We start from the raw sequence: 144,179 nt of genomic DNA, 5'->3' as shown, positions 1-144,179 counted from the left end.
GAGGAACTCTAAAACCAGAGTGCTAACATTTGTGTGAGTCTGATAGGTCATGTTGAAATTCAATCAATCAATCAATCATATTTATTGAGCGCTTACTGTGTGCAGAGCACTGTACTAAGCGCTTGGGAAGTACAAGTTGGCAACATATAGAGATGGTCCATACCCAACAGCAGCTTTTATTCCAGCAGTAGCATGAAGTATAGGTTGAAGTGGAGGGAGATGCTTTTAGTCTTATCCTCTGTATTATAAATTCAGCATTAGGCCTTGGCATTTTAATCTATACCATGTTAGCATTTACACTTATATTTTGCCAGCTATCAGACCTATTAACCTGAGTCCTTTTTAAAATGACTTATCATTAATAATATGAATTGGATTTTGCAGCTGAGCCAGAACAAAAGATGGGGAGTTGAAGGGACTACATTATGTCATGCATTTTCATAATTATTTGTTGAAAAAGATAGTAGTTAGATATGTCTAAGCAAAAAGCATCAATTATTTGATTAAATATATTTTGAGCTATAACTTAAAGGGATTCTAGGGAGTGGATATTCCCAGCATGCCCTGTTTTTTAAATTTATGTATTTTAACCACTAATAATAGACTCTCACTATGATATTCACAAAATCCACCCCCTCAAATAGTGAGAAAGGAAGAAAAGAGAGAAAGAGAAGGTGAAGGAAGGAGAAAAAAGGAGAAGGAAGGAGAAGGAATAAGGAAGGAGAAGAAGGAAGAAGAAAAGAGGAGAAGGTAGAAGGAAAGAGGAAATGGGAGAAGGACCAGAAATTTGACAAACTGAATAATCCATCCATGTGTAACTAAGAACTGACTGCCTGTCTTGAGTGGAAAGCCTGAAAGGTACTTTGTGTGAGTGCTTACTCTAGAATAATAAAAATGATAATATCTGTGGTATATTATGCACCTGCAATGTGCCAAGGACTGTGCTACATGCTGATATAGATACAAGAAAATCATAGTGAACACAGTCCCTGTCCCACATGAAGTTCACAGTCTAATAGAGAAGTAGCATGGCGTAGGAGTCAGGACGACTTTGGTTCTAAACCTAGCTCTGCACTTGTCTGCTATGTGACCTTGGGCAAGTCACTTAGCTTCTCTGTGCCTCAGTTACCTTATCTGTAAAAACAGGGATTAAAGGCTAAGTCTTATGTGGGACAGGGACCATGTCCAACCTGATTAGTTTATATCTATCCTAGCACCTGGTACAGTGCCTGGTACATAGTATGTGCTTAAATTCCACAAAAAAAAAATGAGGGGAAAAGGCATTCAGTCTCCATTGTACAGGTGAAGGAACTGAGGAACAGAGAAATTAAGTGACCTGCCCCAGGTCACTAGGCAGGGAAGTGGTGGGGCAGAGGGTGGGCAGACATGGGGTTGATCAGCCCACTCACTGCCAGGGAAGGGCCTGGATTGCCCCCACAAGTTGCCATGCCAGACTGGGGGGGCTATATCCTGCCAGCAGAAGGCTAGGAGCAGAGTAGCCACCTTGACTCTACCTCCAACCACCTGTTTCCATCTTCAGGCCACTGGTGTTCAGAAGCCAGGGAGCAGGGACTTGGGACACTGCTTCTTCCCAACCTGGGCCCACAGAGGCTAGGGCACAGTCCCCACTAGCCAAAAGAAGTCCCACTGCCCACAAACAATTTTCATACCAACTAATTCTCTTATATTGTACTGTCCAAAGCACTTAGTACAGTGCCCTGCACATATGAAGTGCTCAATAAATATGATGGGTTGAGACCAGAATAGCCATTCAATAGCCATTCTGGTCCTTTTTCTTTCACCACAGTACAATTCCACCCCTTTGCAGTTTAATTCCAATATTAGTTCCGGTAGCAACTTGGGTTGTTAATGGAAAAGATATTTATCATTTCTTTTTGTCCAGGAAAATTGCTGCAGCTAAATGTACTGCCCTATACAGGATCTTTAGATCCTCCTGAGAAGTCCATCTTTCATCTAGGTCCCCGGAGAAACACAAAGAGCTAGTGAGAATCAGAATCGATCCTGCTGATAGGTCTGGAACAGAAAAAGCCCAGAGGAGCTCCAGACCAAAGGAGGAGGAGGAGGAGCCCTCCCACGCTGCTTGTCGCTGGTCCATGCTGTTCCCAAATCATCGCACTCCCACCCACTACCTGTCACTGACATCTTCTGAGGCTGCTCCTTTAGGGTAAGAGATACTCTTGGGGTGTCTCTGGGGGAGGGGAGTGAGTGCTGGAGACATAGACACATGCTTTTGAGATATGGAAGCCTTCCCAGGCCCTTAAGCAGCTGACTCTGTTGTAAATTACCAGTCTCCCCTGCATCAGATAGGGGCATGCAACGTTGGGGTCAAATTATTGAAGAACCATGACCTAGTGGAAAAAGTGTGGGCCTGGGTTCTAATCCCAGCTCTTCCAATTGCTTGTTGGGTAACCTTGGGCAAGTCACTTAGCTTCCTCTGTGCCTCAGTTACCTCAAAGTGGAGATCAAATCCCCTTCCCTCCAATTTACACTGTGAGCCCCATGTGGGACAGGGACTGTGTCCAACCGGATAAACTTGTATCTACCCTAGTGCTTAGAACAGTGTTTGATACATTAAAAGTACCAATTAAAAAAAATTAAAAGCATCAGGCAGGACTGCTTCACATTACTTTTCCAAACAGGATGGCAGGACTAGGCAGAGGGGAAGCAGTCAGGTTTATGTTCTTAGAGCCCCCTCATTCTCCTTCCTTGTCTTTCTGTCCTGGATGCCTTGCCCTTGGGAGACTCCACCCCTCAGCTACTTTGTCACCTAATCCTTTGCCCAAGTTTTAAAATGATCCTGATGCAAGCTCCACTAAGCAAGATGAAGAGAGCAAGACCAAACTCACCAAAGGAAAGGAACTTGAAAACCCCTTCTGTACAAGACACACCAGCCATAGACACCCTGGGAATGTTTCAAAATTTCACCCACCCAATTAATCAATACAAATTTTTAAAATTAGGTTTACAACTACATAGAAATCTTAACCTTAAAAACACACAAAAATAGATGTCCTTGAAATTACATGAAGTTTTTTAATCATGCAGTGGTACCTTTCAGAGACAGGGAAGGTGCAGTATACAAATAAATATTTTCTGCATCCATAAGAAATTGGAATTCAGCTGCAATTATAGCCTAAAATGCACATGTAAATGGGGGTTAATTGGCAATAGTGCATGAAAGGTAACTTCGAATAGAAAGCAGACTATCCCTTACTTGCAACGGGGGAGGTTGCAGATGATATCAACTTTGCATAAATTCAAACCCAGATTTATAGAAAATATTTTGTGCAATTCACAAAGTTCTCATCGAATTTCACTATGAACATGACTATGATTTCTTCTCAGTTGTACTGGAAAAGGGAAACATGTCTGGGAAAGTGCTACTGTTTTAGAGATGCTAGGCCAGGTCCAAGCATCGCTCCAAGACAAGCTGGACACGATCATCGCTTTGGCAGAATGGTTTGGTCTGAAATTGATATGCTGTTGACTACAGATTCTGCCAACTTGTCTTCCAAAGACACACGTGCTTTGTCAATAAGTTTTCCCATCCATTTATACACAGTGCCTCATTTGGCAGTCTGTTGCCAAGGTAATAGAATTCAGAGATTGCTTTCAGCTCAGTGCTGGCCAGAATAATTTGGTTATATGAAAATGTCATTCTTCAATCTGATTATCTGATTATGATCACGTCTACCAACTCTGTTGTATTGTACTCTCCCAAGGGCTTAGTACAGTTTTCTGCACACAGTCAACACTCAATAAATGCCACTGACTGATTGATTTTCACGTAGCATCCTGTAACTCACTGCCTGATGGGGCCTTAGAGATTTCTTAAATCTCTACTCATTTAATTCTCCAGCCCAGATCTATCAGCGCATTCGTATGGCATCTGACCCACCCACTCCAGAAGCACGCTACTGAATCATACCATCATCTGTCTCACTTTAGAAGGAAAAGTGCCTGGAGATCATGGAGCGTGTCTCTTGCTTCAGTTGTTCACTTCTAAGTGTTTAGTAAAATACATTGCATTCAGTGGGAATTCAGTAAATGGCATTACTAATATTACATCTGGAGAAATGGAAGAAAAAAGAAAATACACTTCATTCATTCATTCATTCAGTTGTATTTATTGAGCACTTACTGTGTGCAGAGCAGTGTACTAAGCGCTTGGGAAGTACAAGTTGGCAACATATAGAGACAGTCCCTACCCAACAGTGGGCTCACAGTCTAGAAGGGGGAGACAGAGAACAAAACAAAACATATTAACAAAATAAAATAAATAGAATAAACATGTACAAATAAAATAGAGTAATAAATACGTACAAACATATATACATATATACAGGAGCAGTGTACTAAGCGCTTGGGAAGTACAAGTCGGCAACATATAGAGACAGTCCTTACCCAACAAAGGGCTCACAGTCTAGAAGGGGGAGACAGACAACAAAACAAAAGAATTAGACAGGTATCAATGCCATCAGAATAGAGTTATAGCTATATACACATCATTAATATAATAGAGTAAATATGTACAAATAAAATAAATAGAGTAATAAACATGCACAAATATATACAAGTGCTGTGGAGAGGGGAAGGGGGTAGGGCAGAGGGAGGGAGGGTGGAAAGCGCATGGTCCTGGAAGTCAAAGGATCTGGGTTCTACTCCTGGGTCAGCCACTTGCAGGCTGTATGACCTTGGGCAAGTCACTTGACTTCTCTGTGCCTCAGATTTCTCATCTATAAAATGTGGATTCAAAACCTGTTCTCCTTCCCACTTCAGACTGTGAGTCCCATCAGGGACAGGGACTGTGTCTGAACTGATGATCTTGTGTCTGAGCAGCAGCATGGTCTAAGGGAAAGGGCACGAGCCTGGGAGCCAGAGGACCTGGGTTCTAATCCCAGCTCTGCCACATAATAATAATAATAAAACAGTGGTATTTAAGTGCTTACCATGTGCCAGGCACTGGCGTGGATACAAGCAAGTTGGGTTGGACACAGGCCCTGTCCCACATGGGGCTCACAGTACTTGTCTGCTGTGTGACCTTAGGTAACTCACTTCACTTCTCTGTGCCTTAATTTCATCATACCTGTTCTCCTTCCTACTTAGACTATGGGTCCCCTGATTATCTTGGCACACAGTTCTCGGCACACAGTAAGAGCTTAAAAAATATCACGGCTATTATTACCTACCCCAGTGCTTCACACTTAGTAAGCTTTTAAAAAATGCCATTGTTTTTATTATTTTTATTCATAGTATTGTTTTAGTACCTACTGCTGCCTAGAGCACTGTGTTCAGTGCTTAAGAGAGAACAATAGAATTAGTACATTCTAGTGGAGGAGACGAACACTAAAATAAAACTAGTAGGGGGAAGCAACAGAATTCAAAGATAGACACATTAAGTGCTGTGGAAGAGCCCAAGGAAGAACTGGAAATAGTCCCAGGAAATTTGCTTCTCCAGTCAATAACAAATCCTTACTAGTCCATATTGCTTTTTTGGAGCAGCTATGATCTTGTATTTAGGTCAAATGCTAAAGATTTTATATTGTACTCTTTGCCTTTTCTAAAAGCAGAAGTAAAACCCCTTTAGGGCAGTCAAGCTCAAGTGGAAAATAATTCCAACTCTAAAGACACAAAATTCTATCTTTCAAAAAAAGAGTTTAGAAAGACATAACCTGAGCCCAAAAGGTTTGGACTTCATCTATTGCGTTTATAAAAAGGCTCAGTAGCTTGAGGCCATTTTAATCAGTTGCATGTCAGCTTGCAAAATCTCTAAATTAGCTATAGCTTGAGGAGATAAAGATGTTTATTTTTTTTTCTGAGGAAGACAAACAGATTGTTGTGACATGTTCTCAGGCACCATGACAGATCAGATCCCCGCTTCTTTCTGCACAGCAAAGTAAGACAATCATCCACTCCAGTGACTCCTCAAGGGAACTGAGCATCTCCTAATTTGTCAGAATAGTTGACAGAGTTCAGGAAAATCTTTCTGAAAGTGAGATTCAGACACAAAGATTGATTTTTAAAGAGGGAAAAAAGTTTGGCTATAGTTGAGAACTGACAATCTTTCAGAGTAGAACTGCCTCTAGAATATACCAAGTCTGGAAAAATAAAAAGGAGTTGGGATAGTCAATTAATCTCTCCTTGCCTATAATAATACTGTTTGCGGTATCTGTTAAGTACTTGCTATGTACCAAACACTGCATTAGGCACTGGGGTAGATAAAAAGTTAATAGTGTCAAAGTCCTACATGGGGCTCACAGTTCAAAGGGCAAGGGAGAATTGGTATTTAATTCCCATTTTACAGATGAGAAAACTGAGGCACAGAGAAGTTATAAGTGACCTTCCCAAGGTCATACAGAAGGCAAGTGGCAGAGGCGGAATAAGAACACAGGTCCCCTAACTCCCAGGCTCGTGCTCTTTCCATTAGGCCACGCTGCTTGCCTCCAGGACATAGTAATAGTAATAATGGCATTTATTAAGCGCTTACTATGTGCAAAGCACTGTTCTAAGCACTGGGGGATACAAGGTGATCAGGTTGTCCCACGTAGGGCTCACAGTCTTAATCCCATTTTACAGATGAGGTAACTGAGGCACAGAGAAGTTAAGTGGCTTGCCCAAGGCCCCACAGCTGACAAGTGGCGGAGCCGGGATTCGAGCCCATGACCTCTGACTCCAAAGCCCGTGCCCTTTCCACTGAGCCACGCTGCTTCTGTGTGGACATCTCCACATCTCCTCAAACTCGACATATCTAAAACAGAAACCAACCACCTTTGATCCTAAACCCGATCCTCTTCTTCCTAACTTTCCTCTCCGCATCAATGACACCACCATTTTATCTGTCCATAAGCCAGCAAACTTGGTGTCATCCTCAACCCCTTGTTGGCTTACAGTTCTCAGATTCAATCTACTCCCAAATTCTGCCAGTTCTCCCTACGGAATATTTCCCAAACCTGCCTCTTCCTCTCAACTTCAAATGTTATTATTCCCAAACACTGGTGATACCATAGCGAGGCTAGTGCATCAGCATTCTGTTGGTTTCCCTGCCTCTAGCCTCTCCCACCTCCAATCCATGCTGCAGCCAGAATCGTCCTTTTCAAGCCCTTCTTTTTGTATCTATCTATCTTTTTGTATGTATCTTCTAGATACAGCCAGTACAGTGTTTAAGTGCTTAGTACAGGGCTCACACACAGTAGTCTTGCAATATATGTCATCAATTGATCGATTGTGAGCCTCACATGTGATAGGGTCTGTGTCTGAACTGAAATCTTGTAGCAGCCTTAGGACTTAGCACAATGCTTAGCACATTGTAAGCACACACTTCGCTCTCAACTCTCCCACACCATTCCCCTGGCCTGGACTCCCTCCCCAAATCTGACAGCCCTTACCTCTCCCATAATTAAAGCCCTCTTAAAATCCTACCTCTTCCAACAAGTCTTCCCTGATTAACTCCCAACTGCCCAAATCTTATCAAACTAGTCTTCTTACACTCTGTATTTATTTTTTAATTTATCCTCAGCACTTATGAAGATATGCTCATTTAACTGTCATTTATTCTGATTACTCTGCAATTTTTTTTTAGTTCTTCCTCCCCTGTTTGAATATAAATTCCTTATGAGCAGGAAACATGTCACTTTTCTATCTTACTTTCCTAAGCACTTAGGACAGCACTTTGTGCTCAATAAGAAACAGTGTGGCCTAGTGTAAAAAGCACAAACCTAGGAGTCAGAGGACCTGGATTCTAATCTCAGCTCCACCACTTGCCTGTTATGTAAACTTGGGGAAGTCTCTTAACTTCTCTGGGCCTCGGTTACCTCACCTGTAAAATGGGAATTAAAACTGTGAGCCCCATGTGGGACATGGACTGTGTCCAACCTGATTGTACTGACCCCAGCACTTAGTACAGTGCCCAGCACATAGTAAGTGCTTAAAAACATATATTTAATAAAAAATAAAATGAACAAAAAATAAATAGCATTAATACCAGTGATGGAGCCGGTATTAGAACCCAGGTCCTTCTGACTCTCAGGCCTGCCTGTGCTTTATCCACTGGGGCATCCTGCTTCTGTCAGTCAGTCAATCATATTTATTGAGTGCTTACTGTGTGCAGAGCACTGTAAGAAGTGCTTGGGAGAGTACAATATAACAATATTTCAGACATTGCCTGCCCACAGTGAGCTTACAGTCTAGGGGACAAGCTCCTCTGTTAAGTATGCTAAGTATCTGGCAAGAGAATAAGTGCATGATGTTGGAGCTGAGAATAAGTCCCAACACCATTTTTCTACAAAAACGTTCAGGCCATGTTTCCCCCCTCCTCAAGAACCTTTAGTGGTGCCCATCCACCTCTGCATCAAGCAAAACCTCCTCACCATTGGCTTTAAAGCACTCAGTCACCTTGCACCCTCCTATATCACCTCCTGCTACAAGCCAGCCTGCATGCTTCACTCATCTTTCTAATGCTAACCTTCCCACTGCATCGCAATCTCATCTATCTCACCGCCAACCTCATGCCCACATCCGGCCTCTGGCCTGGAATGCCTTCCTTCCTCAAATCCAACAATTATTCTTCCCCCCTCAAAGGCTTATTGAAGGTGTATTTCCTTCAAGAGGCCTTCCCTAAGCCCCCCTTTCCTATTGTCCCTCTCCTTTCTGCATCTTCCTGACTTGGAGTCAGAGGTCATGGGTACAAATCCCGCCTCTGCCAATTGTCAGCTGTGTGACTTTGGGCAAGTCATTTAACTTCTCTGGGCCTCAGTTACCTCATCTGTAAAATGGGGATTAAGACTGTGAGCCCCCTGTGGGACACCCTGATCACCTTGTAACTTCCCCAGCACTTAGAACAGTGCTTTGCACATAGTAAGTACTTAATAAATGCCATCTTTTTTTTGTTCCCTTCATTCATCTGCCCTCTCAGCCCTACAGCACTTATGCACATACCTGTAATTTATTCATTCATTCAATCGTATTTATTGAGCACTTACTGTGTGCAGAGCACTGTACTAAGCGCTTGGGAAGTACAAGTTGGCAACATATAGAGACGGTCCCTACCCAACAGTGGGCTCACAGTCTAGAAGGCGGAGACAGAGAACAAAACAAAACATATCAACAAAATAAAATAAATAGAATAAATATGTACAAATATAATAAATAAATAGAGTAATAAATACGTACAAACATATATACAGGTGCTGTGGGGAGGGGAAGGAGGTAAGGCAGGGGGATGCGGAGGGGGAGGAGGGGGGAGGGGGCTCAGTCTGGGAAGGCCTCCTGGAGGAGGTGAGCTCTCAGTAGGGCCTTGAAGGGAGGAAGAGAGCTAGCTTGGCGGATGGGCAGAGGGAGGGCATTCCAGGCCAGGGGGATGACATGGGCCGGGGGTCAATGGCGGGACAGGTGAGAACGAGACAAGTGAGGAGATTAGCAGCAGAGGAGCAGAGGGTGGAGGCTGGGCTGTAGAAGGAGAGAAGGGAAGTGAAGTAGGAGGGGGCGAGGTGATGGAGAGCCTTGAAGCCGAGGGTGAGGAGTTTATGCCTGATGCGTAGGTTGATTGGTAGCCACTGGAGATTTTTGAGGAGGGGAGTAACATGCCCAGAGCGTTTCTGGACAAAGACAATCCAGGCAGTGGTGTGAAGTAAGGATTGAAGTGGGGAGAGACAGGACGACGGGAGATTGGAGAGGAGGCTGATACAGTAATCCAGACGGGATAGGAAGAGAGCTTGAACGAGCAGGGTAGCGGTTGGATGGAGAGGAAAGGGCGGATCTTGGCAATGTTGTGGAGCTGAGACTGGCAGGTTTTGGTGACGGCTTGGATGTGAGGGGTGAATGAGAGAGCGGAGTCGAGGATGACACCAAGGTTGCGGGCTTGTGAGACGGGAAGGATGGTAGTGCCGTCAACAGTGATGGGAAAGTCAGGAATAGGGCAGGGTTTGGGAGGGAAGACAAGGAGTTCAGTTTTGGACATGTTGAGTTTTAGGTGGCAGGCAGACATCCAGATGGAGATGTCCTGAAGGCAGAAGGAGATGCGAGCCTGGAGGGAGGGAGAGAGAGCAGGGGCAGAGATGTAGATTTGGGTGTCATCAGCGTAGAGATGATAGTTGAAGCCGTGGGAGTGAATGAGGTCACCAAGGGAGTGAGTGTAGATCGAGAGAAGAAGGGGACCAAGAACTGATCCTTGAGGAACCCCTACAGTAAGGGGATGGGAGGGGGAGGAGGAGCCGGCAAAAGAGACTGAGAATGAACAGCCGGAGAGATAAGAGGAGAACCAGGAGAGAACAGAGTCTGTGAAGCTAAGGTTGGATAGCGTGTTGAGGAGAAGGTTGTCCCATGGGGGGTTCACAGCCATATATTATATTATATTAATGTCTGTTTCCCCCTATAGACTGTAAGCTCATTGTGGGCAGGGAATGTATCTGTATTATTGTTATATTGTACTCTTCCAAAAGCTTACATAGTACAGTGCTCTGCACACAATAACCATTCAGTAAATACGATTAACTGATTGACTGACTGGGATGGGAAGTGGGCTCTGAGTGAGAAGGGCAAAGAGGGGTTGACATAATGGCAGGGCTCTAATGATCACAAGGACAAAAAAAAAATGCCCTCTGGGTTCAAGTGTTTAACTCTCAACCTCTCCTTATTTCTGGTTCGTAGAATTCCTGAACTAGAGAAAAGAAGCAGCATGGCCTAGTGGGAAGAGCACAAGCCTGGGAGTCAGAAGGCCTGGGTCTTTATCCCAGCTCTGCTACTCATCTACTGTCATGGGTTCAAATCCCGACTCTGCCACTTGTCAGCTGTGTGACTTTGGGCAAGTCACTTCACTTCTCTGGGCCTCAGTTCCCTCATCTGCAAAATGGGGATTAAGACTGTGAACACCCCGTGGGACAACCTGATCACCTTGTATCTTCCCCAGCGCTTAGAATAGTGCTTTGCACATAGTAAGCGCTTAACAAATGCTATCGTTATTATTATTATTACTGTATGGCCTTGGGCAATTCACTTCTCTTTTCTATGCATCACTTATCTGTAACATGGGGATTAAAACTGCGGGACAGGGACTGTATTCAACCTATCTTGTATCTACCCCAGTGTTTAGTATAGTGCCTGGCATATAGTAAGTACTTAACCAATACCATTAAAAAAACAAACAAAAAAACTAACCCTAGAAATGTGCCAACACTACTATGCAAAAAAATATTTATTTGTTTAAGCATAAGTGTGTGCTTTCTCTGGGCCAAGGCAATGCAGGTAGGTTCTTTAGTCTCATCATGTGAGCTAAGCATCATTCCACCATCTGATTTTCTTGTGTAATAACAAAGCCACCCCTTGGACTGTGAGCCCCATGTCAGACAATGCCTATGTCCGACCTGATTATCTTGTATCTACTCCAATGCCTGGCACAAAATAAGTGCTTAAGAAATACCACAGTTCTTATTACCCTACAAATACAGATTATGTCATGCTGGTTTAAAGTAGCTGTATGTCTGTGCAGAAATTTTGTGGGGTGTTGGAGACACAGGAGATGGAAGGAGCTTGATGCCCAGGGGCATGTGGCTTCATGATTGTCACAAAGCTACTGGGTAGGGGTAGAAACACCCCAAATTTGACATGTTCAAGACAGACCTCTTCATCTTAATCTTTGGGAAGCAGCATGGCCTAGTCAGAAAGGGCTCCAGTGTAGGAGTTAGAGAACCAGCTCCATCAACTGCTTGCCGTATGACCTTGGACACATCACTTAACTTCATCTACCTCAGTTTCCTCATCTGTAAAATGGGGATGAAATTCCTGTTCACCCTCCACTTTAGACTGTGGGTCCTATGTGTCTATGTGTCCTATGTGTCTGACCAGATTATCATGTAGCCACCCCAGAGGTTAGTGCAATGCTTGCCATCCAGTAAGCACTTTCCAAATACCATATTTATTATTATTATCTTCCCACAAAAACCCTGTCCTCTCTCAGACTTTTCTATCTCTTTAGTCAACACCATCTCCGTGCCTCACAAGCTCACAACCTTGGAATCATCTTCAACTCATCTTTTTAACTGAATCCACATTTTCGATATCACCAAACCTGTCAGTTCTACCATCACAAAACCTCCAGCGTCCACCCTATCCTCTCCATCCAAACTGCTACCACACTGACCTAAGCACTTAACCCATCCTGCCTTGACTACTGCATTAGTCTCCTTACCGACTTCCCTATCTCCTGGGTCTCACCTCTCCAGTCCATACTTCACACTGCTGCCTGTATCACTTTCCTAAAAAAAAAAATGTTCAGTCCTCATCTCCTCACATCTCAAAAACCTCCTATAGTTGCCCATCCACCTCCACATCAAATAAAAACTCCTGCCATTCACTCATTCACCCTGCCCTTTCCTGCCTTACCTTGATGATTTCTTACTACAGTCTGGTCCACATGCTTTGGTCCTCTACTGCCCACCTGCTCACTGTACCTTGATCACATCTACCTCCCTGATGACCACTTGCCCACATCATCCCTCTGGCCTGGACCTTCCTCCCCCTTCATTTCAGATTCATTCACTCAATCATATTTATTGAGCACTTACTGTGTGCAGAGCACTGTACTAAGTGCTTGGGAAGTACAAGTTGGCAACATAAAGATGGTCCCTACCCAACAATGGGCTCACAGTCTAGAAGGGGAGACAGACAACAAAACAAAACATGTAAACAGATCACCACTGTCCCCACCTTCAAAGCCCGACTAACATCACACCTCCTCCGAGAGGTTTTCCCTGCCTAATCCCTCATTTCCCCACCCTACTTGCCCTTACCTGTGCATCACTTTGCTCTTGGTTCTTTACCCCTTAAGCACTTTGACATTCACCCCATCCTCAGCCCCACACCACTTATTCACAAAGCCTTATAATCTCCCATTTCTCCTATCTGTAATTTATTTTAATGTTTGTCTCCCCATCTAAACTGTAAGCGTGTTATGGGCAGGGATTGCGTCTATCAACTCTACTGCATTGTACACTTTCAAGCACTTGATACAGTGTTCTGAATACAGTATGCACTCAATCAATTGAATTTATTGAGCACTGTGTGCAGAGCACTGTACTAGGTGCTTGGGAGGGTACAATACAACAGAGTTGTTAGACATTTCCCTGCTCACAATGAGCTTACAGCCTAGAGGGGGAGACAAACATTAATATAAATTATGGAAATATACATAAATGCTGGAAGCTGAGGGAGAAGTGTAAAAAGGGAGCAAACTCAAGTGCAAAGGTGACACAGAATCAATCAATCACATTTATTGAGCGCTTACTATGTGCAGAGCACTGTACTAAGCGCTTGGGAAGTACTAATTGGCAACATATAGAGACAGTCCCTACCCAACATTGGGCTCACAGTCTAAAAGGGGGAGACAGAGAACAAAACAAAACATACTAACAAAATAAAATAAATAGAATAGATATGTACAAGATAAATAAATAGAGTAATAAATATGTACAAACATATATACATATTTGCAGAATAAATAGAGTAATAAATATGTACAAACATATATACATATATACAGAAGGGAGTGGGAGAAGAGAAATGAGGGTTTAGTTGGGGAAGGCTTCTTGGAGGAGACATGTTTGTAATAAGGCTTTGAAAGTGGGGAGAGTGTTCAACTGTCAGATTGGAGAGGCAGATAGTTTCAGGCCAGAGGCAGGACATGGGCAGGAGGTCAATGGCGAGACAGACGAGATCAAGGTACAGGGAGTAGGTTGGGGTTAGAGGAGCGAAGTGTGCGGGCTGGGCTGTAGTAGCAAATCCCAACCTCGTCCCACATTGCACTTCAGTCACCTTGTTGTAGGGCCCAGACTTTAGACTTCTCTTCCCCCATCAGGATGTACTCTATCCAGGAGCAGGCCCAAGGAAGAGAAACTCCAGAGGGACCAGGGAGGATAGGGCATGCCCAGAACTAGGGGAGAACTTTGGGCAAGAAATTAAGGCAACTTCAGTTTAAAGAATTCTAAGATGGACAGGGAATTTTTTTATGGTATTCATTAAGTGCTTACTATTCATTCATTCATTCATTCAATCGTATTTATTCTTTCATTCATTCATTCATTCAATCATATTTATTGAGTGCTTACTGTGTGCAGAGCACTGTACTTTAAAGGCAATAGTAAAGAGTTTCTGTTTGATGTGGAGGTGAATGGGCAACCACAGAGAGTTCTTGATGGGTGGGGAAACACGCGCTGAATGGTTTTGTAGAAAAATGATCCAGGCAGCCAAGTGAAGTACAGATTGAAATGGGGAGAGGCAGGGAGGTCAGCAAGGAGACTGATGCAGTATTCACGGCAGGATATGATAAGTTATTGATAGTGGTAAATACCACTGATTCATTGGGAAGAGGAGGAAACAGGTGATAGTTGAAATGAAATTAGTACACTAGCATCTCCAGCCATCATCTTTTGATCAAAACTAAAGGCGGCTGGTGCTCGTCTCGTTATTTCTCTCTAGGCATGCTACTGAAAAGCTAAGACAAGCCCTAGTGAAAGCTCGATTGGTTGGGGCATTTTAAGGGATGTAACATGGCATTATGGGATGCTAGTCTAACTGCAGGATTCACTTAAAACCTACCGCACACCATCACTACATGTGATGCTAAACCCCAAACTGGTGAATTAGGGAGGAGGTGGAGTCTCTTTCCCTCAGGGTCATTAAAAAAGGAACCGGTTCTTATTTGCCCCAAGGTTACGCAGATCCAGCCATGGTGGATAAGTGGTCAGAGCCAAGGCTAAAGTAAAGAGAGGGGAGTGAGGGTGAGGGTGGAGGAAGAGATGGTGGAGCGGGAGTGGGAACTGAATCCACTGGCAGAGGCTAAACTGCTTCCTAAGTTTCCCGGGTCCCACCTGCCCCTGGTGCTCAGGGTGGATCAACATCCAGACGGGAAAGCTTAGATCAATGAAGGGCTGTGTCTTCCCAACTGCCAGTCTGGCAGGCAGCCCGAGCCACAAGTTTACCCACAGGCCCCTGCCGTGTTTACTTCTGAAAATAGACCCACAAAAGGCTTAAGAAATCTAGATCACGGATAAGGTGTCAGGCCAAGCGATGAGTTGGGCTGTAGAGTAAGCGCTGAATCCCTTAGCCCCTGGGCCACCTCCTCTTTGCCCCTCGACAGAGCTTCAAGAGAAAAGTGGCGGCAGGGCCTCCTATTTGTGCTGGGCTCTTTCTTCTTCTCAGGGTAAAACTGGAGCAGGGTGGGAGCAGAGAGGAAGAGAAGGGGTGGCTGGGGAAGATGTTGCTTTCTCTCTCAGCCCAGGCCATCTATTTCTCTGCCACATTCATCAGCTCAATCACTGGCCACAAAAATGCCAGGATACATAAATTTCACATTCCAAAGGGGAAAAGAAGCATGTACCTGGGGCTGGATGGGATTTGCCTTTTTTTGAACTACGCACAAAAACCCACAGCACTTTAACCTCCATATTTCACTGGCTCCCGGGGTAGTCTGGAGGAGCCTCATGAATGGAGAAAGATAAGGAGCCTCCTAGTTTCACAAGCCTGAGTAGGTTCAAAGGCTCTACTAAACCCTCCCTGACACAGTTACTGGATAAATTAATTGTCCTTAAGGCCTCCTCACCAAAACTCTGCCTCCTGGTCTTTTTCTAACAGGATCTGTTTCCTGCCTTTGGATTTTCTTCTATATTTGACTACTGATCCCCGTTGTCCCAACCTCGTCCCACATTGCACTTCAGTCACCTTGTTGTAGGGCCCAGACTTTAGACTTCTCCTCCCCCATCAGGATGTACTTTATCCAGGAACAGGCCCAAGGAAGAGAAACTCCAGAGGGGCCAGGGAGGAGAGGGCATGCCCAGAGCTAGGGGAGAACATTGGGCAGGAAATTAAGGCAACTTCAGTTTGAAGAACTCTAAGTTGGACAGGGAATTTTTTTTATGGTATTTATAAAGTGCTTACTATTCATTCATTCATTCAATCGTATTTATTCTTTCATTCATTCATTCAATCATATTTATTGAGCGCTTATTGTGTGCAGAGCACTGTACTATGTGCTTGGGAAGTACAAGTCGGCAACATATAGAGACGGTCCCTGCCCAACAACGGGCTCACAGTCTAGAAGGGGGAGACAGACAACAAAACAAGTAGATAGGTGTCAATGCCATCAGAGTAAAATAGCTAAATACACATGTGTCAGGCACTGTATTAAGCACTGGGGTAAATACAAGCAAATCAGGTTGGGCACAGTCCATGTCCCACATGGGGATCACAGTCTTAATCCTCATTTTACAGATGAGGTAACTGAAACACAGAGAAGTTAAGTGATTTGGTCCTTCTGGTTCCCAGGCCTGTGCTTTTCCACTAGGCCATGCTGCTCAGGGAATGGGGCTTCCATTGGGTGGGATTGAAAAGATAATTGAAATTATCTTTTATAGGAAAGATAATTACTCACCCCACCTCCAAAGCCTTACTGAAGATACATCGCTTCCAAGAGGTCTTCCCTAAGCCCTCATTTCCTTTTCTCCCTCTCCCTTCTGCATCACTCTGACATGCTCCCTTTATTCAATCATTCATTCAGTCAGTCATATATCTTGAGCGCTTACTGTTTGCAGAGCACTGTACTAAGCGCTTGGGAAGTACAAGTTGGCAACATATAGAGACAGTCCCTACCCAACAATGGGCTCACAGTCTAGAAGGGGGAGACAGACAACAAAACAAAACATATAAACCAAATAAAATAAATAGAATAAATATGTATAAGTAAAATAGAGTAATAAATATGTACAAACATATATACATATATACAGGTGCTGTGGGGAGGGGAAGGAGGTAAGGCGTGAGGGTGGGGAGGGGGAGTAGGGGGAGAGGAAGGAGGGGGCTCAGCCTGGGAAGGCCTCCTGGAGGAGGTGAGCTCTCAGTAGGGCTTTGAAGGGAGAAAGAGAGCTAGCTTGGCAGATGTGCAGAGGGAGGGCATTCCAGGCCAGGATGAGGACGTGGGCCGGGGGTCGACGGCGGGACAGGCGAAAACGAGGCACAGTGAGAAGATTAGTGGCAGAGGAGCAGAGGGTGAGGGCTGGGCTGCAGAAGGAGAGAAGGGAGGTGAGGTAGGAGGGGCCGAGCTGATGGAGAGCCTTGAAGCCGAGGGTGAAGAGTTTTTGCCTGATGAGGAGTTTTTGCCTGATACAACCCTTTATACAACCCCAGCCCCACAGCATACATATTTGTAATTGTAATTGTAATTAAATATTTGTAATTCATTCCTTTATATTAATATCTGTTTCCCGCTCTAGATTGTAAGCTCATTGTGCGTAGGGAATGCGTCTGTTATGCTAACGTGTTGTACTCTCCCAAGCACTTAGTACAGTGCTCTGTACACAGTAAGCACTCAGTTAATTTGATTGATTGATTGAATACAGAGGGGTAGAAGCAGAGAGAGACAGCAAAAATGGGTAGAAACAGAGAAAAGAAAGAATCAAGACAGGGAAGAGATTTACACACATAACAGAGGCCTAGGTGCCACTGCTTCATCCACCATCCTCTACAGTCCTCTTGACTGTAATCTTGCCCTCTAGATTGTGGGCAGGGAATGTTGAAGAAGCCAACTTATTATTATTATTGCATTTATTAAGCACTTACTATGTGTAAAGCACTGTTCTAAGCACTGGGGAGGTTACAAGGTGATCAGGTTGCCCCACGGGGGGCTCACAGTCTTAATCTCCATTTTACAGATGAGGTAACTGAGGCACAGAGAAGTTAAGTGACTTGCCCAAAGTCACACAGCTGACAAGTGGCGGAGCCGGGATTTGAACCCATGATGCCTGACTCCAAAGCCCGGGCTCTTTCTGCTGAGCCACGCTGCTTCTCAAGAAACAACCTAGAATGAAGCCAGTGTAGCCACCATGGCAATGGCTGTTGCTGCTGCTGCTGCTGCTGCTGCTGCTGCTGCTGCTGCTGCTGCTGCTGCTGCTGCTGCTGCTGCTGAAAAGGAGGTGGTAGAGTGGACACCAGGCAGCATCCCTTCCACTTTTCTGTTTGGGGGCTGTGGCAGCTGCCAAGACCCCTCTGTCCACCCCAGCCCAGAGTGGAACCTCAGTCACTCCCACTAAAGGTTGTCAGCTGGTGGGACCAAACCATCAAATTCATGACCAACCTGATTTCCTCACTGTGATTTCATCGAGTTACCCTGTCTGGGGCCCTGACTGGAGGGGGTCGTAATCCCTTATCTTCCAGTGCCATCTCATTTTGGGCTTGGAGTCTGCAGCTTTTCACTGAACATTCATTCAATCATATTTATTGAGCACTTACTGTGTGCAGAGCACTGTACTAAGTGCTTGGGAAGTACAAGTCGGCAACATATAGAGACGGTCCTTACCCAACAACCGGCTCACAGTCTAGAAGGAGGAGACAGACAACAAAACAAAACATGTAGATAGGTGTCAAAACTGTCAGAATAAATAGAATTATGGCTATATGCACATCATTAATACAGTAGTAAATATGTACAAGTAAAATAGAGTAATAAATCTGTACAAATATATACACAAGTGCTGTGGGGAGGGGAAGGAGGTAGGGTGGCAGTGGGTGAACATCTCACTGTCATTGGACAGGAACAGCATAAAACAGATTATGGAGCTCTGGGGTCCATATCTAATTCCCAGCCATGTACCATTTCTCAGCATTCTGCATGCAGTAAGCACTTAAATACTATTATTAATGCTCTCAAGAATTTAAGTCATGGCAAGGCTAGGTCAAGTCTAAATCAGACCTGACTTTAGGTTAGATAAAGCCAAGCAAGAAGCATTTAAATGGAGCCCAGGGTCAGGTGGCCAGTCTTTGTAAATTAGACAAAGATCTTCTCAGTTACGTAACTGCACCCTGTGGTGTCTACCCAGACATAACCCTTGGGGCTAGACTATGCATCTAGGAAAATTGTTTTAATGACCAGGGGCAACGTCACTTGAAATACTTGATCCTGCCCAGGGAATTCTGAGATGGGCCCGTCAGTCCAGTCAACAGGGAGCATTTTGGGTTTTCCCATTATCTACCGACACTTTGAGAACCATCTAGGCAAGATGACAATGGCGTGAAGGACCAGGTAGTATCAGTTCATGGGCTGGGGCGGACCAATCAGCATCCCCAGTAAAAGACACACTCCCACACACAGTCCAAACTCCCAATCTGCCCAAATTGAAGCCAATAACTTTCAGATAAATCTATCACAGAGTGGTCAAAATCTGCACTTAAAAAGCTATTTGATTTTAATGGAAACTTTTGTTCTGCTAAATATTTGCGCTTGAGGGTTTTTTTCTTTTTCTTTTTCTTTAAAAAAGGATTTGTTTTGCCCCATGCAGATTCAGCCCATAAATGTTCCCTGTATTTAACTGAATTGCTTCATAATCCAGGAGATAAGACTCCAAAGGCAAAACCTCATCGACTTCCCATCATTCACAGAACCCTTGGGTATTTAAATCTGTGCAAAATATTAATGATACAGAAACAAGGGAATAGTGGCCACAGCTAAGCAAGGATGAGACCAGTCAATTGGGGAGTTCTGCTGACATCCCTGCTCCCTAGTGGAAATAATAACAATAATAATGGCATTTATTAAGCACTTACTATGTGCAAAGCACTGTTCTAAGCACTGGGGAGGTTACAAGATGATCAGGTTGTCCCATGGGGGTTCGCAGTCTTAATCCCCATTTTATAGATGTGGTAACTGAGGCACAGAGAAGTGACTTGTCCAAAATCACACAGCTGACAATTGACAGAGCTGGGATTTGAACCCATGACCTCTGACTCCAAAGCCTGTGCTCTTTCCACTGAGCCACACTGCCTCTCCACACCTGGAGGGCTTGGGAGACAGAGGTTCTATCCCTGGATCCACCACTTGTCAGCTGTGTGACCTTGGGCAAGTCACTTAACTTTTCTGGGCCTCAGTTCCCTCAACTGTAAAATGGGGATGAAGACTGAGCCCCAGACTGAGCCCCCTCCTTCCTCTCCCCCTCCTCCCCCTCTCCATCCCCTCCACCTTACCTCCTTCCCTTCCCCACAGCACCTGTATATATGTATATATGTTTGTACGTATTTATTACTCTATTTATTTATTTTACTTGTACATATCCATTCTCTTTATTTTATTTTGTTAATATGTTTTGTTTTGTTCTCTGTCTCCCCCTTCTAGACTGTGAGCCCACTGTTGAGTAGGGACCATCTCTATATGTTGCCAACTTGTACTTCCCAAGCGCTTAGTACAGTGCTCTGCACACAGTAAGTGCTCAATAAATATGATTGATTGATTGATTGATTGAGCCTCAGGTGGGACAACCTGATTACCTTGTATCTCCTCCAGTGCTTAGAACAGTGCTTGGCACATACTAAGCACTTCACAAATACCATCATCATCATCATCATCCCTGGGATACCTGTCAGGTCACACTCACAGAGAGACTCCAGCTGCCTCAGGTGTTGAGCTTTGGACGGACTGAAGGACTTATCTGTGGCCATGAAGCAGCCTCCAGAGTAGGATCAGCCTCTCATAGTGGGCAAGTGACCAGTCAGGGTTCTTTGCAGGGAGAAGAGGTGGGCTGTAATGATGGCAAGGAGAAGAGTCTGGGAAGAGATACAGAGTGATAATCAGTGATTATCTCTTACCCCTCCCAGGGTCTCTCATCCTCAAATGTTCCACTCAATGGTTGCCATATGAGAATTTTCCTGCCCTGTGAAATTTAGGTATGATGATCCCATGGGTGAACAAAAACTAGAAAGCCTGGTCCTGGTGGTCAGGGTAGAAATATCTCTCCTGCGAGTTCAGGGTTATTGCAGGATCCAAGATAGGGCAGCACATTTTTCATTCTCAGTCTCTTTTGCAGGCTCCTCCTTCCCCTCCCATCCCCTTACTGTGGGGGTTCCCCAAGGTTCAGTGCTTGGTCCCCTTCTGTTCTCGAGCTACACTCACTCCCTTGGTGAACTCATTCGCTCCCACGGCTTCAACTATCATCTCTACACTGATGACACCCAGATCTACATCTCTGCCCCTGCTCTCTCCCCATCTCTCAACGCTCGCATCTCCTCCTGCCTTCAGGACATCTCCATCTGGATGTCCACCCGCCACCTAAAACTCAACATGTCCAAGACTGAACTTCTTGTCTTCCCTCCCAAACCTTGTCCTCTCCCTGACTTTCCCATCTTTGTTGATGGCACTACCATCCTTCCCGTCTCACAAGCCCACAACCTTGTTGTCATCCTCGACTCCGCTCTCTCGTTCACCCCTCACATCCAAGCCGTCACCAAAACCTGCCAGTCTCAGCTCCGCATCATTGCCAAGATCCGCCCTTTCCTCTCCATCCCAACTGCTACCCTGCTCGTTCAAGCTCTCATCCTATCCCATCTGGACTACTGCATCAGCCTTCTCTCTGATCTCCCATCCTGGTGTCTCTCCCCACTTCAATCCATACTTCATGCTGTTGCCTGGATTGTCTTTGTCCAGAAACGCTCTGGGCATGTTACTCCCCTCCTCAAAAATCTCCAGTGGCTACCAATCAATCTGCGCATCAGGCAGAAACTCCTCACCCTGGGCTTCAAGGCTGTCCATCACCTCGCCCCCTCCTACCTCACCTCCCTTCTCTCCTTCTCCAGCCCACCCCGCACCCTCCGCTCCTCAGCTGCTTATTTCCTCACCGTGCCTCTTTCTTGCCTGTTCCGCCATCGACTCCCAGCCCACTTCATCCCCAGGGCCTAGAATGCCCTCCCTCTGCCCATCCGCCCAGCTAGCTCTCTTCCTCCCTTCAAGGCCCTACTGAGAGCTCACCTCCTCCAGGAGGCCTTCCCAGACTGAGCCCCTTCCTTCCTCTCCCCCTCGTCCCCCTCTCCATCCCCCCATCTTACCTCCTTCCCTTCCCCACAGCACCTGTATATATGTATATATGTTTGTACATATTTATTACTCTATTTATTTATGTATTTTACTTGTACATATCTATTCTATTTATTTTATTTTGTTAGTATGTTTGGTTTTGTTCTCTGTCTCCCCCTTCTAGACTGTGAGCCCACTGTTGGGTAGGGATTGTCTCTATGTGTTGCCAACTTGTACTTCCCAAGCGCTTAGTACAGTGCTCTGCACACAGTAAGCGCTCAATAAATACGATTGATTGATTGATTATAATAATAATAGTGATAGCATTTGTTAAGTGCTTCCTATGTGCCAAGCCCTGTTCTAAGTTCTGGGGTAGATACAAGGTAATGAGGTATCCCACGTTGGGCTCACAGTCTTAATCCCCATTTTACAGATGAGGTAACTGAGGCACAGAGAAGTTCAGTGACTTGCCCAAACTCACACAGTAGACAAGTGGCGAAGCTGGGATTAGAACCCACAACCTCTGACACCCAAGCCCATGCTCTTTCCACTGAGCCACACTGTTTGGCATGCTATTCAGGTGAAGCCCTTCAAGATGATGCATCAGGTAGAGTTTTTCAATGACTTCAGGGTGATTTGACTCTCTGTTTGAATCACTAATCTGGTGAGTGGGAAGAAGAGCCAGGGAAGAGGGACTTTACGTGAAACTGAGGAGTGGGAACCCAGAATGATCATGGGGTTTCCTCCAAAACCAAAGTGTTCTGTGGGTGAACCTGGAGCTGACCCCCGTGGTAGAGGGACCCCAGTCTGTGCCACTGCAACCAGGGGTCTCCTGGTTGTTCTCAGAGAGCTGCTGCTCCTGCCCCCATTAAGGCCACTGCAGCTCTTGTGGGAGAGAGGAGAGGGAGCTGGAGATTTGTTGTTAGTTCTGCCCTAAATAAAAAAAATGAATCCCCTGACACTGGGGCTCCCCCTTTTGTGGATATGAATGGCCAGGGGAAGGGGGTAGCAGCGGGCATTCCTTTTATTTAAAAATAAATCTCCTGGTGATGGTGAACCTGGCTTCTAGTCCTATCCCCACCCCACCCACACCCATTCCCCAAGGATAAAAAACGTGCCACAAATTACTGCTTTCAAATGAGTATATATTTGTATATATTTGTAAAGACTTATTACTCTATTTTACTTGTACATGTTTACTATTCTATTTATTTTGTTAATGATGTGCATATAGCTATAATTCTATTTGTTCTGACGATTTTCTACATGTTTTGTTTTGTCGTCTGTCTCCCCCTTCTAGACTGTGAGCCCGTTGTTGGGAAGGGACCATCCCTATATGTTCATTCATTCATTCATTCAATCGTATTTATTGAGCGCTTACTGTGTGCAGAGCACTGTGCTAAGCACTTGGGAAGTACAAGTTGGCAACATATAGAGACGGTCCCTACCCAACAGCGGGCTCACAGTCTAGAAGGGGGAGACAGACAACAAAACAAAACATATGTTGCCAACTTGTACTTCCCAAGCACTTAGTACAGTGCTCTGCACACAGTAAGTACTCAATAAATACGATTGAAAGAATTATTGAGTGAGGGAAGATCAGATAGGGGTGCCTGGGAAGGCAGTCACCAATCGGACCTAGCTTAGGCAGTCCATACCTCTGTCACATAACTCTGTTGCATTTTGTGCACCTCTTCTCCTTAGCTCTGTCTTCTGGGCTGCAGAACCTTAAAGCTTCTAAACTGCAGAGACAAGAATTAACTCCAGAAAAGCATCCCCACCCCAGGATGTCCCTGCTTGTTGCTTCCCATCACTTTCTAAGGGCTTGGTTAGGCTTGTGGACCAGAGAACACTGGGCAGCAACTCAAAGCCCCCATCCCATCCAGACTGAGAGGTGCCCAGAGCGTTAATCTTGGAAGGTAGAAAATTCCCAATCGCTAGAGAAGCAGAGTGGCTTAGTGGAAAGAGCCCGGGCTTGGGAGTCAGAGGTCGTGAGTTCTAATCCCTGCTCCGCCACTTGTCTGTGTGACCTTGGGAAAGTCACTTAACTTCTCTGTGCCTCAGTTCCCTCATCTGTAAAACGGGGATTAAGATTGTGAGTCCCACATGGGACAACCTGATTACCTTGTATCTACCCCAATGCTTAGAACAGTGCTTGGCACGTAGTAAGCGCATAACAGATACCATTATTATTACTGTTATCCCAAGGTGAAGAAGAAGCCCTATCCAAAATGACTTTGCTTGCCAAGGTCAGTGTAGTAACCGTTCTGAAGCAGTCTGGCTATGCTCCCACTCAATCCTGCCCTGCTCTGTGCTCCTTCCTGCATGTGGAGCCTCCTTTGGGGCCCAGAGACTCCCCCCAACAGCTGTGGCCTCTTTAACACTCGAGGCTGCAGGAGAGGAATAGGGCAGGGCCAGATTTACTCTTCTGGGGCCTATCTAACTATGGATTTATCTATCTTTTGCTCCACCCACCCTACCCCTTAGCCGAGACCCTGGGCTACATCCCCTAAGGTCCCTGCATTATTCTAGGGCTCCTTGTTTGCAGATCAGAACAATGAAAAGGTAAAATGGACATTCTAGAAGCACTATGCAGTCTCTTAATCTGTTCTTGAAATTTAAGGCTTTCAACTCTAATTGAATGTCCCACTGTGTTATTTTTCAGAGATGAGGCGGGGCAAATTGTAGCTTAGGGAGTCAGAGGAGAGTCTAAGGGAAAATGAAGCTTTCTTTCAAAACTAGTTAATAATAAGCCTTAGTATTAAAGGAGTTAGAGATGTGGACTGGAAAAAGAGGGAAAAAATACAGTGGAAGGCATTTCAGGAGATTCAGGAGTTCAGCGCCACTAAAAATTACTTATTAGAACTCAAAGGGATGGAGGAGGTGCTCTTCAAGAAGGGAAATGGGCCAGGGTAGTACAGCCAGCACACTGCCAGCTCCGGACTGCTGCCCAGCTTCTAGAAAGAGGATGACCATCCGGGAAATCAGAAACACATCCAGTGACTTTCAAAGATGGAAAAAGCCACATGATCCCAAGATCCTAAGATTCTCATGGATTTTGGTAGACAGAAAATTATTTCAGGCCAAATGAAGGCAAGACGGAGTATTAGGGAAAAGTCATAAAAAACAGTCCACATCTTCCTTCAACAGAAGAAGCAGAAATTACTGGTATAGTTCTTGGAGCTCTTTGGAAACAATGAGGTGATAAAGACCCAATACATGCCTTGCATATTATTAGAGCATAGGTATGTGATCCCAAGGGGATTGCATTAACATTTTAGGGACCGTCTCTTTATGTTACTAACTTGTACTTCCCAAGTGTTTAGTACAGTGCTCTGAACACAGTAAGTGCTCAATAAATATGATTGAATGAATCAATCAATCAATCAATTGATTAATGGCATTTATTGAGAGCAAATTGGGTGCAGAGCACTGGATGGGGGCACTTGGGAAAATACAATGTAATAGAGAGGGTAGATGTGATCCCTGCCCACAAGGCACTTACAGTCTACAGGGGGAGACACATTTTTAAATAAATTACAGTTGGGAAAATAGACTATAAAGATAATTTACTTGAGTGCTGAGGTGAGTATCAGGGTGCTAAAGTGGTCAAGTGCAGTTGATGCAAAGGGGAGGCCGGATCCTTTCCATTTCTTCTGAACTTGCCTTCTATTCAAGTTGAGACTATAACAAGCTAAGAAAAAACAACCAAATGTGAAGTTACAAGGAAGTCTCTTTCTGCATTCAAAATCATGAAAAACACTAGCAATCCTGGATACATCTATATACAAGAGGAAGACTTAACTCTTAACCCTCTGACAGGAATTTTATCCAAATGTGGAACACTGAAAAAATGCCAGACTTCAAAGACTACATCAAAATGGCCATCTTCAGATGATAGAGCTGATGGAAGAAATTTCTAGGCTATCTCACTTCTTTCCATTGCCAGCAAGATTCTAACCAGATTGTTTCTGAATAGGTTACTAAGGAAAATCATTAACTCTATCTTCCTTGAATCACAATCTAGTTTCAGCCCAAAATGCAGAGAACCTAGAGACCATGATAGATTCAGAAGAAGCTTAAGGAGCAACACCGAGACCTCCATCAGTACTCTTAGATCCGACATTTGATGCCAATAGACCTGGAGTCTAGTAATTATTAAATTTGGCTGTCCCAAGACATTCACTGGGATCCTACAACTACTTCTTGATGATGTGTTGCTTCTTCAGTTTGAGAGTCCCCTGTCTTATCCTCACCCCAATCACCTCTGGAGTAAAGCTGGGCTATGTGATAGGTCCAGGCCTGTTCAACCTATTCTTTGCCACCACAGAAACCAGACACCTACTTCTACTGGGAAACCCTTGCAGCTCAACAAGCTACAGTCACCAATAAAAGGCTTATTAGAGACCATCATCCCAAAATTGCTGAAGGCTGATGTGTATGTTCTTGAAACACCAAGCAATCAATTAGTGATATTTATTGAGTGCCTACTGTGTCCAAAGCACTGTACTGAAGCTCTAAAGAGAGAACAATGCAACAGAGTTCATGGACGTTTCCTGCCCACAGGGCCAGTAGTCCATTACAAGCTTCTTTGCAGAATCACCTCAGTGGCACTAGACTCTCAAGGCTGGCCTTCTTGATTCAGTTTTCTACCTCCTTTTCTGACCTTGGGTCATTAGACCAGGTGCTGCTCTGGAAAAAAAATTCAGGGACAGTGTTCAATTCTGTATCCTCCTGAAATCATTCAGTTCATCTCCCTGCCTCCCCCAACTCATTTTAACCTCTCTAGGATTCTGTTTTTAGAGTTCTCCCATGGAATTTGAATTCTTCTCCTTCTGTATTTCCCAACCATCCTCTGGGTCTGGAAAGATGGAGTCAGCATTTTTACACCTTGAATGTGTTGCTGTCATTCTGTATAATTTCAGGAGCCACCCAGCAATTCAACTGCCAGAGCCATCAAATTTTTGCATAACACTGTATTTTTTTTTGCCATTGCTATCTGTCAAAAAAACACGCTCAGAGCATTTGGGGACCTGTCATTGCTTATCAACACCTCAGTCTTCTCAAGGCACAGGACAAGGAAGAGCTTTTACTTTTTGCTCCCCTCTCAGTTAACCTCATTTTTTGTCTTCAGAAGCCTGGCCGTATCCCATTTCGGAGAGGCCCCGACACTTGCGGCATGTTTTTCTTGCTTCTCATTTCCATTCATTTAATGCTAGGGGTCTTCTACCCAGCACAACAGTCCAGTCTTTCCTCAGGAGGAATAGCTAATGTGAGAAATGGCAGCTATTACCCATCATCAACAACTGTCATTCCTGCACACACACTGAAACACAAAGACCCTGGCCCCTCTTCCTGACCAATTCCAGGCTTGTGCCCTGGTTGGGACCACAATAAAGTGTCATCATCATCACCAACTACAGCATTTACTGAGCAACACCTGGGTACAAAGTGGCTCTAGGCATTTGGGAACATTATAACAAAAGGTCAGGCCCTTAACTCAAAACACAATCTAACAGGAGAGACAACTTGGTAAATACAAAACAGATAAAAGACTAGATGCACATGATTAAATGACAATCAGCAATTAATTTAATTCAATCATTTATTGAGCACTTACTGTGTGCAGAGCACTGTACTAAATGCTTGGGAAAGTACAATACAGCAATAGAGACAATCCCTGCTCACAACAAGCTCACAGTCTAGAGAGGGGTTGATGGACATCAATACAAATAAAATTACAGATATGTATATTCATTCATTTATTCAATTGTATTTATTGAGTGCTTACTTGTGCAGAGCACTGTACTAAGCGCTTTGGAAGTACAAATTATATATAAGTGCTGTGGGGTGGGGAGGGGGGAAAGAGCAAAGGAAGCAAGTCAGGGTGATGCAGAAGGGAGTAGGAGATGGGGAAAAGTGGGGCTTGGTCTGGGAAGGCCTCTTGGAGGAGGTGTGCTTTCAGTAAGGCTTTGAAGGGGAGAGGGGGAGAGTAATTATATGGTGAATTTGAGGAGGGAGGGAGTTCCAGGCCAGAGGTAGGATGTGGGCCAGGGTCTGGTGGACAGACAAGTGAGATCGAGGTACAGTGAGGAGGTTAGCACCAGAGGAGCAAAGTCTGTGGATTGGGTTGTAGAAGAAGAGAAGCAGGTGAGGTAGGAGGAGGTGAGGTAATGGTGAGGAGTTTTTGTTTGATATGGAGGTGGATACGCAACCCCTAGAGATTTTTGAGGCAGAGGCGGGGGTTGTGGGGTGGAGGTGGGGACCTGAAATGAATGTTTCTATCCTGAATGTTTCTGTAGAAAGATGATCCGGTCAGTGGAGTGAAGTGTGGACTGGAGAGGGGAGAGGCAGGAGGTTCGGAGGTCACAGAGGAGGCTGAATCAGTAATCTAGATGGGATAGAATGAGTGACTGTATTAATGTGGTAGCAGTTTGGATAGAGAGGAAAGGGTGGATTTTAGTGATGTTGTGAAGGTGAGGCCAACAGGATTTGGTGATGGATAGGCTATGTGGGTTGAATGGGAGAGCGGAGTCAGGGATAGCACCAAGGTTATGGGCTTGTGAGATGGGAAGGATGGTGGAGCCATCTACAGCAATGGAAAAGTCTGGGTGAATGAATGATAAATAGCCCAGACCCCACTCAACAAAACTAAGACAAAACTCTCTCCCTCTACTCCCCCTCCCCATCCCCCGCCTTACCTCCTTCCCCTCTCCACAGCACCTGTATATATGTATATATGTTTGTACATATTTATTACTCTATTTATTTTACTTGTACATATTTATTCTATTTATTTTATTTGGTTTATATGTTTTGTTTTGTTGTCTGTCTCCCCCTTCTAGACTGTGAGCCCGCTGTTGGGTAGGGACCATCTCTATATGTTGCAAACTTGTACTTCCCAAGCGCTTAGTACAGTGCTCTGCACACAGTAAGCACTCAATAAATATGATTGAATGAATAAAGACAGTGCTGGTGATGGAGCTAAATCTTAATAATCCACATTATGTACATATCTTTAAATTGTAAATTTATTTATTCATATTAACGTCTGTCTCCCCCTCTAGATTGTAAATTCATTATGAGCAGGTAACTTATCTGCTAATTCTGTTGTACTATACTGTCCCGAGAGCTTAGTACAGTGCTCTGCACACAGAAAATGCTCAATAAATATCAACTGATTGATTGATATTGGTGGTTGTTTGCTGCCCCTTGTTCTAGAAACCTCACTGATACTTTATTCCCAAGAACTGTAGAAAGGGCTGTCATTAGTTCTAGACTGTGAGCCCATTGTTTGGTAGGAATCATTTCTATATGTTGCTGATTTGTACTTCCCAAGCACTTAGTACATTGCTCTGCATACATTAAGCGCTCAATAAATATGATTGAATGAATGAATTAAATTAATTAAAACACTCTGTGTTGAAGCTCACCTTCTAAGGAGCTTGATGGCACAACAGCATTATACTGAATCCTGGATAGTCTCTCATTTTCTCAATCATCCCCCATTCAGCTAAATTGTCTAATGGATTTCTCTCGAGGAGGAGGAGGCGGCTAGGCTTCCAGGAACTACGCTGGCACCCAGCTACTGCCTCTGCATCTGTCTTACACTGATTGAAGACGTTAGCAATAATAATTGGGAGGAGCAGTGTGGCCTAGTGGAAAGAGCACAGGCCTAGGAGTCAGGAGACTTGGGTTCTTATCCCAGCTCTACCACTTGCCTACCGGATGACCTTGGGTGAGTTGCTTAACTCCTCTGGGCCACCGTTCTCCTGTTTTCCCTCCTACTTAGACTGGGGGCCCCAGACAGGACTGTGCCCAACCAAACACTCTTACAACAGTGGTTAACACCCAGTAAGCACTTAAATACCATAAAGAATGATAAATAAAAATAATTGGGCTGATTGGACAACAAACAGCCAAGCCTATACCTTAGAGGAAGAGTCAGTGTTACATCCATCACTGGGCAATGTTTTAGCATTTGCCAGAGGAAAAAAGTCCAAATTGTGAGGAGTACCACCTCTTCCTTTGCCAAGCAGCATCCTTTCCTCTCTCTTGTTCTTTCTTTCCCCATCTCTCCAGCTAACCAACTTCTGCACTGACTGATGGTAACAGGTAAGGCAAGTCATGGTTGACTTTTCTGGTTGAAAGCCTGAGGACAAAGTCCTGGTTTGGCCATGACCCTCCTCTAAGAAGCTGAGCTCAACTCCCTTGCCTCCCTGTCCCTCCGTCGATCTCATATCACCGACCCACAGCCCCAGATCACTTCCACAGTATGTTTCCCTCCTCTCTTATGCTCGCTTCTTGGAACTCTGTTGGGGGAAACCCAGACATCAGGCCCACCTCATCCATCACAAACTCATCGTTTCCTGCTTTAACTCTGCCCTCTAATCTACCCAAGAAAAAAAGTCTCATTCCTTATAGACTTTTATGCCCATAGTCCACGCCAACTGCTTCTGACTTCACACACCCTCCTTAAACCCCCAGTGCCCCTATTTCCCCCATCCCTTGCTCCTAATGACTTGGTTTTTTCATCAACAAAATTGAAACCATCAGGCATGGACTTCCTAAACTCTCCTCCACTCATCCAGTTTTCCTGTCCCATCCTCTCTCATCCTTTTCCATCTCTCAAGATGGATCTCTCAAGAGATTTCCACCTCTTTACATCTGAGTCTCCAGCTCCTCACTTTGTACCTTATCAAAACACTTGCCCCCTCCCTTCTTTCAACCCAGACTGCCATGTTTAACCACTCCTTCTCCAATGGCTCCTTCCCTTCTACTTTCAAAACAAACCCATGCAACCCCTATCCTAGAAAAACCCTCCTTTGCCCCATCACCTATTCCTTTCTTACCTCTTTAAATAAGTTGTTTACCCCCTCTGCCTCCACTTCCTCTCCTTCAACTCCCTCCTTAACCGTCTGCTACCTGGCTTCTGCCCTTACCACTCCACTGAAATAGCTTTGGCTAAGGTCACCAATGACCTCCTTGACAAAACCTACAGTCTCTACTTCATGCTAATCTTCCTCAACCTCTCAGCTGCCTTTGACATTGTGGACCAGCTCCTTCTCCTGGAAATATTATCTAACCTTGACTTCACTGATAAGCTTCTCTCCCTGTTCTCCTTCTGTGTTTCCAATCACTCCTCAGTCTCTTTCACCCACTCCTCTGCCTTCCAGCCCCTACCTGTGGGGCCCTACAAATTCAGTTTTGGGTCCCCTTCTATTCTCCACTCATACCCACTCCCTGCATATATCTCCCCACTCCTCAAAAAACCCCAATGGTTGCCCATTTATCTCCACATCAAGCTGAAACTCATACCATTAGCTTTAAAGACACTCAGTCAGCTTCTCTAACACCAAATTACTGTGCTTCAATCTCATTTCTTGCTCACAGTCCACCCCTTCCTCACATCTTCTCTCCTGTCTGCAACTCTCTCCCCTTTCATATTAGACAGACCACCACTCTTCCCATCTTCAAAGCCCTAACATAATCATATCTCCTCCAGGAAGCTTCCAACTTGTACTTCCCAAGCGCTTAGTACAGTGCTCTGCACACAGTAAGCGCTCAATAAATATGATTGATTGATTTCCCTGATATTCTCATCTCCTTTCTGTGTTGCCTATGCACGCAAGTCCAAACCCCCTAAGCACTTTGATTCTCACCCACCCCTGTACCCTTGTGTACATAATCTTACACTTTTTTGCTTCCATTTACTGTAATTTATTTTATTGTCTGCATCCCCTGCAATGTTGTAAGTTCCTTACTGGCAAGGATTGTATCTACCTACTTTACTGTTGTCTCCCCAGTGTTTATTACAGTGCTCGACATGTGCTAAGTGCTCAGTAAATACCAGTGATCATCACTATCATCATAAGTGGTATTTACTGAGCAATTATTGTGTGCAAAGCACTCAAGCTCTTGGGAGAGTCTGACAGAGTCAGTAGCCATGTTCCCTGACCACAGCTAGTTTACCGTCTAGACAGGGAGACAGGCATTAATATGAACTTATAATTTATAATACATATAGACATGTATAAGCAGTTGATTGACTGGTTCTTAAAGAAGCAGCACGGCTCAGTGGAAAGAGCTCGGGCTTGGGAGTCAGAGATCATGGGTTCAAATCCCAGCTCCGCCACTTGTCAGCTGTGTGACTTTGGGCAAGTCACTTCACTTCTCTGGGCCTCAGTTAACTCATCTGTAAAATGGGGATTAAGATTGTGAGCCCCCCGTGGGACAACCTGATCACCTTGTATGCCCCCCAGTGCTTAGAACTGTCCTTTGCGCATAGTAAGCGCTTAATAAATGTTATTATTATTATTATTATTATTATTATTTATCTCCAGATCCTTGGCAGTGGATCTGTGGGTGTTTACAAAGTGTTCTAGGGAGACACCCCAGCAACCGGGTTATCTTTCCTCCTGCAAAAAGTCAGGTGAAGGAAAGGAACAGAAGCTTCATTAAGCAGGTCTTTTAATAAACACGACTATAAGTCTGCTCTAGGGAAACTGTCAGGTTTCTTTGAGGTGACAAACCCTTCAGTGCAATCAGTGCAGTGCAGAGAGAATTCAGTCATTCATTCTTCCTAAACTGGAGGGTTAATCTCTCCCTGATGCAGGCCACAGGGGAGAAAGCAGAGAAACAGAGGGACAATATCTTCAACCTGAGTGCCTGCTCAGCCCCGGCAGCTTTCCAATGGTGGCACCTCGTAACCGCCACAGAGTACACGTCCACTATCCCGTCAGCCTGAATAGGTGATCCAGAGCAATTTGGGGGCTCGTTCGGAAAACTGCCTCCCCAGAGCTGCAAGAAAACAGTTCTTTCATTCCCGACAACTTACCGGAAAGGGTTTGCCACAGTTTTACCGAGGAAGCTGCCAGAATAAACTTAACATGCAATTCTGCCTGGAACCACCATTCCAGGGTGAGCTTGCCTTGCCCCAGCCTGAGGTACGTTGCTTGTATTCCAGGGATAGCAGTATCTCCCCACAACCTTGAAGAAATAGTAGTCGTAGTAATATTTATTAAGCGCATGGCAGGTTTGCAGTGCCTTTCCTCCTCAGTCCTTCCACTGTCCAGCACCATCCCAAACATATCCATGAATTAAAACATTCATTATATTATAATTCCCTGCAAACAGTGTTTCAAGCACTGTCTTAAGGATGTAGAAACAAAGGACAGTCTGTGTGTATGTCTGTGTGTGTATATATATGTGTGCACGCAAGGGAGGATACAAACACACACACTGGTCTTTTTAATCACACCCACTCACTAGGGTGTTCATCTCCAACAGAAAAGCAGAGCATATCTCCCAGAGAAGATCTTTTGGTTCCAGCACACCAACTCATCCACTGTTCATGCAGGGGCCCAAAGCCACCATCCAACGTCTGCTGAGAAAGCTGTGGCATTGAACAAGGCTAGATGAGCAAGTTCTGCCCAGCCCAAGCCCCACCCAAGGAGGTGACCATCACAGCAAAAGCCAGAAATCTTGCATCCTGCCGCCCCCACATAGCTTATTGGATAGAACACAGGCCTCGGAGTCAGAAGGACTTAGGTTCTATTCCCAGTCTCCGCAACTTCAATCGATAGTATTTACTGAGTGTTCACTATGGGCAGACCACTGTTCTAAGCACTTGGGAATACATTACAGAAAAAGCACAGGCTTGGGAGTCAGAGGTCGTGGGTTCTAATTCCAGCTTTGCCACTTGTCAGCTGTGTGACTTCGGGCAAGTTGCTGAAGTTCTCTGTGCCTCAGTTACCTCATCCGTAAAATGGGGGCTTAAGACTGTGAGCTCCACTAGGGACAATCTGATAATTTTTTATCTCCCCCATTGCTTAGAACAGTGCTTGACACATTGTAAGCATTTAACAAATGCCATTATTATCATTACAACAGACTTAGAAGACACATTCCCTGCCCATAATGAGCTACGGTCTAGAGGATGAGCTAACAGTCCTACCTGGGGCAAGCCACTCTGTGTGCTTCAGATATCTCATTTGTAAAATGGGAATTAAAACTGTGAACTCCATGAGGGACATGGACTTTATCAAATCAATTACCTTTGTGCCTACTCCAGTGCTTAGAACAGTGCCTGGCACACAGTAAGCACTTGACAAATACCATAAAAAAAATTAATAGGGCAGGGACTAACAATATTCAGAAAAATCAAGAGTATAGTGCATATAATATTTGTGAAAATATCCATCTTTGGCTCAGGTTAGCTCCATGCTCTAGTTTCCTCTCTTCTTTCTCCCTATCTTTTTTTCAATCTTTCCTGGACCTTCTCCAATGTTTTGCAGACAAACAGCTTTCGTTTCTGGAGAAATGTGCTTTTACTCCTTTCCTACAGATCTCTTCCTCTCTCTTTTCACTTAGCTCCTTATTCATGGTAGGACTGGATCAGAAATCACTGCCAGGAAACCCCAGGATGAGCTGGGGTGGGGAGGGGAAGTTTAAGCAGTGGAAGATCGACTTCCTTACTTCCTTCTGTCACTTTCCCTACAAGTCCCAAGCAGCTCCTTGCTTGTACCAACGTCCAAACAACTAAGTGCCCCCGAACCAGAAATTACCAGGTACAGCCCAAACAGGTATGGCTTATTGGGGTTTCCTGGTGGGCGACCCAGCCCTGTTCTTCTTTGTCCTGTCCCAATTCCCATTTCCCCTTCTCATTCTCCCCTTAAATGCAGGGACAAACTTGGGATAGTGGGGTAGGGGAAGCTGGAGAGAGAGGGGCAATATATGAGAAGCAGCGTAGCCTAGTAGATAAAGCATGGGTTCTATTCCTGGTCCCACCTCTTGTCTGCTGTGTGACCTTAGGCAAGTCACTTTTAATTTCTTGGGGCCTCAGCCACCTCATCCGTAAAATGGGGATTAAGACTGGGAGCCCTTTGTGGGATATGGACTATGTCCAACCTGAGTAACTTCTATGTACCCCAGCACTTAGTACAGTGCCTGGCACATAGTAAGAACTTAACAAATGGCATTTTTTTAAAAAATTGGGAAACAGGCAGGTTGAGAAAAATACAGAGGTCTGACAGATCCTTGTGGGGAGGGATAGAATACGATACCCCCAATAACTGCTCCAGTCTCTAGGGCCCAGAGTAAAAAAAAAATTCTGCAAGGCTGGTGTGAGGCTCATTGGGCCCCATTGCACCCCTATGCCTGGCTCTGAGAGGCCCCTGGAGTCAAGATGGAGAGTAATTCAGCAGAAATAAAAGAACTGCCACATCAACCATTCCCCTGAGTCCCGGCATCAGGTCCCTTTAATCCAGCCCCGCTGGCAGGGCCGCAAGAAGCCCGCAGCAGGCGGAAATCCACAGCTGGCCCTGAAACTGGGAGGAAGCACAAAAAAATCCCCTTCACAAGTTAGTCAATAGGTTGACTTGCATTCAACTTTTCCCCCCACACATTGGTTAGTCAACTTAAAAACCAAAAAACAATCTCCCCAAATCCAGAAAAGACTAATCTTTTTTCCCGGTGTTCAGTTGCCCTGGGGTCACTAATCACTCTGTTGACCACAGTTTTCAAACTGGCCTCTTCCTCTTGGTCGGCTATCTAAAGACTCATTAAAACACCATCTGGAAAATATAAGTGGGAGGAAATTGTATTGGAAGCCCCTTTATTCAAGGGTTGTCAGGAGTGGCCACAGCTTCAAAAAAAAACTGATATTTTGGGGGGAAAAAGCTATCTTCATTATTGTACCTGAATTCTCCCTTCCTTGGGTAGAAACAGTTTTGGTCCCAAGCCATCATCACCAAATAAGCTGAACAAGAACAGAATTCCCAGGAAATGAACACAATCATGGTTCACTGCATTATACATAAAGCAAGGCCTTTAGATCTTCCAAGTAGAATGTGTGTGGGCCCTGCAGTTGCACAGTTTCAGTTGTGGGCAGCGAAACTTTGGTGTTCTGAATGGGACTAGCAAAGTGCCATCTGGCAAGAAGGGGGAAAAGGAATGATCCTTGTGCTCTACATGTATTGTACACACCATACTTTCAATCTGGGCATGGAATGTGTCTCTGGTTTGCATCCTCTGGAGTTACCTGGTAAAGAATTAGGCCTTAGTCATGCTCTACAACCAAGTTCCCTGAGCCAACTGGGTAGTAGGAGCTGAGTTCAGCTGCAGTCCCTTGGGCATGGTGTGGAGATAGATGCCAGAGCAGGTGATGATAATAATAATTATGGCATTTGTTAAGCACTTACTATATGCGGAGCACTGTTCTACGCGCTGTGTGCACATCCCCACTGAGTTTACAGCCTTGAACCTTCGGTGACTAAGACTATCTGTTGCAGGTGCCACCTCATCTCCCCATCCAGCCCTCACAGACCACGGTGCCCACCAAACTAGCTCACCTCAGGGGAATACCAGGCAAGTGATCAGGCAGCTGAGAAGACAATGGTGAGCAACCAATCCTTAACCACATCTGTATCGGCCTGTGGATAGAGTCCACAAGGGAAGTGCAGTGGATGTATCGACCTGTGGATAGAGTCCACAAGGGAAGTGCAGTGGATGTTCCAGCACAAGGTTCTCACCCTGGAGGGGACAGGGGCTTCCCCACCTCTGCTCCAGACCCCACAGATTCCCACCAGGCTGAGACCCAGAGGCCTTTGTCAGCTGTGGACAATTCACACAGGAATGCTGGGCTCCTTTTAGACTGTGAGCCCACTGTTGGGTAGGGACTGTCTCTACATGTTGCAAACTTGTACTTCCCAAGTGCTTAGTACAGTGCTCTGCACACAGTAAGCGCTCAAAAAATACGATTGATGATGATGATGGGCTCCCTGTCACTGGGTATGGGGCTGGAGGCAAAAGACAGAGATTGGGCATATTGTTTCCAGAGCTGAAGGTGTCAAGCTTTTACAGATCACATAACAATTACACAGTTTGGCCGGAGGGCAACTGTTTGCCAAGTGTCCTGGAAGCATTTCTAGACTGTGAACCCACCGTTGGGTAGGGACCGTCTCTATATGTTGCCAACTTGTACCTCCCAAGTGCTTAGTACAGTGCTCTGCACACAGTCAGCGCTCAATAAATATGATTGAATGAATTTGTTCCTTCATACAATTAGACTGAGAAACTGACTCTTGGCCATTGACCCAATTTAGTGCCCACGTATTATATACAAGTACTATTACATATCAGAGGCCAGAAGTAGCAAGGAGCCGAATGTGTGGCCTGTGCAATCCAAACAGATACTGGCCATCTGGAATTGTCTGGAAGGTCTGTGGGGACTGTTTAGTGGCCTGTTAGTGCTCATCCACTTGGCAGGGCTAGTCACTTTGTTCCTGACTTAGCCTTTCTATTTCTTAGTACTTTGCTTTAAAAGCAAAGTAGGCCAGATCCTTTTTAGCATGTGGGTACATGCACACACACACTCATACCACCCTATCCCCCACCAAATCTGGGAGCTTTGCAATTTAGGAAAACTAACAGGTCAATTCTGGGCCAGACCTGTTATCTCTCAGGTATTTGTGGGGGAGTCAAAATACCCTAATAATCAAAGCAGGAGATGAAATCACATTTGATGTTACATTTGGTTCAGAAAGAGTTTGCTAGGTGCAAAACAATATAAATATGTGCACAGACACAGTCTAATTGCTCCTAGTGACTTGCAAAAGCCAGGCGGTGGGTCAGTGTTGAACTTTTAAACTAAGTTCTCTTCTCCATCTAACTTTCCCATCACTGTTGGCAGCACCGACATCCTCTCTGTTTCCCAAATCTACAGCCTTGGCACTACCTTATAATTCCTCCTTTCCTTTCAACTCTCATATTCAATCTGTTGCTAAACCCTGTCGGTTTTTCTTTGAGATCCATCCTTTCCTCTCCAACTAAATGGACACAGTCCTGATCCAGACTTTGTCATATCATGTCTTCACTACCATTTGTGCTTTTTTTTTCTTAATGGCATTTATTAAACACTTACTATGTGCAAAGCACTGTTCTAAGCGCCTTTTCTCTGGTCTCCCTGCCTCTCTCTCCAGTCTATACTTCACTCTGCCACTCTTCTAAGACATCGTTCTATATATGACTCTCCATTCCTCAGAAACCTCCAGTGGACAACCAAAAGTAGCCTAATGGAAAGAGCACAGAGTTGGAAATCAGAGAGTCTGGGTTCTAATCCCAGCTCTGCTACTTACCTACCGTGTGACCCTAAGCAAGTCCTTTAACTTCTCTGTGCCTCAGTTCCCTTATCTGTAAAATGGTGATTCAATACCTCTTCTCCCTCCTACTTAGACTGAGCACCTCATGTGGGACCTGATGGTCTTATATCTACCCCAGTGCTTAGTAATAATAATGATGGCATTGGAGAAGCAGCGTGGTTCAGTAGAAAGAGAACGGGCTTTGGAGTCAGGGGTTCAAATACTGGCTCCGCCAATTGTCAGCTGTGTGACTTTGGGCAAGTCACTTAACTTCTCTGTGCCTCAGTTACCTCATCTGTCCCCCTGTGGGACAACCTGATCACCTTGTAACCTCCCCAGCACTTACAACAGTGCTTGGCACATAGTAAGCACTTAATAAATGCCATCATTATTACTATTATTATTTTTTAAGCACTTACTATGTGCCAAGTACTGTTCTGAGTGCTGGGGGGATACAAGGTAATCACGTTGTCCCACAGTGTGTACAGTGCTTATCAAAAGGTGAGGGCTTAATTCCACACTTATTATTCTTATTCATCTCTGCATCCGATAGAAATTCCTTACCATTGACTTTGAGGCATCCCATCAGCTTTCTCCTTGCTTAACCACTCTCTTCTTCTACTACATGCCAGCTCAAACTTTCTGTTCCTTCCATTCTTAACTCTCCACCTCTCCCTTCCTCCTATCTGGAACTTCACGGCATGGTGGATAGGGCATGGGCCTGAGAGTCAGAAGGTCATGGGTTCTAATCCAGACTCTGCTACTTGTCTGCTGTGTGGCCTTGGGCAAGTCACTTCACTTCTCTGTGCCTCAGTTCCCTCACCTGCAAAATGGAGATTCAGTACCTGTACTCCCTTCTGTTTAGACTGTGAGTCCCTTGCGGGACCTGATTATCTTGTCGGAGCTTGGTACAGTGCTCGACACGTAGTAAATGCTTAACAAAGACCATAATTTTTATTGTTACATTATCATTATTAACAAATGTGTCAGAACCACTTTCCACAGGAAAAAAAAAAGTTTTCAAGTAGAACAAAGGAAGACAGGAATTGAATAATAAATGGTTTTGCTGTAATGTCCCAGGAATACTGGGCTTAACTCGGCATTCTGTCACATTTCTTATTTAGTAAATCAATGATAATTTTGTTTATGGCATTGATTTTTGCATCCAGTATCATTTCACTTTTTCTACAGCAACTGCGGACACTTTCTCCAATAAAAAATATATTCAGTGACAGCTTTCTTAATAAAGTTCCTTTGGACAAATGATAGTGCTTCATTCATCTGGATGGTGAGGTGAAGTCTGCAAGCCACTCTCCCTCTGTTCCTGATCCAATGAATGGCACCTCTGTCCAGTTCACTTGAGAGCTCTAGTTTCACCTCAGAACCTGGCTCTGTGGACTTTTTGTTCGTGTAACCACTTTCCCAGCTGTATCCTAAACATCCTAATAAACTCCCAAAAGATGTAGTGTTTTCCCTGAAAATAGCATAAATTCAAACTGTCACAAGACATGTCCATTAGTTTAATCGTTACATGACTGAATATTACACTGCTATGTGCTCATGGAATACCTTTGAGAAAATAACATGATTGGTTCCTTTTTAGTTTTTGTACCAAATAAGTGTGTACAGAGGGAAATGGACAAGGGAAAGAAGTTGAACTCAGCAGGGTTTTTTTCCGGTCTGTGAGCCCCATTTGGGACAGAAACTGTGTCTGACTTGATTATCTTGTATTTACCCCAGCGCTTAGAACAGTGCATGCACACAGTAATAGTAATAATAATAATGTTGGTATTTGTTAAGCGCTTACTATGTGCCAAGCACTGTCCTAAACGCTGGGGTAGATACAAGGTCATCAGGTTGTCCTACGTGGGGCTCACAATCTTAATCCCCATTTTACAGATGAGGCAACTGAGGCCCAGAGAAGTTAAGTGACTTGCCCAAAGTCACACAGCTGACAAGTGGCGGAGCCGGAATTAGAACCCGTGACCTCTGACTCCCAAGACTGTGCTCTTTCCACTAAGCCATGCTGCTTCTCTGCACTTAAATACCACAATTATTAGTTTAGAGGAAGAAGGAAAAAGAGAAGCCTTCCCCAAATGAGCCCTCATTTACCCTCACTCCCTCTCCCTTCTGCATCACCTATGCATTTGGATCTGTATCTTTTGAGCACTTGATATTCATTCCATCTTCAGCTCCACAGCACTTATGTACATAACCATCATTTATTTATATTACTGTCTGTCTCCCCTTCTAGACTGTGAACTCACTGTGGGCAGGGAACCTTTCTACGAACTTCGTTTTATCGTACTCTCCAAAGCATATACTACAGCGCTCGGCATATGCTAAGTTCTCAATACATATCATTGGTTGATTGATTGACTGATTGATTGAGAGCTGCAAATTGCAACAGGCCACATATCTGGCGAAGAAGTAGCCAAGAGTTAGATGTTGCTGAATCTTCTTCTCACTGTCCCTCTACACTTCCCGCCTTCCCAATTTTGTAGTCTTGAGCTACCTAGACACTAAGTTGAGAAAGTAGCACTTAGTACAGCTGCCTCAGAACAGTAAACACTTAATAGTCATGACTTCTTCGGAGAGACCAAATGAGAAAAAGAACCACACAACCTGATTTTTTTGTAATTGTTGCAGCTACTGAGAGTTACGGCCTGGAAATTATACTCCACAGTTCTGATTGATCTCCTACTCTGAGCAGAGCACTGGATGAGGCCTCATGGAATATACAAAAGAGGTTCATAAATCCCTGCCCCTGATGATCTTATTATCCATTTTTTTATGATATTTGTTAAGCACTTACTATGTGCCAGGCACTGCATTGAACACTCGGGTAGAGACAAGATAATCAGGTTGTACACAGTCCACGTCCTACGTGGGGCTCATAGTCTTAATCCCCATTTTACAGATGAGGAAACAGGCACAGAGAAGTTAAGTGACTTGCCCAAGGTCACACAGCAGACAAATGGAAGAGCTGCGATTAGAACCAAGATCCTCTGACTCCCAGGCGCCTGCTCTTTCCACTAGACCATGCTGCTTCCTCCTAGCTGATGAGGAAGACAAGCCCTCAAAAGATAATGAACATATAACAGTTAAGAATTTCTGAGCCTAGGTAGCAGAAGCGGATAATCACATCAAAGCAAAGCTGCCATTAGCAAAACCAAAGAGTAAAGCATCTCAGTATGAGGGCATTCTGGCCAAAATCTACAGTAACAAATATCACCACTGGTGGTGTTGATTGGGTACCTACTTTGGGGAAGAGGACATAGACCCTGGCCTTGAGGAATTTAATAATGATAGTATTTGTTAAGCGATTACTATGTGCGAAGCACTGTTCTAAGCGCTGGGGGATACAAGGTGATCAGGTTGTCCCATGTGGGGCTCACAGTCTTCATCCCCATTTTACAGATGAGAGAACTGAGGCACAGAGAAGTTAAGTGACTCGCCCAAGGTCACACAGCTGACAAGTGGTGGAGCCAGGATTCGAAACCATGACCTCTGATTCCCAAGCCCATGCTCTTTCCACTGAGCCATGCTGCTTCTCAAACTACAAATTTACAAACTAAGGGGGAAGACAGGATATTCTACTTCAGTCAGACCACCTTTACCTCAACATATGACCCTCTGAGAAAGTGCCATGGAGTTTTGTTTAACAGCTGTTTCTCAACTAGGGGAAGCAGCATGGCCTAGCGGAAAGAGCCTGGGCTTGGGAGTCAGAGGACGGAGGTTCTAATCCCGGCTCCACCACTTGTCAGCTGCGTGACCTTGGGCAAGTCACTTAACTTCTCTGGGCCTCAGTAACCTCATCTGGAAAATAGGGGTTAAGACTGAGCCCCACGTGCGACAACCCGATTACCTTGTATCTACCCCAGCACTTACAGCGGAGCTTGGCACATAGTAAGCACTTAAATACCATTATTATTATTAAATAGAACCATGCTGGAATGCTTGGTGCAGCAAGAACCTGGTGTCGACAAGAATATAAAACAAAATTGACCCCTAGAATGTAAGCTACTTGTGGTTAGGGAATGGGTCTATCAACTCTGTTGTACTGTACTCTCCCAAGCATTCAGTACAGTGCTCTGTAGGCAGTAAACATTCAGTATGTTGAATTGAAAGATTCTAATCCTCCAAGAAACCCATCCAACTTAATGCCTCTGCTCTTAAATCAAAGGCTTTGAAATAGTTGAATGGTGGTTGCTAGGAAGAGACATCTTAGCTCAGGAGGTATACACACAGGACAAGGGATGGAGTCTCCCATTGACAATGACACAGTGAGACGTCGGGGTTGAGTACCTGCAAGGAGTTGATGATAGTGCCCGTGGCTGGAGCAGCATCATTTGCATGCTCTTGTTCTTTAAAAAACTGCTTCCACTGGGGCACAGGGTGCAACAAACCAGTATGTGGGCAGGGGTGCGGCACACTGCCAAGAACACTATGACCCAGGACCCATTTACAGATGAAGTAATCCTAGCAGGTGCTGTGCTGTAACAATCCCAGGACCCAGCAGGAAGTTGATAAGGTAGCCTCTTCTGTCTTAACTACCCTCGTTGAGCTGGTTATTTTTCAGGATTCCTCCTGGGTCAATCAATCAATCAATCAATCGTATTTATTGAGCGCTTACTATGTGCAGAGCACTGTACTAAGCGCTTGGGAAGTACAAATTGGCATCACATAGAGACAGTCCCTACCCAACAGTGGGCTCACAGTCTGATTACTTCACAGGATGCCCAGGTGACTCTTCAGACAGGAACCTTCCTCACCAATGTCACAGCTCCCATAGGCCTTCCCCTACTTGCAGAACTGAGACAAGAACCTGGGTCTCCTGATTCTCAGAGCCACTTTCTTTCACTGACAATGACTATGAATCGCTTTACACGGTAAGAACAGCACTCAGTACTGAAAATTAGACTGAGGCACAATGTTATAAGAATGATGGCATTTATTAAGCACTTACTAGGTGCAAATCACGGTTCTAAGCTCTGGGGCAGATACAGGGTGATCAGGTTGTCCCACGTGGGGCTCACAGTCTTAATCCCCATTTTACAGATGAGGTGACTGAGGCTCAGAGAAGTTAAGTGACTTACCCAAGGTCACCCAGCAGACATCATCCAGTCTACATCTTGGCAACCCTACACACCTACAAATTTTCAGAAAAGGTTACTGTTAAACAGAATAGAACACCTAAATAAAAGACCAGTGTGCCTTTGGGGTAACTGATTCAATTTAGCAGTACAAAGGCAATAAACCAATCAAATAAAGTTCAAACAAACCCAAGTAGCTATAAAGCAGTTGTAGTGTCCAGACTGGCACTTCCCCACACATGAACACCCCAGCCTCTTGAGTAAGAGCAGTGGGCTCAAATCAGCACTGGCAAGCAAATTTCAAGAAAGGAAAAGAACCTAAGTGCTTAATATATACCACTGATTAATTTATCAAAAAAAAAAAACCTACAGGATCCAGGAAGCAAAGGGACTGGTTGTTTACATTTCCTAGGGATAATTGGGATTTTCTGGAATGGGTCTGCCTTCTTTACCAGAGGTGGATAGCTAAATCCATCCCTATGTGATATCCCAACCTCCTGTCTCTCCCCACTTCAGTCTATACTTCACTCTTCTGTCCGGATTATTTTTTGTATAGAAACGCTCTGGGCATGTCACCCCCCTCCTCAAAAATCTCCAGTGGCTGCCTATAAACCTTAACATGAAGCAAAATCTCCTATTGGCTTCAAAGCTCTCCATCACCTCACCCACTCCTACCTCACCTTCCTTCTCTCCTTCTACAGCCCAGCCTACACCCTCCACTCCTCTGTTGCTAACCTCCTTACTGTGCCTTGTTCTCACCTGCCCCACCATCGACCCCCGGCCCACGTCCTACCTCTGGCCTGGAACACTCTCCCTCCTCACATCTGCCAAACTAACTCTCTTCCCCACTTCATAGCCCTAATGAGAGCTCACCTCCTCCAGGAGGCCTTCCCAGACTGAACCCCTTGTCCTCTGCTCCTACTCCCCTCCCCATCACCCTTACTCCCTCCCTCTGCTCTACCCCCTTCCCCACCCCACAGCCCTTGTGTGTATTTATACATATTTATTATTCTATTTTATTAACGATGCATATATATCTATAATTCTGTTTATTTTGATGCTACTGATGCCTGTCTACTTGTTTTGTTGTCTGTCTCCCCCTTCTAGACTGTGAGCCCGTTTTTGTCTGTTATCAAATTGTACTTTCCAAGTGCTTAGTACAGTGTTCTGCACACAGTAAGCGCTCAATAAATACAATTGAATGAATGAATAAGGAAATTCCCAGAGAAAATCTCTCTTTCTGTTGCTTTTCCCCCTGCTGGATACCCTTTGCTCTTTTCCTGTTTGCTGCCAGCCTTGGACCTTGCCAGAAAAAGATTTCCACGTGGTGAGGTTTTCTCTCTCTGCTTAACCAATTCCTGGGGTAAAACTAGCCAGACAGGAGTTATTTTGGGAACTTGTGATTTCACACTCTTCTCAAACAAAAGTCCTAGCCTGAGGGTGGCCACATGCTACCAGATTTGGCTCCACATGCATGCTAAAAGCTCTCTTGATCTCTTTGTTAATCCCTGAGTCTACAGTTGCAAACCTGTCTGTAAATCTCCTTTAACATTCTTTCCCCATTTTAATATTGATTAATCTTTGACTTTAGACATTATTCTGTCTGGGAACGTATTACCAGGGTTTTTGTAGAACCTCCAATGGCATCTTGGCTCATCTCCCTACTTCCCTCTTCTCTTTTGAAGTGCACTCATTACAGCAGAGATAATTTGTTCCTTGCTCAACATAAATGAGAAAGTTGGCACCCGTAATCTCCCCAGATAAGTGCACATGAGTCTGACATCCTCAAACTTTGTGACCCATTTCAGCAGGAAAGACTTTATTCACTAATCCAGAGATTCCCAGGACACTGAATCCCCACCCAGAATCCCTGGGACACTGATTGGTGTTGGGATTCCCCAATGGGCTTGTCCTCATGTTCCCTGTGAAGGCTCACTAAGGTTAGCCCAAACAGACAGTATACCTCCATAAACCTTTAAAATCTCTGTTCAGGAGTAGGAGCCAATTAGCTGTCGCTGAGATTCTCATGTGGTGGATCACTGACCTGGAAGCAGCTGCATGTAACCCTTCTGCTGGTGGCACAAATCCCCTTCTCATCACTGGACTCAGCAGTGGTTCAGATCACCCTCAGGTGGCAATGGTTTGGGGGTCACAGGTGCAGGAACTCATCTCCAAGTGCCACTAGGTCAATGCTACAAATGTAAGAGATTTGGGGCTTAAATACCCAAGCACTCTGACTTGGTTTAGCATCTTACCTCCCCCCACCACCACTTACTCAATAGTATTTCATTTTCACACTCTGCAGAGCACTGTACTAAATACTTGGGAGAATATACTAGGGCCAGGAAGCATGATCTCTGTTCAAGAGCCTTGAAGCATGATTCAAGCAGTTTAAAACTTAGCATAGAAAATACAGATAGGAAGGGATAGAATGTGTAAAATAAATGCATAAGTGCTACAAGGGATGGTGATTATTTCAATAGTTGGAGAAGCTTCATGGCTCAGTGGCAAGAGCCAGGGGTTGGGAGTCAAAGGTCATTAGTTCTAATCCCCACTTCACTGTTGCTAACTTGTACTTCCCAAGTGCTTAGTACAGTGCTCTGCACACAGTAAGCACTCAATAAATATGATTGATTGATTGATTGATCCCCACTCCGCCATTTGTCAGCTGTGTGACTTCGAGCAAGTCACTTCACTTCTCTGGGCCTCAGTTCCCTCACCTGTCAAATGGGGATGAAGACTGTGAGCCCAACGTGGGACAACCTGATGACCTCATATCCCCCTCAGCGCTTAGAACAGTGCTCGTCACATAGTAAGTGCTTAACAAACGCCACCACTATTATTATTAATAGTGAGGGGATACTTAAATGTTTAAATGGGAGTTAAACAAGAGAGCCAGGGCAGGAGGAGAGTTTAAAAGGAACAAGGGGTGCAAGCCCAGGTGTAGTGAGAGAAGAAAACAGATAAGGAGAAAGTTGATTTAGTACCTGGAAGCTAGATAGGAGTTTCTGTATGATGCAAAGTGGCATAAAAGACCACCCTCCTCCAAACCAATTAGCAAAATCAGTCTCACCCAAAAACACCCACCATTCCCAACTAAGGAAACCTATCATCCCTTTAGTGGGCCTAGGGTCTCCGCTAGTCAGTCCCAGTTCAGTTGGGGCAGCTTCCCTTTCTTCCTACTGTAAAGTTATCAGAGTTTCCTTCTCTTTGGATTCTACCCCTTTTGGGCTCAGCAACGAAGTTCACCCAATTCTGTTACCCAGAGGCTGGTATGCAAATGAGTGGCTGTGCTTGAGAGCCAAAGCAAACGTGACTCAATCGATCGGTCAATCAGGAAGCTTCACTGGCGGCAGAAAAAAATAAAATTATTGCAAATCCTCCTAATAAACCATATTTAACATCGTGACAGGGCCCTGCAATAAACAACAAGTTATTGAAGTGCAGTTAGTCTGCGAGCTTGAAGTCAAACTCTTTGCAATGCAGCTTTACAGGGCAAAACTTATGAGGGGAATGAATGACTCCAGGATACCACAACAATTAGGGCTGATCAAGCTTTACTAATAATGATAATTATTGTGGCACTTGTTAATAATAATAAGTAATCATTACGGTATTTGTTAAGCACTTACTATGCACCAAGCATTGTTCTAAGTGGTGGGGTAGTTACAAGCTAATCAGATTGTCTCACATGGGACTCACAGTCTTAATCCCCATTTTACAGATGAGGTAACTGAGGCACAGAGAAGTTAAGTGGCTTGCCCAAAGTCACACAGCAGACAAGTGGCAGAGGCAGGATTAGAACTCATATCATCTGACTCCCAAGCGCATGCTCTTTCCACTAAGCCATGCTGTAAGCACTTAGTCTGTGCCAAGCACTGAACTAGGCCCTGGGGTAGACACCGGATAGTCAGGTTAGACACAGTCCCTTTTCCACATGGGGCTCACATCTTCAAAGGGAGGGAGAGCAAGTATTTAATCGCCATGTTACAGATGAGGAAACCGAGGCACAGAGAAGTTAAGTGTCTTGCCAAAGGTCACACAGCAGGCAGGTTCGGGAGCAGGATTAGAACCAGGTCCGCTGGCCCCCAGATCCTGTTTCCACTAGGCCATAGTGTTTCTCTTTACTCGCACAGAAAAGCGCAACCTCAAATGATTCAGCATAGTAATGGAATATTGACAGGCAAAAGCAGCAGACAGATCAGCCTAGCATGAAGGGAACACGAGAGAATATCAAGATATTAAAAGGAAGAATTGAAGACAGTGTCAGGTGCAGCAAATGGCCAATGCAACAGCACTTCAAAGGACAATCTTCCCAGGTGCAGACTAGAAGAGGATACTAGTTACGTGTGGTATGTTCAGCCAATCCTGCACCCTTGGATCACATCCACTGTCAGTAATTACGGAATGATCTTTAAATGTGAAGTACCACCATATGTATCTGAATATCTATATACTTGATAGACTGTATTTGATCCTATTTGCTATCGTGGGTAGAGTTTGAGGTTACGCCAAGCCTGAACTGCTACTGGTTAGGCAGTATCCTTTCCTGCATTATGCCACTCTTGGCAAACGAGCCAAAAGAAGCATTACTCGTATTGGAGACAATATGTTCGGAGTTATTAATATATTCCAAATATTTAAAACTTTGTCCAAGCCACAGAAAATGGTAGCATTTTAGGGCCCTAATTTAGGAAGACCAGGTGGCTAATCAGTGCTTGGTGCTCAGCAGTGTCTTGATTTGCCTCCCTCCCCGGCTTCCCTGCCAATTAGTGAGAGTGCTGATGAACTCTGGGTTATGCCAGACCAGCTGGGGTAAATCAGTTGGTGGCAGCAGCCCTAAATGATGGCCTTTCAGGACACACGGCACGTGGTTCCCCTGGGTAAGTTGGCAGGCTGGTGTATGCATCTGGATAAACTGACGGCACCAGGGCCACTTGGTTCCCTGATGGCCCTCGTCCAACCTTTAGTAATAATGAAAGGAGGGTTGACCAACTGGCCACCCTGGTACTCCAACTCTGCTTTGCCATTCTCATTTTTACAGCTTTTGAAAAGAGCCAGCAAGGATGAGCCAGCCTAGGACCGTGTCTGGGAATGGCAGAGGGGACCGACATCATGAACTAGATGTCTAGAAAGAGGGGAATGAACAGAGTTTAGGAAATGGGGTGAGAACTGTGTTCTCCTATTAGACGATAAGATCTGTGAGATCAAAGACCACATCTTTTACTTCCATTCTTTGCTCCCCAGCATCTAGTATAGTGTGCTGCACTCAATGGGTGATTAATAACTACTGATATGATGATGATAACGATGGCACAGCCTCAGGGAGGCTTAGCTTCATCTCTGAGTTTGCTTCTCTGTATTCTCCTGCCCTTCACCCTATTCTGTTCCCCAAAATTTGAAATTTAACTCCGTCACTACTTATTTCATTCTCTCTCCCAGGAGGGACTGATCCCACCCTTTAACACATCAGGGTAGGCAAGCAGGAGGAAGGTTTAAGAAGAATTCTGCTTGGTCTTCTGTCTCCATTATGGAAGAATATAAGCTGCGAGAGGCGATGAAGCCTCCATTCTCACAAAGGACTACCTCCCAAATGAAATAGTCTGATGGGAGGGCCTTTGGTAATGTAATGATTAGGGTCACGCTAGGGTAGTGCAGTAGATAATTGCTCTAGTGAAAATTTAGAGAAGCAGCACAGCCTAGAGGACAGAGAGTCAGAAGGACCTGGGTTCTGCCATTTGTCTGCTGTGTGACCTTGGGTAACCCATTTAACTTCTCTGTGCCTCATTTACCTCACCTGTAAAATGGGGATTAAGACTGTGAGCACCCCGTGGGACAACCTGATTACCTTGAAACCTCCCCAGTGCTTAGAACAGTGCTTTTCACGTAGTAAGCACTTAATAAATGCCATCATTATTATCATTAGTATTATTATTATTATTATTACCCCAGAGCTTGGAATAGTCTTTGACACATAGTGCTCAACAAATACCATAAATAGAAAAAAAAATCTGAAAGCTTTCAAATGGCAGAATACTACTAAGAGGATGCTGGAAAATCAGTGTTTCGTCAGAAGTTCATCTGGGGGGACTTCAGTGAGGAGGAGGGATTTCCAATGATGTTTTGATCAAGGAGGAAAAGGTTTGAGGAAAAGTGGAGAGGGCTTTCTAGGTGACGCGATGCCTGTGTTATCAGCGGAACCGGTTTCAGTGGAACCAGTGTTTGGGGTGGAAGATGGCAAGCTAGACTAGAGTGAAGAACACAGGCAGAAACCTAGTGAGAGATTTGGGCACTTAGGTAAGAGTAAGGATTCAGGAGTATTGGGCCATGAGTTCTAATTCCGGCTCTGCCACATGTCTGCTGTGTAACCTTGGGCAAGTTGCTTCACTTCTCTATGCCTCAGTTACCTCATCTGTAAATGGGGAATTGGGACTGTAAGCCCCACATGGGACAAGGACTGTGTCCAAACTGATTTGCTTATATCTACCCCAGTGCTTAGTACAGTGCCTGGCACAAAGGAAGCGCTTAACAAATACCATCAGTATGATTATTATTATTATTACCACAAGTTTTGATTACCACAAGTTTTGGCCACTGAAAATAGTGGATTGTATTTAATACAAACCAGAATCTCCTGGTATCTAGCTATTTATTCCCAGGTTCTAAGTAGCCTGTTCTTTTAGGAGGCATTTCCGGCTTTGGCGCTATTTAGCACTATTGGGCGAGGGGAGGGGTGTGAACAGAGTTCTTGCAAGAGCAGTGGTGATGCTCTACCAAACCAAAGAATTTCAAAAATTTCAAGCGTTCACCTGTCTCTCCAAATACAAGTCATTTGAGTAGAACAAATATTCTGAAATGGTGCAAATTTGCCTATCACCAGCAACCAGGATGGAATTGCTTGGCTCTGCCCCTGTGGGTAGGTCCCTAGACTGAGCCCTCTTTTTCCTCTCCTCCTCCCCACCCCACCCCCAGCCATACCTCCTTCCCCTCCCCACAACACCTGTGTATATGTTTGTACAGATTACTCTATTTTAGTTGTACATATTTACTATTCTATTTATTTTGTTAAGGATGTGCATTTAGCTTTAATTCTATTTGTTCTGACGACTTGACACCTGTCCACATGTTTTGTTTTGTTGTCTGTCTCCCCCTTCTAGACTGTGAGCCCATTGTTGGGTAGGGACCATCTCTATATGTTGCCAACTTGTACTTCCCAAGCGCTTAGTACAGTGCTCTGCACACAGTAAGCGCTCAATAAATACAATTGAATGAATGAATGAATATTCCTGAACTCAGCCAGATGAGAATGGAGAGTCCCAACTGGATGTGAAGGCACCAGCCCCTGTCACTGACTCACTTGAGCTGGGTTGGATCGAAAAGAGTTAAGGGGAGCTTAGTCAGGGAAGGCTTCCTGGAGGCCCCGGTTCTGCCGCTTGCCTGCTCTGTGACCCTGGGCAAATCACTTCGCTTCTCTAGGCCTCAGTTACCTCATCTGTAAAATGGGGATTGAGACTGTGAGCCCCACATGGGACAGGGACTGTGTCCAACTTGATTTGCTAAGTACAGTGCCTGGCACACAGTAAGCGCTTAACAAATACCATCATCATATGCCCTTGGAGGTAGGGGATCGGGGAAGAGGAGTTCCAGAGAGGAAGAAGAGAGCATATGTGTGATTTTCAGCGTGGAAGAAAGGAAGTTGAATACAAGCTCCTTTGGGGCAGAGGATGTATCCTATGCTTCTTGTACTTTCTCTAGTGCTTAGGTCCCTGCACTGCATCCAGTGGGTTCTCCATAAGTACCATTATCACCCCCACTGGACACGACCCGATCCTGCTCAGGGCTAGGGACCTCGGCCCAAAGCCCAGTGCTACTGCCTCCGATATTTTTCTACTGCCCTTGGGTCTTTCTGATGTGCATCAAAGCTAACTCAGGCCCCAGGCTCCTGCCTCCATATGTTCATACACCCTTGCTATTGCATGGTGGGGCCACTGGCCTCTTTCTCTCTGTTGAACAGATCAGTGCGCAGCAGGGCTGATAGCCAACTCAACTATATTCCTGAATGCTTAGTGCCTTCCCTGGCAGGCAAAGCGGAGGCACATGTGGCTGGTTGGTTCATCGGCCCAGTTTCCTAAGAGAAGGAGTGTTGGATCTGCCTATAACCTAAGATGTGAACCTCTGGAAAATCTGAGTGAGGAGAGAGAGAGAGAGAGAGAGAGAGAGAGAGAGAGAGAGAGAGAGAGAGAGAGAGAGACACCTCTGACATTTTATAAAATCATAGGGATGGGCAATCTGACACCCCTAACTTGTCCTTTAGTAACCTTTCATGCACCATTCCTTCAAGTTATCCGAACTCCTCTTAAACTTGATATTTTCAGCTGCATCAACTACTGGGTGAAGAAGTGCTTCCTTTAGTTGCCTTTGAACCTCCTCAGTCAACTCTCTGCCGGCCTTCAAACTGTGCCACTGGTGTTACCGGGACATTGAAGAGAATAGTATTAGCAGAGATACCCAATACTCTCTGCCTCCCTGGAACTTGACTCCCGTTCCATGTCTTCTCCACCACCACGGCCCCCGGCAGTTTCCCATTCTCAGCAGAGGCAGAATTCAAGAACCACCCTCCATGCTGTCCCTATCCCGGCTCCATGGTTTGCTCCAAAGGAGGTTGGGGCTGGGGAGTGGAAGACCCCCCACGAAGTTCCCACCATAGATGGGGAGCCTGCTGGTACAGTAAGTCGATCGTATTTATTGAGAGCTTAAAGTGTGCAGAGCACTGTACCAAACTCTTGGAAGAGTACAATATAGCAATATAATGGACACATTCCCTGCCCATGATGAGCTTACAGTCTGGGGGGAAGGTGGGCATTAATATAAATAAATGGCAGATATGTACATAAGTATTGGGAGGCTGGGAGGGGGGATGAATAAAGGGAAGCAGTCAGGGGGACACAGAAGGGAATGGAAGAAACGGAAAAGAGGGCTTAGTTAAGGAAGGTCTCTTGGAAATGTGCTTTCAATAAGGCTTTGAAGCAGGGGAGAGTAACTGTCTGTCAGATACGGAGAAGGAGGGCATTCCGGGCCAGAGGCAGGACCTCGACTGAGGGAGAGCGTACTCTCTCAAGCGCTTAGTGCAGTGCTCTGCACACAGTAAGTGCTCAATAAATACGATTGAATGAACGAGATGGAGTTACAGTGGGAAGGCTAGCATTAGAGGAGGACGAGCGCCCCTCAACCGGAATCCACCAAGAAAATGTCTCCCTGGCAGAGTTCATTCATTCAGTCGTATTGATTGAGCGCTGACTGTGTGCAGCGCACTGTACAAAGCTCTTGGGAAGTCCAAGTCGGCAATGTATAGTGACAGTCCCTACCCAACAACGGGCTCACAGTCTAGAAGGGGGAGACAGACAATAAAACCAAACATGTGGACAGGTGACAAAACATAGAGTTGATTTGGGGGTCTCCAGGAACACAGAGCCCCTTGGCAGGAGGGGGTGGGGGGGACAAAGACCCCCTTAGGGGCCGCGACAGGGCAGAGCTCCAGGCTTCCCCCGTCCCTACGGGTGCCCGAAGGCTGGCCGGGATCAGGAGAAGGGAAGAGGCTTCCTGCTGGCTGAGCCCCCCTAGAGTCCCCCAGACTGAGCCCCCTTTTTCCTCTCCTCCTCCCCATCCCCCCCACCCTACCTCCTTCCCCTCCCCACAGCACTTGTATATATATCTGTACAGATTTATTACTCTATTTTACTTGTACATATTTACTATTCTATTTATTTTGTTAATGATGTGCATATAGTGTCTCCCCCTTCTAGACTGTGAGCCCGTTGTAGGGCAGGGACTGTCTCTATACGTTGCCGACTTGTACTTCCCAAGCACTCAGTCCAGTGCTCTGAACACAGTAAGCGCTCAAATAAATACGATTGAAAGAATGAAGGAATGAATATAGCTTTAATTCTATTTGTTCTGACGACTTTGACACCTGTCTCCATGTTTTGTTTTGTTGTCTGTCTCCCCCTTCTAGACTGTGAGCCCGTTGTAGGGCAGGGACCGTCTCTATCTGTTGCTGACTTGTACTTCCCAAGCGCTCAGTCCAGTGCTCTGCACACAGTAAGCGCTCAAATAAATACGATTGAAAGAATAAATGAATGAATATAGCTTTAATTCTATTTGTTCTGACGACTTTGACACCTGTCTCCATGTTTTGTTTTGTTGTCTATCTCCCCCTTCTAGACTGTGAGCCCGTTGTAGGGCAGGGACTATATCTGTTGCCTACTTGTACTTCCCAAGCGCTCAGTCCAGTGCTCTGCACACAGTAAGCGCTCAAATAAATACGATTGAAAAAATGAAGGAATGAATATAGCTTTAATTCTATTTGTTCTGACGACTTTGACACCTGTCTCCATGTTTTGTTTTGTTCTCTGTCTCCCCCTTCTAGACTGTGAGCCCGTTGTAGGGTAGGGACCGTCTCTATCTGTTGCCGACCTGTACTTCCCAAGTGCTCAGTCCAGTGCTCTGCACGCAGTAAGCACTCAAATAAATACAACTGAAAGAATGAATGAATGAATATGGCTTTAATTCTGTTTGTTCTGACGACTTTGAGACCTGTCTCCATGTTTTGTTTTGTTGTCTGTCTCCCCTTTCTAGACTGTGAGCCCGTTGTAGGGCAGGGACCGTCTCTATCTGTTGCTGACTTGTACTTCCCTGTATATATGTATATATGTTTGTACATATTTATTACTCTATTTATTTATTTATCTTACTTGTACACATCTATTCTATTTATTTTATTTTGTTAGTATGTTTGGTTTTGTTCTCTGTCTCCCCCTTCTAGACTGTGAGCCTGCTGTTGGGTAGGGATTGTCTCTATGTGTTGCCGACTTGTACTTCCCAAGCGCTTAGCCCAGTGCTCTGCACACAGGAAGCGCTCAATAAATATGAATGATTGATTGATTGATTGTTGGGTAGGGACTGTCTCTATGTGTTGCCGACTTGTACTTCCCAAGCGCTTAGTCCAGTGCTCTGCACACAGTAAGCGCTCAATAAATATGATTAATTGATTGATTGTTGGGTAGGGACTGTCTCTATGTGTTGCCGACTTGTACTTCCCAAGCGCTTAGTCCAGTGCTCTGCACACAGTAAGCGCTCAATAAATACAATTGATTGATTGATTGTTGGGTAGGGACTGTCTCTATGTGTTGCTGACTTGTACTTCCCAAGCGCTTAGTACAGTGCTCCGCACACAGTAAGCGCTCAATCAGTACGATTGATTGATTGATTGATTGTTGGGTAGGGACTGTCTCTATGTGTTGCCGACTTGTACTTCCCAAGCGCTTAGTCCAGTGCTCTGCACACAGTAAGCGCTCAATAAATACGATTGATTGATTGATTGGTTCCCAAGCGCTCAGTCCAGTGCTCTGCACGCGGTAAGCGCTCAATAAATAGGACTAGGCTGATTGAATGAATGGCTCCGGGAGGGCAGGGGGCGGGGAGGAGGGACGGAAAGGGGCCGGGGAAATGAGGGAGGGAGGGAGGGAATGGGACGGGACTGTGAGTGTTGTAGAAATTCCCAAGCTGTCTCAAAGCTGGGAGAGCCAGCCTCCCGCCTCCTCCCGCGCTGCCATGGCCGACGGCTCGGACAAGGTGCCCATCGCCCTGGCAGGGCCCGACCCCCTGGAGCGCTGCCATCCGCCCGTGAGTCCATCAATCAATCAATCAATCAATCAATCGTATTGATTGAGCGCTTACTGTGTGCAGACCACTGGACTAAGCGCTTGGGAAGTCCAGGTTGGCAACAGATAGAGACGGTCCCCTGCCCAACCACGGGGTCACGGCCTAGAAATTAATTCAATCAACCGTATTGATTGAGCGCCTACTATGTGCAGAGCGCTGGACTAAGCGCTTGGGAAGTCCTAATCAGCAACAGATAGAAACGGTCCCTGCCCAACAACGGGGTCCCGGCCTAGAAATTCATTCAATCAATCGTATTGATTGAGCGCTTGCCCGCCATCTGCCCATCCGCCAAGCTAGCTCTCTTCCTCCCTTCAAGGCCCTGCTGAGAGCTCACCTCCTCCGGGAGGCCTTCCCAGACGGAGCCCCTTCCTTCCTCTCCCCCTCGTCCCCCTCTCCATCCCCCCATCTTACCTCCTTCCCTTCCCCACAGCGCCTGTATATATGTATATATGTTTGTACCTATTTATTACTCTATTTATTTATTTATTTATTTTACTTGTACATAGCTATTGATTTTATTTTGTTAGTAGGTTTGGTTTTGTTCTCTGTCTCCCCCTTTTAGACTGTGAGCCCACTGTTGGGTAGGGACTGTCTCTCTACGTTGCCAATTTGTACTTCCCAAGCGCTTAGTCCAGTGCTCTGCACATAGTAAGCGCTCAATAAATATGACTGATATTGATTGATTGCAGAGCGCTGGACTGAGCGCTTGGGAAGGACAAGTCGGCAACACATAGAGGCGGTCCCTCTGCAACATTCAGTCATTCAGTCGTATTGATTGAGCGCTTACTGTGTGCAGAGCACTGGACTGAGCGGTTGGGAAGGACAAGTTGGCAACAAAGTTGGCAACATAACCATCCCAGCCCCGACCCCCTCCACCCCGTGGGCAGCGCGGGGGGGGCCCGGGTGGGGGGCAGCGGGGGCTGGGGGGCACCGAGGGGGGCACCGTGCTGGTGGGAGGGGGTCCAGGGGGTGAGCCGTGCCCCCCCCCCCCCCTGCTGCCCGCTTAGGCCTACCCATCGGCGGCGGTGGCGGTGGGCGGGCGGCCCCCGTCCAGGCCGGGCCCGGGCCGCCGGCTGCTGCGGGCCGGCGCCGTGGTCCTCATCTCCGGGGCGCTGCTCCTCCTCTTCGGGGCCATCGGAGCCTTCTACTTCTGGAAGGGCAACGACAAGCACGTGAGTACTCCTGCTCTCCTGTCGGATTCCTTCGCCCCCCCCCCCCCCACCCCTTAGTCGTGCATTCAGTCGTATTGATGGAGCGCTCACTGTGTGCAGAGCACTGGACTGAGCGCTTGGGAAGTACAAGTCGGCAACCTAGAGAGACGGTCCCTACCCTTCATTCATTCAATCGTATTGATTGAGCGTTTACTGTGTGCAGAGCACTGGACTGAGCGCTTGGGAAGTACAAGTCGGCAACATATAGAGACGGTCCCTGCCCTTCATTCGTTCATTCATTCATTCATTCATTCAATCGTATTTATTGAGCGCTTACTGTGTGCAGAGCACTGGACTAAGCGCTTGGGAAGTACAAGTCGGCAACCTATAGAGACGGTCCCTACCCTTCATTCATTCAATCGTATTTATTGAGCACTTACTATGTGCAGAATCAATCAATCAATCAATCAATCGTATTTATTGAGCGCTTACTATGTGCAGAGCACTGTACTAAGCGCTTGGGAAGTACAAATTGGCATCACATAGAGACGGTCCCTACCCAACAGTGGGCTCACAGTCTAAAAGGGGGAGACAGAGAACAGAACCAAACATACCAACAAAATAAAATAAGTAGGATAGAAATGTACAAGTAAAATAAATAAATAAATAAATAAATAGAGTAATAAATAGAACACTGGACTAAGGGCTTTGGGAAGTACAAGTTGGCAACATATAGAGACGGTCCCTCCCCTTCATTCATTCAATCGTATTGAGCGCTTACTGCGTGCAGAGCACTGGACTAAGCGCTTGGGAAGTACAAGTTGGCAACGTATAGAGACGGTCCCTGTCCTTCATTCATTCATGCAGTCATTCAGTCGTATTTATTGAGCGCTTACTGTGTACACAGCACTGGACTAAGCGCTTGGGAAGTACAAGTTGGCAACATATAGGGACGGTCCCTACCCTTCATTCATTCAATCGTATTTATTGAGCGCTTACTGTGTGCAGAGCACTGGACTGAGCGCTTGGGAAGTACAAGTCGGCAACATATAGAGACGGTCCCTACCCTTCATTCATTCATGCAGTCATTCAGTCGTATTTATTGAGCGCTTACTGTGTACACAGCACTGGACTAAGCGCTTGGGAAGTACAAGTTGGCAACATATAGAGACGGTCCCTACCCAACATTCATTCATTCAATCGTACGTATTGAGCGCTTACTGTGTGCAGAGCACTGGGCTGAGCGCTTGGGAAGTACAAGTTGGCAACATATAGAGACGGTCCCTGCCCTTCATTCGTTCATTCATTCATTCATTCAATCGTATTTATTGAGCGCTTACTGTGTACACAGCACTGGACTAAGCGCTTGGGAAGTACAAGTTGGCAACATATAGGGACGGTCCCTACCCTTCATTCATTCAATCGTATTTATTGAGCCCTTACTGTGTGCAGAGCACTGGGCTGAGCGCTTGGGAAGTACAAGTTGGCAACATATAGAGACGGTCCCTGTCCTTCATTCGTTCATTCATTCAATCGTATTTGTTGAGCGCTTACTGTGTGCAGAGCACTGGACTAAGCGCTTGGGAAGTACAAGTTGGCAACATATAGAGACGGTCCCTACCCAACATTCATTCATTCAATCATATTTATTGAGCGCTTACTATGATGATGATGGCATTTGTTAAGCGCTTACTATATGCAAAGCACTGTTCTAAGCGCTGGGGAGGATGCAAGGTAATCATGTTGTCCCATGCGGGGCTCACAGTCTTAATCCCCATTTTCCAGATGAGGGAACTGAGGCTCAGAGAAGTTAAGTGACTTGCCCAAGGCCACACAGCAGACATGTGGCGGAGTCGGGATTCGAATCCATGACCTCTGACTCCAAAGCCCGGGCTCTTTCCACTGAGCCAAGCTGCTTCTGCGCTTGGGAAGTACAAGTCGGCAACATATAGAGACGGTCCCTACCCTTCATTCATTCAATCGTATTTATTGAGCCCTTACTGTGTGCAGAGCACTGGACTAAGCGCTTGGGAAGTACAAGTCGGCAACATATAGAGACGGTCCCTACCCTTCATTCATTCAATCGTATTTATTGAGCGCTTACTATGTGCACAGCACTGGACTAAGGGCTTGGGAAGTACAAGTTGGCAACATATAGAGACGGTCCCTACCCTTCATTCATTCAATCGTGTTTATTGAGCGCTTACTATGTGCAGAGCACTGGACTAAGCGCTTGGGAAATACAAGTTGGCAACAGATAGAGACGGTCCCTACCCTTCATTCATTCATGCATTCATTCAATTGTATTTATTGAGCGCTTACTGTGTGCAGAGCACTGGACTAAGCGCTTGGGAAGTACAAGTTGGCAACATATAGAGACGGTCTCTACCCTTCATTCATTCATGCATTCATTCAATCGTATTTATTGAGCGCTTACTGTGTGCAGAGCACTGGACTAAGCGCTTGGGAAGTACAAGCTGGCAACATATAGAGGCGGTCCCTACCCTTCATTCATTCATGCAGTCATTCAGTCGTATTTATTGAGCGCTTACTGTGTGCAGAGCACTGGACTAAGCGCTTGGGAAGTACAAGTTGGCAACGTATAGAGACGGTCCCTATCCAACAGCGGGCTCACAGTCTAGAAGGGAGAGACAGACAACAAAAAAACATATTAACAAAATAAAATAAATAGAATAAATATGTACAAATAAAATAAATAGAGTAATAAATACGTACAAACATTATATATATATATATATATATATATATATATATATATACACAGGTGCTGGGGGGAGGGGATAGGGAAGGGGAGGAGGGGGAGAGCCCTGCACTAATAGCTGGGAAAGACACCCGGGCGAGGCCCAAACCCTGTCCTTCGCCCCGCAGCCACTGCCCCGGGGGGGGCAGGCCGGGTGCTTCATTCAGTCATTCATCCAATCGTATTGATTCAGCACCCACTGTGTGCAGAGCACTGGACTGAGCGCTGGGGAAGGACAAAGAGAAGCAGCGTGGCTCAGTGGAAAGAGTACGGGCTTTGGAGTCAGAGGTCACGGGTTCAAATCCCGGCTCTTCCACTTGTCAGCTGGGTGACTTTGGGCAAGTCACTTCACTTCTCTGGGCCCCAGTGACCTCATCTGTAAAATGGGAATTAAGAGTGTGAGCCCCATGTGGGACAACCTGATCACCTTGTAACCACCCCAGCACTTCGAACGGTGCTTTGCACATAGTAAGCGCTTAATAAGTGCCATTGTTGTTATTATTATTATTACAAATCGTTAACAGATAGGGACGGCCCCTACCCAACAACGGGCTCATGGCCTGAGGCGGGGGGATTGGTGGGGGCAGCTCTGTAGCTGCCAGTGGCCACTGTGGCCAGCGGAGCTGCCCCTTCTCACCAGCCTTTGGAGACGACCTCTCCCTGTCATGCCCCCCCCCTTATCCTAAGCAAACTGGAGACACAGGCAACCCGAATGGGGGGTTGGTATGTATGTATTCATTCATTCAATCATATTTATGGAGTGCTTACTGTGTGTAGAGCACCATACTAAGCGCTTGGGAAGTACAAGTTGGCAACAAATAGAGATGGTCCCTACCCAACAACAGGATGTATGTGTGTTTGTTGATGATGGAGGGGGGAATCCAGAGGTAAGACCCTCAGGAAAGGGGGGCTGGGAGCAGCAGCACCAAGAACCCACAGCAGCCAACTGGACGATAACTACAATTAAAGTCACGGTATACGTTAAGTGCTCATTAGTCACTCAGTCGTATTTATCGAGCACTTACTGTATGCAGAGCACGGTACTAAGCACTTGGGAAGTACAAGTCGGCAACATATAGAGACAGTCCCTACCCAACAACGGGCTCACAGCCTAGATGGGGGAGACAGACAACAAAATAAAACAAGTAGACAGGTGTAAATACCATCAGAATAGGTAAATGGAATTATAGCTACATATACATCATTAATAAAATAGAGTAATAAATATGTACAAATATACACAAGTGTTGTGGGCAACACTTGAGTACTCAACACTAGAGAAGGGGGAAGCGCAGAGGGAGGGGGTGATGGGGAGTGGAGGAGGAGGAGAGGAAAAGGGAGGGGGGCTCAGTCTGGGAATGCATCCTGGAGGAGGTGAGCTCTCAGTAGGGCTTTGAAGGGAGGAAGAGAGCTAGTTTGGCAGATGTGTGGAGGGAGGGCATTCCAGGCCAGGAGGAGGATGTGGGCCAGGGTTCGATGGCGGGACAGGCAAGAACGAGGCACGGTGAGGAGGTTAGCGGCAGAGGAGCGGAGGGTGGGGGTTGGACTGTAGAAGGAGAGAAGAGAGGTGAGGTAGGAGGGGATGAGGTGATGGAGAGCTTTGAAGCCGAGTGAGGAGTTCTTGCTTGATTCGAAGGTTGATAGGCAACCACTGGAATTTTTGAGGAGGGGAGTAACATGCCCAGAGCGTTTCTGTGCAAAGAAAATCCGGGCAGCAGAGTGAAGAATAGACTGAAGCGGGGAGAGACAGGAGGATGAGAGATCAGAAAGCAGGCCGATGCAGTAATCCAGTCGGGATAGGATGAGAGATTGAACCAACAAGGCAACGGTTTGGTTGGAGAGGAAAGGGCAGATCTTGGCGATGTTGTGAAGGTGAGACCGTCAGGTTTTGGTGACAGATTGGATATGTGGAGTGAATGAGAGAGCAGAGTGGAGGATGACACCAAGGTTGCGGGCTTGTGAGACTGGAAGGATGGTAGTGCCGTCAACAGTGATGGGAAAGTCAGGGAAAGGGCAGGGTTTGGGAGGAAAGATAAGGAGCTCAGTCTTGGACTTGTTGAGCTTTAGGTGGCGGGCAGATATCTAGGTGGAGGCGGGAGGAGATACGAGCCTGGAGGGAGGGAGAGAGAACAGGGGACGAGATGTAATTTGGGTGTCATCTGCATAGAGATGATAGTTGAAGCCGTGGGAGCGAATGAGTTCCAAAAGGGGGTGAGTATAGATGGAGAACAGAAGGGGACCAAGAACTGACCCTTGAGGAACCCCTAAAATAAGGGAATGGGAGGGGGAGGAGGAGCCTCCAAAGGAGTCTGAAAATGTACGGCCAGAGAGATAAGAGGAGAACCAGGAGAGGATGGAGTCTGTGATGCCAAAGTTGGATAATGTGTTGAGGAGAAGGGGATGGGTTCTCAGTGTCAAAGGCTCATTATGTACCAAGCATTGTACTGAGAGCCAGGGCAGATGCAAGATTATCAAGTTGGATACGGTCGCTGTGCCACATGGCATTCAGAGTCGAAGGAGAAGGCGAACATGCTTCCAGGCCTCATTTTACAGATGAGGAAACTGAGGCCGAGAGAAGTTATCATTTGGGACAAACAGGTTGTTCGGCCCCATTTTACAGATGAGGACACTGAGGCCGAAAGAAGCTATTTGCCGAAAGCCTCACAGCTGGTGAGTGGCGGAGTTGAGATTGGAACCCAAGTCTCCCTATTCTCAGTTCTGGGCCCTTCCCACTAGATCGCCCGGCTTTGGGATGGTTTGAGTTACAGGCTTGTCTTCAAGTCAGTACCCCGCCTTCTGTGTGACTAAGCCAAAGAGAAAACATTATGGATTTGTAGGAGAAGCCTTAAATGGTTTCCAACTTCTTGCGCTGGGGTTCTCAGGCATTCTTTAAGATATGTTGGCTTTCACCTTTGTACGTTAAAGGGCCAGTCTGTCTCTAAACTTTCGACAGTGCCAGAGGGGGCTGATTTCCAGTGGTAATGGGGAAAAGTCCATCCCAAGAGCACACTAAAAAGACTCCTTTAAAATAAATTGGCCTCAAATGATCTGTTATTTCTCTCTACCATCAGGAAATTTAATTTGTATGAGCAAATTCCAGGAGTTAGAGAAAATGGCACAGAAAGCAATTCAGCCATTTGCATGTCATATCATCTATACAAAGTACTTTTTTTTTCCCCCACTAAAAACCCTAAAGCAGATTACCTACCAGATAGTAGCAAATTAGCTTAGGAGGCCCTTTGGAATTTAGGCACATGCTTTTGTAAAATCAAAATTGCTTTCCTGCATCCTTCTTACACAGCTCCTTTTCTGCTTTTGAAGACTGTTATATTCTAATTTAAAACGATGACAGGAAACCATATTCAGGATTTATTTTGACAATAGGCAGAGAAAGAATCTGGATGGAGATTGATTTCCATGTTACACTTTCATGAGTGATATTGGGTTTATGCTGCTTTCCTTATTGGGGCGTTTATATTTAAAATATAATTTACTTGAAAAATCAAATATTTTAAATATAAACAACTTCAGGCCACATTAGAATGGAAGAATAGCTGTGGCTTTCATTATGCACCCCGTTTTGTTGTGCTGCATTTTAAAACCAATGCCAGATGCTATTTATTCAAAAACATTTACAATAAGTATGTGATTAAAAATAGGAAAGAAGAAGCATCATATTAAATAATTTCTCCACATATATGAATCACTAAAGTATAAAAAGCTTGGGTTTGTATTGTCAAGGCGGATTCATTTGGGCCCACTTCTACACAGGCACAGGGCAGTGCATTTATTTAAATGAGCATTAATGCCTGGCCTTCAACCTAGCATGTCGGCCTAGAAGAAATAGAAAGACAGTGCCCTGACTAGATTTTCATGCAAGCCTACCATTGCAGCCATCTATGGTTCTTGAGCTATTTTATACAGGTATGGAACATCCACACTGGAGGAGGGAAACATTCACTAATGTGCTCTAGAGTCCTGTCCCTTGGGAATATCCCTAATAGTATTGAGGAGGATTTCCTTAAGGTCTGTAGTTGCCACTACTATAGAATTTATCAGACAGAAGGAATGGGTATGGGAAAGCGCTTTCAGGTTTTGTAAGATCCGCAGTTTTCAGCCACAGTTTTTACAAATACACTGGGCTGCATTTATTAGTAAATAGCCTTGCTGCCTGTCAGCCTGCAGGAAGCTTGCTTAAACCCCATCAGGATCAGACGTAATATGAATATCAACAAATCAGAATGAACACCTTAGTTGTGTGCAAAAGACTGTACTAGGTTTTGGGGACTATGAAAAAGAAGTTTGAAAAAAAAAGCAGACCTTGCCTTCAGGGAGCTGTTACAGAATATCAGGGAAAGACAGTATCCATAAATGAAGGAATGAGTTAAGAATGAGGGAATAGGCATACATGGTAGACACAGCTGACAAAATATATCACAAATAAAGAGATGAGTACAGGATTGCTGAGGAAGCTGATGAAATGGCATGACAGAGGAATTTTCATTCATTTATTTAATCGTATTTATTGAGCACTAACTGTGTGCAGAGCACTGTACTAAGCACTTGGGAAGTACAAGTTGGCAACATATAGAGATGGTCCCTACACAACAGTGGGCTCACAGTCTAGAAGGGGGAGACAGACAACAAAACAAAACATATTAACAAAATAAAATAAATAGAATAAGCATGTACAAATAAAATAGAGTAATAAATACGTACAAACATATATACATATATACAGGTGCTGTGGGGAGGGGAAGGAGGTAAGGCGGGGGGAATGGGGAGGGGCAGGAGGGGGAGAGGAAGGAGGGGGCTCAGTATGGGGAGGCCTCCTGAAGGAGGTGAGCTCTCAGTAGGGCCTTGAAGGGAGGAAGAGAGCTAGCTTGGCGGATGTGCAGAGGGAAGGCATTCCAGGCCAGGGGGAGGACGTGGGCTGGGAGTCGATGGCGGGACAGGCAAGAACGAGGCACGGTGAGGAGATTAGCAGCAGAGGAGCGGAGGGTGCAGGCTGGGCTTTGGAAGGAGAGAAGGGAGGTGAGATAGGAGGGGGCGAGGTGGAGATGGAGAGCCTTGAAGCCGAGGGTGAGGAGTTTCTGCCTGATGCGTAGGTTGATTGGTAGCCACTGGAGATTTTTGAGGAGGGGACTAACATGCCCAGAGCGTTTCTGGACAAAGACAACCCGGGCAGCAGCATGAAGTATGGATTGAAGTGGGGAGAGACACGAGGATGGGAGATCAGAGAGAAGGCTGATGCAGTAGTCCAGACGGGATAGGATGAGAGCTTGAACGAGCAGGGTAGTGGTTTGGATGGAGAGAAAAGGGCAGATCTTGGCAATGTTGCGGAGGTGAGACCGGCAGGTTTTGGTGATGGCTTGGATGTGAGGGGTGAACGAGAGAGCGGAGTCGAGGATGACACCAAGGTTGCGGGCTTGTAAAACGGGAAGGATGGTAGTGCCGTCAACAGTGATGGGAAAGTCAGGGAGAGGGCAGGGTTTGGGAGGGAAGACAAGAAGTTCAGTCTTGGACATGTTGAGTTTTAGGTGGCGGGCAGACATCCAAATGGAGATGTCCTGAAGGCAGGAGGAGATGCGAGCCTGGAGGGAGGGAGAGAGAGCAGGGGCAGAGATGTAGATTTGGGTATCAGCAGCGTAGAGATGATAGTTGAAGCCGTGGGAGTGAATGAGGTCACCAAAGGAGTGAGTGTAGATCGAGAACAAAAGGGGACCAAGAACTGAACCTTGATGAACCCCTACAGTAAGGGGATGGGAGGGGGAGGAGGAGCCTGCAAAAGAGACTGAGAATGAATGGCCGGAGAGATAAGAGGAGAATCAGGAGAGGACGGAGTCTGTGAAGCCAAGGTTGGATAGCGTGTTGAGGAGAAGGGGGTGGTCCACAGTGTCGAAGGCAGCTGAGAGGTCGAGGAGGATTAGGATAGAGTAGGAGCCGTTGTATTTGGCAAGCAGGAGGTCATTGGTGCCCTTTGAGAGGGCAGTTTCCGTGGAATGTAGGGGACTGAAGCCAGATTGGAGGGGGTCAAGGAGAGAGTTGGCATTGAGGAATTCGAGGCAGCGCATGTAGATGACTTGTTCAAGGAGCTTGGAAAGGAATGGTAGGAGGGAGATAGAGCGATAACTAGAAGGTGAGGTGGGGTCAAGAGAGGGGTTTTTTAGGATGGGAGAGACGTGGGCATGTTTGAAGGCAGAGGGGAAGGAAATTTCTCATGTAGGAGCTGCCTTTTTAGGCGGCTTTGAAGGAGAGGCCTAATTTGGCTGTTCTGTGCAGGGAGATATCCCAGGTGAAGTCAAAGACTGGAGCAATGGGTCAGAGAAGTGGGGAGTCGAGAGCAAGGATCAGTTAGAAGTTTTGCTTGGGAAGAACAAAGAGCCTGAGCTGGGATGCAGTGAGGAAGAGCAGATGATATTCCGCACTCCATGGTGGTTTTGGAACTGCCACTGCTGTGAGATGAAGATGCACAGCACTCTCAGAGCTCCTCATTAGTTGCTTGTGTCTGAGCCTATTATGAAGACTTGGCCTGAGCCAGGCAGTCCTGCCCAGGTTTCTGAGCGGGCCCGGTTTTTCCAGATGAAAATGCTGGTGAACCAACTGGCTCATGGACAGAACAGATGAAGGGAGAAGGGCAGTGGACAGGTGCCGAGGGAGCGTTTTGCATCTAGCCCATCCACCCCAGCTCCAGCCAACTCTTGAGTCTGAGCCCACCCACCACTGTTTACCCGACTCCCTTCCATCCCCGCACCTTCTGCTTTTCCCATCTCTTCACTTCCCTGCCTACCATCCCTGCACCAGGGGTGGACCCAGCCTGTTTCATTGCTCCAGTAGGTACTCACCCTCCTTCCCCAGACATCGTATCCTTTTCCTCTCACCCACTGATGCTCTGTCCTTTCCTTCATTGTCTCATCCTCCTCAACTCTTTGCCCCTCCCAGGCTCCCCTCACCCACAGACCCCCTTATCAGAAATGCTTTCACCCTGACATCCATGAGGGGATGAAATGGAGAGGCCAGGCAGGAAAGGGAGAGTTCACTCTGGCATGATGGTATTTTTACTTGTTTAAGCACTTACTATGTGCCAGGCACTGTGCTGAGCGTTGATGGAAGGACTCACTTCCTCTTTGGAAGCCAAGAGACTTGTCTCTCTATGAGCACATGACCTTTGGCCTGCTCTCCCACCCTCCTCCCTCTCCAAAGCCTTGCCAACTGTTGTCCCCTTCTCCAAGCAGCCATGCTGCTTTTGGGCACCGGCTCCTGTTTTGGCAACCTCTGCCATCTTCAGTGGGTTTGAAGGGAATGTTGAGTGCCTTGGAGGCAAGAGTTGGGCAGAGAGAACAGGGGAAAGAAGATGAGGAGCTCAAATCCATAAAGAGCTAGCTCCAGCCTTCTATGCCTGAAACTTGAATAAAAGTCAAGGTAGAAACTAGTAGGCTCCTCTTCCTATTTCTCTAGTCCAGTACCGTTGCTCTTAAGCTTCAATATTGGATTATTATATCACTAACCATGTATTCATCTGTAGGTAGACATAAATCTTAGGTTGCATCGTGTTAAACTCTGGGATAAATCGAGGTAAACAGAATAGAAATGTCACTGTTCCTCACAGGTTCACGGTCTAAACTTTGTACCACTTTACTATTGTAGGGACAAGTCTAGTGAGGAGGCAGCATGGCCCAGTGGAAAGAGCATAGGACTGAGTCAGGAGGTCTGGATTCTAATCCCAGCTCTATTCCTGGTTTGCTGCTTGACCTTGGACAGTCACTTAAACTTCTCTGTGCCTCATCTGCCTAATGGAGATGAGTTACTTGCTCTCCTTATGAGCCCTCGGTGGGACAGTGCCTATATCCGATCCGATTATCTTGAATTTTCTCGAGTGCTTGGCATATACTAAGTGCTAAATAAGTAGCAGTCATAGGAAATCAAGGATGCCCACCTAGGGAATCACCCTAAACTTGAAGGTGACCAGTTTTCTTCCAACTCAGGACTCTGGTGGCTTTCTGCTTCAACGGAGACTCTAGTTCCAAATCTTAACCTTGTTTGGTCTGAGACTCGGGGTACCCTGATGAGCCAAACTTAAAAAAAAATGCTTTGGGTTCACTGACACTCTCCTTTCCTGATTCTCCTCCTATCTCCCTAGCTACTCCTTCTCAGAGTCTTTCACAGACTCCTCCTCTTCCTCCCACCCTCTAACTGTGTGGGATCCTCAAGGTGCAGTTGTTGGTCCCCTTCTGTTCTCCATATAAACCCACTCCCTTGAGCTTACTTGATCCTGTGGCTTTAGCTATCATCTCTATTCAGACAGTTCTCAAATCTACCCCTCCAACTCTTACCTCTTTCCTTCTCTGCTGTCTCGCCATTCCTCCTGCTTCAGGATGGCTTTTCTTGACTGTCCCACTGACACCCTCAAATTGTTCATGTCCAAAACAGAGTTCATCTTCCCTCTCAAACTCTGTCTTCCCCCAGATTTCCCCATCATTCTAGAGAACACCACCTTCCTCCCACTCTCATAAGCCTGTAACCTTGGTATGGTCCTCAGCTCATCTCTGTCATTCAACCCACATATTCAGCCTTTTGTTAAACCCTGTCAGTTCTACCTTTGCAACATTTCTAGAGTCCACTTCTTCCTCTCCAACCAAATTACTAGTACATTGATCCAAAGCACTTATCCTAACCCACTTTAACTTATCCTCGCAGTCTTCCCTGCCTCCTGTCTCTCTTCTCTCCAGTCCATACTTCACTCCACTGCCCAGATGATTTTTCTAATAAAAAGTTTCATCAGACCAAAACTCCTAACCATCAGCTTTAAGACACTCAGTCAATTCTCCCCCTCCTACCTTCCCTTGTTAATCTCTCACTGCAACCCAACCCACATACTTTGCTCCTCTAACACCCACCTACTCACTGTACCTTAATTTTGTCAGCCTTGTTGCTGACCTATGACCTATGTCCTTCCTCTGGTCTGGAGTTCCCTCCTGTCTCATATCGGACAGACTACCACTCTCCCCATCTTCAAAGCCCCACTGAAATCACATCTCCTCTAAGAAGCTTTCCATGAGCTAACCCCTCACTTACCTTCCCTATTTGTCCTCTCTTTTGCATTGGCTATGCACTTGGATCTTACCCCTTAAGCACTTTGACGCCCCACCCCCAGAACTTATGTACATACCCTTATACCCTTCTGTAATTTTTTTAGTAATAGTAGTAATAGTATTTATTAAGCATATACTGTGTGCAGAGCACTGTACTAACCACTGAGAGAGTAGACAAGGAGGAATTAGACATAGTCTCTTAATGGCTGTCTCCCTCACTAGATTGTAAGCTCCTTGAGGGCAGGGTTCACATCTACCTAGTCTGTTGTACTCTCCCAGTTGCTTAGTGCAGTGCTCCTAACACAGTAAGGGCTTAATACATAGCACTGATTGATTGATGGAAGACCATCCCTAGGAGAAAACTAGACCAATAGGAAGAACATGGTGTCCAGAAAATCCAGGCCAAATTTTTCTCATCAGCCAGGGCTAGAGTCAAGCAGAGACATACCCATTCCATTCCTAGCTTGGGCAGTGCCTAGCGAATGGAAGGCAATCTGCTACAAGTCAAAACTCACCAGTGCTGGGCTGCAGTGGCAGGGGAGAGAGTTGAGGGTGGAGACTCAAGTTTACAGCACGGAAAGAGGCAGTGGTAAACCAGTTCCGTATTTTTACCAAGAAAACTCTATGGATACACTACCAGAATGATTGCAGAGGGAGGTGGAGCGTTCTGGGGGAGATGTATGTGTCCATGGAGTAACTATGGGATGGAAACAACTCGACAGCACAAGACAAGCCTCAATTTATTTTGACCACTCTAGTTGTAAGTATTTTTATGTTTATCTTCCTCCACTCTTCTCTCTGATTCAGCCTGCTTATTTGATCCACCACCAAATCCTGCTGGTTCAACCTTCACAGCCTCACTGAAATCTGCCTTCTCCTCCAACCAAACCGCTTCTACGTCGAACCCAGCATTTAAAACCTGACTTGATTATTGCATCAGCCTCAATCAATCATATTTATTGAGCACTGACTGTATGCTGAGCACTATACTAAGACCTTGGGAGATACAGTACAGCAGAATTGGCAGATATGATCCCTGCCCTCAGTGAGTTTACAGTCTAGAGATGAGCTTACAGTCTAAGCTTACTTGCTGACCTCCCTGTCTCCTATCTCTCTCCACTTAGTCAATCAGTGCTTGCTGTGTGCAGAGCACTGTACTAAGCACTTGAGAGAGTACAGACACGTTACCTCCCCAAAATGAGCTTACAGTCCGTCCAGACTTCACTCTGCTGCCCTGATCATTTTTCCAAAAAATATAGTTCAGTCCATGTTTCCCTTCTCCTCAAGAACTTCCAGTGGGTGCCCAGCCACCTCCACATCAAACAACCACCTCCCTAACATCGGCTTTGAAGCACTCAATCAGCTTGCCCTCTCTTATCTCGCTGTTTTCTTGTTAAAACCTAGCCCATTCAGTTTGCTCCTCTAACACCGATCTACTCAATGCACCTCAATCTCATCTACCTTGCCATCGACCCTTGCTCACGTCCTCCCTCTGACCTGGAACTCCCTTCCGCTTCCTGACAGACCACCACTCTCCCCACCTTCAAAGCCTTTTTAAAATCACATCTCCTCCAAGAGACCTTCCCCAACTAAGTCCTCATTTCCCCTACTCCCTCTCCCTTCTGCGTCACCCTTGCACTTGGATTTGTACCCTTTATTCACCCCACCCTCAGCCCTACACCATTTATATATCTATAATTCATTTTGATGTCTGTCTCCCCCTCTAGATTGTGGGCAGGAAATGTGCTTACCAATGCTGTTGTATTGCACTCTCCCGAGTGCTTAATACAGTGCTCTGCACACAGTAAGGGCCCAATAAGTGCCATTCATTCATTGCAATTCATTCAATCGTATTTATTGAGCGCTTACTGTGTGCAGAGCACTCTACTAAGCGCTTGGAAAGTGCAATTCAGCAACAGATAGAGACAATCCCTACCCAACAACAGGCTCACCGTCTAGAAGGGGGAGGCAGACAACAAAACAAAACAAGTAGATGGTGTCAATACCATTGAAATAGATAAATAGAATTGTAGGTATATTATAGATATTTACCATCAACTGATTGATTGAGCTCCTTATCATCAGAGATGGGGTCACTTCTTTATACTTCCCAAGGGTTTAGTACAGCACACTGCACAAAGTAGTGGGCCCTCAATTAATACTCCTACTACTCCAGTCATCATCATCATCAATCGTATTTATTGAGTGCTTACTGTGTGCAGAGCACTGTACTAAGCGCTTGGGAAGTCAATCTACAAATCATATTTGAGTGCTTATTATGTGCAGAACACTATATTACGCTCTTGGAATAGTACAATACAAAAGAGTTGATAGACATATTCCGTGCCCACAAGGAGCTTGTAGTTTAGAGGGGGAGAAAGACATTAAAATAAATTATGGGTATGTATGTAAGTGCTTTGGGGTGGAAGATGAGATGAATTTCCAATGCTTAGAGGGTACACCGAAGCATGCTGAAGCAGCGTGGCTCAGTGTAAAGGGCCCAGGCTTTGGAGTCAGAGGTTATGGGTTCAAATCCCGGCTCTGCCAATTGTCAGCTGTGTGACTTTGGGCAAGTCACTTAACTTCTCTGGGCCTCAGTTACCTCATCTGTAAAATGGGGATTAATACTGTGAGCCCCACGTGGGACAACCTGATCACCTTGTAACCTCCCCAACGCTTAGAACAGTGCTTTGCATATAGTAAGCGCTTAACAAATATTATTATTATTATGCCATTCTTGCTATGCTTTGCTGAGCCCCCTGGATCTTTTGCCCACCCCAATTCTCATTCAGCTGGAGAATAGGCAAGCCAATCATTTTTTGAGAATGGTATCATTGAAAGATTTATATGTGTGTATGTATGTGTGTGGTATATCTATATATACTAGCTATATCTATATATGTGTAGATATAGATCTTAAATTTAGGAGCTTGGGACTTCAGAATGAAAATAATAGTCTACACAGAATTCTCCTTTTAGGTTTGTTTGTGTATCTGTAGGTTTAAACAGAATAATAGTAACTCCTGTTCCATTACAGATTTATAATGTTCACTATACCATGAGTATAAATGGAAAAATACAAGAGGGATCAATGGAAATCGATGCTGGGAATAATCTAGAAACCTTTAAAATAGGAAGTGGTCCTGAAGAAGCCATTGAAGTTCATGATTTCCAGAATGTAAGTAAATATAACACTTTTGAAGGATTCAGTCATTTATGGTTCAAGACGTTTTCCAAATCAGTCTGTCAATCAAATCTTCCCAGTGTTACATGAGTTTTTATTGTTATCTTGGTCTCTGTTAAGTGACAATTTGTTCACAGGTTGTTCTCTCAGAAAAGAAGGAAAGGAAGTGAATAAATTAACATCCCTCGTTTCTCCTACTTCCAGAAATCAAACCACCTGTAGCACTTTCTGGCTAAAAGAGTGGCAGTGTGGTCTAGTGGATAGAGCATGGTCCTAGAAGTCAGAAGGACCTGGGTTCTAATCCCAGCTCCACAACATGTCTGCTGTGTGATCTAGGGTAAGTCACTTAATTTCTCTGTGCCTCAATTACCTCGTCTGTAAAATGAGGATTAAGACTGTGAACCCCATATGGGACATGATCTATGTCCAACCTCACTAGCTTGTATCTACCCCAGCACTTAGTACAGTGCCTAGCACATAGTAAGTGCTTAACAAATACTGAAAAAAAAGAACTTCTTCTCAAAAAGTCCAAGAGTTTGGGGCAGAAAATAGCATGCTTGAGTGGACTCTAGATTGGCCCACAAGGAACTGCAAAATTTGCTCCTCTAAAATTAGGTAAGAAAGTTGGCCTTAGTTGTAGTCTTTTAACATTTTTTAATGGTACCTGTTAAGCTCCTATTATGTGGCAGGCACTGTACTAAATCCTGGGGTAGATACAAGATTGGACACAGTCCATGTCCCACTTTCAAACCCCATTTTACAGATGAGGTAACTAAAGCACTGAGAAGTTAAGTGACTTGCCCAAGGTCTCACAGCAGACATTTAGGGGAGCTGGGATTAGAACCTAAGTCCTCTGATTCCCAAGCCCAGGCTCTTCCCACTAAGCCACATTGCTTCAAATTCTCCGTTGAGAGGCAGATGTGGGAGAGGGTGAAAGGGAACACAATGTCTGAGGATGAGAGAGGGGAAAGTGGAAGTGTTCAGGGAAGCCTTGGGAAAACAAGGTTTGACTATTACTGCTAATATCCATTAAGTGCTAACAATGTGCACAACACTGTCCTTAGCTCTGGGGTGATTTCCTGAAAACCAGTTGTGAGCTGGACCTGGTTCTCAAGGGGCTCCTAATCCTATGTGCCTCCTATGTGCCAGGCACTGTCCTAAGCACTGGGGTGGATACTGGCAAATTAGGTTGGACATAGTCCCTGTCCCCCACGGGGCTCCTAGTCTCAATCCCCATTTTACAGATGAGGTAACTGAGGCACAGAGAAGTTAAGTGATTTGCCCAAGGTCACACAGCAAACAACTGGCAGAGCTTGGTCTTTCTGACTCTCAGGCCAGTGCTCCCTCCACTACGCCATACTGCTTCTCCAGGAGAGAAGCCAGTTCAAATTCAAGCCATTCCAAATTGTCAACGATCATCCCCACATCCAGTTCTCCTGTAACACAAGGGTTGTGTTCTTGCAAAGCCCCAGTGTTACACTATCGTACTCGCCGGATCCGAAGCTATATACAGGCACACAAATCATTTCTTCGAACACCGCAATGTGCGCTACCCAAACTCGCTCATGTTAGCGTACCGAAACGGGCAGCAGAAACTCATGCTCTGGCAGAACTGAGTGTACTTGGAGGGGGCTCCTCGTCACATTAGGATGGTTTATACACTCAGAACTTGGGAAAACGTTGTCTTGGTTGATTTGTCTGACTGCGGACTGAGAGGGTTCCATCGGAGAGGACTAACCTCCAGATTTCTATTTTGTAGGGCCTCACGGGGATCCGCTTTGCCGGAGGAGAAAAATGCTATATCAAAGCCCAGGTGAAAGCTCGTATCCCTGATGTGGACATGGTGGCCAAGGAGAGCATCTCCTCTGATCTGGTAGGTTGGATTTGTTAAAAGGGGGTACTCGCTCCCAGAGATTTTTAACCGCTTGGTGTTAAACTGCGGTGTGGTCCCGGTGTGGGGGGATCGGCCACCTGCCCTGTCACGGGTTCGCTAACCAAATCCTCAAAGGGCAATGCTGGAAATTCCTTTTTTTTTTGCTTCCACCTCACCAAGGGGAGTGAGTCTACCCAGGGACTGTGCTCAGCCTCGCTGGTCCCGGAGGCGCAGGGCTGTGAGGGAAGTCGGGCGGGATGCACAAAGGGAGGGAGGAGAGGCCGCGAGAAAAACACTTGGAAATTAGACTGTCTTTTTAGCTGTTAAAAAAGCGGAGGGGCAAAACCTCTTCCTTCAGAATGCAATATTTTCCAGGAGCTAAGAGGAATAAAGTAGCTGGTACTTTAGGAAACCTAATTCTATCTCATCCCCCAGGTTATATGGGATAAGAGCCGACCCTTTGGTCCTAGCCATGTATTCTAAGTGGGTTGTGTGTCAAAGTAATTGCACTGAACATGTCTGTTAGGCCTATTCCTTTCCAGTGGAATGCATTTATAAAAACATGAACCTCAGTTTTGCTTCCCAAGATTTTGGATTCAGATGTGGTGAAACCATGTGCTCTTCTAGCAAATTTCATCAGCTCTGTGTAAAAAAAAAATTGCTCCTCATAAAGATAATATAACCAAAGGGCTAAGTTAGAGCCATTTACGTTTAAAATAAACCACTGGATTAATGGATAATATCGGCTTGCTAAAGTAACATCGAGTATTTTTTAAATTCTGCTCCAAGCCCAAGGGAGAAAAGGTAAATGAGGTCCCACTTTAACTCAACGTAAAGAATGGAGTGTTTCATGACTCAAATCTCCTGCAGATGAATCAACAAAAGACAGGAGAAAACTTGGCAAAAATAAATTTGTCTCCTGGGTTATCCGACATCCTATTTATCCTATTTATTTTATTTTGTTGGTATGTTTGGTTCTGTTCTCTGTCTCCCCCTTTTAGACTGTGAGCCCACTGTTGGGTAGGGACTGTCTCTATGTGTTGCCAATTTGTACTTCCCAAGCGCTTAGTACAGTGCTCTGCACATAGTAAGCGCTCAATAAATACGATTGATTGATTGATTGACTTCCCTCAGCAATTTACTACAGAGGAAAATCCAGAGTCTAACTCCGAAAACCTACTGGTGTGCTTGGTACTAGAGATATTGGAAATGTGTTTGGCTACTGTTAGGATAGTTATGTTAACTAGTACTTAAAACTAAAACATTAAAGAACCCATTACTTGCACTTTTCTCTCCGTCGCTTTGAAGATAAAAACCAAAGTCCTGGAGAGTTCTTGTTTCCAAAAAAAATTAAAGGGATTTCCATATACTTTTAATCACAATCATCAGATTAATCAAGTAATCAGTCATATTTATTGAGTGCTTACTGTGTATATGGTACTGTACTAAGTGCTTGGGAAAGTACAATATAAAGAGAGTTGCTCGGCAGGTTCCCTGCCCACAAGGAGCTTACAGCCTAGAGGGGGAGACAGACATTAAAATAAATTACAGTTATGATCAGAAATGCTGAGGAAGGGGTGAATATCAAGGGGTGAAAGGGTACAAATTCAAGTGCAAGAGTGACATGTAAGGGAAATGAGGTCTTGGGAAAGGCCCTTTGGAGGAGATAGGATTTCAGTAAGGCTTTGAAGGTGGGGAGACTGATGGTCAATCAGATATGAAGCGAGAGGGAGCTCCTACTCTTACCCTGACATCACAAAAAATCAATAAGCATGAAACAAGGAAGGAAACCTGAAGGTTACATGGGTTACAAAATGAAGTGACTTTTCTAAAACATTTTAGTACTGATGTCACAGGAAGCCTGTATAAAATATTTTAGGAGAGCACCTATCAATCATCCATGGCATTTATTGAGCATCTGTTCTACAAAGAGCACTATATTTAGCCCATGGGAGCGTACACGAGAAGCAAAAGACACAGTCCCCTTTGTCTATTCGTCTGCAGCCAAATGGAGTCAGTGGGAGGTAGTTTGTAAGCTCCCCGTGGGCAGAGATCATGTCTACCAACTCTACTCTCCCAAGTGCTTAGTACTGTGCTCTGCACACAGGAAGCATTCAATAAATTTCTTGGATTAAGGAAGAAAGAATAGAGCAGAGAGTAACTTTAATATGTCAGAACGAAGAAAATGAATTAATAATTGAATATTCAGGATGGATTAGCCTTGGTATTGAATCTTCAGGGCCAAGAACCTAGGGAAAGGAATTGATTATAGTGATAGTGGCTTGCTCAGGGCCATTCACACTGTCTCATGACTAGCACAAGTCCTGAGGCTCACTCATCCCTCGCATAAGTCCTAAGCATCCCAAGTTTGGATAGGAATATGCCCCATCATCCTGTCTACCAAACTGAAAATGTATTTTGTTTTGCCTTCTTACAGGAAGGTAAAATCATGCCGGCTAAATTTGAAGAAAATTCTCTTATCTGGGTGGCTGCCGACCAGCCCGTGAAGGATAACAGCTTTCTGAGTTCTAAAATCTTAGAACTCTGTGAAGATCTTCCAGTTTTCTGGCTTAAACCAACACATCCGAAAGGTAATATTTTCACTGTGAAATATAAATGACTCCTCCGAATTGGAATTTGTTCTTCGAGTCCCCCTAACGTGCAAGTGACGGGAAGAAGGTAAATCAGATTGCTGGGCAAAACGGAGCTGTTCATTCCCAGATCTCCTCAGTTAACAAAGTGGAGACAAAGGAGAGACCTGACTCTTAAATGAGAGTGAGAGAGGAATCTTCCAAGGTCGATTTGAAGTATCTTATTTAGTTTTCCGTTTCACAAGTACACTGCATCTTCACATCCATTGCTGATTCTCTTTCTTTCCCTGAAATGTTTAATAATTAATAATGTGGTATTTGTTAAGCGCTTACGGTATGTGAAGCACTGAGGTAGATTCATGATAATCAGGTCCTATATGGGACTCTTAGTCTAAAAAGAAGGAAGGACAGGTAACATCCCCATTTTGCAGGTGAGGGAACTAAGGCACAGAGAGTTAAGTAACTTGCTCAAGGTCCCACAGCGGGTAAATGGTGAAGCCAGGATTAGAACCCAGGTCCTCTGACTCCTAGGCCTGTGCTTTTTCCACTAGGCCCTCGGTCCACTGGAGGAAGGGCTGGCTGAGGCTGCTGGGAAACATCTCAGAGCCGACAGGATCCAGCCCCCCCGAGTCCCCAGGAGTTTCTGGGTTGACTGGTAGGGTCTGTTCCTTGAAGCAGGACTTCCCATAACAGAGGCTCAGGCCAGGTACAGCTGGTCCCCGATATTTCTGAAGTGTCCCATGGGCTTAGAGGATTCCAGGCTGAGGCCCTGGGATGTCTGGAGGCGGGTCAAGAACTGGAAGGGTTATCACCTCTTGTCATTCCTCTCGAAGCTCAGCCCTGGAGCAAGACTACGGGCTGCTGGGGGCTGGCCAGTGGGGCAGGGAATCTGCGGGGAAGTGCTTTCGCCAGTTTTTGTGAATCAGCAGGGAGATCCATCATGCCCACGCGGCTCGGCTGGAAAGGAAAAGTTCTCTCCATCCAGCAGAAATCCTGATAGATCATTCAGTCAGCCTCCCTGCCTCCAGGCAGATGCGTGCTTGAACTCTCCGAGACAGGTGGGCTGAAATCAAACTAGGAAAGGTTGGAATGCTTTCCTGTCATGACTCCTTGCAGAAAACCAGAGGGAGAGAAGAGGAGCCAAAAGGAAAACCCGTCAAGCCACAAGGAGAAGAGTCAGCAGCGGGCCCCGGGGCAGCCCAAGTCCTCGGACACTGGCCAATGACACCCGGCCTGAGGTACAGGAGGACACTGAGCCCTTCAACCCGGAGAATCCTTACCATGTGAGTGCCACGTGATGCTAGCAACAGCCTGAGAGCTCAGTTCACGAACCTGAAGGGAATGGTTTCTGAACTGTCTCGGGTTTCATCGTTACTCTGAAATATCTCCTACTGGCTATGGATGACATAATTTAGCATCACTGAGGTTAGGCACACTTAGAGAAGACCAGGCCATTGCTATTCTAAATTGGTCTTGCTGACGTCATATCTTCCAATTTTATAATACTTCTTTATATTAATGTCTGTCGTCCTCTCTAAACCGCAAGCTCGTTGTGGGCGGGGAACGTGCCTGCTAAGTCTGTTGCATTGCACTCTCCCAAGTGCTTAGTACAGTGCAGCAACAGGATGCTTGGAAAACCTGGTGATGATTACCCTCAGGATAGCCATCCACACAGTTAAGGATGTTGGGTGATCTATCCCTAAGTTGTATTACCTACAAAGGGCTTACAGTCTACAGGGGAAGACGGACATTAAAATAGATGAGGGATAGGGAAAATAGTGGAGTAGAAGAATGACTTCGTAAGTATTGTGAGGATGGGGTGAGTTTCAAGGTCCTTAAGGGCTACACAGTCAAGTCATAGTCGATGCAGAGTGGAGGGTGGCTAGAGGAAATAAAAGGCTTAGTCTGGGAAGGCTTCTTGGAGAAAATGGATTTTAGGAGGGTTTTGAAGGTGGGGAGAATGGTGGACTGTCAGATATGAAGAGGGAAGGAGTTCCAGGCAAAAGGTGAGGGATCGGTGGAGAGATATACGAGATTGAGTTACAGAGAGTAGGCTGATGTTAGAGGAACAGAGTTGGATCCTAGTAGGAAATCAGTGAGGTAGGAGGGAGAGAGCTAAGCGCTTTTAAGCCAAAGGTGAGAAGAGTCTGTTTAATGCGAAGGTGGATGGGCAACCATTGGAGATTTGGGGAAGCAGGAAATATGGACTGAATGGTTTTTCAGAAAAATGATCTGGGCAGAAAAGTGAAGTAGTGACTGGAGAGGAGAGAGATATGATGTAGGAAGGTCAGCAAGGAGCCTGAGGCAGTAGTCAAGATGGGAAATGATGAATGCTTGGATCAGGGTGGTAACAGTTTTCATGGAGAGGAAAGGGTGAGCTCTAGAAATGTTGTGAAGGTAGACCAACAGGATTTCTTGGCAGATACCCTTGGAATTGAGTTCAGACCCAAGTGGTGCAAACTCTTTGGTCCTGGGGCTAAGCCTATGCCTGTCTGGACCCCTGATTTTCGGCCCAGGAAGTACCAGGTTTGTTTTATGCTTTACAGTAGTGCCTGGGACATAGCGATTAACAAATATCATCATTATTATTATTATTACAGTAAGAAGGATGTGGAGAAATCAAAGCAAATGCAGAACAGAAAAATAAAAATGATTAAAGTGTTGAACAATGGAACCTCTAAAAAGGGTTAAAGGGTTTGGGGGCTTCTTAACCTGGAGAAAAAAATGGTGGGCTCTTGCCAGATGCCTTGATATAGGTTATTGATTGAGCAATTCCTTTGGGCAAAGCACGGTACTAAGTGCTTGGAGAGTACAATACAGTTGGAAGACATAATAATTCTAACAGGGGTTGTTCTAGGGCAGACACAGGTCCATCTGTGCCAAAACTCCTAAGGAGGTAGAAGTAGCAGTCATGAGGTCATACCACAGTGAGGCTTTAAAATAGGGAAAATTTGTACATTACACTTTTATACAAATAGTCTTACATGTTGTTGTTGTTTATGGTATTTAAGCACTTACCATGGGCCAGGCACTGAACTAAGCCCTGGGGTAGATACAACCTAATCAGGTTGGACACGGACCATGTCCTACATTGGGCTCACGGTTTTCGTCCCCATTTTACAGGTGAGGTAACCAAGGCATAGAGAAGTTGTGACTTGCCCAAGGTCACACTGCAGACAAGTGGAGGAGCCGGGATTAGACCCCAGGTCCTTCTGACTCTCTGCCCAATAGGCCATGCTGCTTCGTATTACATATGCTATTATATATTATGTATTTCTGTTTTGTAAATTATTTTGTCTATCTCCCCTGCTAGACTGTGAACTCCTTGGGGGTAAGGATGTCTTCTGCTGTTTTCCAAATACTTTATACCAACCCTGTTGTACTGTACTCTCCCAAATGCCTAGTACAGTTCTCTACCCACAGTAGGCACTCAATAAATAAGACTGATTGACTGATTATTCTGTAGTGCTCAGCCCACGGTAGGTGCTGAGCAAATACCACTGATTAATTGATTGACAATGAGGGCTTGTCTGGAGGCAGAGGGATGGACATGATGATCTCTTGAGATCCTGTCCCACTCCCAAGATTCAGTTTCCATCAGAAGCTGTAGAGGTACTGCTGCCTGCAGTGGGTGAATTGTGCTTAATAATGGATGTCGAGAGGGCTGTTCTATTTATTCAGCAGACCTACTCAACATCCTTTTACTTATATGCTGGCTAGACTAGTAGTATCCTTTAATTACAGCACTTAAGAAGCCAGCATTGAATGGGATAAAAGCGTAAAATTGAAAAAAGACCTTATTAAAGTCTTGGTGACAGAGGCTTCTGGGTTGGGATTCCAGGCCCGGCTTTGCCACCGAAGTGGTCGTAATAGAACCGAGGTGGTTCGTGAGCACTGTGCTACCTGGGCCTTTCAAACTGCCCCTTGTTGTGCTGGGATATAGAAGAGGGCACAGCCAGATTCCTTGAGGCAATGCAATTCCTGACTTTTTTTTTTTTGAGATTTTGAGTGGACAAATAGGTTTTTTTTTTTTTTAAATAAAGACATTGGGAGAATCATCTGCCCCACAAAGACCAATTCAGGATCCTGTTCTAAAATCACCCTCGCACAGATGACCAGAAGCCCCAACGTCAATCACTGGTATTTGAGTACTTATTGTGCAAAGCACTGTACTAAGCACTTGGAAGAATACAAGAGTCAGTAGACGTGCCTCCTGCCTAAAAGGAGCTTGCCATCTCTAATCCTTTTTTGTTTTCCCAGCAGCTAGAAGGCGAAGGCATGACCTTTGACCCCAGGCTGGACCACGAAGGCATCTGCTGCATCGAATGCCAGCGGAGCTACACCCAGTGTCAGAGGATCTGTGAGCCACTCGGAGGCTATTTTCCCTGGCCCTACAACTACCAAGGCTGCCGCTCGGCCTGCAGGGTCATCATGCCCTGCAACTGGTGGGTCGCGCGCATCCTGGGCATGGTGTGAGGTGACGCTTTCGCCACCCAGGAGTGACTGGCAGCGGCAAGAATGAACTGATGAAAGTCTAGAGCCCCAGGGAACATTCGGTTCCGCCACCTCTGCGTTGTCCAAGCTAGGTCACGGTCACCGTAGATGTTTTTAAATCGATAATTCAGCTGCTTTACAGTCTGAGTGCCACCCCCTGTTGAAAGGAACGTGGAAAACCACAGTTTATTGGCTTTAGATATCCCTAATTTCTTTTATTATTATTTTTTCTTTTGCTTGTAAATTTGGTCTGCCAATATTAAGCTTGCTTGTAAATTGTCTCACCGGACGGAGGTGAAAACGAGTGTCCGGCTAAGCCGGGAGCTCAACCTCACAGCTGAAAGGACCCTCCAGCTACATCCCTGATCGAAATAAAACATGACTTTAAACTGCTCCCTGTTGTTATTGGAATAGTTGCCCAATCTTTTATAGTTTTCGAACCAAGACCCAAGAAAAAATTTCCTAGAAATGCCCCAGTTGGGGAGGTTATATGTGTACCTTCTTTTCATTCATTCATTCCATCATATTTATTGACCATTTACTATGTGCAGAGCACTGTACTAAGCACTTGGGAAGTACAAGTCAGCAATATATAGAGACGGTCCCTACCCAACAACGGGCTCACAGTCTAGAAGGGGGAGACAGACAACGAAACAAAACATGGAAACAAGTGAAAACATGTTGACAGGTTTTATATCTTTTATATCACACCCATTTCATGACAGGTGGAAACATGTTGACAGGTTTTATATCTTTTATATCACACCCATTTCATGCTGAGGCCTCTTTCACTTTAAGCTTGTTTTAGTCTGGCTTAAAAGACATTAGCAAAGCAGAGTAGAGAACCAGGCAGCTCTAAACAAGGTATCAGTTCCTGAAGATCATGAACAGGATAAAACTGAATACAAGGACAATTTGTCAAGATGAGTGAGGGGTATGGGGAAGAGACAAGGGTCTTTCTCATCACTTTTTTAAAAAAGTGGTATGTGTTAAGTGGTCATTATGTACCAAGCACTGCACTAAGTACTGGGGTAGATATAATCTGATCAGCTTGGATACAGTCCATATCCCACATGGGGCTCAGTCTTAATTCCCATTTTATATATGAGCAAACTGAGGCACACGGAAGTTAATTGCCCAAGGTCACAGAGCAGACAAATGGCGGAGTCTGGATTAGAACCCAAGTCCTTCTGATTCCCAGGCTCATATTGTTTCTCGTTTCTGAACTGATGCCCAATGCATCATTTCAATCTGCATTTGGTAAGTGACAATGCCACTGAAGTCATTCAGTAACAGGGCATTTGCTCAGCCTCCTTTGCCTGGTATTAGTTTACACAGCTGTTTGGTAGGTCTGCCCCAGGAAGAAAAATAACTCGCTTGCCCCTCAGTGGAGCCAAATAAGGCTCCCAACCATGATTCAGCCATAGAAAACCAAATGGTAAATCAGGAGGAGAGAATCAGAAGTGGTTTTTTTGGATTCAGGTTTAACTCCACTGGTCCCACCTTTTTGTCTCTTGAAAGCTAAAAGGAACAACTTTCCTATCCGGATGAAAATAAATCAGATTTTTAGAAAGCTGAATAAAATTCGGCAACCAGGTGTGATGGGGTGGAAGGAAGAGGTGAAGGAAGGGATCAACACTGCGAAAACATCCTTGCCTTCCCACTAAAGTTCTGGCTCTGAAGAGACCGCCACAGTGAGAACTCGAGCAAAAACACACAAGGTCAGTCTGGTGGCCCGTCCGGCACACGAGATTCAGTCTCCAACGGGATACTCTGAGGACCTAAGTGACAACTGCCCTCTGCGGCATTCTCATGGGTAGAAATGACCCATCTAACCTCCTTTTCTCCTTCAACACCACAACATGAACCCAATCCCTTTACACAGCTCTGGCTTTCCTTAAAATAACCCATTACGAGCACCTCGTTGGTGAATTTAACCAAACTTTTCAATATCTTAATGTTTTCTGCCCACAACTTCCTGTGGTAACTAATTCCCTAGGCATGCCACCTGCCCAGTGAAACTTTTCCTTTTATTTTCAGACTCTTATTTTTAAACCCCAATAGGAGCACCTTTAAGTGGTGCAGTATTTGGTCAATGACAATTCTATGTTCATTATGTCCACACCCTTCATGATTCCGTAGATCATGATTCTGAATGCTGACGGTGCCAAAAGGCTGATTCTTCACTGCTGCAAATTAAACCTGAGTGTAAAATTAGCGGAATTTTGTGCTTTTTTCAAGTCTGGTGGATATCGATTCATGCATGCATTCAATGACCTTCACTGGTTTCTCTATCCTTTCCCAATGTAGTCCCTAAGCATGGACACACTACACACTATGAGAGAGGCTGATGAGGGTGAAGCACAGTGGACAGCTCATTTCCTGACTCTGACATACCATGCTTCTATTGAGAGACCTAGTTAGTTCCATGCTGGCTGAATTTAAGAATCAGGATAAGGGTCCACACCTTTGGTCCCTTTTGAGTTCACATGGCCCAGCTCCCTACAGGAAGATGTCACCCAGGTGGGTAACTTTTCTTATAACTTTATTAGCCTATTTTAGCTAATTTATCATGCTGAGAAATTCACATTTTTCCTTATATCCAATACTTCTGCTTTTAAGACAATTTCCTTGTTTGGACCTCAGTTAACATGAGGAACTGATCATATTGATTTAAAAAAAACTTCATAGGTTTGAAGATGATTATTAAGTCACACTTTAGCCTCCTCTTAGCTTTAACCCCAGCTCTTTTACTTCTTCCCCATAGGCTTATTTTCCGGTCCTTTAATCATTTCTGTCATGCTCCTCTATACACTTCCAGTTACAATGCTTTTCAAAAAAGCAGTATGGCCTAAAGGATAGAGCAAGGGCCTAAGAGTCAGAAGGACCTGGGTTCTAATCCTGGCTCTGCCGCCAGTCTGCCACATGACCTAGGGCAAGCCACTTAACTTCTCTTAGCCTCAGTTACCATACCTGTAAAAAGAGGATTAAGACTATGAGCCTCATGTGGGACATGGACTGTGTCCAACCTGCTTAGCTTGCATCTGCTTGGCACATGGTAAGCACTTTACCCTACAAAAAAAGTGCAGTCAAACTGGGCAAAATAAAGGTCTAACCTGGGCACCTACTAGGAAGCTTGTTTTCTGATTCTTCCATTTCTTTTTTGACTTTATTCTATTCTATATTCTATTCTATTCTATATTCTATATTTATTCTATAAATACTCTATTTATTTATTTATTTATTTATTTTACTTGTACATTTCTATCCTATTTATTTTATTTTGTTGGTATGTTTGGTTCTGTTCTCTGTCTCCCCCTTTTAGACTGTGAGGCCACTGTTGGGTAGGGACTGTCTCTATGTGTTGCCAATTTGTACTTCCCAAGCGCTTAGTACAGTGCTCTGCACATAGTAAGCGCTCAATAAATACGATTGATTGATTGATTGATTTGTAATCACCTCTACTACTTGTCTGCTGTGTGACCTTAGGCAAGTTACATCCTTTCTCTGTGCCTGTTTCCTCAAACTGTAAATAGCCATTCTCCCTCCTCCCTAGGACTGAGTGCCCCATGTGGGACAGGGACTGTCTGACCTGATTATCTTGAAATTAACCCAATGTTTAGTATATACAATTATTGGTTTTTTTAATAATGGTACCTCACTGCCGTCTCAATTAGCTATTTGTAGATCCTGAGGAAGTGCCCTCTGTCTGATCTTCCCATACTTTTCCAGCTTTTTCTACGAGAAAAATTTCAGTCCATTTATTTTCCTCCACTGTGGCTGAAGCCTAAAGAGCTAACTTTTCACTAGCCGGTATATATCTGCGTACAGATCAAACACTGTTGAGAATTCCAGGAATGTCTATCTCTAGCTGAATAAATCGCTGCGGCTATCGACACCTCAAGACCACTGGAATGGGCTTCAAGATGCACCTCCAGCTGGAACAGCAACAAGTGACAGCCAGTGTCCCAGACAGGCAGGTCATGACAGATGCTGATTTCCCAAGGCTGGGTGGGCTTCCAGTTTGGGACAGTCCCAACCGGGAAAAGGCTCCTGCTGCCTTCTTTAGAACTCATGGAATGGTACGGGAGAGGTGGAGAACAATCCTGCATCCAAGATTTGGGGGACAGTAGGGGAATCACTGCTGTTCCCACTAACCTTCCCTCACTCCAACCTCTTAGAAAGCCTGGCTTGGGCTGCAGTACAGAAGACATCGTATTTCACTGCACGAAGCAGGGTGAATAGCAAGGGCCAAAATTGGAACTTAATAACTCATACTCCAGACAAAGAACCAAGGTTGTTATCTGACTCAAAAGCAAAATGACCCTCAAATGAGAAACTTGCTTCCCTCGCTTCTGATAAAGTTGCCCAGAGTTTCTCTCAGACTCCCTCCAAGAAGGAAATGAACCAAACATCTTTATATAAAAATTATATTTACACTTTTATTTGGAAGCAGAGTTAGAGAGCAAACATAATTTAAAACAGAGGTTGAAAAATGTATGTTTACCCCAAGTTGCCAGATCTAATAAATTATTAATAGAATACTGTGCATCAAAAATAAGGCAATAATCCTACATTCTTCTTGCCCCAAATTCAGAATTAATCTATCTATAAAATGAGACACAATTCAATTTCATTATAGCTGAATCCCTTGATGGCATCAGTGATGAACAGTGAATTTGCATTCTTGATCAGACCTTTTAAAATACCTGCAGGAAAAAGTTTCTACAGCAAGGAAGGGGTAAAGGGGTATAATCTTCCAAGAGAACACTCAGTGCTCAAATTCAAGAATGCAATTTCTATACACAAAGGGCATTATTAAGTGACTATACTCAAAACACTGATAGCAAATTTAATTTATTTAGTATTTTTTCCACTCCATGTCATCAGGAGGATTAACATCTACCTTCCTTTTACCTACATCAGACCAGTTGGTACTCAAAACTGTGCCTCCAGACTCCATCTGCAATAAATAACAAAAACAAAAACTGGGTTAAATGATGAAGTCAAGGATTATATAAAAAGAAGTTCAGTCTTCCTTTCTAAAAATGCTCTTTTCAAGGTCACTGAAAGAGTACTTTCAACCTTAACTGATTAACAAGATGCATACTTAGGACACCACTTCAATTTAGACAGAGGTCTCAATGCAAATTAATAGAGACTGATATTAAGAGAGACTAATATTCAGGATTTTTTTTTTAAATTACAGTACAACCTAGCATTGACTGGAACCAAGGGCAGCTTCTGCACTGTAAGAAATCTCACCAACCAGTGTATTGATCAACATGGGACCTTCAAAAAGGTTGCACAGACTTTCCCAGAAACCTTTACAGCCAAGACAAAACTTTTTATTAAGCGAGTTCAGGCTCAACCATGCCCAGAGTTAGGAGAATAGACTAAATGAAATCTCGGGTGCTCTTCCTAAGTCTGTGAATCTCTTTGCAGGGTTTCTCTTTCCACAGCTCAAAGCTACTGCAGTGCACTTTTAATATGAATCTACACAAGACACCAGGGGTTGGGAGAAGATTCCCCCACAAAATGGAAATGGGTCTGGTTGGGAATCCTGATGCTGTCATGATGCCAATTCCAAAAATAGAGTTGGCGGTCCCAGTAGGGCACTCGGCAACAGATGGCCATTAAGGAGGCACCTACTACCTGGAGCACTTACTACAGAAAAAGCAGGAGCGCCCTATTTAAAGAGCTGGTACATCTGCACAAAGCAAAGAGCTTAAGTACTGATGACATATATGTCAGAGGTGGCTTTGGTTCATTTCACTCCCCTCCTCAAAAATCTCCAGTGGCTGCCTGTCAACCTATGAATCAAGCAAAAGCTCCTCACTCTCGGCTTCAAGGCTCTCCATCACCTCGCCCCCTCCTACCTCACCTCCCTTCTCTCCTTCTGCAGCCCAGCCCGCACCCTCTGCTCCTCTGCCGCTAATCTCCTCACCGTACCTCGTTCTCGCCTGTCCCGCCGTCGACCCCCGGCCCACATCATCCCCCGGGCCTGGAATGCCCTCCCTCTGCCCCTCCGCCAAGCTAGCTCTCTTCCTCCCTTCAAGGCCCTACTGAGAGCTCACCTCCTCCAGGAGGCCTTCCCAGACTGAGCCCCCTTTCCTCTTCTCCTCCCAATCCACCCCGCCCTACCTCCTTCCCCTCCCCACAGCACTTGTATATATTTGTACAGATTATCTTACTTGTACATATTTTCTATTCTATTTATTTTGTTAATGATGTGCATATCGCTATAATCCTATTTGTTCTGACGATTTTGACACCTGTCTACATGATTCGTTTTGTTGTCTGTCTCCCCCTTCTAGACTGTGAGCCCGTTGTTGGGTAGGGACCATCTCTATATGTTGCTGACTTGTACTTCCCAAGCGCTTAGTACAGTGCTCTGCACACAGTAAGCGCTCAATAAATATGATTGAATGAACTGAGCAGCCAGAAACATAAGATGGCCTAGGGCTCCAGATCCCAAGAGAAGCAGCGTGGCTCAGTGGAAAGAGCGCAGGCTTGGGAGTCAGAGATCATGGGTCTGAATCCTGCTTCCGCCACTTGTCAGCTGTGTGACCTTGGGAAAGCCACTTAACTTCTCTGTGCCTCAGTTCCTTCATCTGTAAAATGGGGATGAAGACTGTGAGCCCCACGGGGGACAACCTGATCAGCTTATATTCCCCCCAAGTGCTTAGAACAATGCTTGGCACGTAGTAAGCACTTAAATACTATTATTATCTGAAGGAATTAAGTTCCTTTAACTGGAACAAGGAGCAAGTTTTCCAGGGGTAGGGAGAAAGGAGGAGTGGCAGTAAACGAGAGACAGCTGAAGCTCTTTATCAGCTGGGAACGTGTTTCCTAATTCTGTTGTATAGTACTCTCCCTACCGCTTAGTACAGTGCTCTGCACACAGTAAGCACTCAATAAATTGACTGAAGCAAGGGCTGGGGTGGACTGGATGCCATACCCCTCTCTGGCCCGGGCCCATGGGGGTAGGATTGCCTCCTAAAGAACTGTGAGCCCGTTGGTGGGTAGGGACTGTCTCTATATGTTGCTGACTTGTACTTCCCAAGCGCTTAGTGCAGTGCTCTGCACACAGTAAGTGCTAAATAAATACAATTGCATGAATGAATGGAGCAGCAGCACACTGCAGGCTGCCGCAGCAGTGAAATTGAACATTAGGCATTTTATGCACAAGCCAAAAAGCAAGTGAAGAAGAGCCTCATGTGGTCCGCAAGCTGAATTTTGGCCAGCCCTGGAATATAGTCTGAACTTTATTTCAATAGAATACTGATGAATTTATAACATTACTTTGTATTCTGATGCTCAATTCAGTTCTTCATTTTACAATGTCTGAGCAAAAAGGATGAAGAAAAACAACCAGTAGTTGCTAATACCATTTCTCTCTCAATAACACTCAAATACTGTCAACCTCCCGGAGTTACTCCCTATAATATTGCAGAGAGTTGAGAAAACAAGTCTCAAACGGAGGTTTGGTGGAGCCACTCTAAGTGTTTTAGTCCACAACAGTTCAGAACGGGAAAGGACTGATCCACTCAATCCCTCTGTACGAAAGTTTCGAGTAGGCATGTTACAAGTTCCTAAAACAGATACCATCCTCTCGAAAGATGCCAAACAAGGCTTGATTATCATCAACTGCAGTGAGGGTTTGTTGGTCAAATTCAGTCACATGTTGGTCTGAAGAAACCACATCTAGCCATACAATGATACGCCACAAAGAGTCAGGGTGGGAAGCTGCAAATGCTATCATCTGGGGAGTTCCTAGCCTACTTCCTTTAAACTTAACAGTCTTAGTATCAGTTAGTCAATCGTATTACCGAGTGCTTACTGGTGTCAGTATCCCGACTCGAGTGTACTCTCCCAAATGCAGTGCTTTGCACACAGTAAGTGCTCAATACCGTCGGAAAGTGAGAATTATGGCTCCTCGTTCCTCAGTTTAATTGTTCCAGTATGTAGACACATGCAAAATCATCTGGTAAATTAATCCAAAGAGAGGACCCAAGACTATTTAATCAATTGCCTTGTTAGGACTGCTACGGTTTGCCACAATTTACTGTTTTTAAAAAAGTTATCTTACAAATGACTTGTTCATGGCACGTTTCACTTCATCGGTACCATCTGAATAAATCTGCTGAAATAATTTGTTCAAAGCCGCATCGCCCTCCAATTTTTCATTCTTTTCTTCTTCTTTGATCTCACCAACCAATTTATCCCAGTTCCTCGTATAATGAGATGATGATGGATATAGATGTTTCGAATCTGTGAATTTGTCAGACGAGATTTATGAGCAGGTTTGGAAACATTCAGAATATGAAAAATGTTGCCTCTATTGTGAACTAGATTTTAGCCCACATTAATTCAATATGTAATTCAACTCCAGAGTCAGGGGGTGGGGTGAGGGGCAGAGTGAGGTAGAGGAGAAAGAAAAGGCATACGGGTGCATCTCCCTCACCCCCTCTTGGAGGGCTGGACCGTGAAGATGCGGCTGACGCATTTCGATGGGGATAGGCAGGAGTGCCTCTTGGGGCTGGCTGACATGCTCCTCTTTCTCCTTTCCAGGAATCGGTCGTCTCCCTGAAGCCCTATCCCAGGCTCGCATCCATACAGAGTCCAGTACCAAGAGCATAAAGGGAACATCCTGAGCTGAGCCTTACCAAGATCTAAAGCTACAAAATCAGCCATCAGGTTTGGATTCCACTTTAGGGACAGGCTGCCATTCAATTAGCCAATTCCTCTGAAATCTTATTTACGAAGTTAGGCAATCTTTTTCAGAGAGACTGCTGAACTGTCTTACGGTCCCTACGGAGGAAACCTCTCCTCATTGTTTTACACGTTGGTCAGATGATGAATGTGGAAAGAATGCATATTACTTGCCAGATACGTGATGAGCTTTAAATGCGAACATTTAAAAACCAGAAAACAAACCTGGGATGAACTGTTTTGACATGGGTATGTCTCCTTGCCCCTCCAGCGTCTCCCATCTTACAGCCTCTGGTTTCTTCATTTTTATCTCTATCTATAAAGGAAAAAAAAGCCTATCATTCAAGGTGATAAACTGTAAAGAGGTTCGTTTAAAAAGAGGTTGCATTTTTCTTTTATCAAGACAATAGCTGAAGCATTTTTCTTTCATTAGAAAGCATGTAAAATATGAAGAATACATACAAAAAAAGCTTTGTTATCTGGCATAGGAAAGTGGAAGAACCAGTTACTCAAAAGTCTGGTGGACTAAAGGTCAAGGCCGTCCACGAAATCATGTCTATCAGGATACACTGCATGGACATTATCCAGGGCTACCTTAGCAAGAACACATAACTAGGAATAAATTGAACTGCTCCCACTAGCCTGGGGTTCACCTACTTACTGGGAATGAAGCTCCTGGAAATCGCTCGGCGTTGAAGCAGATAAGCTGTAAGTCTAATCTGATCAAAACAGTCCTGCAATGACTCCTCGGGAAAAGTTTATGCCCGAAAATTCTGGGAAATTGGGGCAGCTTGACTTTATATCAGCCTCCTCCCTTGCCTGAGAGGTTGCAAATGCATTGCGGGGAGAAGGCTATCAAAAATGCTGGTTACTAGTGCTTTCTAATTGGCGGTGTCAGATAAACTAGCTTTTATTAATCCTTATTTCCAAGTAGAAATCTAATCTTTCAAAAACACAGCAAACACACTGGACAGAACTAGAAAACAAGAGTTTAGATGCATTTTCCCAAAGAAGCAAACACTCACCTACTTCCTATGTGGTCTCAATTCAGCACAAGTCTTTGAATATACAATCGTAGTTATTAAGCACTTAGTGTGTGAAGAGCACTATACTAAGCGCTTGGCACAGTACAAAATAACGGAGTTGACTGGACCCGTTCCCTGCCCACAACAAGCTTACAGTACACTACCTTTACATTTGCATCTCAGTTCAGTCTTAAGGATCCATTAATGGCTAACACCTTTTCTGACGATAGTTACTCTGAGTTCCTGTTTCGTGATAACAGCTGACATACAGTCTCCTTTCCTTTGTAGACAACAGTTCTACTTAGACAGGAAACCAATTGCGGAGGTGAATGCTACAGTACAGTTCCAACATGCCCACCCTGCCCTGACCCTGGCTAGCCATGCCCATGCTGAGCCACAACTGTCCAGACCTCAAGTGGTTATTTCACACTGGAAAGATGCCACAGAGCCAAACATTTCTGGATAACTTTCTGCATTTACTGTCCATCTCAACTGAGGCAACTTTTTATTCATTCATTTATTCGGTTGTATTTACTGAGAGCTTACTGTGTGAAGAGCACTGTACTAAGCGCTCGGGAAGTACAAATCAGCAACATATAGAGACGGTCCCTACCCAACAATGGGCTCACAGTCTAGAAGGAGAAAACAGACAACAAAACAAGTAGACGGGTGTCAATACTATCGGAATGAATAGAATTATAGCTATATACACATCATTAATAAAATATAGTATGTACAAATAGAGTAATAAATATGTAGAAATATATACAAGTGCTACGGGGAGAGGATGAGGGTAGGGCAGAGTCGGGGAGGAGGGGAGAAAAAAGGAGGGACTCAGTCTGGGAAGGCCTCCTTGAGGAGGTGAGCTCTCAGTATGGCTTTGAAGGGAGGAAGAGAGCTAGTTTGGCAGATGTGTGGAAGGAGGGCATTCCAGGCAAGAGGATGGACCTGGGCCAGGGGTCGATGGCGGGACAGGCAAGAACGAGGCACAGTGAGGAGGTTAGCGGCAGCGGAGCGGAGTGTGCGGGCTGGGCTGTAGAAGGAGAGACGGGAGGTGAGGTAGGAGGGGGCGAGGTGATGGTGAGCCTTGAAGCCGAGAGTGAGGAGTTTTTGCTTGATTCGAAGGTTGGCAGGCAACCACTGGAGATTTTTGAGGAAGGGAGTGACATGCCCAGAGCGTTTCTGTACAGAGATAATCCAGGCAGCAGAGTGAAGTATAGACTGAAGCGAGGAGAGACAGGAGGATGAGCGATCAGAAAGGAGGCTGATGCAGTAATCCAGTCGGGATAGGATTAGAGATTGAAACAGCAAGGTAGCGGTTTGGATGAAGAGGAAAGGGTAGATCTTGGCGATGTTGTGGAGGTGAGACCGGCAGGTTTTGATGACGGATTGGATGTGCGGGGTGAATGACAGAGCGGAGTCAAGGATGACACCAAGGCTGCGGGCTTGTGAGACGGGAAGGATAGTAGTGCCATCTACAGTGACGGGAAAGTCAGGGAGAGGACAGGGTTTGGGAAGGAAGACAAGGAGCTCAGTCTTGGACATGTTGAGTTTTAGATGGTGGGCAGACATCCAGATGGACATGTCTTGAAGGCAAGAGGAGATACGAGCCTGGAGGGAGGGAGCGAGAACAGGGGTGGAGATGTAGATTTGGGCGTCATCAGCGTAGAGATGATAGTTGAAGCCGTGGGACCGAACACATTCACCAAGGGAGTGAGTGTAGGTAGAGAACAGAAGAGGAACAAAAACTGACCCCTGAGGAACCCCTACAGTAAGGGGATGTGAGGGGGAGGAGGAGCCCGCAAAAGAGACTGAGAATGAACGGCCAGAGAGATAAGAGGAGATCTAGGAGAGGACGGAGTCTGTGAAGCCAAGGTTGGATAGCGTGTTGAGGAGAAGGAGGTGGTCCATAGTGTCTAAGGCAGCTGAGAGGTCCTACTCTACTACTCTAGGCCCTACTGAGAGCTCACCTCATCCAGGAGGCCTTCCCAGACTGCGCCCCTTCCTTCCTCTCACCCTCGTCCCCCTTTCCATCCCCCCATCTTACCTCCTTCCCTTCCCCACAGCACCTGTATATATGTATATATGTTTGTACATATTTATTACTCTATTTATTTTACTTATCTATTCTATTTATTTTATTTTGTTAGTATGTTTGGTTTTGTTCTCTGTCTCCCCCTTTTAGACTGTGAGCCCACTGTTGGGTAGGGACTGTCTCTATATGTTGCCAATTTGTACTTCCCAAGCGCTTAGTACAGTGCTCTGCACATAGTAAGCGCTCAATAAATACGATTGATGATGATGAGAGGTCAAGGAGGATTAGGATAGAGGAGGAGCCTTTGGATTTGGCAAGAAGGAGGTCATTGGTGACCTTTAAGAGGGCAGTTTCGGTGTTGTGTAGGGGATGGAAGCCAGACTGGAGGGGGTAGCCTTTCGGGTTAGGCAGTCGGTCTGGCGTTTTTTTGTACGATCCGACATTCAATAACTTTCTGAATACTCAGGATTAAAATTCTCACCTTAATAGTAATTAGAATTTTAACACTGAAAATAATACAGCTGTCTATTAACAGTAATATAAAGCACTAACACAGCTCCTCTTTCCTTTCGTGAGAGCGACGCTGTTCGTTTTCCCAGTTGGTGGAACTAAGACTTGTGGGGCAAGGGGTTTGGAGCCTCTGTAGCATTTAACACACCAAGTAAAATTTCAGGTTTGTGACAACAAAAGGGGCTACACCTGATAGTTATTCATGCTTTCAAGGTACAAGGGAAAAATCATATAAACTTTGTTGCATGTTATGGTTTAGCTGCTTGAAATCTGTAATTACTATTAGTTTAGTTCTCCAAAGTTTTTCCTGAATCCACCGTTTTCACTCCAGTCAGCACCAGGTTCAAGTACTGATCATATCACAGACTACTGAATTCACCTCCTCCCTACCTCCAGTCACTGCCCAAGCTGCTACCTGAACTGTTTTCCCTGAAACATCACTCAGCCCGTTCGTTTCTCCCCTCCTCAAAAATCTCCAATGACATGTACTATCAATTAGATATTTATATTAATGTCTGTCTCCCTCGCTGAACTGTAAACTCACTGTGGGCGGGGAACGTGTCTACCAACTCTATTGTATTGTAGTACAATGCTCTGCATACAGTAAGCTCTCAAATACCCCAGATTGCTCTTCTAATTGCAATTCCCTCTGACCCCATGATTATATCATTCCTTTTTTTTAAAATGGTATCTTTTATGCACTTACTATGTTAATTCATTCAGTCATATTTATTGAGTGCTTACTGTGTGCAGAGCACTTTTCTAGGCATTTGGAAAATACAATTCGGCAACAGATAGAGACGATCCCTACCCAACAACGGGCTCACAGTCTAGAAGGGGGGAGACAGGCAACAAAACAAGTTCCGCCCTTTGTCTACTAGGTGACCTTGGATAAGTCCATCTCTGTACCTCAGTAGCCACATCTACAAAATGGAGACTCTTGTGCACCCCCCGGGAGCCATGGACTACACTGTGCCCAACCTATGTCGTTTGAGTGTTTCCCAGCGCGTGGTACAGTGCCTGGCATCCAGCGAGCGCTTTAACGAAGGTCCTTGGAAGGATCCAAAGAGCCCAGCATTCCCCCTCAGCCAACCATCTAGCCGCTTAAATCCCCCGCCCCTCCTGTCCCCCAGCCACGACACGTAAAAGACGCGAAGTGAAGACGAACCACACGAGAATGAACAAACACACATGGAGAATGTGGAAAAATAAAGGAGCAGAGAGAAGAGCCCATGTCACCCACACTAACCAAAATCCCAGTGATCTTCTACTATGTATGAAGTGCTGGGGTAGATGGAAGATAATCAGGTTGGACACAGTCCCAGTCCCACACAGGGCTCATAGTCTTACTCCCCATTTTACAGATGAGGGAACTGAGGCATGGAGTAGTGAATGACTGGCCCGAGGTCATACAGCAGGGCTCTAGCTGCTCCACTAGGGCTCTAGCCACTAGGCCATGCTGCCAACTCCTCAAGCCCCCTACTTGTACATATCTATTCTATTTATTTTATTTTGTTAGTATGTTTGGTTTTGTTCTCTGTCTCCCCCTTTTAGACTGTGAGCCCGCTGTTGGGTAGGGACTGTCTCTGTATGTTGCCAACTTGTACTTCCCAAGCGCTTAGTACAGTGCTCTGCACACAGTAAGCGCTCAATAAATACGATTGATTGATTGATTAGCCCTCCCCATCTTCAAAGTTCTTTTCCAGGAAATCTCCCCCGGTCATCTCCCCAAACCCTACAGCTACCACCAGTACTTTCTTTCTACCCATCCTCAGCACTTACGTTCATTCATTCATTCAATCGTATTTATTGAGCGCTTGCTGTGTGCAGAGCGCTGTGCTAAGCGCATGTAAAACAGAGTAATAAATCTGTACAAATATATATACAAGTGCTGTGGGGAGGGGAAGGAGGTAGGGCGGGGGGTGGGGAGGAGGAGAGGAAAAAGGGGGCTCAGTCTGGGAAGGCCTCCTGGAGGAGGTGTGCTCTCAGTAGGGCTCTGAATAGTCAATCATCTATCCTGATTCCCTACACTTCTCCCCTTTACTACTGATTACACTAATAATAATAATGATGGTATTTGTTAAGCGCTTACTCTGTGCCAAGCACTGTTCTAAGCGCTGAGGAGGTTACAAGGTGATCAGGTTGTCACAAGGGGGATTTACAGTTTTAATCCCCATTTTACAGATGAGGTAACTGAGGCCCAGAGAAGCGAAGTGACTTGTCCAAAGTCACACAGCTGACAGTTGGCAGAGTTGGGATTAGAACCCCTGACCTCTGACTCCAAAGCCCATGCTCTTTCCACTGGGCAACAACTGCTTCTCCTTAAAAGTAGTTTTGTATGTCTCTCAGATTGTGAGCTCCTCATGGGCAGGTAACATCTTTTTCTTCTGTTTGCATTTTCCCAAGTGCTTAGCACAGTGCACTACACTCAGTAAGCACAGAAATACTATTACTACAGTAACATTCGTTCAGTGCTTACTGATCCAACACTACCATCACATTTGCTTTGTCATTCACTAGCAGGATATTGACCATTAATTGTAACTTGTAACGGCAACTTTTATAATTCCAATATATTCCTGGTGTAATATGCTTAAATGGATGCCAACTCTGTTGTACGGTCCTTTCCCAGGTACTTAGTACAAAGCTCTGCACACAGTAAGTACTCAATAAATACCACTGATGATGATAATCCCGCAGAGCCCAGCCTCTTGAGATGGCTTGACAAACAGTGCAATGAACCCACCACTGATTACTCATACTAGTACCGTAATGACCAAACTATTAAGAGTGGATAATCCAAGCCACAGTTGGTAAAATATAAGAACTAAAAATAAAGAAATTCTTGTAGCCGTCATCTACCGCCCTCCCGGCCCCACTTCCAACTTCTTTAACGACTTTGACCCCTTCCTCACATTCCTTCTCTCCTTCTCCATGCCCACTCTGATCCTCGGAGACTTCAATATCCACATGGATATCCCTAACGACTCCTCTGCTGCCCGCCTTCTATCTCTCCTTGACGCTGCCAACCTCTTCCTCCACCCCACCTCACCCACTCACCAACTTGGTCATACCCTCGACCTCATCATCTCCTACCGCTGCACTGTGTCCACCCTCACCAACTCTGAAATCCCTCTCTGATCATAATCTTCTCACCTGCCTCCTCACTCACACTCCTTTCCCCTGTAAATCCGTATTACTCCCTCACAGAGATCTCCGCTCTCTGGACCCCACCCATCTTTCGGAGCGCCTCACACCCCACCTCGCCGCCCTCTCCTCTCTACCCAATCTTGATGATCAGATTACTGCTCTCAACTCTACCCTTTCTACTCAGCTAGACTCACTCGCTCCCCTTTCCCTTCGCCGCTCTCGCACCACCAACCCACAGCCCTGGATCACTGCCACTGTCCGCCTCCTTCGCTCTAATGCTCAAGCTGCCGAACGCTGCTGGCGAAAGTCTAAACACCATGCCAACCTCGTTCACTTCAAGTTTATCCCTTCCTGCCTTAACTCAGCCCTCTCTTCTGCCAGACAAAACTATTTCTCCTCCCTTACTGACACCCATGCCCATCACCCCCGCCAGCTCTTCCGTACATTCAACTCCCTTCTCAGGCCCCCGGTTCCTCCCCCTCCTCCTTCCCTCACCCCCAACGATCTGGCCTCCTACTTCATTAACAAAATTAAATCCATCAGGTCCGACCTCCCCAAAGTCTCTTCCCCCCTTTCCCCAACCCCCCGGCTCTCAACACTCTCTGCTACTCTCCCATCCTTCCCAGCGGTATCCTCAGAGGAACTCTCCTCCCTCCTCTCAAGTGCTACTCCGGCCACCTGTGCTTCTGACCCCATTCCCTCTCATCTTATGAAATCTCTCGCTCCATCCCTTCTCCCCTCCTTAACTTCCATCTTCAACCGCTCAGTCTCCACTGGTTCCTTCCCCTCTGCCTTCAAACATGCCCATGTCTCTCCCATCCTAAAAAACCCCTCTCTTGACCCCACCTCACCTTCTAGTTATCGTCCCATATCCCTCCTACCATTCCTTTCCAAACTCCTTGAACAAGTTGTCTACACGCGCTGCCTCGAATTCCTCAACACCAACTCTCTCCTCGACCCCCTCCAGTCTGGCTTCCGTCCCCTTCATTCCACGGAAACTGCCCTCTCAAAGGTCACCAATGACCTCCTGCTTGCCAAATCCAACGGCTCATATTCTGTCCTAATCCTCCTCGACCTCTCAGCTGCCTTTGACACTGTGGACCACCCCCTTCTCCTCAACACGCTAGCTGACCTTGGCTTCACAGACTCCGTCCTCTCCTGGTTCTCCTCTTATCTCTCTGGTCGTTCTTTCTCAGTCTCTTTTGCAGGCTCCTCCTCCCCCTCCCATCCTCTTACTGTGGGGGTTCCCCAAGGTTCAGTGCTTGGTCCCCTTCTGTTCTCAATCTACACTCACTCCCTTGGTGACCTCATTCGCTCCCACGGCTTCAACTATCATCTCTACGCTGATGACACCCAGATCTACATCTCTGCCCCTGCTCTCTCCCCCTCCCTCCAGGCTCGCATCTCCTCCTGCCTTCAGGACATCTCTATCTGGATGTCCGCCTGCCACCTGAAGCTCAACATGTCGAAGACTGAGCTCCTTGTCTTCCCTCCCAAACCTTGTCCTCTCCCTGACTTTCCCATCTCTGTTGACGGCACTACCATCCTTCCCGTCTCACAAGCCCGCAACCTTGGTGTCATCCTCGACTCTGCTCTCTCATTCACCCCTCACATTCAAGCCATCACCAAATCCTGCCGGTCTCAGCTCCGCAACATTGCCAAGATCCGCCCTTTCCTCTCCATCCAAACTGCTACCCTGCTCATTCAAGCTCTCATCCTATCCCGTCTGGACTACTGCACCAGCCTTCTCTCTGATCTCCCATCCTCGTGTCTCTCTCCACTTCAATCCATACTTCATGCTGCTGCCCGGATTATCTTTGTCCAGAAACGCTCTGGGCATATTACTCCCCTCCTCAAAAATCTCCAGTGGCTACCAATCAATCTGCGCATCAGGCAGAAACTCCTCACCCTGGGCTTCAAGGCTGTCCATCACCTCGCCCCCTCCTACCTCACCTCCCTTCTCTCCTTCTACTGCCCAGCCCGCAACCTCCGCTCCTCCACCGCTAATCTCCTCACCGTGCCTCGTTCTCGCCTGTCCCGCCGTCGACCCCTGGCCCATGTCATCCCCCGGGCCTGGAATGCCCTCCCTCTGCCCCTCCGCCAAGCTAGCTCTCTTCCTCCCTTCAAGGCCCTGCTGAGAGCTCACCTCCTCCAGGAGGCCTTCCCAGACTGAGCCCCTTCCTTCCTGTCCCCCTCGTCCCCCTCTCCGTCCCCCCATCTTACCTCCTTCCCTTCCCCACAGCACCTGTATATATGTATATATAGTTGTACATATTTATTACTCTATTTATTTATCTATTTATTTATTTTACTTGTACATTTCTATCCTATTTATTTTATTTTGTTGGTATGTTTGGTTCTGTTCTCTGTCTTCCCCTTTTAGACTGTGAGCCCACTGTTGGGTAGGGACTGTCTCTATGTGTTGCCAATTTGTACTTCCCAAGCGCTTAGTACAGTGCTCTGCACATAGTAAGCGCTCAATAAATACGATTGATTGAAAGAAGCCTGCCAGGGCACACTAGGGCTTGGTGCTACGACTGTTTATCATTGCAATTCAACACCTACCTTCCCTGCCAAATCAAAATTCCTAATTCAACACCTCTTCCTAAGCAGATCTTCCACCTCCCTACTGACAACCACACAACTGTGCTCCATTTCCTGGCCAACCTCCACGAACGACCAGCTCTGTAAGGGAACAGGCTAGGCCTGGGTAGAGTGGGAGAATTATACCAGGGCAAGGGTAGGGTGGGGGGGAGACACGTGCAGATAAGGCATTTACACTCTTAGACCTGTATGACTGCATATACTAACCTAATCATTTAAATCAGGGTTTCCTGGGATACTATAAATGCCAATTTAAATGCCCAACAGCAGGGCTTAACCTTCCTGAAAGTCCACACAGATGCCCTGTGTGGCTGGCTGGCTGTGGGGTTGAAAGAAGAATTTGTTTTGGACCTCACTCCCTGCCCCAACGGTTCATTCCAATATGACTGACTATATCTCCACGCACCAGCCCACCCATTCATCATGCTCACCAATTTGTAAACCTTGGACCAAGAATACCCAGTGGAAATCTGGAATGCTGGCAGTATATAACAAGCCTCTGTATAGCATCAGTATAGGCTTCCTTGCACAAGTAAATTGCATGTCACATAAATCTATGCCGTACAGGGGTTAATCCGAACCCGTAATAGATTGAATTACACCAGGGCAAGGGTAGGGTGGGGGAGAGACAAGTGCAGATAATGCATTTACATTCTTAGACCTGTATGACTGCATATACTAACCTAATCATTTAAATCAGGGTTTCCCGGGATACTATAAATGCCCATTTAAATGCCCAACAGCGGGGCTTAACCTTCCCGAAAGTCCAAGTAGGAACGGCAAAATTTTCCAAGAAAACTTACTACAAGCCTCATCTGTTCCTGAAATTCGAGGCAGAGATCCCTCCCACAGAGGTCAGCAACGAAGCCACCTTACAGCACCGAGAAAGTAAAGCAATCGGGTGAATCCTTACCACGTGAAAGCAAGGTTACATTGAGCCCAAAGATTAGAGCCGCTGGGAAAAGGGAGTTTTGGCTTGTTCCACATCACTGAACCCATCCACTCACCTGGTGTGGAATAAACTTTGGATCTAATGGTAGGGAACGGTAGTTTAAAATGAGACACATGGGCAAGGAATCAAATCTTCTGTACAACTGAATTTGTTTAAAACAATTAGACTTGGAAGTTCCTCGAGAGTAAGTTTATTTTTACTGTGTTCCCAAGTGCCCAGTGCAGTGTTTCGTGCACCTAACAGGCATTCAGTAAGTACTAGTGAACAATGGACACTGCAGGGCCAAGGAAATGAATTTTGCAGTTGACCAAAAGGCTACCTCTGCGCTATTTTAAAGTCTTGAAAAACAGGAGGACTACCTCATAAACAAATAGTAGGTGCACATGGATTTGGAGACGTTAAATTTTATTTTACAGAAAGTTAAAGAATTGAATTGAACTAAAGATGGGCATGATATTATTATGGTGTTAAATACTTACTGTGTGTCATGCACTCTTCTAAGTGAGGGATTAGACGCAAGTTAATCAGTTTGGACACAGTCCCTGTCATGCATGGGGCTTAAATAGGAGGGAGTATGGGTTATAAATACAATATGGACTTTTAGTGTTTAGCCCAACCTCATCGAATTTCTACCCATGACTTTTTTTTAGGAAGTGGGATTAGACTCCTCAAAGTGAAAATATTTAAAATACTTCAAAAACTACAGTTTCTCCTAGAATTCAATTTTCACTCATCTTTTGTGGAAGTGGAAATCTTTTTTCTCCTTTGCCTCAAAACTGAGATTTGGATAGATGCTTTAAGTCCCCTACCCTGAGGGAAACAAGGCAGCCTTAATGTTGCTGCACGTGCCAACAAGCAGCTCTAATGTCAAATTTACACTCAGCCTATTTGTATTACCCATAGACACTAGAAAGGAGTGATATTGCTGAAAGAACACTTTCCTTGCAAATTTATTGCACAGGAATTGTTATAATAAAAACAAAAATAAAACGAACTTTCCTGACACTGCCAATAATCTAGATTCCTCTTTATCCCCCTTTATATTAACGCCTGTCTCCCCTTCTAGATTGTAGGCTTGTTGAGGGCAGGGAATGGATCTGTTCACTGTTGTACTCTCCCACGCACTTAGTATAGTGTTCTGCACACAGTAAGTGCTCAATTAATATTACTGAATGAATGGAAGAACTGAATAAATGATAATTCTTCCTTGGAAATTGTTTTCAGGCCTGAAATAATCCATACCTTTACAGAGTAATTTTGAAAGCCTCCATTTCCACTTCTTCAGACAACTCAAATACTGTGCTCTTAACTGTGAGCCCACTGTTGGGTAGGGACTGTTTCTATATGTTGCCAATTTGTACTTCCCAAGCGCTTAGTACAGTGCTCTGCACATAGTAAGCGCTCAATAAATACAATTGATGATGATCAAGGAATGACCACACTACATTCCATCAATAGGTATGTGTTTTTAATTGAACTTTTCAACACTACTGAAAATGCCTGATCCAAAATGAAAATTCAAATGAATGCTATTTTCCCCAAATGACAATTTCCATTCTTAAAGTGGAGTGTCACTCACAGTTCAATTTTTACAGGTTCTAATTTTTTACAGGTTCTAATTTTTTACAGGTTCTTGGCCTGTGGCCCTAAGCTTAAAAGTGTAACTGTACCAGTTTTGACCCAGAAATCATGGGGTCTGTATGTGTCCGGAAACAATCCCTCTGGGAACACAGAAGCTAATTTTACAATAACGTTGTCAGTCAATCAGGTTTTACAGTTTGCCCAAGTCAAAAAACTGGTCTCTGAGTATCAGCAATTACTTAAATAGCTGCTGATCTAATCACTGCCCCCCCAGACTTGAGGTTTTTGCCTCTCCCCTCAACTCCCAATTTCAGTTCCACAGGAACCAGAAGGAAGGGTGTGGAGAAGACTGAGAACAGGGAGGGTGGCAGCATATAGTGTACTTCTCAAGAGACAAAGCAGAGCCCCTGTCCAATGTGATCTTCATGAAATTCTGGCTTTGTGAATTAAATATTCAAAGTTCCTTGCTCTGCTTGAAAAGTTGCTGGGAAAAGTAATCATGATTCTACCTAAAGCCACTACAACCTGGGGAACCATACAGACCCAAGAACAAAAAGGCCTTTGTGCAGGCAAAGTCAGTGCTCCTAGCAACGAGCTAACTGGCAATATGCTGACCTGAACTCAAAATTATACTTCATCCATTCATGAAGAAAGCTGCATAACACCAATCATTTCAGATGGGTTTTTTAAAAAGGCGAGTCAGAGAGAGAAGGGAAAGATTAGTTTACTGCAAATCCCTTTTCTAAGCCTCTGCTTCACTTTCGACTCTTGCACAGTTTAACACTCCATGGTTAGAAGTCTTGAGGATCAAGTTTTAAGAACTTTTTACAAATCTCTCCTGGCAGACCATTTCTACAATTATCACCCATCTCATCTCTTTCTATCAATCAATGGAATTTATTGAGCATTTACTAAGGGCAGAGTACTGTACTAGGCCCTTGGGAAAGTACCATACAACAGAGTTGGTGGATGCCAACCCTGCCCACAAAGGATTTACAAGTCTATAGGGGAAGACAGACACTAAAGAAGATTAAGGATAGGGGAACTAGTATTTCTCTTATACTTTCTTCAGGGGAGAACCTGTAAGCATTGAAAAATAATAATAATGGTATTTGTTAAGCGCTCACTATGTGCCGAGCACTGGAGTAGATATGACGTATTCAGGTTGTCCCGTGGGGCTCAGTCTTAATCCGCATTTTACAGATGAGGTAACTGAGGCACAGGGAAGTTAAGTGACTTGCCCAAAGTCACGTAGCTGACAAGTAGCGGAGCCAGGATTAGAAACCATGGCCTCTGGCTCTCAAGCCCGTGCTCTTTCTACTAAGCCATAATGCTTCATGCTAAAATCATGCTAATCTTTTCAAATGAGTAAACCACATGGTTCAGAAAGGCAATCAAAACTGAACATAAAAGTGGACTCCAAAACTGGTGAATCTGGCATTATCCTTCACTCCATCTTTCTCATTCAATCTGCCACCAAATCCTGTAGCCTCTACCTCCATTCACAACATCACTAAAATCTGCCCTTTCCTCTCCAGCCAAACAGCTACTAGCACTGATCCAAGCACTTATAGCCCATCTTGACTCCTTGCTGACCTCCCTGCCTCCTGTCTCTCCCCTTTCTAGTCCCTACGTCTCTTCTGCCCAGGTTATTTTCCTAAAAGTGTTCAGTCCACGCCTCAAAAACGTCCAATGGTTGTCTATTCACCTCCTATCACGCAGAAACTCCTTACCACCAACTCAAACACAATCAGTTCTGCCCCTCCTACCTTATTTTACTGATCTCCTACACAACAACCCAAAGAAGAGGGGCCTGGTGGATAAATCACAGGCCTGGGAGCCAGAAGGACCTGGGTTCTAATCCAGCCTCCATCACCAGTCTGCAGTGGGACCTTGGGCAAGTCACTTAGCTTCTCTGTGACTCAGTTACCTCATCTGTAAAATGTGGATTAAGACTGAACCCCATGTGGGACATGGTTTGCGTCCAAACTGGTTAGCTTATATCTACCCCAGCTCTTAGTACCATGCCTGGCCTAGTACCATAGTAATACCATTAAAAAAAAACAAACAAAAAAAACAAACAAAAAAACCCACACCCCACGCTCTTCGTTCCTCTAACACCAATCTACTCACTAGGCCTGGATCTTCTCTTCTCACCTCCAACCCTTTGTCCACATCCTGCCTCTGGCCTGAAACTCCCCCTACCCCTGCTCATTCATAGCCACACACCACCTCTCTCCCCAGTTTCAATGCCCTACTAAAATCGCACCTCCTCCAAAAGGCCTTCCGTGACCAGGCCCTCAATTCTCATACAGGAGAAGCAGCATGGCTCAGTGGAAAGAGCCCGGGCTTTGAAGTCAGAGGTCATGGGTTCAAATCCCGGCTCTGCCAATTGTCAGGTGTGACTTCAGGCAAGTCACTTAACTTTTAAAAAAAAAAAAATGGCATTTTTTTATTAAATGCTTACTATGTGCAAAGCACTGTTCTAAGCGCTGGGGAGGTTACAAGGTGATCAGGTTGTCCCATGTGGGGCTCACAATCATAATCCCCATTTTACAGATGTGGTAACTGAGGTCCAGAGAAGTTAAGTGACTTGCCCAAAGTCACACAGCTGACAACTGACGGAGCCGGGATTTGAACCCATGACCTCTGACTCCAAAGCCCGTGCCCTTTCCACTGAGCCATGCTGCTTCTCTGGGCCTCAGTTCCCTCATCTGTAAAATGGGGATGAAGACTGTGAGCCTCCCGTGGGACAACCTGATCATTTTGTAATCTCCCCAGCGCTTAGAACGGTGCTTTGCACATAGTAAGTGCTTAACAAATGCCATTATTATTATTATTATAGACACTCTCCTTTCTATGTTGCCTATGCACTTGGATCTGTACCCCTTAAACACTTGATACTCATCCCACCTCCAACCCCAAAACATTTACAACCATAACCTTACACTCACCCCTTTCCCCTGACATATATTTTAATGCCTGTCTCCCCTCTAGACTGTGAGCTCCTTGTGGTCCAAGAACAGGTCTTCCAGCGGCTGAGAGTCAATGTAGCCTAGTGGAAAGAAGCCTAGGAGTCGGACAACCTGGATTCTAATCCCAGCTCTGCCACTCATCTGCTCTGTGACTGGACAAGCCGCTACACTTCTCGGCGCCTCAGTTATACTTCACACCACTTTCTGGATCACCTTTCTACAAAAACATTCAGGACCTGTCACCCCCTCCTCAAAAATCTCCAGGGGTTGAGATTTGTGGACTGGAGAAAGCAGTTTCTCCATATCAAATAAAATCCGTAACCAAAAGAAATCCCTGCATCAAACAAAACCTACTCACCAATGGCTTTAAAGCACTTCTTCACCTTGCCCCCTCTTACTTCATCTCGCTTCTCTCCTACAACCCAGCCCACATACTTGGCTCCTCTGGTGCTAACCTTCTCACTGTGCCTCGATCTCACCTATCTTGCCACCGACCCCTGGCCTACGCCCTGCCTCTGACCTGCAATGCCCTCCCTCGTCAAATCTGACAATTGCTTCAAAGCCTTTTTGAAGGCACATCTCCTCCAAGACATCTTCCCCCCCACCCCTTTTAGACTGTGAGCCCACTGCTGGGTAGGGACTGTCTCTATATGTGGCCAGCTTGTACTTTCCAAGCGCTTAGTACAGTGCTCTGCACACAGTAAGCGCTCAATAAATACGATTGATTGATTCTTTCATTCATTCACTTGTATTTATTGAGCGCTTACTGCTCAATAAGCAGCAGCGTGGCTCAGTGGAAAGAGCCCGGGCTTTGGAGTCAGAGGTCATGGGTTTGAATCCCGGCTCTGCCAACTGTCAGCTGTGTGACTTTGGGCAAGTCACTTCACTTCTCTGTGCCTCAGTTGCCTCATCTGTAAAATGGGGATTAAGACTGTGAGCCCCCGTGGGACAACCTGATCACCTTGTAACCTCCCCAACACTTAGAACAGTGTTTTGCACACAGTAAGCACTTAATAAATGCCATTATTATTACTATTATGATTGTGTGCAGAGCACTGTACTCAGCGCTTGGGAAGTCCAAGTTGGCAGCGTATAGAGACGGTACCTACCCAGCAGCGGGCTCACAGTCTAGAAGAGTCTGAATACTCAATTGTATTTATTGAGTGCTTACTGAGTGAGGAGCGCTCTACTAAACACTTGGGAAATGCTCACCTCCTCTGTACTAGGAACGCTGTACTAAACACTCACCTCCTCCATTCATTCATTCATTCATTCAGGAGGCCTTCCCAGACTGAGCCCCCTCCTTCCTCTCCCCCCAACTTTACCTCCTTCCCCTCCCCACAGCACCTGTATATAAGTATATATGTTTGTACATATTTATTACTCTATTTATTTATTTTACTTGTACATATTTATTCTATTTATTTTATTTGGTTTATATGTTTGTTTTGTTGTCTGTCTCCCCATTCTAGACTGTGAGTCCACTGTTGCGTAGGGACTGTCTCTATATGTTGCCAAATTGTACTTCCCAAGCGCTTAGTACAGTGCTCTGCACACAGTAAGCGCTCAATAAATACGATTGAATGAATGAATGAATCTTCCCAGACTAAGCCCCACTTTTCCTCATCTCCCACTCCCTCTGTGTCGCTCTAACTTGCTCACTTTGCTCTCCATCACCCCCTCCCAGACCCATAGCACTTATGTATATATCTGTAATTTTATTTATTTGTATTGATGTCTGTCCCCCCTCTTCTCTAAAATGTAAACTTGTTATGGGCGGGGATTGTAACTGTTCATTGTTGTATTGTTCTTCCCCAAGCACTTAGTACAGTGCTCTGCACATAGTAAGTGCTTAATAAGTATGACTGAACAAATGAATACCTCATCTATAAAATGGGGATTAACACTGTGAGCCGTATGTGGGATAAGGCCTGCATCCAACCAGATTATCTTGTATCTGCCCCAAGGCATCATATAGTGCCTGGAACATAGTAAGCACTTAAATACCATAAAAAACCCTTCTGTACTAGTCTCTCTCGAACGTCTAGTGCACTGCTCGACACACAGTAAGTGCTTAATAAATAACACTGATTGACTGATGTTGTTTTCACAGGCAAGTCAATCATTTAAAGGGTTCAAAAATACCATCAGCTCCACCTTGCTCTAGACTCTCCTGCCTCATCACCTAGCACTATCCTCTCAGCTCGGAACTCCCCACCCCTCCACTCCAAATCTGACACATTACTGCTCTCCCCACATTCAAAGCTCACCTAAAATCCCACCTCCTCCAACTACCCTCCCATAACAAATCCACATACAACAAAGCAACCAACATCTACAAACTTATCTGTAAGTTCAGCACTTAATACAGGTTTATTCGGTTCTTTCTTTTGGCTACTTTAATAATAATAATTATAATAAGGATGGCATTTGTTAAGCACTTACTATGCGCAAAGCACTCAGGTTGTCCCACGTGGGCTCACAGTCTTAATCCCCATTTTACAGATGAGGTAACAGGCTCAGAGAAGTTAAGTGACTTACTCAAGGTCACACAGCAGATATGTGGAGCTGGGATTAGAACCCATGACCTCTGGCTCCCAAGCCCGTGCTCTATCCACTGAGCGATGCTGCTTCTCTAACTTTAGTTGTAAATATTTTGATTTCAGTCTCCCCCATTAGTGTGTAAGCTCCTTGAGAGCAAGAAATGTGCCACTTCTCTATTTTGTATTTCAAGCACCTAAAACATACCCTTTGGCATATGGATTCTAGCCGAGGCAGCTAATAGACTGCTTTTGAGTGGAATTTTCCATAGTCTTCGGTGAATTTTTAGCAACTGGACAAAAGCTCCCAACATTCCAGTCCACAGAAAGGGGAGGAGAGAGATGAGGAGGTTCAGTTTCGTAATGTAAGTCTGTTATCTTTGGTAGATGTGTTGGGGTAGAGACAGAGAGAGAGACAGACACACACAGAGCACGAGAGAGAGAGTGCACAAGGGTAGAAGAGAGAACTTTTGCTGAAAGGTTTGTGAAATATAATACTGGTTTCTAGTAAAGGATTACTTTTCTTACTCTCTCCAGTTATTTCTTTCAGTCCCCTTGGTTTTGAATGGGATGGGAAGAAGTGAGAAAGATCTGGAAGTTCATCTCACTGCAGCGAGAGACTGAGGAAAGAGGGGGAGAAGTCTGGCAGTTTCGCATTAGGAAAGGAAATCTGCAAAAATTATTAAAGACATGAAAACAAGTGGAAGCAGCAGTTGAGGGCAGGAGCTTAGGAAGCGATAGCAAGAGTGGAAGAGTCAAGAAACCTGCAAGCCAGCAACAATATCAGTTAAATTTCAGGGGGCACTGTGTGAACAGTACTGGACTAGAATAGAGGTCAGGCCAACAGGGCAATTTTTCAATTTTTCTATCAACAATTTAAAATGCCTCAAGTATCAACTTGTTTAGTTTTATCAGCCATCTAATTCTGTGACAGGCGGTGGGAGTGTAATCCACTTACTCCCTCCTCCAACTCCCTTCAGATGTCAAAAGCCTACATCTCTGACTCTATCCACCTCTGCGGGGAACTCGGCAAGTGGTCCCAATCTCAAAGGCACAAATAATAGAGCCGAAGGTTTTGGCAGCAACAAGAAGAGTATCTCTGCTCACTTAGCTGCTGCTGCTGCTTGTTCTGGAGAGCACTTGGTTTAGAACAGTGCTCGGCACATAGTAAGCGCTTAACAAATGCCATCATTATTAGTAGTATTATTATGAGTGTGGGGAAAGGGGATATGCAGAGGTTACTAATAGTGAAAACTGGACAAGGCTGGGGTACACCTCTGCAACTAAATCGTTTGTTGCAGGACATTGTTCAGTGATGTACCTTAAATCCTACTGGGTTTCCATGGGATGAAATTATACACACACATATACAGAGATACCCCCCTAAACTAAACTTGTTGCACGAGGGAACAGGTCTACCCATTCTGTGTTGAACTCTCCTATGCACTTAGTACAGTGATAATAATAACAACAATAATTGTGGGGCAGAGACTGTCCAACCCGATTATCTTGTATCTACTCCAGCGCTTACTACAGTGCCTGGAACACAGTAAGCGCTTAACATGTAATAGAGGTACATGTTAAGCGCTTACTATGTGCCAGGCACTGTTCCAAGCGCTGGAGTACATACAAGATAATTGGGTTGGACAGTCTCTGCCCCACAATAAGGCTCACAGTCTTAATCCCCATTTTAATAATAATGATGATGGTATTTGTTAAACATTTACTAGATTTCAAGCACCGTTCTAAGCGCTGGGGTAGATACAAGCTAATCAGGTTGGACACAGTCCCTGTCCCACATGAAGCTCACAGTCTTAGTCCCATTTTACAGACAAGGTAACAGGCACAGATAAATTAAGTAACTTGCCCAAGGTCAAACAGCAGACAGGTGGTAGATCTGGGATTAGAACCCAGGTCCTTCTGACTCCCGGGCCCAAGTTCTATCCACTAAACCACGCTAAGGAAACTGAGGCACAGAAGTTAAATGACTCGCCCAACATCACACAGCAGACAGGTGGCAAAGCCAGAAATAGAACCAGATCCTTCTAACTCCCAGGCCCATATTCTATCCACAAGGCCATGCTGCTTCCCTGTTTTCTTTTTTCTGCTTGCTGCTTCTTTCTTTCTCTCTCTTGAGCCACCTGCCTATATATATATGCACCTATACGCACGTTGATAATTACAAAATGGTAATTATGGCCAGGTTTAGAGTAAGAGGGAAGAATTAAATAATGGCTTTTTTTAAAGGTGGCTCAAGTTGCAAAAATCACTTAGCTATGACCCCATATCTGTTCACACCAGCAGGAGAGAATACAAAAAAAAAAAAAAGCACAGTAAATTTGCTTTCATGTATATGTGATTTCTTCCTTGTTTGACAGACTTCTTGAATTCTATTTCTATTTTAAACAGGGAGCATATATTCTAAGCAGCTGATTTTTCCACACAGCCTTGCTACTCCTTGAAGCCATAATCCTGTGATTGTGTCTGCAGAGAGCTGACATGAAAATTAATAAGATACCACAAAGGAAATATTACAGTTTCTTTTGCAAATCAAGCAAGAAAATGGATGAGAAAGGCACTTAAAAATCTGGTATCTTGTAAAGCTCAACAGATCTGCAAAAGATGCAGAAAATGAGAGCCTGATGGATCACTCTAACTCATCTATTATTTACGAGAACTATAGCGAACAGTGAAATATATTAAAATAATTCCCTGGCTTCACCAAGTTAATCAGCTTCTATACAAAGGCACACACAAAAAAGACAAAAGAAAACAAGCAAGCTTCATTGATCAATCTTATTTTAATGACTCTGCTGTGGAGCACTGTACTGTTCTTCAGAGGGCACTATACAGACAAAAATTCCTGCTTTCAAGGAGTTTGCAATCTTCTATCACCAGAGTCAAATGAAGGAAGCGGGATAGTCAAATGATGAGTCAAAAAATAAAGAGCTTAACCATGAGAGGAAGCAGGCTTGCTCCTCACTTTTCTTTTTCCGTAAAGTACTCATAATACTTAGCACCAATCCAACACACACACACACACACACACTCCTTTTGCTTTAACACAAGTTTGGCTTCTCAAATGAAAATAAAATATAACAAAAGTTCACTTTGTGTTACTTTTGCTATGTGCTAATCTTGCAACTTGGCTCCCCCTGCTGCATGAACAAAAGCGCTAAAAAGAAATCTCACGGAATTCACGCTGGTGGATGGAAGGATCCTAAAGAAAACCAAATAATATTACCCTGATTTTATGTAAGGCTTTCATTTTCCAAAATGTTTCATGGGCATTCTCATCTGTCCTCACAAAATCCCAGAGAGTTAGGAAAGGGAAGGTATTAACTCCTATTTCACGGTTGCAGTGATTGAGGCACAGAAAGGGTCTTTCCTGAGGTTGCAAAGCAAGCTAGTAGGAGAAAGGGTTATAACTCAGGCCTCTTAAGAAATCATATTGAGTGCAGTATTAAGCACTTGGGAGAGTACAATACAAGAGAGTTGGTCGGCACCTTTCCTGCCCATAACGAGCTTACAGTCTACAGGTCTACAAATAAATTATGGCTATGTATCTAAGTGTTGAGGGAAGGGTGAGTAAAGGGTGCAAACCCAGCAAAGCCCCCTTAGAAGGCAGGTGCCTTCAATAGGTCTTTTAGGGATGGGGGGAAGAGTAACTGTCAGAAATGAAGAGGAAAGACAGAGGCAGGATGTGGGCGAGAAAGACAAGATTGAGGTAGAGTGAGTAAATTGGCATTACAGGAACAGAGTATGCAGGCTGGGTTGTAGTAGGAGAGTAGCAAGGGGGGCAAGGTGATTGAGTGCTTTAAAACCGATGGTAAGGAGTTTCTGTTTGATGCAGAGGTGGATGGGTTCTTGAGGAGTGGGGAAATAGGGACTGGATGGGTGAAGTATGCCCTGGAGTGGGGAGAGACAGGAGAAGGGAGACAGAATAGGATAAGTGGTTGGATTAACATGGTGGCAGCTTGGGTGGAGAGGAAAAAGCAGATTTTAGCAATGTTGTGAAGGCTGAAACTGACAGGAGTTAGTGACAGATTGAACATGGCTTGAATTTCTGGTCCTTTCTTTATAAAAACAATGCATTCACGTTGTGCTAAGCAAGGAAGTGAAACAAGATGAGACCAGACAGTCCCTAACCCAATGATGCTCACAATCTAAGCAACAGGGGGAACACAGATACTCTACATCCATTTTACAGATAAGGAAACTGAGGCACAGTAGTCTAGTGGACAGAGCACAGGCCCGGGAGTCTGAAGGACCTGATTTCTAATCCTGGCTCTAGCACTTTTTTTTTTGGCTGTGTGACCTTGGGCAACTTCTCTTTGACTCAGTTACCTCATCTACAAAATGAGGACTAAGACTGTGATCCCAACTTGGGACATGGAAACCTGATTACCTTGTATCCACACTAGGGCTTAGTACACTAACTGGCACATAAGCAAGTGCTTAAATATCTTTTTTTAAAAAAAGCCGCATGCCCATGGCCACCTAATAATAATAATGATGGTATTTGTTAAGCGCTTACTATGTGCAAAGCACTGTTCTAAGTGCTGGGGGGATACAAGGTGATCAGGTTGCCCCACATGGGGCTCAAAGTCTTAACTCCCATTTTACAGATGAGGTAACAGGCACAGAGAAGTTAAGTGACTTGCCCAAAGTCACACAGCTAATAAGTGGCAGAGCTGGGATTAGAACTCATGATCTCTGACCCCCAAGCCCGTGCTCTTTCCATATGAGCTTAGGAACTGACTCGGTAAATGCAATAAGGCTGAAGGCACCAGAAGGTTAATAATCCCTTCAAAATTCCCTGGCTAAAACTTAAGACTAACTGCGCAATTTGAGGACAATAATAAATCAGAGTTATAATGATGACATTAATAAAGTATGTTAGTATTATTAAGTGCTTATGATTTGCCAAGCATTCTAAGCAGTACTGGAGAAGATCCAAGATTAATGAGGTTGGACAGGTCCCTGCCTCACAGGGGGCTCTGAGTTTAAGCAGGAGGCAGAACAAGCATGGAATTCCCATTTTACAGATGAGGAAACTGGGGCACAGAAGTAAACTGACTTGCCCAACCAAGGTCATACAGCAGGCAAATGGAATTAGAACCCAGGTCCTTGCTCCTTCTATTCAGCCACCCTACTTCCCAGGGACTTCTGAGTCAAAGATCGGCAACGCATACGTTCTAATAACACTTTAAAAAATAACACTTTTGAGTAGCAGTGTGGTTTGGGGATAACATGGGCCTCGGAGTCAGAAGGACCTGGGTGACCTTGTCTGCTGTGTGACCTTGGGCAAGTCACAACTTCTCTGTGCCTCAGTTAAAATTGGGGAATAAGACTGTGAGTCGCTTGTGGAACCTGGACTGTGTGTTCCACCTGTTTAGCTTGCATCTACCCCAGAGCTTAGTACAATGCCTGGCACCTAGTAAGCGCTAAAATACCATTAAAAAAGCCCTAGTCACTCTGGAATTATTTTCCTTGGGCAAAGAAACTACACATTAAACCCCTATTTCTATTTCTACATTTTTCTGAAAGTGTCATACATGGGCAAGAGATCTTCTAAAACCAGCTCAAACCAATTACATCTTAAAGCTGCATTTTAACTTGCCCAATTTGTCACAGCTCGAGACATGAAAACGATTGTAAAATAAAGTCTCTACATACCAAAAGATACTCAGTCCCCGAAACCACAATGCCAAACCTCAGAGAGTTTATTTCCCTACATACGTTTTCTAGACCTATTGATATCATGGAACCATAGTTAAATATCTAGCCCATCTAATTTCTCATTAGTAGTCCTTTTCTACAGACAACTCTTTCTATTTAGAAACTTTGCATCAGATCTTGGCGTTAAAAGACCAACTTTCTAAAAAAAAAGAAAATATTTCCGCACAAACCGATCAAGGAAAGAGAAGAGTTGGTATAACATAGTCAGCACCCATTCATTCATTCAATTGTATTCATTGAGCGCTTACTTTGTGCAGAGCACTGTACTAAGCGCTTAAATTTAGGGCTGCCCACCCCCGAGCGCAGCGAGCAGGGTTCGAACCTGCGCGGGGAGAACCCATTGGATTTCAAGTCCAACGCCTTAACCACTCAGCCATTGCCCCAAAGGATGCAGTACAGCTCACAGGGGTAAAGCTCTACAGCAGAAATGAACCTGCAGGTGCCCTAACTCAAAGTAGGAGGGACAAGGTAAAAACTGAGTTAAAACTGTCAGAAGGTTAGGTTTGGATTTTGGGAGAATGAGGTCAGGTAATAATTATGCTTTTATATAATTATGAGCTGCTGAGTAAGTGCTAACTGGAAATACCACCTTTCCAACTTTGAGATTTTGCTCAATTCTTGCTAAATCTATTCAAGAATGTGACCCTTATCTATCAATCAACCAAAGGCATCTATTGAACACTTGGGTTCGGAGCACTGCACTAAGCATTTGGGAGAGAACAACGGATTGGTAAACACGTTCCCTGCCCACAAGGAGCTTACTGTCTAGAGACCACTTCAGGGCTGTAGCAACGCCACCTGAAGAACCAAATTATCTCGGAGAGAAGTAACTATCTGGTTAAATTAGGCCAGAATTCAACAGTCAAGATCCCGTGATTTCCTTTCATCAGAGATCTTGGTAAGCCCTGAAATCAAAGTATTTAAATTTCTTGTGGGAACCTGTATCTATTCTGCCATGTTGACAGTTTTAATATATATAGCCATCCAACATTTTCAAAGACACTGCCCATAGGGAAGTTCACCTATGGGTACATGGGTTGTTGAAAAGGTCAATGTGGGACCCCGCAATCAGTCACACCATACATACAAAAAAGCTGTTCCTTACTGTTACGATTAATGCTTCCAGCGCCCAGTGCTGTTTTCTATTTTGCTTCATTGTCCCATGTTCCTCATGAAACAATTACTCTAAAGGAGCACCTCACCTGCCTTTAGATTATAGCCCTGTGAAGATTTCTAACAGGCTAAAACACTCATAGTGGTAATTACCCCTTTTAAAAGGTTTTACCTTTGTTGACAGTAGTCTAAAAGTACTCTGGTCAGGCACAATGGGGTGAAGAAGGGCAAGCTTTAAGTTGTAGTCATCTCCAGTCGGAAGCTTCACCAAAGCAGATAACTGTGAGACAGAGACCACAGCAGACCATCATAAGGAAATCTAGTAACCAGCTTCAGTAAGAAATATTAATGTTAAACTTTTATCTCCAAGACAACTGCAACAATGCTTTAGAAAGATACTGTGCTTTGAACCACTGACAAGTAAAACATTACTATGTGCACAACTACCGCCAAATATGAATATATAAGCATCTGTTTAGTAAACTTCAGGGCAGGCAGCAGACAACTTCATTATAGTGGAATACAGAGTAATTTAAAACAAGCCCATATTCAGGACTCAACAAATTCACTCAATAACAGCAGAAAAACAAACAAACAAAAAAAAGGTGGGAGAATGCTTCCCCATTAATACTATATGTAATCAGCAAGCACAGTGAGAGAGAGGAGGCATAAAGTGTCTAGAGAAGACAGTAAACAAAAAATAAGTAAAATTAGCTCCTGACGTTAGGTCATTTTTGACCGATAAATGAAGCCAACATTTGTGGAGCCCTATATAAATGCAAAAGTAAGAGAAATAGAGTAAGTTTTATCACTCAACTTCTTGGAAATTTGGAAAGGTGGATTTGAATACATGGCAAAGGTACCTTTCTTCCTCCCTACACCTATTTTCTGACTCTGGAGAGATCCCACCTCAGGGTGGGAACAGAAACACTTCCCATCCCACACAGCCCAACTCAGAGAGGGGGATTAAAAAAAAAAAAAGACTGTAGAGAACAAATGGGAAATAACTGAATTCCAGTGTTTACTATATAATGGGGTCCAAGGACATCAGAAACAGGAATTGGGAATTTTCTGTTAGCCTATGGCTAAATCACCTTCACTGAAATCCGTATTACAATAGAAGTTTCTCAACACAATCAAATCTGTTTTACTTTAAAATCCCAAAGTATCTTTGAAGGCGCTTTGACTCCGAGAGCAAAGCACTGCCTCAGACTTGGTTTACATTTGGCAAGCATGCCAGGGGATACAGAAACACATCTGACATGCACATGTAGATTAATAGCTTAAGATTAACATGTCTCTAAAGAATATAATCACCTCTTTTTCTGAAAATTGCACGTTTACATCGTTCTTCTGCACATTCTTGATCATAAGTGTAACAATTACTTGAGATTCTGTCTGGTACCAGTCATATCTTAAAAAGAAGAACAAGTATAGTTTAAATTCTCTTGCGCTATGCTTCGGTTTTTCCAAAGAGCCAACTTTTATACTATAATACAATTTTTTTTCCACAAAAGTTTCCATGAAGAGCTCTGGCTTTCACACCACAAAGCAGTCTTTCCGTTTAATGGTGCAACTTACATTAGCTTTTACCTTGATAAGTGTGCCACCAAGAGGAATAAAGCAGGAACACAATTTGAATTATAGGAACAAAATGAAATAGTTATATTTAGAGCAAAATCATGAAAATGAGGCAACAGCCCAGCCAAAAAATGTGCCACCAAGAGCTTGACTGCTCCTATATCACTACTACCAACCTCGAGAGAGGGGAAGGGGCAAAGCTGTCAGAGCTAAATCTCCAACACTCTGCTTTTAGATCATAAATTTGGAGCAGGCTGAAGTTGTGCGCTCTATAAACAAGCTGTTGATCAGTGCTTACCCTAGACAACTCTCAAAATGGTAACCTCTGCCAATTCTTGACCTTCCCCCCTTCACTTTCCAGTTTTTGATATAGGCTAAAAGGAATGGCCAATGGTTATTCATCTTCAGACTCAAGGCAAGCCCTAGTTTTTTCATTTGTTGGTATTCCTTCACCAAGGCATTTTTTGGGTGGGAAATCCACATTTTCCCCAGTGAAGGGGACAGTGTGCTGGATGCCCCAGGGAACTGAAGTCTTGGATACCTGACAACAGGCAGGATAATGTTTACCTGCACACATAAAAAAGGTTTGAGCCTAAGCAGAGATCACTGGAAAGTACACTCTAAATGTTATAAGAGTCCCATGCACTCCACTTCCTCATATGCAAAGATAGGGGAGAAATCTTAGGTGGGTTGACACTTGTTTATTCATAGAGTTCCTTAAGCTATTTCCCTCCTCAATCAATCAATCAATCGTATTTATTGAGTGCTTACTGTATGCAAAGCACTGTACTAAGTGCTTGGGAAGTACAAGTTGGCCACATATAGAGACAGTCCCTACCCAACAGTGGGCTCACAGTCTAGAAGGGGAGACAGAGAACAAAACAAAACATATTAACAAAATAAAATAAATAGAATAGATATGTACAAGTAAAATAAATAGAGTAATAAATATGTACAAACATATACAGGTGCTGTGGGAAGGGAAGGAGGTAAGATGGGGGGGATGGAGAAGGGGACGAGGGGGAGAGGAAGGAGGGGGCTCAGTCTGGGAAGGCCTCCTGGAGAAGGTGAACTCTCAGTAGGGCCTTGAAGGGAGGAAGAGAGCTAGCTTGGCGGATGTGGGGAGGGAGGGCATTCCAGGCCCGGGAGATGAAGTGGGCCGGGGGTCAAGGGCGGGACAGGTGAGAACGAGGCACAGTGAGGAGATTAGCGGCAGAGGAGCGGAGGGTGCACGGTGGGCTGTAGGAGAGAAGGGAGGTGAGGTAGGAGGGGGCGAGGTGATGGACAGCCTTGAAGCTAAGGGTGAGGAGTTTCTGCCACTGATTGATTGGTAGCCACTGGAGATTTTTGAGGAGAGGAGTAACATGCCCAGAGCGTTTCTGGACAAAGACAATCCGGGCAGCGGCATGAAGTATGGATTGAAGTGGGGAGAGACACAAGGATGGGAGATCAGAGAGAGGGCTGATGCAGTAGTCCAGATGGGATAGGATGAGAGCTTGAACGAGCAGGGTAGCGGTTTGGATGGAGAGGAAAGGAAAGATCTTGGCAATGTTGCAGAGCTGAGACTGGCAGGTTTTGGTGACGGCTTGGATGTGAGGGGTGAACGAGAGAGCGGAGTCGAGGATGACACCAAGGCTGCGGGCTTGTGAGACGGGAAGGATTGTAGTGCCGTCAGCAGTGATGGGAAAGTCAGGGAGAGGGCAGGGTTTGGGAGGGAAGACAAGCAGTTCAGTCTTGGACACGTTGAGTTTTAGGTGGCGGGCAGACATCCAGATGGAGATGTCCTGAAGGCAGGAGGAGATGCGAGCCTGGAGGCAGGGGGAGAGAGCAGGGGCAGAGATGTAGATCTGGGTGTCATCAGCGTAGAGGTGATAGTTGAAGCCGTGGGAGCGAATGAGGTCACCAAGGGAGTGAGTGTAGATCGAGAACAGAATGGGACCGAGAACTGAACCTTGGGGAGCCCCCACCGTAAGGGGATGGGAGGGGGAGGAGGAGCCTGCAAAAGAGACTGAGAATGAACGACTGGAGAGATAAGAGGAGAACCAGGAGAGGACGGAGTCGGTGAAGCCAAGGTTGGATAGCGTGTTGAGGAGAAGGGGGTGGTCCACAGTGTCGAAGGCAGCTGAGAGGTCGAGGAGGATTAGGATAGAGTATGAGCCGTTGGATTTGGCAAGCAGGAGGTCATTGGTGACCTTTGAGAGGGCAGTTTCCGTGGAATGTAGGGGACGGAAGCCAGATCGGAGGGGGTCGAGGAGAGAGTTGGCATTGAGGAATTCGAGGCAGCGCATGTAGACGACTCGTTCAAGGAGTTTGGAAAGGAATGGTAGGAGGGAGATGGGGCGATAACTAGAAGGTAAGGTGGGGTCAAGAGAGGGTTTTTTTAGGATGGGGGAGACATGGGCATGTTTGAAGGCAGAGGGGAAGGAACCAGTGGAGAGTGAGCGGTTGAAGATGGAAGTTAAGGAGGGGAGAAGGGACGGAGCAAGAGATTTCATGAGATGAGAAGGAATGGGGTCAGAAGCACAGGTGGCCGGAGTAGCACTTGAGAGGAGGGAGGAGAGCTCCTCTGAGGATACTGCTGGGAAGGATGGGAGAGTAGCAGAGAGTGTTGAGAGCTGGGGGGTTGGAGAAGGTGGGGAGTGACTTTGGGGAGGTCGGACCTGATGGATTTAATTTTATTAATGAAGCAGGAGGCCAGATCTTTGGGGGTGAGGGAAGGAGGATGTACCTCCAAGGAAGAGGAGAGAATCCACATGAATCATAATATCGTGATTTATACAAAAATCCCACCTAGTACAAGTGTTAAACATAATAAGCAAACTCCCTTGGGATTTAATTAAAAGTGGCATACTTCAGTACGACACACTATTTTCAAGTGACGAATATGGATTTGCTGGAGTTTTTTTGTAGCATTCTTCACTAGAAGATGAACATTTACTGAAATGAAAAAGCACTTACTTGATTTTTGATGGCTGAGCTTGCTGTTGTACAGCCTGATTGTAACATGTTAATTAGAAAAAGATTAACAAGTTAGATTGGCAGTCTGCATATTCATGTGCATTTATGACCCATTTTGACCTGACCTTATTAATTATTGAATTATAATACGGAAAAGTTACAGAAACTTTCCTGAAAAATAAAGGACGGTAGTCTGGGTTAAAAAAAAAAAGAAAAGATAAAAACACTGCATTTAGATCAAACACACTGGTAATGCGCCTGTTATACTGTACTCTCCCAAGTGTTAGCACAGTGCTCTGCACTCAGTAAGCACTCAATAAATACGACATTGGTAGAAGACTGATACAGGAATCCAAAAACTGCTGGGGGAAAAAAATATCGGGACCTAGCTCTGTGCTGCCCCGGGGTAGTAACCTTCTCTACTACATCCTTTCTGTAAAAACTTAGGGAGTCATCTGATTTCAGAGGAAGTCTGACAGGGCGATTATAGCAAGACACCAGAGACAACTGCTCATCTTCAGCTTTGGAAGGCCTTACCATTGCCGCCCAGCCCAACTCCTTACTATTCGCTTTAAAAATAACAATAAATCACTCAATAGGTTCTCCCTGTCCTAATTTATCTTGCTCCTCTCCTGCAACCCCCAACTTGTAAACTTGGCTCCTCTAACACCAACCTTGTCACTGTACCTCAATCTCATCCGTTTTGCTGCTGACCTCTTGCCTCCTTCTTCCCCTCTGGCTTGGAATTCCTTCCCCTTCACAGTCGACAGACCACCTCTCTCCCCATCTTCAAAGTCCGATTAAAAATCACACCTCCTCCAAGAAGAAGACCCCGACATCCCTCATTTCCCCCACTCCCTTTCTCTTCTGCTTGGGTCTGTTCTCCTTAAACCTTTGATATTTACTTCTCTTTCAGCCCCACAGCACCCAAATACGTATCCAGATATAACTGATTGGAGTGTGTCGCCCTCTCTACTCTGTGGACAGAAATTGTCTATACTTATGCTGTACTGAAAGCTCCCAAGTGCTTAGAAACACTATTCTGCACACAGTAAACACTGAAAAATAATAATAATAATGATGGCATTTATTAAGCATTTACTATGTGCAAAGCACTGTTCTAGGCGCTGGGGAGGTTACAAGGTGATCAGGTTGTCCCACAGGGGACTCACAGTCTTAATCCCTATTTTACAGCGGAGGCACAGAGAAGTGAAGTGACTTGCCCAGTCACACAGCTGACAATTGGTAGAGTCGGGATTAGAACCCATGACCTCTGACTCCAAAACCCGTGCTCTTTCCACTGAACCACGCTCCTTCACTTCCACTACTCACCCTGCTATTTGTGTCACCCATACCCTTGGGTCACATGTCACTGTACCCCTTAAGCACTTTGACTTTCACCCCACCCACACGGCACTCACTCAACAATACCCACAGGGTACGGATTGCACATTACCCTCTTTGACATCCATCTTCACGGATAGGCACAAACCATCCATCATCCCTTGTCTTTTCCTTCTACATCTGCCTGCATCCACCTGAACCCATCATAGACCTCCCACCCACAATTTATCCTTTTGAATGTCCTGAAATTTTCTTTCAGCACAGTTTCTTGTGATACGAGTTCCACAAGCTGTACCAAGATGTTTCCTTTTGCTTGTTTACAAATGACCACCTTCAAGCTTCCACAAGTACCCCCTTGTTCTGTTTTTGTAGGATTGTGGAAACCTTTTTTCTAAGTGCTTACTACGTGCCAGGCACTCTAAGCCCTGGGGTAGATACAAAGGTAATCAGGTTGGACATAGTCCATGTCCCACAAGGGGCTCACAGTCTTAATCCCCATTTTACAGATGAAGGAACTGAGGCACAAAGAAGTTAAGTGAATTGCCCAAGGTCACAGGGCAGACAAATGACAACTTCTAGTCAGGTCGCCTTTCTACTCTTATCTTTCAAGATTAAAGTCTCAACCTATCCTCATTCAGAGGCTTCTCCAGCTCCCTGATCATGACAGATGCCTCTAAACTGTAAGTTTGTCCTCTAGACTGTCAGCTCCCTGTGGGGAGGGAATACATCTACCAACTCTGTTGTACTGTACTCTCCCAGGCACCTGGTACAGTGCTCAGTATACAGTAAGTGCTCAATAAATATCACTGAGCGATTGATTTCCTCTTTGAACCTTTGCTAATTCTAAGCTGCAATGACCAGAAGTGCATATAGCATTCCACGTGTATCATGGTTTTATGTGGTGGCAAACAAGCTTTGGCTTTGTTTTCACATTTTATGCTTATCAATTTATGAAAATGTTCTAGAGGAACCTTGGGGGGGAACTTCTTAAGTGAATTAGCAGTCCACCAACCGCTAGTATTTCCTGAAATGCCTAGTGTGTGCAGAACACTGTACTACACACATGGTCCCTGTCCTCTAGGAGCTTACATGATGATGAAGGTATTTGTTAAGTGCTTACTATGTGCCATGCACTGTTCTAAGTGCTTTACATCCTAGCAGGGGAGATAGACACTAATAATATTTACAGATAGGAGGAAAAGGGAAAAGGGAATGTGTGGATGACTTGGTGCCATCCTAGTGGGGGAGATAGACACTAATAATATTTACAGATAGGAGGAAAAGGGAAAAGGGAATGTGTGGATGACTCGGTGCTCAAGTAATAGGTTCTGTAAGATATGCAGATGAGTGTTAACAGACGAATTGTGAGTTTCCAAAAGCATCAGTGGCGCTTACTGTCACTGACTCGAGTGCTGAAGGGGCAGCGGAGGATAGAACCTAAGGGGCAGAAATTAATGGGGGAATCCTAGTAAAAGGAAATGTGATTTTTAGCAGGACCCTGGAGATGGAAGAGCTGTGACCTGCCATACTTGAAGGGGGAGGGAGTTCTGGGCCACAGGAAGGACTTGAGCAACAGGTCAGGGCTACAAGTGATGAGAACAAAGTAGGGTAAGTAGGTAGCTCGAGTCAAACACATCGAACAGTTTATAAGAGTACTCAGTTGAGGAATACATCATTTTGATTCAGAGTTTGCAAATAAGGTTTCTTTCATTAAAATTAAACATGTTCAGAATAAATATAAAAGACTTACCACTTCAGACTGTGAGGCTGTTAAAATAAAAAAGGTGCATTTTCAAACAGCAGATTTAAAATATTGAATGCTGCAGTACTTTTCACTTACTTGATCTCAGGACACAGTTTTACAGTAAATTTTTTCCTGACATCTAAGGAGCTTTCGTATACAACCAGAGTGTAAACCCAAATGAGGTGGGTCATCTATGACCTTCTCCCATAATGGGGATGTTGTGGCACTCCCTGACAGTCACTCTTCAAAACAACAAAGCATGCACAGTGGCAGGGGTTCAGAGCCTGAAAAACATTACGCTGAACGTAAAAGAAATCAGGTTGCAGATAAAGATTTTTAACCAGTGAAAATAAAAACTCAGGACTGATACTGTTCTTTTTCAGACTTCTGGTGCAGGTGGTTCCTGAAACATCAACCGATGGATAGTAGGGATAAAAATCAAAAGGGCTGACAGCAGAGACCCCAACTTTTCCTTTTGGGTGAAAGGGTGAAAAGGGGTCAGCAATTTTAGAAGAGGATGAGGACTAGAAGGAGCAGGCTGCAGACAGCTAATGGTCTGGAAAGTCACCACTTCGGGCCTTTTCTCAGCTGTGACTGGAAATCGTCAGAAACCTGGGATAAGCAAGGCTAGGAGGGCAGCTCAAAGCTATAGAGGCAATGCTCCCAGCAAGTGGACACCTATGGATAAAGGATAGATGAATACCCCACAAAGCTAGCTACTCATCAAGACCTAGACTATGAAAAAGATAACTTACTTTCCAATTCCAATCTGGACTGTAACTAAATAACACACCTCACTCAAGTATTTATTACTTCAAAAATCATAAAACTCAAAATCCTAAGAACAGGGGGAAAAGGTTTTGAAAGGCTCCTGGACCCACGAAAGTGATAAAATAATATTTTGTGGATCATTACTGAAGTACATCATACTAATTGGGAAGCAACCACGACAAAGAAACTCTGGAAAACAATATGTATTGAACAAGCAACTGTCTTTTAGGCAGCTAAGGGAAATAGCAAGGCAGGAAAGTGGGATTTTGGGATATTGGGAATTAGATATGTCACATATGTGACTAGCGATGCCTCATGGCAAGTAGATTAACTGCATTAGCTACAAAAGCCAAATGCTATCACGAGAAAAAGCAATGACACTTTCAGACAGTGTTAGCAAGTACTAAACATGTAGCTCCGTACTTACTATTTTGAGTTTCTTGACACTTTTTAATCCAGGTACTGAAAGTACTATCTGCATCTAGAAGGCAAAAAGCACATGTGAAAAGTGGACAGCTCAGCATGGATGTCTGCTTTAGACCACTCAAGAATTTGAAATAGGTGGAAACTAAAGATAAAACAAGCTGACTGGTTCTTCATCCAGAAGATTTAGGGTGGCAAACTGCTTTAGCAATTTCAGTAGATCATTGACAGACTATCACAGGGCCCCACGTTCATGAGGATGCTTTAACTGAGGAGAATTTGACAACGATGATTTTGGGACGTCATTATGCTGATGCAAAAAATTGTCACACTTCATACACTATCAATCCATGCTATTTATTGGATGCTTATAGTGTGCAGAGCACTGAACTAAGCCCTTGGGAAACAGTACAATACAGAGTTAGTTGGCAGATGTGATCCCTGGGCCCAAGAAGCTTACAATCTACAAGAAGCAGACGATAAAACAGACTAGGCAGAGCCCAAGTGGTAGAGTAGAAGACTACTTAAATAAATGTCATGGGGCTGGTGTGAATATCAAAGGCTTAAGGGATACACAGCCAAGTGCATAGAGGAGACACAGAGGAGAGGGTGGACAGGGGAAATTAAGGGTCTATATAATAAAGGGTCCTACGCTTAGCTAAACTGTATTTCCCAGAGTTGTTGAAAATCCTTTAGGTTAGCATATCTAGTTACACACACAGCCTTCCCACTCACTGCTCAAAAAATTAGCAGGGAAGGCAAGAAGTCTCAAGGCTTCTAGAATCATTGGATCAGTTCATCATTAACACTGTAAAAGGATGTAAATGTTAGATGCTTAAGGAGCAAAGCTGCTAGAGGTGTCTATGTCAAAGAGCTTGTGTATTTGAAAATCTCAACAAAATATCGACACTGTCAATATTACCATTTTCTACAATTCGATTTGAGAATATCCATCTCAGAATTTGAGGTTAAAATAACACTGATTTAAAGATGCCTTGTTCCTAACATTACCAACTCCACAAATATCAGTATCCAGGTTGTTACAAATTGCATGTACACCCAGGGGGATATTTCATTTTAAATGTCCTGATATTGTTCTACACCAAATTAAAAAATGTCCAACTCTGCACATGGCTCCTCTGAGAAAAGTCACCAGCATGATAATCTACACCTCTCTAGGTTTATAATCAGATTTGAGCATTTACTCTGTGCAGAACATGGTACTAGGCGCTTGGAGGAGCACAATACATCAGAATTAGCAGATGTGTGCCCTGCCCATAAATGACACTTCTGATGATTATACATTAATGCCCCATATTGACTCTGAAATACAGTTTAGACTGTATGACATCTTGATAATGATATTTGTTAAGCGCTTAACATGTGTCAAGCACTGCTCTAAGTCACAGGGGTAGATACAAGATAATCAGGTTGGACAGTCCCCCTCCCACATGGGGCTCCTCATCTAAATTGGAGGGAGGGGGATTTTATCCCCAGTTTTCAGATGAGCCAACTAGGGTACAGAGAAGTTAAGTGACTTACCCAAGGTCACTCAGATACCAAGTGGCAGAGCCTGCATTAGAACCCAGGTCCCCTAAATCCCAGGCCTGTGCCCTTTCTACTAGGTGCATGGCTTCACAGCAGCCCAGTGGAAACCCCTTCTTCTTGAAGGGGCTTCTGCTTGGGTTTTGGCTTTTAGGGGGTTCAGTGTGAAAGCATCATCACCCCCATCCCTGCCCAGCCCTACTTCTTTCCTACACTTGGCTTTCCAGCCCCACCTCCTTGAATTCCACACTCAAATCCATGGCCACCCACCTTCCCATCCTACATTTGTCTTTTTCTTTTTTAGCAACTGCTCTCAATACTATTTTCCACTGGGAACCTGGCTGTTGTGGGCAGGCAATGTGTCTGTTCTACTGTTGCAGTGTACTCTCCCAAGTGCTCAGTACAGTGCTCTGCACACAGTAAGAGCTCAATAAATACGACTGACTGATTCCTGCCACTAGCAGCCCCTTCCATAACTCGTGGTTCTCACCTTCTGGGCTACCAAGGTTCAGGGGCTAGTACGGACTTGGGGGATTACAGTGGCAACCTCAAACTAGATAAAGGGCCAGGAGCAAGTCCAAGACCGTAGCCCACTCCTCTACACCTGCCTGTCCCCCAACCCACCAAGGTCCAACCCCATCACTCTGGAAGGCAGGAACTAAGTTACAGAATGAGATGGCAGCTCCGGGACCAACGGAACCCAGCAGTGATAGCAGTTATTGGAAAACAACAACAAAAAAAAACAGAGTTAAAGACTCCAAACAGAATTAAGGAAAGACAATGTTCAAAATAGAGGGATGGACCTCCATCCCAGATTGGCCCTCCTTTCTCTTGTATCTTTTTTTTAAGCTTGCAGTGCTTCTCTCTCAGATTACCTATAATAATAATGACTTTTACTAAGCACTTACAAGCTAAACACTAGAGGGATACAAAGTAATGAGCTCTGATCCATTCCCTATCCCACATGGGGCTCATACTACAACTCTAACAGATAGGGAAACTGACATCGAGGGGCTAAGTGACTTGCCCACAGGCACAGAGCAAGCCAGGGGCGAAAATGAGGTTTAGGCCCAGGTCTCCGGACACTCAGTCCCATGCCCTTTCCATTCAGGCCTCCTTCCTCCTCTGGCCTAGACAGTCCGGCCTGGATCCTAGGGTTGTGACAGCTCAGTCCCCTTTAAGGATGCCGCACTTGGAGAAGAGGTTGGCCAGGCCAGAAACCAAATTTAAAAAGCACTGCCAAATGGGAGAGGGGAAAGGGAGGCCACAAGGAGTGTCTACCCCACAACTATACCACTGTTCCTAATGAAAATAGTTCCTTAATTACATTGTTTCCACTTAAAACTTTTTTTTTCCAGGAACCAATCATGTCATAAATCCAAGGACTTACCTGTACAGTTAGATTAAGACATAGTAGACTTCTCTGCTAAACAAAGAACTAAGTCACTAGTCCTTCCTTGGGAATCATAAGCAGGAAATTTTTAGTGCCAGCCACACTACAGTCATTTAATCGCATTTATTGAGCATTTACAGTGTGCACAGCACATACACGATAAAGTTGTAAGTTGATCCTGGACATGAACTCTTGCGTATTCAACAAGAAATGCCAGAAGAAGGGAGATATGCTTTGGTAATTACTTTTATACTTAAACCTTGAAGTGTTTCAGTCACAAATTCTTCAAATACACCTTGGTCAGACTACACTACTGAAGTACAGGTTATGAAACTTACCGTCCAATTTCTGTCCTTCCATGAAAGTTTCTAAAGCAGCCACATAGTTTTTTACATGGTATTCACCTATCCTGGCGTAAGTACATAAAAAAAAACCAAATGTAAGACTATGACACTTAATTTTACTTTAAAATTAAAATTTGGGGAAACTAAGTTTTACAAGATAACCTTTATTTCCTTACATTACTATGAAGAAGGTTTTCACAAATTACAACCATATCCATAGGACTAAGAAATATTTGGTAGTAACATATAATACTGGTCTTCATTATAGATTAGGTTCATTCTTCATGTCACAATTTTTCCTTGCTATCCCAATTCTGAAATAAAGCTTCTAGATGAGAAGAAAAATCAAAAGCTTACTTACTTGAAGAAGTTTCCTCAAACTAAGCAAGGCCGGACCAGGAAAATTATTCTTTGTCATCTGTTTTAGTTTCCTAGACATGCATTTCTAAGACTAATTCACAACTAAGCTTATATGCTGCACAAGAATAGCTTCAAAGAAGCTACACTATAAACACATGGGAACAAGGAGCTTGACAGATACATCAGTGGTTTTGAATGGACAGCCACCAGAAAAAATTTCAATTTACAGAGTACTAATATTTAGTACTCTAGACTCTAAGCTCATTGTGGGCAGGGAATACGTCTAATGTTGTATAGTACTTTCCCAAGCGATTAGTACAGTGCTCTGCGCACGGTAAGTGCTCAATAAATGCAATTGAATGGATGAATGAATGAATATTTTCAACTCTTCAATGAATCAATGCTTTATCATGGCAGGAGAGTTTGCGTATGCTGATAAAGCTTAGAGCTATGTCACTGAGAGATATTCTCTCATCAGGGTTACCCATAATGGAAAGGTCTAAGATGAAGCTTCAGACAAAGTTGTTTCACCTTTGCTGGGCAGCAGTGGCATGGGAAAGAGTCAAAGGCCAGGTGGTAAAGTGCTCAAAATGTTGATCAAAGACAACGGCCGAGACTCAAATTTTTACTGCACGGAAGAAGGCAAGAGTAAACCACTTCCATCTTTTTTACTAAGAAAACTCTATGGATACACATGCCAGAACAACTACAGATGAAGATGGGATGTTCTGGAGAAAATGTGTCCATGGACTCGCCATGGGTTAAAAATGACTCAACGGCATTTGACAAAAACAATATTTTCAACTTCACGCCATTTTTCATCAGCAGCTAGATTTTTTAAAGGTGCAACTATAAAAGTGTTGTGATGGCCCAAGCCAAATATTCTTTGACAGTTACTAGAGGTAATTACCGAATGCTCTCTCAGCCAATGTCAACATAGCAAAATCAGGTTATTTGGGTCATAGGCATATGAAGACATGAGCTCCTCGTTTCCAGAGAGGGGATCCCTGATATTTTGGGAAACTGGTCCTTCAGAAACAGCATGAAATTCAACAGGAACAAGTACAAAGAAGTACATTAGAAAATAAATTCAGAATGAGAAGATTAGCAAAGCACAAATACAGAGTACTTCAGAGAAAACCATAAGCTGCCCTTGAACAGTGTGATACTTCGATTAGCAGTCACAGGGTGGTAGAATACATTCCTAAGAGTATGAGCTGCAAAAAAGCCAGAAAGTAATCATTCCAATACCCTTTGCAAGTATTACACAAAATTCTAGTCACTATTTTTAGGAGATGCTCCAGAGAATTACAACAAAAATGACTAAAGGGATGAAAGGGGATGGAAAAAGGGGAGAGGCTGAAGGTGGCAACAGGAGGACAGAAGGCAGGTGCAAAGCTTTTTAAAAGAAGTGAGAGAGGATGAGGCTAAAGGGGAAGGGCATGGACATAAAGAACCAGAAAAGGAAGCAACTAAATAAACCAATCTGCACTTAGGTGCCAATGTGACTACAGGATGATATAACTAGGAATGTGAGAATTAGTCAGGGTTACCTAGCCCAGCCCTGCAAAACGTGCAAGTGTGAATCAGTTATTCATATGCTACTTGTAAAGTTTTAGTATTAACATAGTATATTAGGTATCACTACAAATTTCCATAAAGTTTTCCAGTGCAGAAATAAAAGCTAGAGCAAATACGTACCCTTTCCTCAGCAGGGCTGTAGAATTATTTGGATTAAGTTCAAGGGTCTTTTTTGCATCGGCAACAGCATCTGCAGAAAAAGTAGTTACCATCTTAGAGACTTGATGCTTTGGTCTTCAATATACAGAATACTAACCCTCGGGTCTTATTAAATATGTGGTGACAATTCAAAATCTGTCCTAGCATTTCTCACAATAGGTATTAACTGCTTCAAACCAAAGAAATCTGGATTTAAAGTAACTCCCTAAAACATGAGATTTCAAAAAGGAAAATAATTTATCCCACCATTTATTACTCCAGAGATAATTGTGTGAGATGTCAACCCTCTCGATTTTTTCTTTTTTCAACGCAGGGAACAGAGACTAGGAAGAGTAGGGAAAAAGGAGACGGTAGAATGCCATAACTCCCAGAGGTTAATGTGCAAAAAAGCTTAATAATGATTTGAAGACCAGTTTGTTTTTTAGGGTTAAAAACAAATGTGTATATTGAGGGTAGTGGGGTGAGATAAGCTGTAATTTCCCCCTAAACATATGCCAATAATACATGCTTACTTTAGAATTCAAATGTTAAAAGATTTCCCATTATCACTGGAAATGGAAACTTTAAATCTCTGAGGGGAAAAAGGGGACAAAAGTCAGCATCTAGCTAGCCTGGGTATGAACTGATACTTCCTCTCATTTCTAACACAAAATTCACAAAAATTATTTCAAGAAAAAAAGCATATTAATGTATCAATACTACCACTTAAAATTGGTCTTTCCTGACAATTTAAAACTAGAAATAGTGTGAACCAATTCCCTCCTCAATTAATCTAGGTTAATTTGGCTGTCATTTAACTTCTCAATCAGTAGCTTAGATTCTTCACCTGGAGTACAAGAATCACAAAACAGTGGCAAAAGCATTCTGAGTCCTTTAATTGAAAAATATTAGATAGAAAAAAGGAGGATTATTAGAATGGTAATTCGGGGGAATTAATCTTCCTCAGTGCAATCAGTCCCCAGAGCAGAAGTGAAAATTATGTAAATCCTAAACTTGGTAGAAAACCAGTTCACCAGAAAATATAGTTGTAATTCTGCTGTAATAATGGTGTTTAACAACAGTTACCTTGTGAATTAAAAAATCCAATTTAAAAAAAAAACCCTGAAAAGTTGACCCTTAGTTTTGCCATCTGATTTATGGCCTGGCCTAAATTACGTGATCAAAACATTCTCTTACAAAAATGGAACGTTACCTTGGTAATTCTGGAGAACAATGTGAGCATAAGCTCTTTGACAGTAATATTTTGCTTCATCTGGATACTTTTCCAATGCCCTTGTGAGTTCCTATAAATCCAAAAGAAATATTCCGTATTACTGCTTGAGGCAATCTGCTGAAATTATCCAGGGTGCATTTTATTTGAAAAGCAAATACAATGATCATAAAGTTTGTTTTGAGTACTATCTCCTGGAAATACTTTCAATATTTTGGGTTCCACTATAGGAATATGTTTCCAAGCTTAGAAACCCAATGAAAGACTCCAGAAAATGTACTTCCTCAATCATTTATTCAGAAAATTTTGCGAAGAAGAATCAATCGGTTTGACTTGAGTGCTTACTGTGTGATGGGCACTGTACTAAATCCTTGAGAGATACAACAGAGATGGTAAATATGCTCCTTGCCCCCAGGTTTAGAGCCTAAAGCTCAGACAACGCTTCCGATAGAACACAACAAATATAGCAGTTTGTAGGAGCAGATTTCTTTCTCTACTAACTCTCAGCTAAAATTAATGGAAACAAAGTGATTTATGTCACAAATGGAGAGAAGGAAGCTCTGTTCCATGAAAACCTGCTCAGTAGTTTACTGGGAAAGAACATGATTCAGTGGTACTTATTGAGTTCTTTCTTAGGGTAGAGCACTGTACTAAGCACTTGGGGAGAGTATGAAGCCATAACTAGTGGTGTGAACGTTCAATAAACTGCTTGCATGGCTTCTTGCTCTTTGGTCCTCTGGCTTTCACTACTGTCAAGTGTTTTTGTTGGTCTTCTCTTTGAGCCCTCTTAGATGGTAAACTCCAGGGTATGGAATGTTGTCTTGCTTCTGATGTCCTTACCCGAGCGCTTTATACAGTACCTACTTCTCAGTAGGACAGATCCCGTCAATCAGTGGTATTTACTGAGCACTTACTGTGTGCAGAGGCACTAGGGCAAGTACAATTAACAAGTATTATGCACACGGTAAGCACGCAAATTTGATTGAATGAATGCACTACAACAGAGTTGGAAGACATTGTCCTTGCCCACAATGAGCTTACAAGATTGGCTAGCCCAAATGCACCTTCAGGTATCTGAATCTAAAGGAAAAAAAATTAAGAAAACAATTAAATACTGAAATACAAGTTCTTAATTTGTGGGTTCAACCTTTTCCTAGTACATCCTGCACACTTTATGTATTCCTAGCTTTCAAGCGATAACCAGCTTCATCACAGGACCACGATTACGGGCGCAGCGGGAAGCAACTAATGAATCTCACCCGCTCATCTTTCTTCGGCCAAGCCTTTTCTCTTACCCAACATTTCTGCTCCCCCATTTGCATTAATTTGCATTAATTAAAGAAACAGAGGCAAAGTTGAGATTCCAAAGGAATGTCGTCTATTTTGTAGCAGCCTTGGTAATACTGTGTTTTAAGATCGCCTATCCTTCTCAAAATTAATCAGTCCAATTTTCAAACTCCTAGACACCGACTGCCCCTCTATTAACTTTGCTTACTGAAAGTTTGGCAGGATAAGAAGGTAAAATCTCTATAGCAGGGTAGAAGAACAGGGGTGCTTCCTACTGCCCATCCTCAAACAGTACAGAGCACAGTACTATGCACTTGGATTTTACCCGAAAATGCTGATGGAGAGGATCGACTAGACTGTAAGCTCCTTGTGGGCAGGGAACGTCTACCAATTCTGTTACACTGTATTCTCCCAAGTGCTTAGTACGGTGCTCTGCTTGGCTCTTTTACTACTTGAGTCTTTACTGATTGATTCTTTTTCTAGGCCAGGGAAGTCTCTTTTCCCAACAGCATTCTTACAATCCCATCCAAGGCTCCGCCCGATCCAGGATGCTGGATCCTTTCAGAAACTCATTCAGAAGTGACTTGGGAAGACCTGATTTTATTACCAGCTTTAGCTCAGTTGACTCTGCCACAGCAGTGACATTGTGGTTCTTGTTAACTCATTTATTATTTATTATTTTTTATATAATAATATAATATTATATAAATATGTAAAACTATGAATATATAATTGTTATTTATAATAATTAAATATAATTATTTATTATTTATTAGCCCAGTCGATTCGTATTTCCAGTAACAACAGCCCCAACCCACAACCATGAGCCCAAGTCTGAACTCGTACGTAGCCAGCCGCAAGCCCAAGGCAGGGCTACTCCAACAAAGAGTGCCCCAAGCTCATTGGGATTTCCATCGGAGAGCAACGATTGTCCCACTGTCACGCTACAGGAGGAAGCCCAAAATGAAGGGGGCTGGGGCCAGGCTACTTCTGCCCAGTATGCTCAAGACCTGCATACTGACCCAATCCCTTGCAACATGAGCCTATTCTTTGGTACTCAGGTAAGTGGACTGCTACTTATTTCTAAGACTGGACTCTCTCTATATATAGAGAGAGAGAGATATAGATATATATAGTACAGCATGGCTCAGCGGAAAGAGTATGGGCTTAGGAGTCAGAGGTCATGGGTTCTAATCCCGCCTCCACCGCTGGTCAGCTGTGTGACTTTGGGCAAGTCACTTAACTTCTCTGGGCCTCTGTTACCTCATCTATAAAATGAGGGTTGAGACTGTGAGCCCCACGTGGGACAACCTGATCACCTTGTATCCCCCTCCAGCACTTAGAACAGTGCTTTGCACATAGCGCTTAACAAATACCATCATTATTATATATATATATATATTTGTTTTACAATGCAAAATACATTTACTAAATTGTACAACTACCAAGGGCAAATGCTACATCCTAGCTACAGAGGTGAATAAACATATATTTCCAGGATGACTCTACTAAGAAGGTACCTAGCCACCAGTGAAGCCATAGACAGGTGTGGCCAAAAAGAACATGATGGGTAAGCATATGAAAATCATCTTTTGATTTGTAGCTGCAGCTACTGAGGGCCTGGCCCTATTTTGCTATTCTGCCTTTACGCCTCACTTTCTGCCTTTGCTTCAGGAGAACCACCTAATTCCTGATTTACATGGAAGATGACAGTGTACTTCAATCAATCAATTGTATTTATTGAGTGCTGTTTGCAGAGCACTGTACTAAGCGCTTGGGAAGTGCAAGTTGGCAACATATAGAGACAGTCCCTACCCAACAGTGGGCTCACAGTCTAAAAGGAGTCATCAAGTTATCATTGAAATACCTACAAGAACACCTGTTTACAGAGAATTATGTTAGGACATTTGTGTGACTTTCAGAAGGTAAAAGCAACAATGTCCTTGAAGAGCTTCTGATAGAATGGAAGTGACAAGCAGGCATAAATAATGAAAACAGTGTGAGAACATACAAATGTTTACTAGTAGATGTACCAATACAGGTACACAGACGTACAAGTGGTTGAGGCAATGGCAAGACTGGGAAAGTGGGGAAATTAATTGGGAAACATCGGGATCAGATTAAAAAAAAAAAATCAAGTGAAAGCAGAAGAACCACTAGTCTAAACCCAACCGAGAATCACCCATTGTTCCTTTCTGGCTTACGATCATTTTCTGGGTACACCCCGCCCAGATTTTTAAAGCAAGGGCAAGAGGGTGTTTGAAGGAAAAGTATGATAGTTGTTCCTGTCTTCCAAAGACTCCTGAGAAAGTGTGGCAAAAATTCCTTCTTACTATCCTGTCCTTCTACAAAGACATTACTATTTATGTCAGCTATTCATCAAGAAGGTCTCAACTACAAAACTTAGGACTAATATACTTTGCTTACTCAAACGCAGTACACCTCTCACCCATTGGAGGAAGGGACCACTTCTACTTACTCGATTGTACTCTCCTGGGTGCTTTAGTTTTAGTTTCCTGTTTACTTGTTTTGATGTCTGTCTCCCCGCCTTCTAGACTGTGAGCCCGGTGCAGGCAGGGATTGCCTCTATTGCTGAACTGTACTTTCCAAGCGCTTAGTATAGTGTTCTGCACGCAGCAAGTGCTCAATAAATATGACTGAATGAGTTTTCGTACAGTGCTCTGCATGCAGTAAGGACTAAATAGATACAACTGATTGATTATCTATTTAACTGATTGAAGAGTCTAAAACACGGTGTTCAGGCTTCGAGTTTCTCCATCAGCAGTTTCCCTCATAAATATTGGTTCTTTCCTGTCACTGCACCCCAGCTGGTGCTCTTCATTCTTCCCACGCAAAGGACCGACCTGCTTCTCTCGCCTCTCTTGTCTGAGACCCATGGCTCATAAACCAGCCTCCCCAAGTCACATCCCTAGCTTCTTCAAAGACTTTCTAAAAAAACCCAAAAAACCCTCCAATTCTCATGTTAATCTCCCACTTTTCTGATCACGCCATCCCCTAAAGCACCCAGTACTTGTACACACCATTCATTCATTCATTCAATCCTATTTATTGAGTGCTTACTGTGTGCAGAGCACTGTACTAAGCGCTTGGGAAGTACAAGTTGACAACATATAGAGACGGTCCCTACCCAACAGCGGGCTCACAGTCTAGAAGGGAGAGACAGACAACAAAACAAAACATATTAATCAATCAATCAATCGTATTTATTGAGCGCTTACTGTGTGCAGAGCACTGGACTAAGCGCTTGGGAAGTACAAGTTGGCAACAATAAAATAAATAGAATAAATATGCACAAGTAAAACAGAGTAATAAATACGTACAAACACATATACATATATACAGGTGCTGTGGGGAGGGGAAGGAGGTAAGGCGGGGGGGATGGGGAGGGGAAGGAGGAGGAGAGGAAGGAGGGGGCTCAGTCTGGGAAGGCCTCCTGGAGGAGGTGAGCTCTCAGCAGGGCTTTGAAGGGAGGAAGAGAGCTAGCTTGGCGGATGTGCGGAGGGAGGGCATTCCAGGCCAGGGGGAAGATGTGGGCCGGGGGGTCGACGGCGGGACAGGAGACAACGAGGCACAGTGAGGAGAGTGCCAGCAGAGAAGCGAAGGGTGCGGGCAGGGCTGTAGAAGGAGAGAAGAGAGGTGAGGTAGGAGGGGGCGAGGTGATGGAGAGAGCCTTGAAGCCCAGGGTGAGGAGTTTTTGTTTGATTCATAGGTTGACAGGAAACCACTGGAGATTTTTGAGGAGGGGAGTAACGTGCCCAGAGCGTTTCTGTACAAAGATAATCTGGGCAGCAGAGTTAAGTATAGACTGAAGCAGGGAGAGACAGGAGGATGGGAGATCAGAGAGGAGGCTGATGCAGTAATCCAGTTGGGATAGGAGGAGAGATTGAACCAGCAGGGTGGCAGTTTGGATGGAGAGGAAAGGGTGGATCTTGGCAATGTCGCGGAGGTGAGAACGGCAGGTTTTGGTGACGGATTGGATGTGAGGGGTGAACGAGAGCGGGGTCGAGGATGACACCAAGGTTGCGGGCTACTATGTGCCAAGCACTGTTCTAAGCACTGGGGTGGGGGTATACAAGCATTTCCTAGGTGCTTGGGAAGAGTACAGTACCGTACCAACAGAGGTGGTAGACATACTCTCTGCCCACAAGGAGTTTACAGCATAGAAACCTGAAATCTATTCTACTTTCTCGAAAGAGTACTGAAGTGAAGCTGTAAAGCAGTCTTGATTTGCATTGCAAAAATGTTCCTCTGGTTTAAGACTACGACAAAGATATTTTCATTCTTAGCACTTGGAACACAAATGTGCTTTTCCAACACTAAATACCTTTCAACAAGTCAGCCCTTCCATTTCAAGTGAGAAAACTCTTTGGGCAGGCACATCATAGAGTGCTTGGCACACACTAAGTGCTCAAATACCACTGACTGGTTGATAGGAACTTGACGCTCTATTTAACATTCACCTTTGACAGAAATTGAAAATCCCCACTTCCCTTCTGAATTACCCACTCTCTCACTTATCAGAAAATAGATTTGTTACTCAGATAAATCATTTAGGAATATACAACGCTACTGGAAACAAAAAACCTGAAATCATTACCAAAGCCAAGTGCAAGTTAGTCCCCAAAATAGAATCTCAAACTAATGTAGAAATCCAAGGGATCACGGAACTTTTATTTGAAAGATCTCGGAGGATTTAGAATCTCGCTTTCCTGGAATAAGTCAACTACTAGACTGTGAGCCCATTGGTGGGTAGGGACCGTCTCTATATGTTGCCGACTTGTACTTCCCAAGTGCATAGTACAGTGCTCTGCACACAGTAAGCGCTCAATAAATGCGATTGAATGGAATGAATGAATAAAGTAACAGAAAGTAAAAGCACAAAAGACAACTAGTCAAAACTCAGGCCTGGGGAATTCCGATCTCCTTAAGGGAGCATAAATCTAATAATAGTAATGGCATTTGTTAGGCTCTTACTATGTGCGAAGCACTGTTCTAAGCGCTGGGGGGATACAAGGTGATCACGTTGTCCCACAAGGGGCTCACAGTCTTAATCCCCATTTTACAGATGAGGTAACTGAGGCACAGAGAAGTGAAGTGACTTGCCCAAAGTCACACAGCTGACAATTGGCGGAGCCAGGATTTGAACCCATGACCTCTGACTCCAAAGCCCGTGCTCTTTCCACTGAGCCACACTGCTTCTCTAGGAGCCAGATTCTAATCCCAGCTCTTCCACTGGCCTGCTGCATGACCATGGGCAGTCACAGCCTTGATGCCTCAATCACCTCACTGTAAAACGGGTACAAACCACCCCTCCCTACTTCACAGGATTGCTGAGGGGGGAAAAAAATAAAAAGACTGTGCTCTGGAAAAACAAGCGTGCTCTACAAATTCAGGGACACTTCTGATTTACAGTCAAAGTAGAGTAACTTACTCTTGTACTCAAGCGCTTAGTACAGTGCTCTGCACACAGTAAGCGCTCAATAAATACGATTGATGATGACGATTGATGTACACGTCAGATCACAATTCTATCTCAAAAACAGAAAATGTCAAGATCTACTGTGAGCCTGTTTCTAGACTGTGAGCCCATTATTGGGTACGGGCCGTCTCTATATGTTGCCAACTCGTACTTCCCAAGTGCTTAGTACAGTGCTCTGCACACAGTAAGTGCTCAATAAATATGACTGAATGAATGAATGCAGATGAATACTGCAGATATTATTATTATTATTGTACTGATAGCAGGCCCAATGTGAACATCCCAGTATTGGGGAAAATGACAGGAAGATGTGCGGGATCCACCCAGTGGGCACCTCTTGGCCCCGGCCAGTAAGGTCGGGAGTCCCTATGGGGGCCGCAGGGAGTGCTCAGCCTTTTGAGCATTCCGCTACTTTTTCCTTCACCTTGTCCTAGTGGTAGGCACACATGCCAGGGACTCAGGATTTGGGTCCCAATCGCACCTGCCTGCTGTGGAAACTTGGGCAAGTCACAACTTCTCTTCGCTTCACCTCTAAAGTGGGGATTCAATATCTGCTTTCTCCCACTTAAACTGCAAGCTCCAACATGGAACACGGACTGGGTCCGGCCTGATCTTTCATCCACCTCAGAACTTAGTACAGCGCTTGGCACACAATTCATCCATCAATGGTATTTGAGTGTTGGCTTTGTGGCGAGCACTGCATTAAGCACCTGGAAAAGTACAAAAGCTGGTGGATGCAATCCACGCCCAGGAGGACCTTATAGTCTACGGGGGGAGACAAAATAATAATGCTAATAATAGTAATGATGGCACTTATTAAGCGCTTACAATGTACAGAGCACTGTTCTAAGCACTGAAGCACTGTTCTAAGCACTAACAGATTAGGGATAAGGGAAATAGAGAATAAGGACATTTATAGAAGTATTGTGGGGCTGGGGTACCAAAGTACTTAAGGTACTAGCCAAGCTCACAGTCGACACAGAGGAGAGGCTAAAGAGGGAATATAAAGGAGGTCTCTTGTAGGAGATGTGATCTGTAGGAGCGTTTTGAGGGCAGGGAGAATGGTGGACTGTCCGTTAAGGAAGGGGAAAGGAGTTCCAGGCCCAAAGGAAACAAGGGCAAGGGGCCAGTCGTGGAATAGATGAGCTCGAGACACGGAGAGTGGGTTGGTGTTAGAGGGGCTGAGTGGGTAGGCTGAGCTGCAGTACGTCAGTCTGGTTAGGTAGGAGGAAGAGAGCTAACTGAGTGTCTTAAAGCCAATAGTAAGGGGTTTCTGTTTGATGCAGAAGTAGACGGGCAACCACTGGACATTTTTGTGGAGGGGGGAAATATGGGCTGAACATTTTTTTCAGAAAAATGATCTGGGCAGCAGGGTGAAGTATGGACTAGAGAGGGGAGAGACAAGAGGTAGGGAGATCAATGAGGAAGCTGATGCGGTAGTCCAAGTGGGAAATGAGGAGTGCTCGATCAGTGTGGGAGCATTCTGATAGAGAGAAAAGGGCAGATTCTAAAAATGTGTGTGATGGCGGGACAAACATTTTATGACAGACTGAATGTGGGGGCTGAATGCAAGAAGGGTTAAGGACAATGCCAAGGTTACAAGCTTCAGAGACAGGGGGCTGCCGTCTGTGGTGCTGGGACAATCCAGGGCTTAGTACAGTGTTTTGCAAACAATAAGAGCTCATTAAATACGATTGAATGAATGATTGGGTTTGGGTGAGAAGAAGTTCTGTTTTGGTCATGTTAAATTTGAGGTGTCAGTGGGACATATGAGTAGACATGTACTGAAGGTGGGAAGAAATACGAAATGCAGAGGAGCGGTCCGGGCTGAAAAAATAGATTTAGGAATCATCCTCTACACTGTAAGCTCCTTGTGGGAAGGGAACATGTCTACCAACTCTGCCGTAATGTACTCCCTAGTGCTTAATACAGTGCTTTGCACACAGTAAGTGCCCAGTACATACCACTGAATAATTGGTCTATGTAGAGATAGCGGTTGAAGCCCCGTCATTTCATCCTCTTCTTCCTCAGTTCCTTCAGAGCCCAAGAGCTCCCCACTCCCCTGCCTCCCCAGGCTCAAAAATGAGAGGTTTGCACTTCTGGACAGAAATCGGGAGAGAAACACTATAGCTTCAGATTTGCAAAATGTAAATCCTTTAACTGCATGAAATTGTAACACTAGAAGCAGAGCTCCATTAGTTTCAATTAATTACCCATCAATTTAAGACAGACTCACTCCACTTCCTAAATCAATAGAGTATGCTGATACACTCGTGATTACAATGCATTTTTACACTTCTGTTTTGTAAATTTTCATTTCGCGTCACTAAATGTTTCTGCATAAGGTCTTTAGAGATGGGAGGGAGGGTGAAACAAAATACTGATCCGGGGGTGGGGTCTAACTGACTAAGATACTTTTTTATGTTTAGTATTTTACTTGTTTCCATGGCCCTCAGACCTAAAACGCTCACATTAACACTGTACTAATTCTTCAGCACCCTTCCTTTGGATTTAACATTTCACCGTGCCAACTGGGGCAGTACCTTCGTATTTATTGAGCGCTTACTGTGGGCAGAACACTGTACTAAACGCTTGATTACTATTATAGTAATACCATAACTACTATTAAGGTTATGGGGTTGAGAGACGGGTGGGATGCGGGGCCTATCTAAGGTGACTGGAAAGTGCAAGGGAGGCCTTGGCACACAACAAGCAGTTGATTTATTTATTTTTATTTTATGATAATGTATTCCTTCCTCCAATCATACTTATTGAGCGGTTACTGCGTGCACAGCCCTATAGTAAGCGCTTGGAGGGTGGGCAGGCGCAGCGGGAAGCGCGCGGGGGGAAATCGGCTCATCCCCAGACTGAGCCCCCTTTTTCCTCTCCTCCTCCCCATCCCCTGCCCTACTTCCTTCCCCTCCCCATGGCAGTTGTATATATTTGTACAGATTTATTGCTCTATTTTATTTGTACATATTTACTACTCTTATTAACAATGTGTGTATAGCTGTAATTCTATTTATTCTGATGGCGTTTGACACCTGTTTACTTGTTTGTTGTCAGTCTCCCCCTTCTAGACTGTGAGCCTGTTGTTGGGTAGGGACCGTCTCTACATGTTGCCGACTTGTCCTTCCCAAGCGCTTAGTACAGTGCCCTGCACACAATAAGCGCTCAATAAATACGATTGAATGGATGGATGAATGAATGATGATGAATGACCCAGACTGAACCCCTTCTTCCTCTCCTCCTCCCCATCCCCTCCCCACAGCACTTGTATATATTGGTACACATTCATTACTGTTTAGTTTATTTGTACATATTTACTACTCCATTTACTTTGCTAATGATATGCATATAGCTTTAATTCTATTTGTTGTGACAATTTGGACACCTGTCCACATGTTTTGTTTTGTTGTCTATCTTCCCCTTCTAGACAGTGAGCCCGTTGTTGGGAAGGGACCATCCCTATCTGTTGCCGACTTGTACTTCCCAAGCGCTTAGTCCACTGCTCTGCGCACAGTATGTGCTCAATCAATACGATTGAACGAATGAATGAATGAACAACGTAAAACAACAATCTAGCAATAAACAGAGACACGCCCTGCCCCCAACGAGCTGACAGTTTAGAGAGCCCCTTGTTGGGTAGGGGCCGTCTCTAGATGTCACCGACTCATCCTTCCCAAGCGCTCAGTCACCCCACAACACCTGTATATATGTTTGTACAGATTTATTACTCTATTTATTTTACTTGTACATATTTACTATTCTATTTATTTTGTTAATGATGTGCATCTAGCTTTATTTTTATTTATTCTGACGACTTGACACCTGTCCACATGTTTTGTTTTGTTGTCTGTCTCCCCTTTCTAGACCGGAAGCCCGCTGTTGGGTAGGGACCGTCTCTATATGTTGACGACTTGTACTTCCCAAGCGCTTAGTGCAGTGCTCTGCATACAGTAAGCGCTCAATAGATACGATTGAATGAATGAATGAAAGAGAGCCCGTGTTTGGGTAGGGACCGTCTCTATACGTTGCCGACTTGTACTTCCCAAGCGCTTAGTACAGTGCTCTGCACACAGTCAGCGCTCAATCAATACGACTGAATGAATGAGCAATGTAACAGTAAACAACAATCTAGCAATAAAAAGAGACACGCCCTGCCCCCGAGCTCTCCCCTTCTTTCCCCCCTACCTCCTTCCCCTCCCCATAGCACCTGTATGTTTGTACGTATTTATTACTCTACTTATTTATTTTATTTGTATATATTTATTCTATTTATTTTAATTTGTTAATATGTTTGGTTGTCTGTCTCCCCCTTCTAGACTGTGAGCCCGCTGTCGGAGGCCTTCCCAGACTGAGCCCCTTCCTTCCTCTCCCCCTCGTCCCCCTCTCCACCCCCCCCCATCTTACCTCCTTCCCTTCCCCACAGCACCTGTATATATGTATATGTGTTTGCACATATTTATTACTCTATTTATTTATTTATTTTATTTGTGCATATCTATTCTATTTATTTTATTTTGTTAGTATGTTTGGTTTTGTTCTCTGTCTCCCCCTTTTAGACTGTGAGCCCACTGTTGGGTAGGGACTGTCCCTATATGTTGCCAATTTGTACTTCCCAAGCGCTTAGTACAGTGCTCTGCACATAGTAAGCGCTCAATAAATACGATTGATGACGATGATGTTGGGTAGGGACCGTCTCTATATGTTGCCAGCTTGTACTTCCCAAGCGCTTAGTCCTGTGCTCTGCACACAGTAAGTGCTCAATAAATACGACTGAATGAATGAATGAATGAATGAAAGAGAGCCCGTGGTTGCGTAGGGACTGTCTCGAGATGTCGCCAACTCATCCTTCCCAAGCGCTTAGTCACCCCACAACACCTGTATATATGTTTGTACAGATTCATTACTCTATTTTACTTGTACATATTTACAATTCTATTTATTTTGTTAATGATGTGCACCTAGCTTTATTTTTACTTATTCTGACGACTTGACACCTGTCCACGTTTTGTTTTGTTGTCTGTCTCCCCCTTCTAGATTGTGAGCCCGTTGTTTGGTAGGGACCGTCTCTATCCGTTGCCGACTCGTACTTCCCAAGCGCTTAGTACAGTGCTCTGCATACAGTAAGCGTTCAATAAATATGACTGAATGAATGAAAGAGAGCCCGTTGTTGGGTAGGGACCGTCTCTACATGTTGCCGACTTGTACTTCCCAAGCGCTAAGTACTGTGCTCTGCACACAGTCAGTGCTCAATCAATACGACTGAATGAATGAACAACATAGCAACAATACAGCAATAAACAGAGACACACCCTGTCCCCAACAAGCTGGCAGTTTAGAGAGCGCATTGTTGGGTAGGGGCCGTCTCTATACGTCGCCGACTTGTCCTTCCCAAGTGCTTAGTCACCCCACAACACCTGCATATATGTTTGTACAGATTTATTACTGTATTTATTTTACTTGCACTTCCCAAGCACTTAGTACAGTGCTCTGCACACAGTAAGCGCTCAATAAATACGATTGAATGAATGAATGAAAGAGAGTCCATTGTTGGGTAGGGATCATCTCTAGATGTCCCCGACTTGTCCTTCCCAAGCACTTAGTCACCCCACAACACCTGTATTTATGCATATATACACATATATATATATACTATTCTATTTATTTTGTTAATGATGTGCATCTAGTTTTTTTTTATTTATTCTGACGACTTGACACCTGTCCACATAGTAATAATAATAATAATGGTCCACATGTTGTGTTTTGTTGTCTGTCTCCCCCTTCTAGACCAGGAGCCTATTGTTGGGTAGGGACCGTCTCTAGATGTCGCCGACTTGTCCTTCCCAAGCGCTTAGTCACCCCACAACACCTGTATTTATGCATATACACACACACACACATATATATATGTATTTACTATTCTATTTATTTTGTTAATGATGTGCATCTAGTTTTTTTTTATTTATTCTGACGACTTGACACCTGTCCACATAGTAATAATAATAATAATGGTCCACACGTTGTGTTTTGTTGTCTGTCTCCCCCTTCTAGACCAGGAGCCTGTTGTTGGGTAGGGACCGTCTCTAGATGTCACCGACTTGTCCTTCCCAAGCGCCTAGTACAGTGCTCCGCACACAGTAAGCGCTCAATCAACACGACCGACTGACTGAATACTTTGCACACAGTCGGCGCTCAATCGATACGATGGAATGAATGAGAAGCAGCGTGGCTCAGTATATACAGCCCGGGCTTTGGAGTCAATCGTATTTATTGAGCGCTTACTGTGTGCAGAGCACTGTACTAAGCGCTTGGGAAGTACAATCAATCAATCAATCGTATTTATTGAGCGCTTACTGTGTGCAGAGCACTGGACTAAGCGCTTGGGAAGTACAAGTCGGCAACACATAGAGACAGTCCCTACCCAACAGCGGGCTCACAGTCTAGAAGGGGGAGACAGAGAACAAAACCAAACATACTAACAAAATAAAATAAATAGAATAAATATGTACAGGTAAGATAGAGTAATAAATATGTACAAACATATATACAGGTGCTGTGCGGAAGGGAAGGAGGTAAGATGGGGGGGTGGAGAGGGGGACGAGTTGTTGCCAACTTGTACTTCCTAAGCGCTTAGTCCAGTGCTCTGCACACAGTAAGCGCTCAATAAATACGATTGATTGATCGATTGAGGGGGAGAAGAAGGAAGGGGCTCATAATAATAATAATAATAATAATAATAATAATAATAATAATAATGGCGTTTGTTAAGCGCTTACTATGTGCAAAGCACTGTTCTAAGCGCTGGGGGGAATACGAGGTGATCAGGTTGTCCCATGCGGGGCTCACAGTCGTAATCCCCATTTTCCAGATGAGGTAACTGAGGAACAGAAACTTGCCCAAAGTCACACAGCAGACAAGTGACAGAGCTGGGATTCAAACCCATAGTCCAGTGCTCTGCACACAATAAGCGCTCAATAAATACGATTGATTGAGGTGGAGAAGAAGGAAGGGGCTCATAATAATAATAATAATGGCGTTTGTTAAGCGCTTACTATGCGCAAAGCACTGTTCTAAGCGCTGGGGGGAATACGAGGTGATCAGGTTGTCCCACGTGGGGCTCACAGTCGTAATCCCCATTTTACAGATGATGGAACTGAGGCGCAAAGAAGTGACTTGCCCAAGGTCACACACACAGCAGACATCATCACCATCATCAATCGTATTTATTGAGCGCTTACTATGTGCACAGCACTGTACTAAGCGCTTGGGAAGTACAAATTGGCAACATATAGAGACAGTCCCTACCCAACAGGGGGCTCACAGTCTAAAAGGGGGAGACAGAGAACAAAACCAAACATACTAACAAAATAAAATAAATAGAATAGATAGGTAGAAGTAAAATAAATAGAGCGATAAATCTGTACAAACATCTATACATATATACAGGTGCTGTGGGGAAGGGAAGGAGGTAAGACGGGGGGATGGAGAGGGGGACGAGGGGGAGAGGAAGGAAGGGGCTCAGTCTGGGAAGGCTCATAATAATAATAATAATAGCATTTGTTAAGCGCTTACTATGTGCAAAGCACTGTTCTAAGCGCTGGGGGGGATACCAGGCGATCAGGTTGTCCCACGCGGGGCCCACAGTCGTAATCCCCATTTTACAGATGAGGGAACTGAGGCGCAAAGCAGTGACTTGCCCAAGGTCACACACACAGCAGACATCATCACCATCATCAATCGTATTTATTGAGCGCTTACTATGTGCAGAGCACTGTACTAAGCGCTTGGGAAGTACAAATTGGCAACGTATAGAGACGGTCCCTACCCAACAGCGGGCTCACAGGCATGCGGCAGGGCCGGGATTCGAACCCACGACCTCTGACTCCAGAGCCCGGGCTCTTTCCACTGGGCCAGGCTAACTTCTCTGGGCCTCTCATCGGTAAAAGGGGGGGGGGTGAAGGGCGGTGAGCCCCCCCGGGGGACAACCTCATCACCTGGTTGGTAACCTCCCCGGCGGTTAGGGAGGGGCTTTGCACACGGTAAGCGCTTAATAAATCATCGTCATCATCAATCGTATTTATTGAGCGCTTACTCTGTGCAGAGCACTGGACTAAGCGCTTGGGAAGTCCAAGTTGGCAACGTATAGAGACGGTCCCTACCCAACAGTGGGCTCACAGTCTAAAAGGGGGAGACAGAGAACAAAACCAAACATACTAACAAAATAAAATAAATAGGATAGATATGTACAAATAAAATAGAGTAAAAAATATGTACAAACATATATACAGGTGCTGTGGGGAAGGGAAGGAGGTAAGACGGGGGGGGTGGAGAGGGGGACGAGGGGGAGAGGAAGGAAGGGGCTCAGTCTGGGAAGGCCTCCTGGAGGAGGTGAGCTCTCAGCAGGGCCTTGAAGGGAGGAGGCCTAATAAATGCCATCATTATTATTATTATTATTATTACTATTATTATGATGATGATGAATGAGTGCCGGCCCCCGTCGCTCACCTGCAGCGCGTCCCTTGGGTGCTCCTCGATCCGGCGGTCTGAGGGGGGCTGGGCCCGGAGCGGCCTGCCGGGGAGAGCACACACACACACACACAGCGTCAGCCGGGACACGGACGGGGGGACACGGACGGACACGGACAGAAAACACACTGAGGGAGGGAGGGTGGGGTGGGAGGTCCGCCTCACCCCGGGCCCGCCGCTGATCCTGAGGAGCTTCCCTCAGCCGCCGCCGCCGCCGCCATATTCCTCCGCCGCCGCCGCCGCCGCCCCGGGGGAAACTTCTGGAGAAACCGCAGCGGAGCGGCCCTTCGCCACCACCGACCAATCAGAGGCCGCCCCGGGGCCGGGGGGGGGCGGGGGGGGCGCGCGCGGGCCCGGAGGCGGGGCCTGGCGCGGGGCCTGACGGGAACCAAAGGCCGGATCGACTCCCGCCCCGCCCAACGCGTCACGTGACCACCCGGGCGCTGCCGCGCTGTACACACACACACACACACACACATTCATTCATTCATTCGTTCGTTCGTTCATTCATTCGTTCGTTCGTTCATTCGTTCGTTCATTCATTCATTCATTCATTCGTTCATTC

The 144,179-nt window shown here is 44.8% G+C and overlaps 2 protein-coding genes and 1 non-coding gene across 3 annotated transcripts; 1 reads left to right on the top strand and 2 right to left on the bottom strand.

Moving 5' to 3' along the window:
- Nucleotides 1–54,683: 54,683 nt before the first annotated feature.
- Nucleotides 54,684–80,312, top strand: CNMD (chondromodulin). Its single transcript, XM_038762869.1, has 7 exons — nt 54,684–54,755; nt 55,802–55,966; nt 70,836–70,976; nt 72,742–72,855; nt 75,293–75,446; nt 76,563–76,729; nt 79,707–80,312. Exons 1-7 carry the CDS (start codon nt 54,684–54,686, stop codon nt 79,920–79,922), a joined length of 1,029 nt encoding a protein of 342 aa, XP_038618797.1. The 3' UTR covers nt 79,923–80,312.
- Nucleotides 80,313–84,368: 4,056 nt separating this feature from the next.
- On the bottom strand, nt 84,369–143,848 carry SUGT1 (SGT1 homolog, MIS12 kinetochore complex assembly cochaperone). Its single transcript, XM_038768460.1, has 13 exons — nt 143,780–143,848; nt 143,594–143,657; nt 128,278–128,368; nt 127,047–127,116; nt 124,980–125,050; nt 121,708–121,761; nt 120,516–120,532; nt 117,422–117,456; nt 114,200–114,296; nt 113,055–113,162; nt 88,881–88,971; nt 88,033–88,214; nt 84,369–84,903 (listed from the first exon to the last, which is right to left on the bottom strand). The coding sequence occupies exons 1-13, from the start codon at nt 143,833–143,835 to the stop codon at nt 84,802–84,804; spliced, it is 1,038 nt and encodes a 345-aa protein (XP_038624388.1). The 5' UTR covers nt 143,836–143,848; the 3' UTR covers nt 84,369–84,801.
- On the bottom strand, nt 112,071–112,152 carry TRNAS-UGA. Its single transcript has one exon. It is a non-coding gene; the product is annotated as a tRNA-Ser (tRNA).
- Nucleotides 143,849–144,179: the final 331 nt, after the last annotated feature.

The sequence above is a fragment of the Tachyglossus aculeatus genome, chromosome 2 (genome assembly GCF_015852505.1).
Source record: "Tachyglossus aculeatus isolate mTacAcu1 chromosome 2, mTacAcu1.pri, whole genome shotgun sequence".
In the NCBI taxonomy this organism is placed as follows: domain Eukaryota; kingdom Metazoa; phylum Chordata; class Mammalia; order Monotremata; family Tachyglossidae; genus Tachyglossus; species Tachyglossus aculeatus.
This window is presented reverse-complemented; position numbering and strand designations above follow the sequence as displayed.

What these genes read in the sequence shown, in the direction of transcription:
- CNMD (XM_038762869.1), top strand. Translation starts at nt 54,684, where the DNA reads ATGGCCGACGGCTCGGACAAGGTGCCCATCGCCCTGGCAGGGCCCGAC. An exon ending in AAGTTCATGATTTCCAGAAT is followed by an intron (nt 70,977 to 72,741) that starts GTAAGTAAATAT and finishes TCTATTTTGTAG; the next exon opens with GGCCTCACGGGGATCCGCTT. An exon ending in TAAACCAACACATCCGAAAG is followed by an intron (nt 75,447 to 76,562) that starts GTAATATTTTCA and finishes GACTCCTTGCAG; the next exon opens with AAAACCAGAGGGAGAGAAGA.
- SUGT1 (XM_038768460.1), bottom strand. Translation starts at nt 143,835, where the DNA reads ATGGCGGCGGCGGCGGCGGCTGAGGGAAGCTCCTCAGGATCAGCGGCG. An exon ending in ACAGCCCTGCTGAGGAAAGG is followed by an intron (nt 125,051 to 127,046) that starts GTACGTATTTGC and finishes TACTTACGCCAG; the next exon opens with GATAGGTGAATACCATGTAA. An exon ending in GTGCCATGAACAAGTCATTT is followed by an intron (nt 84,904 to 88,032) that starts GTAAGATAACTT and finishes TATTTATTGCAG; the next exon opens with ATGGAGTCTGGAGGCACAGT.